The sequence below is a fragment of the Ananas comosus genome, linkage group 15 (genome assembly GCF_001540865.1).
Source record: "Ananas comosus cultivar F153 linkage group 15, ASM154086v1, whole genome shotgun sequence".
In the NCBI taxonomy this organism is placed as follows: Eukaryota; Viridiplantae; Streptophyta; class Magnoliopsida; order Poales; family Bromeliaceae; genus Ananas; species Ananas comosus.
Genome location: NC_033635.1, coordinates 1279997 through 1417083, shown reverse-complemented (window position 1 = coordinate 1417083; position 137087 = coordinate 1279997). Strand labels below are relative to the sequence as shown.

The 137087-nt window shown below is 36.9% G+C and overlaps 21 protein-coding genes, 1 long non-coding RNA gene and 1 other non-coding gene across 38 annotated transcripts in view; 11 read left to right on the top strand and 12 right to left on the bottom strand.

The window, feature by feature from the left end:
* Window positions 1-2767, bottom strand: part of LOC109721117 (protein UPSTREAM OF FLC-like) — a 3628-nt gene extending 861 nt beyond the window's left edge. Inside the window, exons 1-4 of the mRNA XM_020248539.1 lie at window positions 2007-2767; window positions 1847-1916; window positions 1601-1713; window positions 767-1457 (exon numbers count right to left, since the gene is read on the bottom strand). Coding sequence (XP_020104128.1) covers window positions 767-1457; window positions 1601-1713; window positions 1847-1916; window positions 2007-2289 — 1157 coding nt within the window. The 5' untranslated portion in view covers window positions 2290-2767. The remainder of the gene's footprint in view (window positions 1-766; window positions 1458-1600; window positions 1714-1846; window positions 1917-2006) is intronic.
* On the bottom strand, window positions 6617-9491 carry LOC109721142 (protein UPSTREAM OF FLC-like). The gene is made up of 5 exons (XM_020248572.1): window positions 8968-9491; window positions 8806-8875; window positions 8546-8658; window positions 7745-8432; window positions 6617-7159 (listed from the first exon to the last, which is right to left on the bottom strand). Exons 1-5 carry the CDS (start codon window positions 9236-9238, stop codon window positions 6946-6948), a joined length of 1356 nt encoding a protein of 451 aa, XP_020104161.1. The 5' UTR covers window positions 9239-9491; the 3' UTR covers window positions 6617-6945.
* LOC109721644 (glucan 1,3-beta-glucosidase 1-like) lies at window positions 18866-22298 on the top strand. The gene is given in 9 exon segments (XM_020249349.1): window positions 18866-19127; window positions 19271-19390; window positions 19508-19699; window positions 19805-19966; window positions 20693-20862; window positions 21106-21261; window positions 21386-21735; window positions 21839-21878; window positions 21880-22298. Coding segments are annotated over 9 exon segments (1512 nt in total). The 5' UTR covers window positions 18866-18932; the 3' UTR covers window positions 22007-22298.
* Window positions 22478-25319, bottom strand: LOC109721646 (non-specific lipid-transfer protein-like protein At2g13820). 2 transcript variants are annotated; one of them, XM_020249350.1, is made up of 3 exons: window positions 24546-25311; window positions 23493-23525; window positions 22478-22801 (listed from the first exon to the last, which is right to left on the bottom strand). In XM_020249350.1, the coding sequence occupies exons 1-3, from the start codon at window positions 24898-24900 to the stop codon at window positions 22653-22655; spliced, it is 537 nt and encodes a 178-aa protein (XP_020104939.1). In that variant the 5' UTR covers window positions 24901-25311; the 3' UTR covers window positions 22478-22652. The 2 variants fall into 2 exon arrangements, with proteins under 2 accessions (XP_020104939.1, XP_020104940.1); XM_020249351.1 differs by lacking the exon at window positions 23493-23525 and having other exon boundaries at window positions 24546-25319.
* Window positions 31039-31371, bottom strand: LOC109721477 (non-specific lipid-transfer protein-like protein At5g64080). Its single transcript, XM_020249129.1, has one exon. It carries the CDS (start codon window positions 31369-31371, stop codon window positions 31039-31041), a length of 333 nt encoding a protein of 110 aa, XP_020104718.1.
* LOC109721347 (ribosome biogenesis protein TSR3 homolog) lies at window positions 32325-36499 on the bottom strand. Of its 3 annotated transcripts, none has more exons than XM_020248906.1 (10): window positions 36281-36499; window positions 35912-35949; window positions 35471-35520; window positions 35325-35390; window positions 34972-35012; window positions 34591-34727; window positions 34313-34403; window positions 34023-34094; window positions 33184-33296; window positions 32325-32913 (listed from the first exon to the last, which is right to left on the bottom strand). In XM_020248906.1, exons 1-10 carry the CDS (start codon window positions 36358-36360, stop codon window positions 32750-32752), a joined length of 852 nt encoding a protein of 283 aa, XP_020104495.1. In that variant the 5' UTR covers window positions 36361-36499; the 3' UTR covers window positions 32325-32749. The 3 variants fall into 3 exon arrangements, with proteins under 3 accessions (XP_020104495.1, XP_020104496.1, XP_020104497.1); XM_020248907.1 differs by having other exon boundaries at window positions 35471-35517; XM_020248908.1 differs by lacking the exon at window positions 36281-36499 and adding an exon at window positions 36120-36238 and having other exon boundaries at window positions 35471-35517.
* Window positions 41643-43160, top strand: LOC109721348 (heavy metal-associated isoprenylated plant protein 23-like). The gene is made up of 2 exons (XM_020248909.1): window positions 41643-42356; window positions 42622-43160. Exons 1-2 carry the CDS (start codon window positions 42206-42208, stop codon window positions 42918-42920), a joined length of 450 nt encoding a protein of 149 aa, XP_020104498.1. The 5' UTR covers window positions 41643-42205; the 3' UTR covers window positions 42921-43160.
* On the top strand, window positions 46176-51869 carry LOC109721274 (agamous-like MADS-box protein AGL104). 2 transcript variants are annotated; one of them, XM_020248780.1, is made up of 12 exons: window positions 46176-46565; window positions 46666-46719; window positions 46844-46862; window positions 46965-47029; window positions 48746-48752; window positions 48863-48924; window positions 49169-49271; window positions 49355-49405; window positions 49484-49504; window positions 49799-49890; window positions 51320-51380; window positions 51519-51869. In XM_020248780.1, exons 1-12 carry the CDS (start codon window positions 46381-46383, stop codon window positions 51633-51635), a joined length of 837 nt encoding a protein of 278 aa, XP_020104369.1. In that variant the 5' UTR covers window positions 46176-46380; the 3' UTR covers window positions 51636-51869. The 2 variants fall into 2 exon arrangements, with proteins under 2 accessions (XP_020104369.1, XP_020104370.1); XM_020248781.1 differs by lacking the exon at window positions 49484-49504 and having other exon boundaries at window positions 46184-46565.
* Window positions 52668-53547, bottom strand: LOC109721275 (zinc finger CCCH domain-containing protein 15 homolog). Its single transcript, XM_020248783.1, has 2 exons — window positions 53387-53547; window positions 52668-53030 (listed from the first exon to the last, which is right to left on the bottom strand). Exons 1-2 carry the CDS (start codon window positions 53489-53491, stop codon window positions 52896-52898), a joined length of 240 nt encoding a protein of 79 aa, XP_020104372.1. The 5' UTR covers window positions 53492-53547; the 3' UTR covers window positions 52668-52895.
* Window positions 54854-59978, bottom strand: LOC109721273 (low affinity sulfate transporter 3-like). The gene is made up of 14 exons (XM_020248779.1): window positions 59744-59978; window positions 59490-59581; window positions 58200-58643; window positions 58047-58095; window positions 57714-57921; window positions 57360-57534; window positions 57130-57195; window positions 56807-57037; window positions 56596-56722; window positions 56007-56293; window positions 55661-55854; window positions 55487-55572; window positions 55325-55401; window positions 54854-55239 (listed from the first exon to the last, which is right to left on the bottom strand). The coding sequence occupies exons 3-14, from the start codon at window positions 58500-58502 to the stop codon at window positions 55090-55092; spliced, it is 1953 nt and encodes a 650-aa protein (XP_020104368.1). The 5' UTR covers window positions 58503-58643; window positions 59490-59581; window positions 59744-59978; the 3' UTR covers window positions 54854-55089.
* On the top strand, window positions 57448-61540 carry LOC109721276. Its single transcript, XR_002219182.1, has 3 exons — window positions 57448-57545; window positions 59609-59717; window positions 61004-61540. It is a non-coding gene; the product is annotated as an uncharacterized LOC109721276 (long non-coding RNA).
* On the top strand, window positions 64706-69661 carry LOC109720920 (sulfate transporter 1.2-like). Its single transcript, XM_020248282.1, has 14 exons — window positions 64706-64838; window positions 65532-65885; window positions 65979-66027; window positions 66114-66321; window positions 66398-66572; window positions 66673-66738; window positions 66840-66953; window positions 67057-67173; window positions 67255-67381; window positions 67504-67790; window positions 67872-68062; window positions 68613-68698; window positions 68800-68876; window positions 69344-69661. Exons 2-14 carry the CDS (start codon window positions 65547-65549, stop codon window positions 69485-69487), a joined length of 1980 nt encoding a protein of 659 aa, XP_020103871.1. The 5' UTR covers window positions 64706-64838; window positions 65532-65546; the 3' UTR covers window positions 69488-69661.
* LOC109721343 (inositol-3-phosphate synthase) lies at window positions 75316-78241 on the top strand. 2 transcript variants are annotated; one of them, XM_020248901.1, is made up of 10 exons: window positions 75316-75611; window positions 75758-75826; window positions 75974-76109; window positions 76231-76478; window positions 76599-76825; window positions 76909-77024; window positions 77110-77286; window positions 77383-77571; window positions 77644-77706; window positions 77872-78241. In XM_020248901.1, exons 1-10 carry the CDS (start codon window positions 75421-75423, stop codon window positions 77989-77991), a joined length of 1536 nt encoding a protein of 511 aa, XP_020104490.1. In that variant the 5' UTR covers window positions 75316-75420; the 3' UTR covers window positions 77992-78241. The 2 variants fall into 2 exon arrangements, with proteins under 2 accessions (XP_020104490.1, XP_020104491.1); XM_020248902.1 differs by lacking the exon at window positions 75316-75611 and having other exon boundaries at window positions 75767-75833.
* Window positions 78391-80865, bottom strand: LOC109721344 (50S ribosomal protein L7/L12). 2 transcript variants are annotated; one of them, XM_020248904.1, is made up of 2 exons: window positions 80264-80865; window positions 78391-78676 (listed from the first exon to the last, which is right to left on the bottom strand). In XM_020248904.1, exon 1 carries the CDS (start codon window positions 80791-80793, stop codon window positions 80272-80274), a length of 522 nt encoding a protein of 173 aa, XP_020104493.1. In that variant the 5' UTR covers window positions 80794-80865; the 3' UTR covers window positions 78391-78676; window positions 80264-80271. The 2 variants fall into 2 exon arrangements, with proteins under 2 accessions (XP_020104493.1, XP_020104492.1); XM_020248903.1 differs by having other exon boundaries at window positions 78391-78692; window positions 80264-80844.
* Window positions 81223-85332, top strand: LOC109721300. 3 transcript variants are annotated; one of them, XM_020248833.1, is made up of 6 exons: window positions 81223-81700; window positions 82183-83414; window positions 83638-83844; window positions 83922-84073; window positions 84418-84909; window positions 85002-85332. In XM_020248833.1, exons 2-5 carry the CDS (start codon window positions 82229-82231, stop codon window positions 84898-84900), a joined length of 2028 nt encoding a protein of 675 aa, XP_020104422.1. In that variant the 5' UTR covers window positions 81223-81700; window positions 82183-82228; the 3' UTR covers window positions 84901-84909; window positions 85002-85332. The 3 variants fall into 3 exon arrangements, with proteins under 3 accessions (XP_020104422.1, XP_020104421.1, XP_020104423.1); XM_020248832.1 differs by having other exon boundaries at window positions 81223-81704; XM_020248834.1 differs by having other exon boundaries at window positions 81226-81704; window positions 83638-83835.
* On the top strand, window positions 94738-105614 carry LOC109721365 (F-box/kelch-repeat protein At1g22040-like). 4 transcript variants are annotated; one of them, XM_020248937.1, is made up of 7 exons: window positions 94738-94880; window positions 95538-97483; window positions 98151-98249; window positions 98340-98405; window positions 99517-99786; window positions 100010-100344; window positions 105330-105614. In XM_020248937.1, the coding sequence occupies exon 2, from the start codon at window positions 95622-95624 to the stop codon at window positions 97050-97052; it is 1431 nt and encodes a 476-aa protein (XP_020104526.1). In that variant the 5' UTR covers window positions 94738-94880; window positions 95538-95621; the 3' UTR covers window positions 97053-97483; window positions 98151-98249; window positions 98340-98405; window positions 99517-99786; window positions 100010-100344; window positions 105330-105614. The 4 variants fall into 4 exon arrangements, with proteins under 4 accessions (XP_020104526.1, XP_020104527.1, XP_020104525.1 ...); XM_020248938.1 differs by having other exon boundaries at window positions 98151-98405; window positions 100016-100344; XM_020248936.1 differs by having other exon boundaries at window positions 98151-98405.
* LOC109721367 (aminotransferase ALD1 homolog) lies at window positions 98743-108042 on the bottom strand. Of its 3 annotated transcripts, none has more exons than XM_020248942.1 (10): window positions 107865-108042; window positions 103508-103563; window positions 103344-103411; window positions 103026-103142; window positions 101101-101163; window positions 100895-100999; window positions 100750-100800; window positions 100002-100322; window positions 99624-99830; window positions 98743-99539 (listed from the first exon to the last, which is right to left on the bottom strand). In XM_020248942.1, exons 2-10 carry the CDS (start codon window positions 103515-103517, stop codon window positions 99246-99248), a joined length of 1236 nt encoding a protein of 411 aa, XP_020104531.1. In that variant the 5' UTR covers window positions 103518-103563; window positions 107865-108042; the 3' UTR covers window positions 98743-99245. The 3 variants fall into 3 exon arrangements, with proteins under 3 accessions (XP_020104531.1, XP_020104530.1, XP_020104529.1); XM_020248941.1 differs by lacking the exon at window positions 107865-108042 and adding an exon at window positions 103679-105320; XM_020248940.1 differs by lacking the exon at window positions 107865-108042 and having other exon boundaries at window positions 103508-103643.
* LOC109721249 lies at window positions 115498-118840 on the bottom strand. Of its 2 annotated transcripts, XM_020248739.1 has the most exons (8): window positions 118562-118840; window positions 118380-118465; window positions 117647-117793; window positions 117414-117522; window positions 116777-116900; window positions 116387-116660; window positions 116070-116138; window positions 115498-115849 (listed from the first exon to the last, which is right to left on the bottom strand). In XM_020248739.1, the coding sequence occupies exons 1-8, from the start codon at window positions 118683-118685 to the stop codon at window positions 115748-115750; spliced, it is 1035 nt and encodes a 344-aa protein (XP_020104328.1). In that variant the 5' UTR covers window positions 118686-118840; the 3' UTR covers window positions 115498-115747. The 2 variants fall into 2 exon arrangements, with proteins under 2 accessions (XP_020104328.1, XP_020104330.1); XM_020248741.1 differs by lacking the exon at window positions 116070-116138 and having other exon boundaries at window positions 118562-118836.
* Window positions 119146-123123, top strand: LOC109721248 (UBP1-associated protein 2B-like). Its single transcript, XM_020248738.1, has 2 exons — window positions 119146-120599; window positions 122971-123123. Coding segments are annotated over exons 1-2 (1362 nt in total). The 5' UTR covers window positions 119146-119238; the 3' UTR covers window positions 122972-123123.
* Window positions 124658-135375, bottom strand: LOC109721279 (alanine--glyoxylate aminotransferase 2 homolog 1, mitochondrial-like). 2 transcript variants are annotated; one of them, XM_020248789.1, is made up of 10 exons: window positions 135124-135375; window positions 128407-128466; window positions 127473-127703; window positions 126882-127052; window positions 126457-126600; window positions 126182-126361; window positions 125564-125789; window positions 125292-125405; window positions 125105-125191; window positions 124658-124994 (listed from the first exon to the last, which is right to left on the bottom strand). In XM_020248789.1, the coding sequence occupies exons 1-10, from the start codon at window positions 135280-135282 to the stop codon at window positions 124951-124953; spliced, it is 1416 nt and encodes a 471-aa protein (XP_020104378.1). In that variant the 5' UTR covers window positions 135283-135375; the 3' UTR covers window positions 124658-124950. The 2 variants fall into 2 exon arrangements, with proteins under 2 accessions (XP_020104378.1, XP_020104379.1); XM_020248790.1 differs by lacking the exon at window positions 128407-128466 and having other exon boundaries at window positions 135064-135375.
* LOC109721281 (meiotically up-regulated gene 185 protein-like) lies at window positions 129639-132382 on the top strand. Its single transcript, XM_020248791.1, has 5 exons — window positions 129639-130065; window positions 130208-130282; window positions 131060-131199; window positions 131578-131715; window positions 132009-132382. Exons 1-5 carry the CDS (start codon window positions 129792-129794, stop codon window positions 132216-132218), a joined length of 837 nt encoding a protein of 278 aa, XP_020104380.1. The 5' UTR covers window positions 129639-129791; the 3' UTR covers window positions 132219-132382.
* On the bottom strand, window positions 132942-133013 carry TRNAW-CCA. Its single transcript has one exon. It is a non-coding gene; the product is annotated as a tRNA-Trp (tRNA).
* Window positions 136537-137087, top strand: part of LOC109721476 (meiotically up-regulated gene 185 protein-like) — a gene marked incomplete at its 5' end in the record, with an annotated part of 2415 nt that continues 1864 nt past the window's right edge. The window contains 2 exons of the mRNA XM_020249128.1: window positions 136537-136801; window positions 136944-137018. Coding sequence (XP_020104717.1) covers window positions 136537-136801; window positions 136944-137018 — 340 coding nt within the window. The remainder of the gene's footprint in view (window positions 136802-136943; window positions 137019-137087) is intronic.

Sequence of the window (137087 nt, the reverse complement as noted above, 5' to 3'; positions counted from 1 at the left end):
CTTTGACATCCTCTAACTAACTACTATAACTAATATGTCTAAGTTGCGTAGTATCTTGTATGGTTAAATCGACGTTGTCGTTCCCGTTAATCTTCCTGGTTAGCATTCAGTATTCGGGTCTAGTAAATAAAAAGCAAGTACCGAATTTCCAGGTCCCTGTAGTCTAATGAGAAAAAAAAAAAAAAAAAACCTTGTTTGACCCAAAGTCAACAAAAAAAAAATTGTTAAAAGTGGAATANAACCTCTTCTTGGAGAGCAAAATAAATCTCATTTACTTGGGTCTTCATAAATTGAAAATAGTTACTGATTTAGATCATCTGGTACTTTTTTTAACATAACATGCTGGGTAGCACCATTTTTTGCTGCTCCTCTTTTTTTTTTTTTTTTTTTTTTTTGTTTTGCAGGATTCCTTCTAGAAAACAAGTGGGTTTTCACTACAGATGACGTACATTTTAGGCTATTTTGCTGAATCAAACAACATGTGATAATACATCAACATTAGTAAAAATTGACTTTGACATCCTCTAACTAACTACTATAACTAATATGTCTAAGTTGCGTAGTATCTTGTATGGTTAAATCGACGTTGTCGTTCCCGTTAATCTTCCTGGTTAGTATTCAGTATTCGGGTCTAGTAAATAAAAAGCAAGTACCGAATTTCCAGGTCCCTGTAGTCTAATGAGAAAAAAAAAAAAAAAAAACCTTGTTTGACCCAAAGTCAACAAAAAAAAAAAAAGTTAAAAGTGGAATATGGGAATTGTGATACCTCTCTTCATTGTACGAATTTGACTTCTTTAGCGCGGGCTCCGGCGGGCCCTTCGCGGCGCCCTCGACGATGCTCCCGCTGAAATACTCCTTCTCCTCCACCGCGGGACGGTGACCCGACCGCGCCGCTCCCACCCGCAACTCGTCCTCGTCCCCCGCCCCCCGACCCGCGAGTCGACTCACCATCCACCTCTGCAACCCCCCGCTCTTCCTCGCCCCATTTCCCCCCGCAGGGGCGCCGCTCCTCCCCTTCGCCGCCGCCGCCGCCGCCGCGCCGCACGCGATGAGCTGGAGCAGCACCGAGTTGCGACCCGCTCCGGTCTCGCCCGCCGAGTCCGCCGCGGCGGCGCCGGGGAGCTTCTCCGACGAGGACGACGAGGGCGGCGACGCGTCCTCGAAGGAGACCTCCATCGGACGGTGGTGGTGGGGGGGCCGAGTCCTGGGCGGGTCGTCGACTCGGCCGATCCCCTCCGTGGATACCCCGCGCGCGTAGGGCTTGGCCCGGGCCGAGGCGCCGTGACTCGCGGCGCGGGCGCCGCGGGAGTCTTCGTACTCGTCTTCTAATCCCTCTCCGTCGTCGATCTCGCCGACCTCGTCCTCGAGATCGTCGTCCTCGGCCTGGTAATGCTTGTGCGCGCCGGAGAGTGGTTTTATCATCCCCCGGTTATGCACGGGCGGGTGCTGGAACCGCTCTGTTTTTTCAATCACAAAGATTTAATAAATACCATACCATAATAATTAACCCCCCAAAAGAAAAGAAAAGAAAAGAAAAAAAAAACAGAAAAATATAATAACAACATATGTAATATTTGAACCGGGAGGCTAAGGGGGTGACCGGAACAGCCGGTGATGATCTCGGAGCCCTTGAGGACGTATTCTGCGCCGTCCGATGGGTAGATCACGTCGCTCTCGCACAAGTCGTTCCACACGTACCCGTTCTTATAGCTCCTTCGTTCCGTTCACATATATATACATGATACATCCCATATGTACATGTATAAGTTTTTCATATAAAAAAAAATGTTGTACATATATATATATGTATGTATATTTTAAAAAAGCTAGTAGATTAGAAATACACCTCTTGCAAGACCAGGAAAAGAGAGAGGGCATGCCCTTTCCTCTGAGAGCTGTGAGCTTATCTAACACATCTACTTAACCAAACCATTAAGAGCAGCATTAATTCAACTTAACCCCAAAAAAAAAGAAGAAAAACCAAGCAAATTAATGATTAACAAAACCTTTGAGGCGAAGTTGTTGGCTGTGGGGGTGAGAAATCTCCATGAAATGAGGGTGCTCCAGTTGCCCATTTCTACTAAGATAGTACACAATCTGAACCTTCTTCCGAGGCCTTGTTGTTGCTGTTGCTGTTGTTGTTGTTGTTGTTGTCGACCTTTGATGATGCTGCTGCTGCTGCTGCTGCTGCTGCTGTTGTTGGTGGTGGTGGTGGGTGTAGCTCACTCTTGCTCTGTCCGGGCTCGTCTCTCTACTACTTACCCTCCTCCTCCCTCCTCCACCTTCCATTTTACAACCCCCACCCCCCAAAACAACAACTAATACTAGTACTTAGCACTCAAACAAATTTATACTCGGGAGAAGAACATACATAAAGAAGAAGGAGGAGGAGAAGGAGAAGGAGAAGGGAAAAGAGAAGAGAAAAAAGGTGGCAGAGAAAAGGGGTATGTGGTACTTAAGGGGTATGGGTCGGGAGAGCAGAGGAGGCAGAGAATAGAAGAGAGAGAATTGCTCTCCCCTGTTCCCACGTACAAATATATTACTCCTTTTTTTCTTTTTTTTTCTTTTTTGTTTTTTTTTTTTCCATCACCCTATATTTGGTTATGTGTCAATGAATGCGTGGTGTGGCGTGGACCTGGTTGTGGTCGCTCCCCGTGTGGGTTTACGCCATTTTGCACGCTGGTGGGGTTCTTGTTGTGTCGTGTGCTTGACAAGGACCCATCCATATTTATGGACTCGTCCTATACTCCTATCACGAGAATTAGTTTTAAAAAATATTTAGACATTATTTTATATAATTTAAATTTTTAGAATGCAGTGGCTTCTAATTATTTTTTTTTTCATTTTATTCAAATTTATCCGTTGTTTTATAATTTAACAAATGCAAATTTAGTTGTTATGTGTGGTGCCATTTTAGAGTCCGAAGGTTCAAATTTTTTGCCTTTTCTCTTGTTGCCTTAAAAAAAAAAAAGAAAGAAATCTGAACCTTTGGCTCTTTTTCATAATTATTATATACTAGCAGTTACAAAGGAATTTTAGAATTGTCCAACGGTAATATACATGAATTTTAAAATTTAGCCCCGTTGCTTCTGTACAAGAAGCTTCTGGTAGCACCATTAACACGATTCGGCAATATAATAAACTTGTTGAACCCAAACGAGTAGAACCATGGTTGAGGAATATAAGGACCCGTGAATATTTAGTATCTTCGTTTTGGACCGAGCTCAATACTATTAATTGCGGCCGCAGAGACCATAACGGTGATAGTACTTCGTAGTTTGTAGCATCCACAGTTGCTACTGTTTTTGTAGTAAAATTTCTTATGGGAAGGGGAGAAAAGAGATTCTTGTTTAAGAAGTTAGAGAGGTAAGTAATTGAAGAATATACAAACATACTTGTCTATATACATTATCTTATTCCACTTTTGTTCACTGAGGAATAGGGGTGGAAACAAGCCGAGCTTATGTCGGCTCAAATTCGGTTTGAAATTAATTTCGAGCTTAAATTTAAGCTCAAGCTTGGATGAAATTAATTCGAGCCGAGCTCGAGCGAGCCTAATTTCGAGTCGAGCGAGCTCGAGCCCTAAACGAGCAGCTTGAAATTCTCAACATCATACGATCAATAATTTAATTTGTACAGAACATTATCTATAATTTGATACAAAAATATATCTAATAACTCAAAGTACAAAATAATTATATAAAATATAGTATTATAATATGAAAATAATAATTTATGAGTTAAATATCTAATCTCTTTAGCCTTACATGTCTTTTCTTCCGCCTTCCATCTCCATATTATTCATTTTCATATATGCAGTCAAAAATAAATAAATTATATAGATAAATATTAGATTAAACTCTCCAATCATATATAATAAAAATTAAAATTTTATATGAATAAAAAATTTTTACTTTAAAAATATTCTGTATATTTTCTCAAGCACACAATTAATGGCAAGGTAGGCAACAGCGGGCGCGTGCTGTTACTTGATAACTTGGGGGCTTCAGGTTTGGCCGCTTGAGGAGAGAGAGAGAGAGAGAGCTAGGCTACTATACTATCTATAGTACGGGAGCTCCCGTACTATAGATAGTATAGTAGCCGGACTCTATATATATATATATATATAGAGAGAGAGAGAGAGAGCTAGGCTACTATACTATCTATAGTACGGGAGCTCCCGTACTATAGATAGTATAGTAGCCGGACTCTATATATATATATATATATAGAGAGAGAGAGAGAGAGCTAGGCTACTATACTATCTATAGTACGGGAGCTCCCGTACTATAGATAGTATAGTAGCCGGACTCTATATATATATATATATATAGAGAGAGAGAGAGAGAGCTAGGCTACTATACTATCTATAGTACGGGAGCTCCCGTACTATAGATAGTATAGTAGCCGGACTCTATATATATATATATATATAGAGAGAGAGAGAGAGAGCTAGGCTACTATACTATCTATAGTACGGGAGCTCCCGTACTATAGATAGTATAGTAGCCGGACTCTATATATATATATATATATAGAGAGAGAGAGAGAGAGCTAGGCTACTATACTATCTATAGTACGGGAGCTCCCGTACTATAGATAGTATAGTAGCCGGACTCTATATATATATATATATATAGAGAGAGAGAGAGAGAGCTAGGCTACTATACTATCTATAGTACGGGAGCTCCCGTACTATAGATAGTATAGTAGCCGGACTCTATATATATATATATATATAGAGAGAGAGAGAGAGAGCTAGGCTACTATACTATCTATAGTACGGGAGCTCCCGTACTATAGATAGTATAGTAGCCGGACTCTATATATATATATATATATAGAGAGAGAGAGAGAGAGCTAGGCTACTATACTATCTATAGTACGGGAGCTCCCGTACTATAGATAGTATAGTAGCCGGACTCTATATATATATATATATATAGAGAGAGAGAGAGAGAGCTAGGCTACTATACTATCTATAGTACGGGAGCTCCCGTACTATAGATAGTATAGTAGCCGGACTCTATATATATATATATATATAGAGAGAGAGAGAGAGAGCTAGGCTACTATACTATCTATAGTACGGGAGCTCCCGTACTATAGATAGTATAGTAGCCGGACTCTATATATATATATATATATAGAGAGAGAGAGAGAGAGCTAGGCTACTATACTATCTATAGTACGGGAGCTCCCGTACTATAGATAGTATAGTAGCCGGACTCTATATATATATATATATATAGAGAGAGAGAGAGAGAGCTAGGCTACTATACTATCTATAGTACGGGAGCTCCCGTACTATAGATAGTATAGTAGCCGTAATATATATATATATATATATATATATATATATTCGAGCTTTTCGAACTTTTCGAGCCTAATTCGAACGAGCCCAGTAATACTTAAGCTCGGCTTAAAATGAATTTTGAGTCTCTTTTTTTGTTTAAGTTCGGCTTATTTAATTTTGAGTCGAGCTCGAGCGAGCCAAATATCAAGTCGAACGCGAGTCGAACAGGAGCCGACTTGCTCATTTGCCAGCCCTACTGAGGAAAGAGAAAATAAAGTATGGAGACATAAAGTTGCTGCAGAGAACAGGGCCAGCCTGAAAGATCATTAAAGGCAAATAGTTGTACCAAGCTAACCTACCAGCTCAGAACTGCCATTGAAGTTCAGCAGGAAAACTGTTTACGATTTTAAAGTATTAGTTATATCATTTGTTCCGTCCGAGCTAGCTAGCTATCTAGAATTTCTACAAAAATGCTATTATTATTTTTTTGTTTTTCAGTAACGACAACAAAAATGTAAAGTTTTAATCGAAAATTTTAGTTTTTGGGTAACATCTTATAATGGTNATATATATGAAAGTACCGTAATCTCTGTGGTAAGTAAAGACTCAGAATCATTCTGCTAAGATAACTTGGGTATGTACTTATTTATGATTTCGTGCCTATTTAAGTTGTATACTGAGTGAACCAGCATAAAATTAACCTTATATCATTTGTTTAATGATCCGATCCTCTTTTTACTGCATCGTTACGCCCAGTGGGTGTCTATGCCCAATGGGTGCCGAGCATGAAAGTCTTGAGTGACATACAAGTAGATTTAATAACTTCGGAAACTCGAACCACACCATAAAATATCAGTGCATCGAAATCAATATCTCAGGCTTCTTTGGAATTTAATTTCCAAGTGATCGCGTTGTTGTTTATATCGTAATAAGATGCTTATAATATATTTTTATTAACAATTTTAAAATAAAAGTAAGTATATTTCCATATAATTGTATTCCAAGCCTGCTATATTATGCGTGTCATTTTGGTGGAGTTGTTATTGATTGAGCATATGCATTAAACTTAGTGTTCAATTTGTAGGCTTTTCCAAAATTAATAAATCTAATTGTCAATGCAGTTCCTGCCTGATCAGAATCTCTGCCCCCTCAGCATGTAGGCATGTAGAGATGCAGATCATACAAGATAAGGAGTTTTTCTTGAGGGCCCAACTCCAAAGAAGGTCCAACAAGGGGAGCAGATAGAAGAGAGTGGATTCACCTGAAACCTTTGTCATCAGAAACCATAAATTGTGGAAAAGCTAAAAGCAGTTCTAAGAGTGAATGAAGTGAGAAGTGAAAGCATAAGATAAGACCCTGAACATTGGCCCTGACCAATCACAGCATAAGCAGGAGATATAGTTCGGAAAAACAGAATCTCGTTTGGATTCCACAAACAGGGCTAGCTTTTAATTCCATGCAGGCCCCCAATCCCAACTGCCCCGCCCCTCACCCCCCCTCTACACACACTTGCGTCAGTAGTCCCCAGAGTCAAATAAAGCTAGTACACCAGCAGAGAGAGAAGCTACCACAACCACCATTCCAACACATTGAAAAGAGAACAGAGAGAGAGAAGAAAGAGAGAGAGGATTAAATAGGATAGCATTTATTCATTGGGATCCTTTCTTAGGCTGAAACTGCAGCTGCTGCTGCTGCTGCTGCTGTTGCTTCTGCTGCTGCTGCTGCTGCTGCTGCTTGGCAGAGGAAGAGGGCATCTTTATGCCAGGGATGCACTTCCTTTTCACTGCCCCTTCTGCGCCTTCTCCTTCTTCTCTCTCCTCTCCGTTCTGCACCCCCTCTTCGCCAATCCCTAGCCTCGAGCTCCTGTCCCCGTCACATCACCACCACCAACCATGTCAATTTCAAACACACGGGATAAGTCAAAACCTCTTCTTGTAGAGCAAAATAAATCTCATTTACTTGGGTCTTCATAAATTGAAAATAGTTACTAATTTAGATCATCTGGTACTTTTTTTAACATAACATGCTGGGTAGCACCATTTTTTGCTGCTCCTCTTTTTTTTTTTTTTTTTTCTTTTTTGTTTTGCAGGATTCCTTCTAGAAAACAAGTGTGTTTTCGCTACAGATGACGTACATTTTAGGCTATTTTGCTGAATCAAACAACATGTGATAATACATCAACATTAGTAAAAATTGACTTTGACATCCTCTAACTAACTACTATAACTAATATGTCTAAGTTGCGTAGTATCTTGTATGGTTAAATCGACGTTGTCGTTCCCGTTAATCTTCCTGGTTAGCATTCAGTATTCGGGTCTAGTAAATAAAAAGCAAGTACCGAATTTCCAGGTCCCTGTAGTCTAATGAAAAAAAAAAAAAAAAAACCTTGTTTGACCCAAAGTCAACAAAAAAAAAATTGTTAAAAGTGGAATATGGGAATTGTGATACCTCTCTTCATTGTACGAATTGGACTTCTTTAGCGCGGGCTCCGGTGGGCCCTTCGCGGCGCCCTCGACGATGCTCCCGCTGAAATACTCCTTCTCCTCCACCGCGGGACGGTGACCCGACCGCGCCGCTCCCACCCGCAACTCGTCCTCGTCCCCCGCCCCCCGACCCGCGAGTCGACTCACCATCCACCTCTGCAACCCCCCGCTCTTCCTCGCCCCATTTCCCCCCGCAGGGGCGCCGCTCCTCCCCTTCGCCGCCGCCGCCGCCGCGCCGCACGCGATGAGCTGGAGCAGCACCGAGTTGCGACCCGCTCCGGTCTCGCCCGCCGAGTCCGCCGCGGCGGCGCCGGGGAGCTTCTCCGACGAGGACGACGAGGGCGGCGACGCGTCCTCGAAGGAGACCTCCATCGGACGGTGGTGGTGGGGTCGCCGAGTCCTGGGCGGGTCGTCGACTCGGCCGATCCCCTCCGTGGATACCCCGCGCGCGTAGGGCTTGGCCCGGGCCGAGGCGCCGTGACTCGCGGCGCGGGCGCCGCGGGAGTCTTCGTACTCGTCTTCTAATCCCTCTCCGTCGTCGATCTCGCCGACCTCGTCCTCGAGATCGTCGTCCTCGGCCTGGTAATGCTTGTGCGCGCCGGAGAGTGGTTTTATCATCCCCCGGTTATGCACGGGCGGGTGCTGGAACCGCTCTGTTTTTTCAATCACAAAGATTTAATAAATACCATACCATAATAATTAACCCCCCAAAAGAAAAATATAATAACAACATGTAATATTTGAACCGGGAGGCTAAGGGGGTGACCGGAACAGCCGGTGATGATCTCGGAGCCCTTGAGGACGTATTCTGCGCCGTCCGATGGGTAGATCACGTCGCTCTCGCACAAGTCGTTCCACACGTACCCGTTCTTATAGCTCCTTCGTTCCGTTCACATATATATATACATGATACATCCCATATGTACATATATAAGTTTTTCGTATAAAAAAAAATGTTGTACATATATATATATATATATATATATGTATGTATATTTTAAAAAAGCTAGTAGATTGGAAATATACCTCTTGCAAGACCAGGAAAAGAGAGAGGGCATGCCCTTTCCTCTGAGAGCTGTGAGCTTATCTAACACATCTACTTAACCAAACCATTAAGAGCAGCATTAATTCAACTTAACCCAAAAAAAAAAGAAAAGAAAAACCAAGCAAATTAATGATTAACAAAACCTTTGAGGCGAAGTTGTTGGCTGTGGGGGTGAGAAATCTCCATGAAATGAGGGTGCTCCAGTTGCCCATTTCTACTAAGATAGTACACAATCTGAACCTTCTTCAGAGGCCTTGTTGTTGCTGTTGTTGTTGTTGTTGTTGTCGACCTTTGATGATGGTGCTGCTGCTGCTGCTGCTGTTGTTGGTGGTGGTGGTGGGTGTAGCTCACTCTTGCTCTGTCCGGGCTCGTCTCTCTACTACTTACCCTCCTCCTCCCTCCTCCACCTTCCATTTTACAACCCCCACCCCCCAAAACAACAACTAATACTAGTACTTAGCACTCAAACAAATTTATACTCGGGAGAAGAACATACATAAAGAAGAAGGAGAAGGAGAAGGAGAAGGAGAAGGGAAAAGAGAAGAGAAAAAAGGTGGCAGAGAAAAGGGGTATGTGGTACTTAAGGGGTATGGGTCGGGAGAGCAGAGGAGGCAGAGAATAGAAGAGAGAGAATTGCTCTCCCCTGTTCCCACGTACAAATATATTACTCCTTTTTTTTCTTTTTTTTTTCTTTTTTGTTGTTTTTTTTTCCATCACCCTATATTTGGTTATGTGTCAATGAATGCGTGGTGTGGCGTGGACCTGGTCGTGGTCGCTCCCCGTGTGGGTTTAAGCCATTTTGCACGCTGGTGGGGTTCTTGTTGTGTCGTGTGCTTGACAAGGACCCATCGATATTTATGGACTCGTCCTATACTCCTATCACGAGAATTAGTTTTAAAAAATATTTAGACATTACTTTATATAATTTAAATTTTTAGAATGCAGTGGCTTCTAATATTTTTTTTTTTCATTTTATTCAAATTTATCCGTTGTTTTATAATTTAACAAATGCAAATTTAGTTGTTATGTGTGGTGCCATTTTAGAGTCCGAAGGTTCAAATTTTTTGCCTTTTCTCTTGTTGCCTTTTAAAAAAAAGAAAAGAAAAAAGAAATATGAGCCTTTGGCTCTTTTTCATAATTATTATATACTAGCAATTACGAAGGGATTTTAAAATTGTACAACGGTAACATATATGAATTTTAAAATTTAGTCTCGTCGCTTCTGTGTAAGTAGCTTCTCGTAGCACCATTAACACGATTCAACTATATAATAAACTTGTTGAACCCAAACACTATAATAGGTAGAACCATGGTTGAGGAATATAAGGACCCGTGAATATTTAGTATCTTCGTTTTGGACCGACCTCAATACTATTAATTGCGGCCGCAGAGACCATAACGGTGATAGTACTTCGTAGTTTGTAGCATCTACAGTTGCTACTGTTTTTGTAGTAAAATTTCTTATGGGAAGGGGAGAAAAGAGATTCTTGTTTAAGAAGTTAGAGAGGTAAGTAATTGAAGAATATACAAACATACTTGTCTATATACATTATCTTATTCCACTTTTGTTCACTGAGGAATAGGGGTGGAAACGAGCCGAGCTTATCTCGGCTCAAATTCGGCTTGAAATTAATTTCGAGCTTAAATTTAAGCTCAAGCTTGGATTGAAATTAATTCGAGCCGAGCTCGAGCGAGCCTAATTTCGAGTCGAGCGAGCTCGAGCCCTAAACGAGCCGCTTGAAATTCTCAACATCATAAAATCAATAGTTTAATTTGTATAGAACATTATCTATAATTTGATACAAAAATATATCTAATAGCTCAAAGTACAAAATAATTATATAAAATATAGTATTATGATATGAAAAAAATAATTTATAAGTTGAATATCTAATCTTTTCAGCCTCACATGTCTTTTTTTTCGCCTTCAATCTCCATATTATTCATTTTTATTTATGCAGTCAAAAATAAATAAATTATATAGATAAATATTGGATTAAACTATCCAATCATATATAACTAAAATTAAAATTTTATATGAATAATAATTTTTTACTTTAAAAATATTCTGTATATTTTCTCAAGCATACAATTAATAGCAAGGTAGGCAACGGCAGGCATATGCTGTTACTTGGTAACTTGGAGAGCTTCCGGCTTGGCCGCTTAGGGTGAGAGACAGAAAAAGAGAAAGAGAGAAATATATTGAAAATTTAGAGTTCTGTGAAAGAAAGAAAGAAAGGAAAAATGTATAAATTTAGTGAAATTTTGCTTTTTTATTTGTCTATTGGGTTTGTTTTTATGGGCCAACAACATTGGCCCAATTTTAACTAAACTCAGATTATTCACTCAGCCTATATATAATTAAAATATATTATATTTATATATTTTTTAATATATATATATATATATATATATATATATAGTGTAGAACTACTATGCTATCGAAAATATAGAGGATTTGATGTTTTTGAATTTTTGACCCTTTGATTAAAAATTGTATGGTTGGGATGATTGCGGTCTCCCCTAGGATTAAATAATACTCTTAGGATTGAGTGGTCCCTACAAGGTAATAATAATATTAATCCAAAGATAAGAAACGATTAAAGGGATTGATCTAAGAATCAAAAAATCGAAAGCACCATATCTCTATACTTTCGATAGCATAGTAGCTCTACTATATATATATATATATATATATATATATATATTCGAGCTTTTCGAATTTTTCGAGCCTAATTTGAACGAGCCCAGTAATAAATAAGCTCGGCTTAAAATGAATTTCGAGTTTCTTTTTTTGTTTTAGTTCAGCTTATTTAATTTTGAGTCGAGCTCGAGCGAGCCAAATATTGAGTCGAACGCAAGTCGAACGGGAGCCGGCTTGCTCATTTGTCAGCCCTACTGAGGAAAGAGAAAATAAAGTATGGAGACATAAAGTTGCTGCAGAGAACAGGGCCAGCCTGAAAGATCATTAAAGGCAAATAGTTGTACCAAGCTGACCTACCAGCTCAGAACTGCCATTGAAGTTCAGCAGGAAAACTGTTTACGATTTTAAAGTATTAGTTATATCATTTGTTCCGTCCGAGCTTGCTAGCTATCTAGAATTTCTATAAAAGTGCTATTATTGATTTTTTATTTTTCAGTAACGACAACAAAAATATAAAATTTTAATCGAAAATTTTAGCTTTTGGGCAACTCCTTGTGATGGTAAAATTATTCTGAAAATATAACCTACACACTGCTTTGTTATAATAGAGCGGATGTTAATTCAAAAAGTGGGTTGTTTATTTATACATTCGTAGGCTCCTCTTTACCTTTTCAACCAATAATCTTCGAGCCAGTTGGATGTGCATGTTAAGGATTGTGGATGTATCATTTTCTAATCCAACTGCCTGGTTGAGCTTCTAAGACGAGCTGAAGAAGCGAGACAAAAAGGTAATAATCAGACAGCTGACGTTCCTATGAGGCCTTCATTTAATGGGAGGGGGCTCACAACATAATGGCTACATATGTGGCTCAGCCCTGTCTCCTAGGAGAGCTCGATCGATCCCCTTCCTTTACTGAAGAGCTTTTTAATTGATGATGGTGTGGTTCTCCCTGCACCATAATGTGGTCGTGTAAGGGAACATGTATAATTTTCTCCACGTTTACTGTAGTGTACTCTTTTTTTTTTGGTTTTATTGGGTGGCGTGATCGTTTGTCCCCATGCATAGTGGTGATTGGTCGCTCTCATATATATGATACCTTTTTTTCTTGAAGAAAAAGGGGAAAATTTTAGTTGAGATGTTGTCGCTCTTAACACTTCAAGGGAAGGTTTCCAAGATCGTACCTGATCAATTTACAAGTGAGAGGAGAGTTGAATATTTAGTAGTTTAAGTTATTTAAATAATCAACTATTTTATATGCTATCAGAGGAGAAATTTTAGATTCTATAAGGAGAAAAGAGGTGCAAAAGATGCTTTTGTTCGGTATAGTTTGACTTGTTGTTTATTGGTCTGAATAATGGTTTTGCGTCGTTGATTAAATCAACTGGCATGAAAAATTGTGCTTCTCAATACATAATGCGATAATAAAATCTTGATTTTTTTTTTCTAATAATATCTAAATCTAAACCATTTACTTGGTGCGATGATTAGGCAAATAAGGATGAACAAGGGCGTAGGCAAAAAGATGATAGATCACTATTTTCTTGAGAATGTTATTTTATGTATTAAAAAAGACATTAAAAAAACCTAGCCCAATATATATACACACACATGTCTCCTCAACCACAGTTTATTTTATATATATATATATATATATATATATATATAGAGCTAGGCTTCTATACTTTCGAAAGTACGAAAATCTCCATACTTTTAAGTTGTTTTCAATAATGAGATATCTGATTCGGCGATCGGTTCCATTAGGCATGATCTACGTTATTAGAACTACCTAAAAATCAAATTTCATAATTTTTTGACTTCGTTTGTCTAGTAAACAAATAGCCTCAAAATGAACGGCTGAAAATAAAAGTTTTATAAAAAATAGTGATAAAGAACTCAAATTTCAAATCGGAAGTATTGGTCTTGCCATTGATGTTAAGTAGAATTTTCCATTAAATTTTTATCTAATTTGGATACTTCTATATCGTTGAATTTAAAAACGTGCAACATCGGCCGTTAAAATAGTCATTTTTGAGATCTTTTGATCGCTTGGTAAATGATGTCAAAAAATTATAAAATTTGGTTTCTAAATAGTTCCAATAAGGTATATTATACTTAACGGAACCGATCGTCGAATCGGATTTCTATCATCGAAAACAACTTACAAGTACGAGGTCTCCGTACTTTCGAAAGTACAAGAGATTACTATATATATATATAATATATATTAGAGTAATGCTTCTATACTTTTTTTTTTCGTTACCGTTCATTCACTCACACTCAATGGTATAGATTAATTTTCTTAAAATTGTGACCTGCAATAGCAGGTCATTTAGGAGTGGTACGGTCACCAGGATACCTCAAAAAGAATATTTTATTTTTTAATCTGAGTAATTTTATTCATTTTATCGTATTATATTATAAAATTTTATATTCTCTTTTATTTCTTTTTTCTCTCTCATCTTTCCTCTCATATTTGGATTTTAATCAATGAAAATTTTCAAATTATTTGACAACAAGAACATGAGATTATTTTGTGAACCAACTATGAATTTTTTTCTATATCCATCTTGAATCCAACCCGAATCATATATAAAGTTTAATATTATATTCGAATTTATATTTTAAAAATGTAAATTTAATATAAAATATTTTGAAATATGGTAAAAAAAATAATTGTTTCGGATTCCAGTCTTCCGGTTTGGATTTGGTTTTGGGTTTCGAAAAATTGGTTAGTTTCGGGTTTAGATATGGATTTTTAAAATCCGTCGAGTTCGGAAATAGATTTTGTGATCGTTAATCGGGTTCGAATTCAAATTTCTAACATTTTTTTTTTTCTGAATAGTAGTCCTAATCTTTTTAATTTTTATGTTTAAACTAAATTCGTAAATTTCTAAACTAAATTCGTAAATTAATGCCTAATTAATGCCTAAATTAGGGTAATCAATCAATTTCCTAAATTAGTGCAAATTAATTTATAAATTTAGGATATCAATTAAAAGTTTCTTTAAATGTTGTATAGTTTAATTACCGAAATAATTTCGAATGATGTAACCCATTTACCTGCTAAATATTAAAATTACATCTTTATTCTCTATTAATCAACGGTTAAGATCTATCTTATTTTTTTAATAATAAAATACCAAATCATTTCTCTCTATATATACAGCATATCTTATATCCCATCTATCTAATTGATGAGAGTAAATCGCTAGTCACTTTAAGTGACTAGCGAAATCATTCCACCCATTGGATGGGTGGAGTGTATCTTGTACATCCCAATTGGGGTGTACAAGTAGTTATTCAAAAAACTTTCTTTGACAAGTATTTTTTTCTTTTAGGAAAAGATAGCATACTATTGCTTTACTAGTTTCTCTTTTTTTTTAAAAAAATAAAGTTAGCTGAAAATGTAAAGCAATTAGGCTTCGAGCTTGAAATTGTGAGTGTATTTTTATAATTACATTTGGCTTTTGTTAGTGTGCAACAAAAGATTACTTCAAAGAGCTTTTAACATAAATTAAAATCGTGAACCTAAATTTGATGCAGAAAAAAAAAAAAAAAGAAAGTAAGAATTTAATAGGATTGGAATATAAATCCCCTTAATATAAAAAATAAAAAATGAATTACTCTAAAACTTCAAGTACTGTCAAATAATATTTTTTTTCTATTCTTATACTTAACTCTATGAATGATGGGATTTTGACTTTTTTGTTCTTATTCATTACTGCCATCATTGTTTTTTTTTTTTTCCTTACATGCTCCGTCTTTATAATATTGTATTATTGGTCGTACGTAACGTAATTGGCTAAGAACTCGATAGTTAGTATCTGAAGATTTTAAGTTTGAAATGTAATTATTTTACATTTTTATTTAGATTTATTTTAAAAAAAATTTGAACAAAGCAGATAGCTAGCTGTTTTCTCTTTAAAAAAAAAAAACATATATAGCCATTTCAGTTTACTACTATCCTGTTGTGACTTAATATTGGATTACCAGAGTTACCCATGCATAGAAATTATTTTAAGAGCATTCTCCTTTTTATAATTGTAGAATTGACCTAAAATGTCTCTCATAAAATTTACCAAAAATGATGTTGAACAAGGAAATGAATTAACCTCCATGATGATGGCCACACAATATGGCACATGCAATGCTAGAGGGAAAAGGTCACAACACATTGACATATGGGCCTTTTGATAGTAAAACTTATTCTCCCTTTTGCAACAATTCAGAGTCCTTTCTAATAACCTACCATACAACTTCATATCAAAGTACTGTGACTAATAGTTGTTGCATCATGCATCTACAATACAAAAGAATCCAAAGAGAGTCACACTTCCAAGCAAAGATGGAATTGTGCATGCTCTTGATTCCATGGATGAGAAAAGAACATCTAGGAGCAGATAAAATTGATGACATCAAGCTAAGAAAGGCTATTTGTTTTTCTCGAAAATTCGTAATATCATGCGTGCCCCTCAATATCATCGTAATATCATACATGCTCCTATAAAGTTGAAAATGTCGCGTGGGTTGTCAAATTCTTATCTTGAACTGCACTTAACGATCTTCATCTTAACTCAATTTTTTTAAGAATGATTTGACACAAACTGGTCAGCTAAATGAGATGACATTGTAGCCCTATCTGCTTTCGTAGTTGTCGTTATGTCCTCCTATATTCCTACTTTACCAATCTAGTAGATCATAAGACTATAAGAGAGGCAATCTTATGTCCTTGTATTTTTTGTGTGTGCACACCGAGGAGTAAGTTGGCTTTCGAAAGAAGTGTTAATAGTGTTACCATACTATCGAAAACATAAGGGAGTTAGTACTTTTGATTTTTTGATTTTTGAATTAAAAATTATAAAGTTAGAATGATAATAGTCCTTCTTAGAATTGAATAGTCCCTTTAGAATAATAATATTAGTCTAAAGATAAAAAATAATCAAAGAGATTGATTTAAGGGTCAAAAAGTTAGACTTAATCTATGCGGTAGTACAGAAACCTCGATGCTATTAAGTTGATTTCAATAATGCGGCTTCCAAATTGACGATCGATCGGTTCTGTTAGACTTAATTTACACTATTAAAATTATTTGAAAACTAAATTTCATAATTTTTCGACATCATTAATTCACCTATCAACAAGTAGTCTTAAAATGAATGGCTGAAAATAAAAAATATCATAAAAAATGATGATAAAATATTTAAATTTAAGATTAGAGTTTCTGATCTTATTTTAAATAGTGAAAAAAAATTATAAAAATTTCATCAGATTTGAATTTTTTAAGCAGTTAAATTTACAAACACATCACATTGACCATTAAAATTTTAAATTTTGAGACCTTTTGATCAGTAGTCAAATAATATTGAAACATTATGAAATTTAATTTTAAAATACTTTCAATAATGTAGATCAAATCTAATGGAATCGATCATTAATTTTGAAGCCACATGACTGAAAATAATTTGGTACATAGCACAGAGACCTTCATGCTATATATCGATAGTACAGCAGCTTAGCTCTCGTATATTATAGATTATTTCAGCTGGCTAAAATTTGTACTTTACAATCTAATGGCATTGTATTTTTTTTTTCTAAAATTATTATTATTTTTTCTGTTCATCGTTCAAGCAACTTTAAAATTTATGTCACTCATATAATAAACAGTGGAAGCAGCTAGGATCATACATAAAAACAACCATCCCCACCAAGTATATTTTTGTTCATCATATATATGGGGCCTCTGATGCGACCACAACTTTAGACCTTTTACGCACAAGTTCGCATGAATTAGCAACTACTATTCCGCGGTAAACGATCGAGCTATCTCTCTGTAGATACGACCATAGAAAAACAAAAAAAGTATGATGGAGAGAATATAATATTGTACGTGCCAAACATATAAAAGAAAAAAATGTAAAAATAAAAAGGTTTTCTATGCATAACTTTTTAATAATTAATTAACGGTGTCACCACCATTTCAAATGCTTCAAAAAAAAAAAAATTTCTTTCAAAATTTTTTGAATCCTTTAAATTGATTAGTCGGCTATCCAAGGATTGCCAACCAGACGACATGCACATAATATTAATTAAAAAAAAAGATAGATGGAATATTATCTGTTTTGTTTATATTTTTTAAAAATAAATTTAATGAAAAATATGAAGCACTAGATTTTCAGTTTGAACTCTCGAATACTAATCATCAAATTCTTTATCACTTGCGCTAGCTAAGAACGGTAGGTAGAATGATACTGACATTAAAATAATGTATGTGGGGGGCAAAATTAATAATTCAATATTGATTGGTCAACAGGCCAAGCTGGAGAGTTTTCCGCGCGACCTACCACGAGGCAAATTTCAAATTTAAAATTTTAAAATATTTCGTTTTTCAACTTTGCCAGTAGTAAACTCAAATTAAAATTTAATTGATAAAAGAGTAAAAAGAGTGATAATTAACATTTATTTGCAAATTTTTTTTTGAGAGAGATAGATAATATGTTGCCGTTTCGTTTATTTTTTTTTTAATAAATTTAGCTGGAAATATAAATCAATTAGGATTCGAACTTGGGATCTTGAATACCAATCACAAAATTCTTTGTCATTTGTGTCAGACACAGTCGGTATTTTTTATTCTTTTTTAAGGACATAGTTTACTACTTAATTTATTTTTCATATCTTATTCATTATTTTTACAGTGCCCACACTAGTCCTTGGTAACAATTAGAGATACGACCTTTGATGAACTAGGTAGATGTACAATGAGTGCAATTTTAATGCCCCTTGACTTTAAGGAACGTGACAAACATTTTCTCCACTTTCTCTCCCGAAATTAGACGCCTCCTTAATGAGATCTCGTTGATCCAGCTATCTAATGAACTTTGTGATCAATTTTGTATTCGAATCTTAACGCTCTATTCGTTGTAAAAAAAGAAAAGAATTGAGTAAAATTTGCTTGAATTCAAGATTTCTTTATGGAGTAATGTTAGGAGCACCTTTCAAGATACCAAAACTTACAGATGACGAGTAATTGTTCTCATCAATTTTCTAGTGGTTAAGATTATCAAATGTTTCATATCTATAAAACTGACTTATTAACATTAAGTTATCAAACTATCAAACTAATCACTATTTAAGCATGATGGGTTTCGTCTAACACACATATAGGGTAAATCCTAATCCTTAGAATCTCATTGAAACATTTTTAATCTAATTTATACAAACTAAAGGAACATGCGAATATATATGATTGGCTCATATTGATCAAATCAAAGTGTCCATTACCTTCCTTTGATCTTCTAGAGGTTTTGACCTTTATATTAATTCCAAAGGGACACAAAGCCTAAACCACTATATATATATATATATATATATATATATATATATATATATATATATATATATATCACAGAGTATTCTAACTCTTCTTCATATATCGCCCCAACAACCAAGCTATATAAAAGAGAACAATGTCTAATAACTCTCTCTATGGATATGCATATCTCTTGTTTCTCCTTTTGTGCTCACATCTCACCTCTATCTCCTCAGCTGCAAGATCAACCCCTTCTTCCGCCATCAAGGCCGTCAATCTCGGCGGCTGGCTCGTAACGGAGGGCTGGATCGAGCCCTCGCTCTTTGATGGCATCCCCAACAAAGATTTCTTGGTAAATAAATATATATACATACAACCACCAATTTTATTCTCATTAATTAATCAATGTTTACCATGTTAATTAATCACTGTTGTTATTCTTAACTAATCCAATATTATCTATTGATTACTTTGGGTTTATCTACATATATATAGGATGGGACTCAGCTCCAATTCAAGTCTGTGACCCAACAAATGTATTTGAGCGCCGAGAGCGGCGGCGGCACGATCATCGTCGCGAACCGGTCGAGTGCTTCAGGTTGGGAAACATTCAGGGTTAGTATTTTTAACTTTTTTTTTAGTTCCTACCCTGCGTTATTATTGTATGTATGTATATATTTCTAGTAATTCTTACTCGAGTATGTATTATAAATATATGTATACTAACTCCAGCTGTGGAGAATAAATGAATCCACATTCAATCTTCGCGTTTTCGGAAACCAATTTGTCGGCCTCAGCAGCGACGGAGACGGTAGCCAAGTCGTGGCGGTCGCGACCACGCCAGGCCTGTCAGAGACGTTCGAGATCGTACGAAACGGCTCGACCAGAGTTCGAATCAGAGCACCAAACGGGCAATTCCTGCAGGTAGATAATAATAAACCAAAATAGTTCATCATGCATGCATTTACTGTTCTATTGTTGTTTCTGTATCATTTTATGTGAAATTTCGAATTGGCGCGCCGTGAATAGGCGAAGAGCGCGGATTCGGTGACGGCCGACTACGCGGAGGAGACGAGTTGGGGCGACGACGATCCGTCGGTGTTCGCGATAACCATAGTCGTTAGGCAGCTGCAGGGGGAGTACCAGCTCACAAATGGCTATGGAATTGAGAAGGCCACAACAGTGTTGAGGGTAAAGTGATTACTTGTCTTTGACTTTTTTTGAAATCTAAAAGAGAATATTCAGCAATTAGTTGATTGGTTGGGCATGATATATTTGACTTGATTAATTGATTTGGTAAATATACCCTCAAGGACTCCTTAAATACTGCTGATTTTTAATTTTACTGACGGCCACCATTGAGTAGACCTGGCAATCTTGACCTAAACCCGCGGGTACCCACGGGTACCCGCACATATATTTTTTAATTACAAAATATATTTTCTTAATTAATGTATTTTTTTTATTTATCCATACTAAAAATTTTAATCCTAATTTTTTATTACATATCTTTTATATTATGAATTATTTTTGCTTTAATACTTTAAATATTTTTATTATATGTTATGATATTTTAAACAATGAGTTATATTACACATTTAAAACTAATATATATGTGTTTTGTATTTAAAAAATATATGAGCAAAAAAAAAAAATTGCAGGTAACCTGCATACCCACCCGCCCACTCGCGGGCGGGTATGGATAAAGATGTTGGCTACCTAAAAATTTACGGTTAAATTTTACCCATACCCAAGTAACCCGCGGGTACAATAACCCGTCCGCAGATTATCCATCCCGCCCGCGGGTTACCCAATCCGCCCGTTTGCCAGGTGTACCATTGAGTTTGGTAACCGCATTTAAAAAGATTTATTAATTAGGATACTAAGAAATATATATATTCTTTTTTTGATTCTCAGGGCCACTGGGATTCGTTCATAGTGGAGGATGATTTTAGGTGGATGTCCCAGAACGGATTGGATGCTGTGCGAATCCCAGTTGGGTGGTGGATAGCAAGCGACCCGAATCCGCCTCCACCTTTTGTTGGAGGCTCCCTCCAGGCCCTAGATAATGCATTTACTTGGGCTGAGTAAGTAGTAGTATATATTCACTTTCACTTCCCCCGTTAACCCAAGTAAGCTTCTTTAGCGCTTGTTTGGCTCGTCTGTTGAAACAATTTTTCCCCTAAAATATAAATAAATCTCGAGCGAGAAATCTCTAAATTGTTAACTTCTGCAGCTTGATTTAATTAGTCTGAAAAAGAATCTAATTTTTTTTTAAAAAAAGAAGAAGTTGAGTTAAATTTTTTGCTTTTGTGGATGCATATGTTTAGGAAGTACAAATTGAAGGTCATTGTGGACCTTCATGCTGCACCCGGCTCACAAAACGGGAATGAGCACAGTGGAACAAGAGATGGCTCACAAGAGTGGGGCACCACCGACCAAAACATAGCTCAAACCGTTGGTGTGATCGATTTTCTAGCTTCTAGGTGAGCTTAAATATCTAATAAATTACACAAAACTTCGGTCATAATTTTCTCGAGAAAAATATGTAAATTATTTGACACGATATATCAAATTAAATTGTTATTTTTTCTTTTCCTCTCTTGATAGATATGCGACGAGAAGTGGCCTCTACGCCATCGAGCTCATCAACGAGCCGTTGGCGCCCGGAGTGACTCTCGACAGCTTGGAAAAGTACTACCAAGAAGGCTATAACACCGTCCGCAGGTACACGTCCGACGCATTCGTGATCATGTCGAACCGACTGTCCGCTGACCCCACCGAGCTCCTCCAGTTCGCCAGCGGCTTCAGCCGGTCGGTCATCGACGTCCACTACTACAACCTCTACTCGAACATTTTCACCAGCATGACCGCACAAGACAACATCGACTACGTCAACAATCAACGGTCGGCCAATTTGAGCACTGTCACCGAATCCAACGGTCCACTTGTTTTCGTCGGTGCGCCCTATAATTGTCGAGAAAATTCGATCGGTTTATTAATTACTTAAACTATAGAACAATTTATATTTTTGAATTTGAATTTGAATTTGAATTTATGCAGGAGAGTGGACCGCAGAGTGGCTGGTGAGTGGGGCTACAAAGGTTCGCACAGGCCCAATTAGCCGTATACGGGCGCGCGACGTTCGGGTGGGCCTACTGGGGCCTAAAGAATGTGAACAACCACTGGAGCTTAGAATGGATGATCGACAATGGCTACATTTCCTTGTAGACCATGTTCACCTTAACAAGTTTATAGTAGATCCATGCAAGTTAAATTACTAGAATAAGAACTCAAAATTGAGTTGTTCTCTTTGTAGGATTAGCATGAATTACTTAGGATCTGATGCTCTGAATGCTGATGCAACAGTGTCATCTATTGTTGGAGTACAAAGGCATCATCTCTTTTGTTAAATGATGGATTGTGGCTAATTAGAATCTGATACTTGTTGCAACAATGAATTATTCTCAAGAATAAAAGCAAAGTTGAATGTGACAGAAATAAACAGATTCTCTATGTTTGATTCATAAACAGTGCATGATCGAATAAGGAATATGGACCTGGTTGTTTTTGAAGGCCACCTAACGCTATTAATCATATAAAGATATGCTTTTCTATTTTATCACTTAGAAAATGAGCAGAATAAATATTGACCATATTTTTTGACTGCACGCAACGTAGTATTCCTGCAATTTCAAACATAGGCTAAAAATGATTGTATGTGAAATAGAAAGATAAGTCAAAACACGATGAAAAATGTAATACATAGGCGAAAGAAGATCCTCAACAGATACATCTCAGAGTCAACAACATCAAAGACTCGTCATATTGTTCACTAAAGAAGATTTAGGGAGGACACAAACACACAGATGATCAATTAGAGAAAATAGTAGGGAAACAAAGATGCTGCAACACTGAAGAGGAGATAGAATGTGGAAGCTGGAAATTCCACTGCAGTTGAATGGACAGGAGACGGCGCAGGAGCCGTCAAAAAACCAGCACCCCCTTCCGATCTCGGCGAAGGAGCTGAAATATTCAGAGAAGTATCATCAGTTTAATCGAAAAATATGCGTGTTTATCCCTCTAAAAGTTTATATAATCTTGTATATCTCTCTATAAACTTAAAAAAATTGCACCCAAAATCACTACCCAGATGAAATTTATTACTTCACTCTGTGTTCTAATGTCTCTGTGTTCGGGTCATGACACAGTAGCTCAACAAAGCCTGTGAGTCAAATTACATGACTCTGACTGGGACCAGACAATGTCAGATAGGGTCAGGTCCGAGCCAAAATCATAGACCAGGGTCTAATTGTGCCCAATCACATGCGTGATACAGCACCTTAATCTGCGGGATTGACCAGCTAGGACTCGGCACAACCTTTTCCAATCCTTTTTTTTTTTTGTCAAAATTTAATTTCTAACCATTTATTTAGTAATTAAGCCTCTAATGTTCACTAGTTGTTTCAGTTAAGGGGTTTGTAATGCGATATTCTAACAAATTTTGGCCCCTTTTTTTTATTCTTTTTGTGATTTTCAGGAAAGGATTTTTTTTTTTTCGTTTTGTGGTCACGTCTGAAGGATAAATTCTAGAGGAAGATAAAAGATGAAAATGTAGAAAATACGAGAGAAAATAAGGAGTAAAAAGGGGGGAAAAAGGGGCCAAAAACCAAAGTAGTAATAAGAAATCAAATCAAATAATTAAGAAGCAGCATACCAGGAGCCGGACCAGGCACACCAGCAACAGAAACTGCCAAAAGTAAAAGAAAAAAAAACAAAAAATCATCAGTTCCAACTTTGTGCACACAATCACTTCAAAACCTATAAAAAAAAAAACTGTGAAATAATCTTTTATTAATTTTCTCCAAAAACTTGAATTAAATATCACCTGCTCAGCATTTTGCTTTTCAAAACAAAAAACAAAGTATTTTCAAATAAAAATTATCTTTACTCATTCTGAAAAAAAAAAGTTACTGCTTTTATTTTCCGGAATTTTTTTAAAATACAAATAGAAAATTTAAGCCACCTGTTTTCTCCTCTCTCTCTCTCTCTCTCTCTCTCTCTCTCTCTCTCTCTCTCTTCTCTCTCTCTCTCTCTCTCTCTCTCCTACTTATGTTATCAGAGGAACTATTTCATCGTACGTCAACCAAACTCGAGTAAATATAATGTTTTTTTTTTATTTTATAAAACATACTTTTTTCTTAATCTTTCGAAATCATACACCACCTTCTTAGGAGAGTTTACCCTTTCAGAAAAATTATATAGAATACGGCTTTCTAACCAAAGAAATAATGTTTTGTTTGTTTAATTCATAGAAAAGGGTATATTCATGAAAAAAAATTAAAATTTTATAAGAAAATGCTCGAAAAATGAAAATTATGAAAAAAAAAAAACATATTTTTAATTTTCAAAAAATAATTTTTCATCCTTTTTCGAGCAACTGAACCAAACACCCCGGCTCCCTCACAATTTAGTGAGGTAACAAAGTGAGGAAAAAAAATTAAATAAAATTATATATATATATATATAGTTAAGACGAAATAGGTTACTGTACGTATTATTAATAGCACAAAGTTATCGATGATATTAGGTTTTCGATCTTTGGATAAAAGGATGCGCGATTAATATGATAGTAGTTTCTAAAAATAGAATGAGTATTTGATTGAATAGTATATCAAAATAATAAATTTAACGACGAAAAATTTAGTAGCTAGCACTAAGTGCTTGGTGCTGTTGACAGCATTATAGCGGGATCCGAATTAAGACTTACTGTTGCATTTGGTGAAGGGGGGAGTGGAGACTTTGCAAGCAGAGGGGAGGGAGAGGGCCTTGGTGACGTTGAGGCTGACCCCAAGATCCTGGCTCCCCTGGAAGGCCTGGCAGAGGCAGCCCACCTCCTCCCTCACCACCTTCTTCAGCCCCGAGCAGCACCCGCCCTCCGGCTTCGCCGCCTTGCTGCCCACCTCCACGTACGTCAGGCAGTCTGCCAGGCTCAGCAGCGCCGCCGAGCAGTCTGCCGCCGGCGCCGGCGCCGCCGACCCGCCGGCGCTTGCAGACGTCGCCAGAAGTAGGAGCGAAAATAATGCCAGCAGTGCCATGATATTCAACCTCCCAGCAGGAGCCATGCTGAGTGCTTCTTCTTCTTCTTCTTCTTCTTCTTCTTCTTCTTCTTCTTTTTAGGATTTGTGATTTGTAAATTAACAAATGGCACACCTCGAAAGGGGTGGGGAGGTGTGAATGGATTGAATGATAAAAAGAGGTGGCAAAGGCACTTGAGCGTGGGTTATGGCTTTCAAAAAGTGGGTTCTCCACCTATAATTCTTTTACATAGAAAAAAGGAACAAAAGTTTAAAATTTGGTTTTAAAATGGATGTAATTATTATATGGGTAAATTACACTAACTAGCTAGTCTATCTACTTGCAGTCGAGTTTCATTTTGGTCATCTTAACTCTTATTAAGGTCGACATTCGAGATTCTGAATTTTGAAAATTATTTTCCTTTTTTCGTGGAGAGAGTTATTGTTTGCATTTGGTTTCTTTGTGTATTGACTATGAAGTCATCTATTTTTGTCTGTCTATTATGTTGGCTATTTATTATTGGCTAAAAAAGATCTAATTTCTTATCTCACGAATTAATTCAGGAGACTAATAAATTGAATTTCGTTAAGCCCACCAATTTGTGTAGAACTGTGGTTTACAATAGATATAATAGTAAGAAATCCGCCAATAGATCTAACGTTCAGGTGAGTTAATTCAGATCGAAATTCATGAGCGCTGTGATTGAACCTTTAAATACTATAGAAAAGCCTTTTCTATTAGTATATATTTTTTAAATAGTTGATTAGCATTTATGACCCGCATCATACTTCTAATAGAACAATTTAATTTTTAAGTACAGAACTAAATTATGGCCAGTAGGATTAAATTAGACATAAGCAAATGCACCGTGCATTAACATAAGAATGCACTAGTTGCAAACAATCAAATAAAAACAATTTCAACAATATAGAATAAATATGAAGATTAAAATGAAACATGGTCACAAGTTTGGGACATTTTAGTGGTGCAATTTTTTCCAATAAGATAATTTGGAGAGGGAATGGAATGGGTGAGGGGGAAAGGGGCCTCGGTGTGCTACATGTGGTTTGAATAGAAGCCACATTGACTCCATTGATGGGTCGCGCGTAAGGAGTGTGTTTTTTTATAGAAATAAAAGTAGCATGCTATCTTTTTTGTTCGTTAAATAAATTTTGCCACAGAAGTTGAGACAACGGAGCCTTAGGTGTGTCAAAAAACTACTGAAGCAAAAAGAAAACAAAACAAAAGGAAAAAAAAAAAAAAAAAACAAAGAAGTTACATCTCTCACTCAAAAAATAAGTTAATTAAAGCTACAAAACTGGCCCTTTTTTTTTTTGTTCAAATCATGAATTCTTCTACTAGCTACTAAGGTGTTGAAAAATTGGTTCTTAAAAATTATATTACTTCTTTCTGGCTAAATCATCTATCGATGAGTCACCACGTTAGCGAGATCTTTTTTGCTGCCCCTTTGATATCGTTCCCCAACATATTCTTGCCCCCTGACCTTCCCTATAGATCTCGAAATGTGTCCTCCTTTTAAGATATTGAACATCAAAAATATACTAAGAGCACATCCCACAAGCAGCTAAACATCAGTTTTAATTTCACCGTCGCACAGAACACATTATTGATTTTCAGACCAATCTCTTTTGAACATATTATCCACTGTAGGTAGGCGTATTTTCAGGGCTAATAAGAGGGGAATTGAAGGACGGGAATTGAAGAGTGCTACATGACCAAATGAAAGGTCATTTCTCCATCTGGACTCATAGTAGAAAAGATGCTTATATGATGGGAACATGGGATTCCTCCTTTTTAGGATTATGGACCGCAAACTCGCAATCTTCTATACCCAATTACCCATATTTAACGCAGAAAAAAAAATTAATAAAAAATGATCACATCAGTACACGTATAAAGTGGTAAAATTTTACAAGCTGACACGAGTTTTGTAAATGTAGTTAAAGTTTTTTTTTTTTTTTTTTTTGATAGATAAATAGCACGCCACCTATTTCGTTTATTTTATTTAGAAATAAGTTTAGCTGTAAATGTGAAGAATTCGAATTTGAGATCTCGGATATCAACCACCAAATTTTTTGCCACTTGTTTTAGGGATGGTCGGTAGTTAAAGTTGTTAAAAGTTGTTAATTAACGAGAAATCACACCTCGCTGTTAAGGTGCTCTCGCAAGTCTTAATACACTTTGCATATAGTTTCAACTTTTTAAAATTTTTTGTCAAGTGAAATGCCTAATATTAAGCTAGGCCGAAGTTGTATGTAGACACAAAATCTAAACCTTAGAAACCTANGATTAAACAGGGAGCACCCTATTTGAGAGTAAACAAACTTCATAAATCTTGATCTTGTGAATCTAATAAGAATACGTTCTCATTCCTTTTTTATTATTTTTCCGCTGAACACAATAAAGAAGCTGCTTCAGCAACCGAACGTATCATTAGTTGCGATACTAAATGATCAATTATAAAGATTAATGTTAGAGGAATACTTCAATACTCCATATAAATGTTGACCATTTATTTTTTTTAATAGATGTTTTAGATTTAATATGATTATAGAGGTGACCTGCTATTGAAGCATAGATACCATTCATCAGGTTCCCATTTAAAGGGTATTTTAGTCTTTGTAAAATAGTTTGGTTCACAAAATCGGTTTTATCCAACTAAGAATATTGTGACCCTCTTAAATACTTACAATAATAGTTGAATTTTAAATTACAACCAAACTGTAAATTTAAATTCAAAACAACATTTAAAACTTTATAAATCAAATTTAATTTTTTGAATATAAAACATAAATTTAAAATAAAACTTTTTGTTCCAATTTACAATTTCAATTTAAATCAAAAATTAAAATTTGGCTTTAAGATTAAACGTTCAATTTAGATTCAAATTTAAAAATTTAATATACATTTCAAAATTAAAATTTTATATTACAATACTAATTTCAAAAATTAAATTTAAATTCAATATTTTTTTGAGATGAATACTTAATAAATTGGGTATCATCTAATTTGGTAAGTTATCAAAGTAAACAAGATATTTAATATTTAAAGGATACTGACAAATTTGGTATATACTAATTTTTTTTCAATATTGTCATGTTAATTAATTCAAATCGGTAACCTGTTCAATAGGTTACTTCATATAAATCCCAACTATATCCTTTACTAATTAAGGAATTAAATTTAATACTTATGGTGTATTGAAGCATTCCTCTTAGGGCCCGTTTGGTTCGAGTTTTGTAATATTACAAAGTATCTCGACATATCCAGGTATCTTGGATTTCGGTGTAAGATTACTACTGATGCCGCATTAGCGCGTTTGGTTTAATGCAGTAATGTAATACTAGATTACACTATTTATAGCATTAATACGTTTGGTTCAATTTTTAAAATTTAGTAATCTTGACATAAAAGTATAGGTTTTTTCAAAATTGTCCTTGTTGTGGTCATTTGAATATTATTTTTTGCGGAAATGACAAATGGAGTGAAGAAGATCATGATGATTATCTGGGAGGACGACGCAATAGAAAATGATAGGTGTTCGTACGCGTGCGCGAGAGAGAGAGAGAGAGAGAGAGAGAGGGGAGAGAGAGCGAGAGACGTTGAGAGAGAGAGAGCGAGAGAAAGCGGCGTGCGAGAGAGAGGGGGGAAGGCGAGAGAGAGAGATGAAAATAATACTGTTAATTAGATTTGGGATTGTTGGAGGGTAAAATTGTCATTTTACATAATATGTAGTATTAACGGGTTTTAGTAATGCAAGATACACGACCCCCCTCCCGTTAATATTTTCGATGTAATCCTGCTCGATTTGTAATGCTACATTAACCACTAGATTACATAGCGGATTAATCAAATACAGTTATCCTGGCAGGATTGCCTGTAATCCTGCCAGGATAACTCGAACCAAACGCACCCTTAATGTTATGTTATTATGTCTCCCCAATCAAATTCTACAATTACTTGAAAAACTCGTATATCTAAATGACTAAGATTATTTATTTCTTTTTTCTTTTACCTCGTGATTCGCGCTCACGAACCGATTGATTGTAGCCACCTACTCATTGGTAAGAGGGCAATACAGATTGAAAACCCTTTGGTGGTCCCACACGCATCTAGCTTTTAAATCCATCTATATTTTTTAATCAATTTTTTTTTAAAAAAATGGATCTATTTGTTTAATTCATGAATACTTTAGTTTGAAAAGAAATGGTGGCCATAATTGGTCATATATTCTGTTTGTTGAACTTAACAAAAGTTGTCGGAGAACAAAATCAAAACAAGTGGAGATGCTGCCACCTAACCATTTCATAGCGAAGTGCCGGGACCGGAGCGGCTTCAGCTTTTTGAGAACGCACAAAAAGCGCTTTTGAAAATTTTTATCCGTTCAAGTGCTTTCTTATGCTTCTGTTGTGGCACGCTTACATCAACATCTTTTAATTTCTATTATTTTCGCTTCGGTCTAGTCGATTGTCGAATATTCTCTTATTCCGCTTCTTCTATAACTCTAAGCACCCCGCTGCGAAGTAGAGATCGAAAGTCCCCGCTGCAAAGTAGAGATCGAAAGTCAGAAGTCACGGTCATCCTTAATCAACATTAGAGCTGCATAGCGTGCAGATTAAGGAACTGTGCCAACTGGGTTGCAAGTTTTAGTCCTAATCTCATTGGGTTGGAATAGATTTTGCGAAAAAATTGAGTTTGGATTGAGCCCGAACCGAATCTAAGCCAAACCTTGGTTGTATAAGCCAATGCATCAACAACATATTAGTGTAATCTAGGTCCAGCGATTTCAATTTGACTTGAGATAGAAAATTACCAAGGAAGACAAATTCAAAATGACTTATATTAACATCACAATTTACACTCTAATCATCAGATAAATGATAAGAGCTAGATAGATCTACCAACAGGATGATGTACTACATGATTATTAGATAAAAATAAAAATAAATGAACGTCTATCAAAAGGGAAACAGAAATTAACTACAAATAAATAGCAAAAGTAATAAATGGTAAGCATCTGAACCTGACCCTGACTACACCTAAACTCTCAATCCACACTACTCTACTGGAAAAATGCTTTGCTGAGTAGACCTAAACTAGCCAGTATGGCAACAAAGCAATTGCCATACTAAATGGAAGGCTTAGAGAAGTCACTAGCTTGATCGAGCCCGACGGCGCCGCAGCCGGAGCTTCTGGAGCAGGCGGCTCAGGCGGGGATGCCGCTGGCGGCATTGACGGCTGAGATGGAACGGTGGACGGTGGTGGCACTGGTACTGGGACTGGCGCAGCTGGCGGTGACGGCGGAGATGGCACGGGCACTGGTGCTGGGACTGGTGCTGGGACTGGAACTGGTGCTGGTGGTGTCGACGGTGACGGCACGGGGGCTGGTACTACGGGGGCTGGAACTGGTGCTGGTGGTTGCGATGGCGATGGCGACGGCGACGGCGACGGCGATGGTACCGGTGACGGCTTATTTGGAGCTGCTTAATTTGCATCATAAAATTGCTTAGTTTAAATAACACAAAAATCATGGATTCCTTTGTGTTTAAATTGGTTGATTAATTGTAACATAGTATCGCTAGTGTAGATAAAAAAAAAATAGATTTTTTTAAAAAAAAAGAAATTAGTTGATTTATGGATAATATAAAATGAGATAAATTACCAGGAGCCGGAGCAGGAACACGAGGAGCCGGAGCTGGACTGGGAGAAGCTACACATGCAATGCATAGGCAAATGAAGCAATTAGATAGTACAAATATTAAAAAAAACCACATAAAGTTAAAAACTAGTTCATACTGTATTGCTTATCAAACTTTTGTTTGTAAAATGCATACATACATAATTAAATATATAATTATCTTACTTTTTATTTTTTGAAAAAAAACGGCACACTACTCATTTTATTCATTAAAATTACGAATTAAATAATATAGGTGAGGTAAAGAAACCTCGGTAGTGTGTATATATATTTATATATATATATATATACACACACAATTAAACTAAGAAAGTTAGCTTTTAGACGATAGTATATTTTTTTACTGGGTGGCCAATCTTAAGATCTAAAAATAGCATTATTCTTTAAATTTCAGATCATACAATTATTATCTTACTAATACTGGTATTCCAGTGGTAAGGCACTGGAGATTAGGAGTGACGTAAACTTAAAAACTAGTAGGTAGGTATGTACCAGGACAGTTACTTGACGGCACTTTGAGCGAGCAAGCGGCGGGGAGGCCGTCGGCGCGAGTCATATTGACGTCGTACCCGCCGTCTATCGCCTCTTCGAGGGCCTCGCAGAGGCACTTGGGGCTGGCCGCGACGACGGTTTTCATGCCGTCGCAGCACGACTTTGTCGGCTTCGTCTGCGCGCTCCCTTTGACGACGAAATCCAAACAATCTATCATGTTGTCCACGACGTCGGCACAGTCGGGAGACGATGCGGCGGCGACGGTGGAGACCAAGAATAAGGCCCAGATGGCCGTGAACTTGGCCATTTTTGTGAAGTTGGGTGGTGGAAATTAATTAGATGTGTTGAGAAAGATGAATGTGGGGAGAAATACTATAAATGCGACGATCAACGGGATAAGAGGATTTTGTTACGTATTAATAGGATGACACTGGGGTGTGGGATAAGATTGAATTGTTGAAGTTGTTAGAGATTAGTTACTTGAATTTGAATCTCTCTTTTTAAAGCATGGGTGAAAATGTATTTTGATTCGGGTCAATTGCATATTTGTCTCTACAAAAAGCAATAAAATTGTACATTTAATCCGATAACGTTCATATCTATCCCTATGAAGTTTTATTTGTAAAATGTATCTCCCAAAAGTTGTATAGTTTGTAAATCTATCCTTCTACCTTAAATAGATATCATTTTAATTATATTTAACAGTATTTAACAGTATTTATTATCTTTCCTTTTTTTTTTTTAAATTCTAACTTTCGATGCCATACTACGTGAACTATAAATCACAAATCTTAAAAAAGTTATAGAAGGACTAAGTTTCACAAGAGTATAACAATCTAAGTGGTGAAAATTTTATGATCAACTCAGAAGAGGCAAACCAATCGTCCCTAGCGCAAGTAGTAAAGGACTTGGTGGTTATCCAAGGTTCCGAGTTCGAATTTTAATTGATTTACATTTTTAGCTAAGTTTATTTCTAAATCAAATAAACAAAGCGGCTCAGATAAATTTGCATATTTTGGAGCTTTAGAGCGATAAATTTGATGTACATTGAAATTTTTTAGGGCCAAATATGCAATTATTCCTTTTAATTGTATGAAGGGCTATGTTAGCCGTATTACATATTTTACTCCCCTGATATTGGGGTTTAAGCCTTGCTCCCTTCACTTGAAACTCATAATTTAAACACTTCAATTCTTGAAATTTTGCATGCATTCACTTTAGATTAAAGCTTATCCAACAATCAGGATATTTTTTAATTCATTGATCAATCCACACAAATCGCTTGTTCATCTCAAATCAAAGCTAGAAGTACACCACATCATGGTAACACAAAAGTCTTGGAACTATTCAAAGTATTCTGGCCTACTCAGTACAGTGACTTATGAATAATATTTTTAGCACTCAAAAGTGTACTAAAATCCAAACTATTTCAATTTATTCAAATACAGACAAATCCTATTCCCGAAATTGTATCACATTCCAGTACAACCATCAAAACCTTACAGAAGATGTGTATTAAATAAGTTCAAAATTGTGATAATACAAATCACTGAAGTGTGGTGAGCTCTATTTTAAGTCAATCCTAATATCAACTAGGCCTTAGAATAGCCGGATTTTCCTTATCAATCTCTGAATTTATGATATGCTAAATTACGATTGCGGCAATCACAGAGAATATTCTCCATTCACTTGCTTTTGCCGTCTTCTTCTTCTTCTTCTTCTTCTTCTTCTTCACTTTCTTCACTATCTTGTAGGCTCAAATGGTTTAAGTTCCTCTCAAGAGGTGGTAAGCCATCATCAGAATCCGTATCAGATCCCTTGTCCGGGTGTGTTTTATCGACTCTTGCCGCTGAGAAAATAAAAACGAAAAAACTCAGATCACTCTCAATGAACATATACAAAGCTTCAAACCAAGTTCATTTAATAATACTAGACATACAATTTCAAATTATCGACACAAATTCTAAGATACTGGATGATATAACAGGGGAAAGTTTCTACCCAACAAAATCAGCTGGTAATTAATTTTCTAAGCTAACACATAGGAGCACTTGAAAAACAAAAGGCAGAAAAGAATTAAGAACGAAATGTGATATTTCAACAGAAAGCTTGGCCATACCTTTTGCAGGTGGAGGCGAATTTTGAATTCTAGAGTTACTAGATAACCAGGAGTTTTGGACAGCAATAATTTCAGATCCACTCTGACAATGGGAGTATGCCTTGAGTAATTCTCTGCATGTGCAAACAAAAATTTGATAGTAAAGACAAAGTGGTTAATTGTAGCACCATATAAAATAGTAGGAAACTTGGCAGAGTGAGCATCTATTTTATCTTGTTCTTAATCAGAAAAACTGTCACAGAGCATGTACAAAATGGAGCCTTCTATTACAAATTGGTGGACCTACAACACCTCTATTATCATGTTCGCTGTGAGAAAATCTGATGCGACTTGGTGGAACTGCAAGAATAATGTGGTAGACTAAGTGGAATTGTTCCAAGCTCGATCAAGTTGGATTTGAGATGACTTTTTTCTTTACTTTTTGAGAGAAATGTAGCAAGTTATCCATTTTGTTCATTTTTAGAAATGAACTCAGATAGAAATGTAAAGTAACTAAACTTCGAACTTGTACCTTGGATATTAATAATCAAACCCTTAACCGACTGCGCTAATTAATGGTCGGTAGACTTGAGATGACTTGATATAAGAATCAACCATGAACTAAAACCTACTCAAAGATATTCGCCAATATTTAACGAGCCACTAATATTATGAATGTGCAGTTATAAGGTCGACAAGTAGCCAAAGTGTGCCAATTATCTAATGCATAAGCCTCTGTAGGTAACAGATTTATTACTCCCTTCTCTTGAAGATTACTAAAGCAAGCAACACAGTAATTTCCAATGTAGAACTTAAATATTTTTGTTAATTGTTGATTGTGCAGCATTTTGAGAACTTACCTGTTCAAAGACAAGAAAGAGTGGCCCCATTTGAACTTTCCTAGAAGCAGGTTTGCTGTTTCTTCTTCCCCACTGCCAAAATTGGAAAGCTCAGTTTAAAACAACTAATCTCCACAAAGACAACAATGGAACAGAACTTCAAAATTAATATGTTGATAAGTAAACAGAACAAAAAGGAAAAAAAAGTGTGGGAATAGTTAGCAAATGTAAGCACTTCAATAGATACCGAATCGATCGATATTCTGTAAGCACTCTCTCTGATCATAAGCTAAGGTGCAAAGAGTAAGTACCAGATTATCAGTGCTGCCGATAGTGCTTCGACGCAAGATAATTCACATGGCCGACCATAATTCACAGGGTTTGCCGCCACCAACCAAGGCACTGCATGCATTTACTTCAATAGTCAAACACCATGTCCTTTCACAAACCAAATGTATCACATGCATTATAATGTACAAGAAAATTGTCCTCCACATCATCTAAAATTCCAAATAATTAAATAAAGGCTATCTATGTTTTCAATATTGAAGTGATAATAAAAGTAGCAGTTTTTGCTCTCTATCCTTACAGAGTCGTGGGGCACCACAGCGAAGTTTCTTAAAAGGCACGTCATTTAAGCGTGCCCATGAGCAATCGACCACAGCCAGTCCCTTGCCTTGTATTAAAAGCTGATCTTCCTTTGACACGCACTGTGTCCCGACAGGACTATAAAAGAGAAAGCAAAGAAAAACCAGCAAAAACAAATCAGCAATGGATAATGTGATATTACCTTTTTCATTTCTCTATAATAAGAGGTAGAACAAAAGAAGTTTATTTTTTCTTTTGTCCTTTTTGATTCATAGTTGTTCACATGTTTATAGTAAATCAAAGCACAGGGAGAAAAAACGAAAAGAAACGAAAAGAAAAGAAAAGAAAAGAAATTCAGTATACAAAAGACTTGCCCGAGTACCTTAGAACAACTCCATTGAAACCACTACTCACCCGCAACTCCTGCAAGATTCACTTGAAAGTTTATTAATAATCATAAGTTGCTAAACGTGGAGTCTGAATTAAACACAATTCTATTGGCTTAGACCAGGTCCTTTTCTACTACTTCTACCATACCATATGCACTTATGCAGAGTGCAAAATTCAAAAACATGAAAATCTTCTTAAAGAAAAGCGTTCTTAGGTGAAGAACATTAAGGACTACTAGTGGCGTTATGGAGGACGCATCAGTAAACAGATTTCTCTCATTTTTCACTCAAGAAAAAAAATAAAAAAAGTGTGCATTTAGCCCAATACTCATGAGTGTCAACATACTTTCAAAAGTCCAAATCTTGAAAGCTTGCGTCCAGTGCATCTTTTGACATCACATTGTCCGAAGTCCTAAAATAGTAAAATATGAATTTGGTCTGCAAAGCGATTGTATCATTGATTCATATGCAGATATCAAAAATAATACCCACCCACATTGCAAGCTGAATTCTTGAAGCCGCGGGTTCTTTCTTATCTTCTTCTGAATACAAGAGTTGCGGCACATTGTAATTAGACTAGCTCCCAACCGAAAGACAAAAGTATAATAACAGAGCAATCACTTGCACAGCCAATTGTATAAAAACAGTATTTTGATAATCAATTGACTAATCAAAACACATACTAAAGGCAATTCTTATGTCCAAGAGCGTCAGGAAGTACACATATTTAAGGCAATCCAACTCATTGGTTAAATAATACAAGTGTAGTTTATGAACTTGTGTTAGAACTATTACCAAGTTGTAACTATCAATCTATAACTTCAATGGATCAATACAAAAATATTCTTAAACGTGACAAAAATCAAATTGTGCTGGTCCATAACAAAATTTTCGATCAATAAGAATTAAACCAACAGCGGAAAGAGATTATACCTTCATGAGTTGGCAGTGATGTACCAGGAACATCATCACTGCGACCACAACAACAACAACAAGAAGCAAAAATACCTAAATTAAAACCCAAAAAAGCATCTGAATATAAACTAAATTGAAAGCATCACAGGGTTCTTTCCCAACTCCCAAATCCACGCATCAAAAAGAAAAAAAAAAGAAAAAGACAACAAATAAGGGAAAAACCAACCAAATTACTAAAAATTCTCTACATAATCTTTTTTTAAAAAATTTCCTCTAGAGTTTCGATCCTCTTCCTATATTATCACAGATCTAGATAAATACGTGCACTTAATGCATGAAATTTTTGATACAAAATTTAGGGTATGGGTGCAAAGGGCGAACACTTACCCCGAGAGTTCCCGGTAATTACTAGAATGCCCCCGGCGGGATGAGGAGCTCCGTGACCGGTTCGACCGGTTGTAGCCCATCGGCGAAGCGGAGCGGACCGGCGCTGCTGCGGCGGCGAAGCAAAAGCTTAACGACGAGGAGTCCAAAAGAGAACGCTTTTTTCATTTGGGTACAAAAGTAAGGAGGCCCCCCTTGATTATAGATTATTCTGAGAACGGGCCCTGAAATTATATATATATTTTTTGTAGCTTTGATTTTTTTTTTTTTGAATTATTCTGGTAAATCCGAACTACAGCAATAGTTTTATTAGCTAATTAGGGGGAGCTCAAAAGAAAAAAGATTTGAGCGTCCATTTCAGGAAGATTTATAGATGGGGGGGTTCTGTGTATTTTTACCCGCTATCCCGATCCACGCGCATAGCACGTGCTCAAAGCACCTTCGTTATTACGGCAACAATGAAGAGTCGGTGGCGAATCAACGGCAAAAGCCGGTTCTGGTTTAATAATTCGGCGACGATGGTTAGACCTTGCCGACTAATAATTAGCACCCCAAAAAATAAAATTCGGCGGCGAAACAGCTAAGTTCACCGAACTTAATGCCGAGTGGCGATAATTAAACTCTCGTCTCCTTCATTTGCAAATTGCAACCCTCGTCTCCGCTCTCCTCGGGCGCGAACCCCACCCCGTCGCGCGGCGGCGCACCACCGCCATCGGCGGCGCCGCCGCCCTACCCATGCCTCCTCGTCGGTAGCTTCTGCAGTTCGTCGACAACAACAGCAGCAGCAATCGGAGGCGTGGTTCCCTGTTTCCTGACGATCGCGTTGGATATCGTAACCCTAGGATCGTGATCGGTACTCTTCGCTCTGGAGAACTCATCAATGGCGACGGAGTCGCCGTTGAGAGCGTCTAAGCCACTTTTATTAAAGTGGGGTATCTGACATGTGGGGTTTTCCATGTGCTTTTTAGTTTTGGAAATTGAGAGTCTTATATTTTGTCATTTTTAGGTGAAAGTTGGTTTTCTTTGAGTCCTCTATTTGAGAACTATGGGAATTGAGAGTTACTCGATGACTGTTTCAGCCATTGGAAATTGTTTCGGAACTTTTGCAGGACACGATCTCGATCTAAAGCTTCATGCAATTGGTTTCAATTTACTACAATTTACTACAGTCAAATATAGGGTAATTTTCACATAATTATACTGTTTAATTTTCTTTTGCAAACAAACTTACCATCAGACTCCAACTTAGTAAAAAAAAAATGCAAGTACAATGTAGAAATTAGAGAGCAAAAAGACACTGAGTTCGCTCGATCACACTTAAGCAGCCAATCAAACTCTTTCCTCTAAACTCAAGTGAAAACAAGGAGGCAAAAATTCTAAAGTAAATTTTACATCCTAGGAGTTAATTTTCTATCTCTTTTCATCCAATTACTTGTACTTTCTTTCTTTTGTTTGCTCTGGAACGTCATAGGTATCTGATTTGGTATCTGTTTGGGATCAGGTATATTCCTTGCTTCTTTCTCTTTTTTGAAATATTTATGATTTTGATCCAAGTAAATGCTATGAGCCTAACACTATATCTCGAAGTTAATCATCATCAGATTTATTTTTAGGCAATTATTGGCTTGACGATGGATTTAGGTGCACATATAATATGGTTTGAATGCAAAGATAAATTTCCGTCAGTTGATTTTACGCTTTTTATGTTTTTACTTTCACTTTTAACTTTCTGCATAGCTGCCATCAGACCACGGGCTTTCTTAATAAAACACATAAGCATAAGTCTGTTAACAACTGTAAGAAGGATTAGCATGAAATTTACTCGAGGCATGGTGAAATTCAAATCATAAAAGTCAGAATGAATTTGAAAATTTTCCAACCTGTAGAGATTTTTATGGTCCTTTCTTTTTCATGTTTCGATGATCTCTCTTTTCGCAGTGGCTCTGAAAAGGTAGTATGTATTATTGTGCTATACGAGTTGCATGATATTTTTACACTTAAAGATTAGTTTTTATGGCATTAGCCACATATATATTACAGCCGCTTACATATATAATATAAGTTAGTATGGCTCAACAAGTTATGCAGTCTTACTTTATGCGGATGCCCTGAACTCCCCGAGTCATGTAATGGCTATGGCTGATTTTTTCTGAGCTATTTTTTTTTCCCTTGAATAACAGGGGTTAATCCCTTATGTGATTAAAGTTTTATGGACATTCATGAATTATGATTTTCTGCCAGTTTAGATAGCACCCCCTCAATTTTGCTTTCACTAATGCATGACAGGGCCATATTCAAAAGTAATGAACTGCCTTTTGTGAAAAAAGGGCCCACAACATTATCTTTTTCAGTTTCCAATCTCTTTCCTATGAGCTAAAACAGGGGCCCAGAAGCTCCCAGAAGCTCCTGTTCCTCCCACCAAACCCATTGGTCCACTGCATGGCCAATAGCCCACAGCTGGTCGGCAATTATTCTTCATGAGATGGCTGGTGGTCTGGTATGATGTCCCTACCACTAGCCTCTCTCAGCTGACATGAGCAGGATTAAATATATCTTTCATTAGATGATACTACAGATGCACCTGAAGGTCCTTTAAAGATCATTGATATGTTGGCAATCACACGTGTTGCACTCTAAGGCATTGCCTACGACGCATCAACGACACTTTGAATGCTGTATGAAGGGGTACCCAAAGCCTTCCGTATGGAAATTGAAGGTGCTTTCTTCACTTCTCTTTCCTCTTCTTTGTCAGTTGCAGTTTGAAAAAGGCAGTTTTAAGCCCACTTTCAGCATGTGGAGGCTTACAGCCATAGTTGTCATTCATCAGAGCTTGAAGCCTTCTATTCTACTTTGAGGACCCTTGTTAGGCTCTTCGATTCTATACTTGATTTTGGCCCATGCATTTGGCGCCAATCATTGATGCTTAAATGGCCCCCAAGTTTGGTATGATGTCCTTTTCCGAATCTTCTCCCTCACTCTTATTGTAACGCTTCTTTACTAGACTGTCCAACTGAACATGAACAGTGGAGTGGATATGAAATCTAGTATGTATAATGTCATTACTAGATATTAGTTTATTATCACCCTAGAGTGTGGTGCACATGAACAGCTCTTTTGTGGCTTCATAGCTTTGGTTAGGTTGCTATGATACAGTTGTGATATTGTTCCAAGGCATTTTAATAATCTCTATAATAGTTGGTCGGCAAGAGTCCATGTATCTGGAGAACTATTACTATAAATGATTTTGTAATAGTCAAGGTCGTAGTAATCAACAACAACAATTCAATAAGTCTACCCATTAGGCTCAGGTTTAGCTAATTTTTCCTTGTCTTTTGTTTGCATTTGTGTAATTGACAGCCATGGAATGATTTGTTTGTACCCTTCACTTAAAAGTTTGGCTTAAGTTGTGGTTATTTTTATTCGGCCATATTTGCTTACTTTGGCAATCACAGCTGGCTCCCGAAATTTTTTTTTTATTGCACTCCCCTTCTCTGATGTTTCGCTTTCTAGTTAAGAAATTGTACTAAGCACCAACTTTTGTGTTGTATTCAGCTCATTTGTGACATAATTGACGCAAACACAAGCTATTGTTTGTGACTTTTCTGGCTACTAACATTGTTCTCAACGAAGAAGACAAAAGCATGGGTAAACATGTAATAAGAAAGATGGGTTATAAGATATGCCCAACACATTAGCTGGTTACTGATAAATGAAACTGATTTTGGACCTTCTTCGCACATGACAATTTTGAAATTTTGGAACAATACAAGCTTTTCAATTAACAAACTGCTTTCAAGTGTTTTTTTTTCCCCAAAAAAATTGTTTACATGTGCTGATTTCTCTGAATTCTTTTTTATCTAATTTATTTCTTGAAAGGTAATTTTAATCTAATTTCAACCATTAAGCAAATTTCTGTGCTCCAAAATTTGTTCTTTAGCTATTGATCTGCCTTGATGGAAACCACTTTACTTGATAAGGGATGTCATGGAACATAGAACTGTACTGTACTGGTGAATTAAGAACAGTGGAACTTTTGATTTGCTCAGTTAAGTATAGGTATTTTGGTGCATTTACCATAATAGTGATGATAAATAAAGCTTTAAGGTGTTGTTTCCTCTGTCTTATTCCATAAGAAACACATATGAGACCTTTAATTGTTTCAATTTCCTTTGACATCATGTAACTTGACATCATTTACATGTCTAACAAACCGGATGGCAAAATTTACTGAAGTACCGCTTGTACCACAATATTTAATCAAGAAAAATCTACTTGACATTATAGCTTTTAGAGTGAGGCAGCAGAGTTCTCTATAAAAACATCCTTAGAACTATCATAAATATAAACGTGCTCTTACCTATACTTGTGCAACAATCCTAATCAACCACTACATAAATTTGCATCTCCGTCCAATTCAAACCTCTTAATCATAATTTATTTATTTATTTCTTGAGATGACATGATTCATTCATAATTTCATTGTTTGGTCTACTTAATACCGAAAACAGTCAGTTTTCATTTACTAGCACAGTGTGGGTTATATTATTCCCTGTTGTTTGCAGCAACAGATTGGGATATCCCACAGTGAAACCCCCTTAAGCTGTATATTTTAACTCATGGATGTTGATATTTTAATCTATATCTATGACAAGTTATAAATGTCAGAAAGCTCTTTCTATGTATCAAATGATGACCTTTATTTGAGGGAATATAGATTGTGAGTGACTTTGCATGTAGGAAATAAAGCCCCAAAATGTATGATGTTTCATATTAGTCTTCTAGGTAAGATGCAGTTTCCTTGTTATCTTTAAGATCATTGTATTGAGATAATGAGATTATACTTTCCATTCTTACATTAGTTTAACTTGATTCATGTGTGTATGCATGCTTAGAACCAAACTCCTTGGTCTTCAAAAGAAATTATATAGATATCAATAGACTGCTTATTGAAAGCAACTAGTCCGCATTACCTGCGACACTTCTCACTATCCCACACATCCATTTTCTTTCCTGAGTGGTGCTTTCCCCCACCCAACAGAGGTGATATGTGGCCAAAGCTGATCCTGTAGAAATTTTACTCCAAATCCCATTTGTTGTTGATAATATATAATTTCTTTACTTCACACTTGGGTCACTGTCTATTGTTCTTGCTACACACTGGAAGCTAGGGTTTCTACCATTGTATTGTCCCAAGATGCTTTACTATTTCCCAACAGCTTGCTTTTCCCTCAAGAATTCACCTGCCCCACTACAACACACAAAGACCCATAAACATTATTTCTTTTTATATTTGGAGGACCACAGTCCCAACAAATATCTTGAAGGTACATTGATCCCATTTTTTAGCCTTTCTGACACCCACTGTTGCCTTTCTTTTTAGACATGCCATTACCTTTGGCCTTTGATAACCAGCTTTTTTGTTGCCTTTGGGCTTTTGAAAAGCCTATATAAGGAGGGGGTGGGCATGGGAACTAAGGATTTAAGGCTTCAGTAGAGAGAGAGGGAGAGACAGAGAGAGAGAGCTCAGTCTGGGCTGGTGCAGCTTAGGATCACTACAAATTCTCAGTTCCTTATTTCTATTAGCTCTTGAGGAATCCCTTAATAGATTTACCTTTGTTAAAGTTACTTCAGACCCATCAACCTCAGTTTCTTTTTATGTCCATTAAAACCAGTCTTTTCTTCATTTCCTCTCTTTCACAATCACACCGAACTTGAAAGGTTGCCTGTTCTTTGCAGGTCTATTTTAAGAAAAAATAAAACTTGACTGGTCCTTCTATCAGATGTTTTGTGAGCACCCATAGAAACTATATGCATATATAGAGGAGGGGCATACTTGTATCCTCAGCTTGTCTTGTTCTTTGCTTTTATATTGAGCTCTACCCTCTCTTCATATTTCCATCCTTTCATTTTAAGGAATCCCTTCACAGTATGAAAGGAACTCTAGAATATCTGTCTGGTCTGTTGGGCAGTGGTCACAAGCACAAGAAGAAGAAGCAGCTGCAAACTGTGGAGCTCAAGGTCAGGATGGACTGTGAGGGCTGTGAGCTCAAAGTCAGAAAAGCCCTTTCCTCCTTGAAAGGTTTGCTTACTCCCTTGTTTTAATGCATTAAAACTTTTTTTTTTTTCTTACCGACCGTCTCCAACATAGTTGGTTAAGGGCTTGATGGTTGGTACACGAGGTTTTAAGTTCGAAGCCTAATAAATGAACCGAATAGCTTACTATCATTCTCTTTCTCTCTCTCTTTAAAAAAAAAAGAAAAAAAAAGAAAAAAAACAAAGCAAAAGAAAAACTTTGCTTCTTGGTTATAATTGTTACACATATTGCTTGTTAATGTGCTTCTCAGGAGTTGAATCAGTGGACATAAACAGAAAGCAGCAGAAGGTGACTGTGACTGGTTATGTGGATGCAAACAAGGTGTTGAAGAAGGCCAAGTCCACAGGAAAGAAGGCTGAGCTCTGGCCATATGTGCCCTACAATTTGGTCACCCAGCCCTATATTGCAGGGACCTATGATAAGAAGGCTCCCCCAGGCTATGTTAGAAATGTTGAGGCTTTGTCTGCATCCAACCAAGCCATCAGGCAGGAGGATCAGATCACCAACATGTTCAATGATGAGAACCCAAACTCCTGCTCTATTATGTAAGATAATAATAATAATAATAATAATAAGCCTTAATATATGGAAAGAAGTGGGGGTATGTGATAGAATTTCCCTTCTTGATGGAGGTGGTTAGGCCACTATAGTAGATTAATGTTGTATGTGTGCTGTGGTATGGAGTGCATTAGTTTTTATGTAGGGTATATGGTTACTAAATGGTGTGTGGTAGTGCTGCTGTGTTGCATGTTTTCTTGTGCATTAAATTTTCTGGTTTCCTTACCTCAATTGCTTGGTTGCGTGTGATTAATTCATTCTCCTTTCTTAATCTCCTCTTCACATGGCTGGATAAGTAATTAATTAGTCATATAGAGGTACAAATTAAGGAAAGAACCATGCACTCTCTAAAACAGTATAAAAATGTGTTTATGACTTATGAGTCTTGTACAAGTAGAGATTCCTAGCTGTTTCTTATATGAATGATAGGCTGCTTGATTATCTTATTTTATTTTATTTTATGTTATTTTAGTAGAAGCTTTGTCTTTGTTCTCTTGCCTAACAACTGACATTTTCTTACTTGATGCAATTACTAATTGGTAAAAATATAGAGACATTGCATGTACTATACACCATGAAATAAAATATATATATATATATATATATATATATATATATTATTATCTACTCTAATCTCATAAAACTATTTCAGTGTATGTAATGTAATCTTTTCGACGAGGCCTTAAAAAAGGCCAAATTTGGGCTGGGCCTATTTGACGCCCAATATTTTCATGCCTAAGCACAGTCCAAATTGACTGAGCTGGATCGGATCAGGCCCTGCATCCGAGTACAGTTTTTTTTTTTTTTCTTAAGAGAGAATGGTCTCGTTATCTGTTTTGTTTATTTATTTTTTAAAAAAATGAACTTAGTTAAAAATATGAAGCTCTGATATCAACTATCAAATTTCTTACGACTTGCATCAGGAATGGTTGACCAGTGCACACACAATTAATCAAACAAAAGAAAAATCCTAGCCTAGTATGAATTTTTGTGGGTTTTCAATTTTGAACTTCTGGAGTAAGATAAATCATCTTGCTATTTGACGCACAAATATTAAACTCAAATTATTTTTACACCCTAACTAATTAAATGAAGCGAATGCAACAATTAATGTCACAATTAAATTCCAACGGAAAATATGCACCATTCTTTTGCAGCTTATTCTTTCCCAAATCGACTTCCCTTTTAAGTGTTAGATTAATTTTGCAACTATTACTTTGTGATGTAGTACCAAACCGGCCCCTACATTTCTACGTATATACTCCTGGTAAAAATTATACGAACACCCCCTCAACTATCGGCCATTTTGAAACAATCTATTTTTCATTCACTTTTTCTTAACTTTTAGTTTTGTAAAGAGTAAACAATTTTAGTCAAATAAATTAAAAGTGTTGTTAAATTCATCTATAATCTTATTAAATTTGAAGAATCATCATTATAATTAACCAAATTTTAAATGTAGTTGAGAATGCTATTTAAAAAATGGGATGGATGCATGTATTTTTTTTTCCCACATGTATATCCTGAGAAATTGTACGTATTATAATGTACATTTTTTTGAGAAAAGGTAGCACGCTATCTACTTCATTCATTGAAAATATGAATTAGGCTACATGGGTGAGGCAGTCGGGGCCTCGAAGGAGGGGCACGAAAAAAAAAAAAAAAAAAAAAAAAACAACGGCTATGGTAGGACGTCTAGCAATTTATGCACACAGCTCCCAGGATTTCAGCAGCTCCTTAAATCTGTACACCGTTACTAGTGGATCTAATTGGATGTTTCGAAAGATCATATCGTTTCTAGCCTTCCACATAGTCCACCAGCACGCGGCCAATTCAGGAAGGCTATGCCTCGTATCCTGCCATCTTTTCTTCACCATCCACCTCCTTCCACATAGTCCACCAGCACGCGGCCAATTCAGGAAGGCTATGCCTCGTATCCTGCCATCTTTTCTTCACCATCCACCTATCCCAGATATTAATAACATCGTCTTCCATTTTCGTAGCTTGAATATTCTCCACACCCATCACCAAGATAAACTTAGTGAAGACACATTGCGCGATTAGTATTCATCTTTGAGTACTTCTAAGAATACCCCAAAGCATAGTGATGTAGCGCACACAATGACGCAAAATCGGTTTTTGTACAATGTAAGCCAAAGATCCGTGATATTATGTGGTACAACAAGGGGACCCAAAATCATTCTTATATTTTTCAAAAAAGACAAAAAAATTGTTTCGCTTTTTCCTAGTGAGGGTATCTTCGTTAGGTTCAGCGCCTCACGAATCACGAGGCAATATTCTGCAAAGTGAGCCTTTATTTTATTTATTTATTTATTTATTTTTGTAAATATGTTCAAAATTTTATTCTATAAATGAAAGTCTTTGTTAGTTAGCTTAGGTTGAACTCAAAATGAGTTCCAGATACATCGCACGTTTAATAAACGAGTTGTCGTGATCAGTTCGCTAATGTTCGGTACATTTATTATTTAAATTTTCGGTCATCAGATATCTATATTTTGTAAATTTTAATTAAAGATTTTAGTTTTAAATTTTTCTTAATTTTTAATCCAGCAATAGAACTGACAACTTCGGTTTATTATTATCCTTGCTGGTAATAAATGTTTAAAATAACTCCAAACATGCAATTCTAAGTTATTAATATTCTCGGATCGAACTCGAGTCAAATCCATATTTATTACACTGGCTTTTCCTAACAACATAATTCAAATCCAATGGACTTAAGATATTAAATTTTCAAACAATATTAAACATGTAAAATTTTGAAACTTAGATTTAAGTTCGAGTTTAACAAGTAGCATACGAGTTTAACAAGCTATTGATTGAAGTCGTGGATCCAGTACTTGAAGATTTTTCATATCAGTACTTAAATGTTTTTCATATCTTCATGAATGCACTATACATTTATAACAAGTGGATGAATCAAAATCCCTTAAAAACCTTCTTAATATCTCTTTCTTTCAACTTATTTCAACCACAAAATATCTTTCATTTCGAACAAATCATGCACAAAATTAACTTTGTATTGCATTTAATTAATTTTGTCTTATTCATCTCCATGCATGTTTATGCATGTTGTTACTTGTATACAAGTATGTACAAGTGTATGTAGGTGTATATGAATGTATGTATGTATATATGTGTTGCAATGAGGCCCTTAAAATGATATATAATTTTACCAATTAGCCCCTCCCTAATCCAAAAATTATCCAAAGAGTTCTATGGTTTACAAGCAAACCACTCCCTAATAGTTACAAGGGAGATCAATCTCCTTTAATTCTTTCTCTTTATATCACTTGCTCCTCCGGTTGCGGTTCATCGCACTTAGCGTCCATCTCCGTCACCCTTTACCGAGCAATATTAGAGGACATTATCGTTTTCTTTCTTTTCATTCTTTCTGTTTCTGATTAAGCCCCTAATCTTTTCTTCGACAATGGGTCGAAAAAAGATCCCCATCGCAAAGATAAAAGATGTTGCTAGGCTTCATGTTACCTATTCGAAGCGTAAGTATGGTCTTATTAAGAAAATTTACGAGATCTCGCTGCTCGCTGATGTCGACGTTGCGTTCATATCATTCTCACAAGCTGGGAGATTAGCTTCATTTTCCCGCGCGAAGAGGTAGATCTTGATTTAAACAACATGATGCATGTCCTTCACTTGATGATCCCTGCCACTAAATCCCTTTCCTATTTTCTTTCCTTTGTTTTGTTTCTTGAAGAGTTGAGGGTGTTTTCGAGCAATATACAAAGTCACCAGCATTTGAAGAGAAGCAGTATGTTATAATCTCCACCCAAATTTAGGGTTCTAAATTTTTCTTTTCTGTTTTTTTTCTTTTAGAAGTCCTATTATGCATATACATATATCTCAATTTCTTTAATTTTTGTTCAAACTTGCAGTAGCTCAGAGGAACAAGAGGTATGATCACAATGACACCCTCATGCCTATTTCCCTCTTCTTGTGATGAGCATGATCTTAAGGGGCTTTTCTTTCTTATTAGTTTTGAACATAAATTTGCAGCGAATTTTGCGCGTTCTGGATGTGATGAGGACGCAAAATGAAGCAAACGTATCCGACGATGCTGAGTACTCTCTTCCTCTCTTTCTCTCCCTCTCTCTAGTTGTGTGTCCGCATGCACGTGCGCGCGCGCGCGCACACTGCTACCATCTAAAATATTTCATGAGCTTTTATCAACAGAGTTTCCCAATTTTGGGCGAAATTTAAGCAGCAATTTCTAGAACAGTAGCCTTCTATTTTGAAAATAGAAGGTTGAGGGGTGGCAGGTATTGAATTAACAAGTAGAATAGTAGATTCTCAGTCACTGTGATGTTGCTTCACATGTCTAGAACCTTAAGTATCAGCATATGTGATATCTATACATTTTCCATCTATTCTCTTTACAATCTTCTTACTTCTTTAGTAATATAGGTCAATTTATTAATGATGAAGATCTTGTAAGCAAGATTTCGCTAATACGAAAACCGTTAGCGGTTTAGTAGTAAGGTATCAAGGAAATGGACCTTTTAAGGTCAAGAGTACAGTCCCATAACTAAAAAATTTGTGTCCTCGCCTGAGGCGTAACGCCTAGGGAAACTTTATTTGAATCATTGTAGTCTAATTTGTTGCAACTGAGTGATTAAACTTCAAATTTTGCCTCAATAGAGTTATTTTATCAAATTGTAGTGAAATAATAATATCGTAGAAATGATGTGGCAAATGAATCAGCACCATGCCCTCATTCCAAGGGATAACATGGTGATGATATAATTACTGATTTAACTAATATGTCATTTCAAACTACTGATGTTTACTTAGATGCATCATCTTCGAGAAAATTATGTTGCAACATCATGTCGACTATGGAAAATGACATGACATGGAAGATGACATAAATGCCAGATCAATTGTCACATTAGGAAATTCAAACAAAGCTTGACATTAGTGATCACTGTGAAACAAAAATTGAAGTACAAAAACTCAATAGCAATAATTCAAGGTTCAGTGACCTAAATAAAACTTTTCAACATGTTCAACACTGATTGTGTTAAGCTACCACAGTAGAAGAGTACTCGAGCAATCGACATATTAGGAATGAAACACCGAGAAAAAGCCCCATATTCACAACAAAGAGAAATAGATAAAATAAACCGACAACCTAGGCAAAGCCAAACAAGTACCAGGGTTAGTCCAAGTTCCGAGCCGTTGCCAGAGATTTGATCATACATCACAGAAGAAATACAAACAATGATTAAAGGCTTTGAACCCTGAACCATAAGAAAGCCACCAATGGGGTAAAACACTGTCAAGAAATAACTACCAAATATTATGAACTTGAAACATAAATCTAAGAGGAGATAGGAAATGCCATCCATAATGCACAATTACACCATAATGCACAAATTAAGGCTTGCGAGTGTAGGAGGAATTGATGGACCTATCATCGGTGCAAAAACGCATTTCATCAACTCTTTACTTTAGCTGCCGAGTATCTAATTTCCTTTTCATGAGCTATAGTTAATCAAAGACACTAGTGGAAGTTATTTGGGCAATATAACATTTGCAAGCACCTAATCAAAAGGTTCATTTATTTCACCACCCGCAAACTGCAAGTTTCCTTTGAAATCAAACACAAGGCATGGAAAGTGCCACTTCATCTAAATGCATCAAACTTGAGTATTTATCATGCTTAACTCAGGCATTTTGCCATCAGCTTTTATTAAGTTTTATTTCTTTTCTATGGGGACTAAACGACACTGGATGTTGGACGATGGATAATATGCAAATCTGGTGTGACACGTCAGAATCAAAGTATGTGAATCTTTTTCAACTCTTTAAAAATAATTCGCCAATTTTTGAGTTTTATCGTTTACTATTCTGAACATGAGGTATTTAGTTGAGGGTTTTACCATTTACTGCAGGCCCTTCAAGAGGAAGTTCAGATGAAAGAAGAGGAGTTGAAGGAAGCAAAAGCGAGCCTCAAGTAACTAACTTATAGAAATTCCTAGACGTGCTAAATTATAAAAAATAAAAAAAAAAGGAACCTCGTGTTCAAAGCATGCCTAATTCGGTGGATGTGCTTCTTTAAATCTGAGAACTCCCAACTTATTTCTTGTTTGCGCTAATGCTGCCTCATAACCCTGAAAGGCACAAGAAGAGAGCAAAAGGAGTAAAAATGAAACAAAACAAGATTGTATTGTAACTACAATGTTTGTGATCTTCTGTAGGAAGTTTGAGATTGATAATGCGGCATCTATCACTTCGATTTATGCAATCAAAGCACGTGAATTAATTCTGATTAATTTGCTGCAACGACTTTCAGATAAAAAGGTTGGATCTTCTAACACAAATTTCTATATTTTGAATACTGTTCACATGATTTAAGATAACAGATAAACAATGCTTCTGTTCAGAAATTCTTGAATCAAACTCCCCCTCAGCTGGATGAAGCATCAAATAATGAGGTAATTCGCAGAATCTATTACCTTATATTCCAGGAAAGAAACTGTTGTTCTAACAGCATTAAATTTGTTTCCTTTCAGAGCTACCACACACGAAATCAAGTAGGGCCACTCAATTTACAGAACAATCAAGTTAGTCAAAATAGAGAGAAAACAAAAATACTGATTGGTTTAGCTAGTGCCTGGATTCATTAATATTTTCAATGCCTGGATTCATTAATATTTTCAATGCCTGGATTCATTAATCTTTCAACAGCTCAAGTTGAATCAAAATTCTCATTGAAAAGCCATTTTTCATTACAATTTTTTCTTTTCTTTTGATTAGTGTCATAATTTAATTTGTTAACAGACTCATAGATATCGAAATGAAGCACTCATAATACAATTTGTTAACAGACTCGTAACTACGAAAATGAAGCACCGCAAATTGCCAACCCTTCAGACATAAATTCAATACAACAGAGAGAGTCCAACTTACATGAGCAGAGGTACGTGAAATCATGTCATGAACCCATAAATATTATTTATTCATTTGCATGACTAGTTTGGCAATTTTACCCCAATGTCGACCTATTTAGTATCTGTGAAGATATTAGACAGCAGATGAAACCTTGCCATTTCAGGTGGATGCTTCCCTATTGCTGATATTTAGATTAGTTATACTGCTTATATAAAGTGAACAATTTGTGAAATAAACACAATTGTTTCACTCTATCAGAAATGTTGGAAATACAACTAATGGTTCCAGAGAATGAAAGGAAAGAGAAGAAGTGGATTATTTTAAAACTTATTTGAAAAACGGGTCATTTGCTATGACCTCCTTTTGCGCTTCTCTTTTTCATTTTGTGGGAACCTATGAAGTTCTGTAAATTTTCTAGTAATTTTTAAGTTTTATTCACTACTAATGTTCTACTGAGAAACTCTCTGTTATAAGAGTAATGCCAACAAATTATACGCCATTAAACAAGATTCCTAATTCTAATTATCGAAAACCAATGAGCCGTTGAGCAGATGTTTGAGATAATAACTATCAAACACTACCTTTTTGAGCTTGTTATAGTAGAGATTCTATTAACTAACCATTAACTCAAAGGAGGCAGTGAAAGGTATAAGCTCTAAAAGCGACAAATGGAATTCCATACAAAAATTCAGAAACATTTAAAAAGGCAACATAGACAACATTAATAAGAAAACTAGGTAACAACAAATTACAAATACAAGTCAATTGTTCCATACTGATAATTGCAGTTTCTTCCGCTATTCATTCCTTGCATCACCAAGACATTTGGAGCTCTCCCAATTTAGGAAACTAACTTTCTTGCATATAGAAACATCAGAATTTCCTGTCCAAGATAGACCTATGGTTGTTGATGAGCCAATAATTAAAATAAAAATTTACACTGAACAAACAGGCATTGCATATCTCAGAAACCAATAAATGGACCAAAAAAAAAAATTTCTAGCTCTAAATCTTCAATAATCAAAAGCTTACATGTAATAACTGTGCCTTGTCTCCCTGTAAGCAAAGAGCCATACCTCTAATGAAGCACATGTGCAGCAAGATGATGTACTCAACATTTTGCTCTAGTCGATGCCATAGTGTGGTAATTCGACATTTTCTTTCATTGCTTTCATTATCTGTAAGGTTTTTCAACTATTCTGTAGCGACATGAATACTCTGTTTACAGAACGAAACTCTCACTCTAATTCACCTCCAATTCTTTGATTTGTTGTATTTAACTTTACATTAATAAATTCGGGAATCCAAGATGGATTTTGACCAAGCTTGATTTCATTCTTTTTTTCTTATTGTGGGAGATCAATTCTGAGATGATAACATGTAATACCATGGGCAACATGTCTGTACATGTACATAACTACATTATCTTTTCTTTGGTGGTTTCTTCTTGTTGTTAGGCCGCTTTCGCAGCCAATAAACAATGCCTCTACTCCAAATCTTCCCCAACCTGTACCACAGGTAACCAAATGCTTCTCAACTGTGGTGCATTTTCATGTTATTAAAAAAAAATCGACCATCTTGCATACATATCGTGGCATAAGTATATCTGTGTTATATCTTTATCAGCGGAAACTAACCCAATATATTCTTTTCTAGGAAGGAGATATGGATGCTAACCAAGCACAACAAATGGTGCCAACTGAGGATGAATGGTCAGCATACTTCGGTGAAATGGAAGATTTCCAAAGCTTCCTAGATAATTTTGACTTTTAAAAAACAAGAGCTACATATTGATCATGTCAGAGATGCCATAATAAGGTTCATTTTCATGAGGATGGTTCCTTTAAGTTTTCCCTTTACAGACATAGCTTTATTCTAGCAGGAACTGCTTTCCTAGAAACACTTGCTAGCTGGAAAATGCACCGTTGCAGGTTCTATGACATCTGAAATATTAAAGCTTCATATTTGCAACTGCCGTTTGATAGCAGAACAGCGGAAGTTTTTGCATACCTTTGTACAAATTCAAGTCTATGTGATTTCCAATTTTTAGTTCAGGAGTATTCAGTCCATCGGAACATCAAGGAAAACTATTTTCTTGAGAAAAAAGTTTTCCACGGAAAACACCATTCCCATAGTTTTCTTTTCTGAATAAAAAAAAATTCAGAAAACGAAAAAGAGACTTTTCCATAGCATTTGGAAAAAAAAACTTTTTCAAGAAAACTACTTTTCTTGGAAACCAAACGGAAGGAAAATACTTTCCTAGCCAAAAAAGTCTCCACTAAGATATATTCTAGGGAACCAAACACCCCCTTAACAAGAAATTTGGAGTAACTTTTATGCACAAATATCTCTAACAGTGTTTTCTTCGATTCTAGTAAGAGGGTAATATGGCAAGCAGGGTGAGGCTTACAACAACCTAATCAACGTGGACATTTTTGGTAGGTTCACCAAAAATCTCTTTGAAGAAGCACCAAATAAGAAACACCATATCTACCAAACAAGTGAGGCTTCTTCAGAGAGATTTTTGGTGAATCTACCAAATAACTCTTTGAAGAAGCACCAAATAAGAAACACCATATCTACCAAACAAGTGAGGCTTCTTCAGAGAGATTTTTGGTGAATCTACCAAATAAGAAACACCATATCTTACTGTCTCCTTATCATACATAAGAACTTCACTTTCGAGCAAATCTCCTACAACAGTTGAGAAAATACATAACTTCTTTAATTTGGGTCTCAATTTCACCACGATTTGTCATCACCAATGCCACTACTCAAACAAATTAAAAGGATGAGAGAAAAAGATGCAAAATTATGAAACGAGTAATCAACCAAGTAGAACAGCTTAGACTAGAAGTAAAAAGTGCTGATTCCACACATCCTCCTGAAGAATTTGAGATGCAACTAGTTCTCTAGAGATGATAAACAACATTTGCGAAAAGTACACTACGTAGAAAATAACGAATTCACACAAATCGCACTCTTTCAATCAGATTCACCTTATATTTGATTTTTTTTCTTACATCAGCCGCATCAATAACGATCGTTGTCGAACACCCACGGCTCGTGGATGAAAAGCTCACGGCCGTTCATTTGCGCTGTTCCAGCAGCAATATCTTCGGCACGTTTCTGAGCTGCTTCAGCTTTTCTCGCCGACGCTTCAGCATCCTGCATAAAACACACACACACAAAGCAGTATAACTTGATTGAACTACTGGAGTAACTCATTGTTAACACATTAAAATAGATTGAAATATTGCATTAAAGACAAATTATTTACAGATCCATAAGAATCTACCAAAAAAAAAAAAAAAAAAAAAAAGACCTAGCTAATAGAGACAAATCAGAATATTTTAGAAGAAACTGACAAATCTCATCCTCCAACGGCTACCTCAAATTCCAGTTCAATACATCTCTCAAAAAACCAAAAAAAAAATCTACAATAATTTGTTCAATTACATGTGGTGAACATGGTATTTTGGATTATGTAACATTGCATAATCAGATAAAGAAAAATTCAAAACCTTTTGGCGTTTCCAGGAGAGGAATTGGGCCTGCGTCATGGGACGCGGCGCAAGAGCTTCTTCCCCGCTCCCCCTCTCCTGCTTCAGATCCGCCTCCGCACCCATCGCAGTTCAACGCCGCCGAGAACACGAAATACAGGAAACCAAAAAATGAAGAAGTTTTATATAACTAAATAAATAAATTAATTGAGTAAATATTTAAATAATCCGTGGTAGGAGTAGAGACGTATCGTATACGGTTCAGATCGGGTCGCGTACGTTGTAACCGCATACGATATTCGCCTCGCTCTGAACCCGGCAATGCACTCCTTCCCAGCACCGACTTCAAGTATAAAGCTAAATTTCGGAATTTGGCCCTCCAAAATATTGTAGTTACAAATTTATTGTTTATCAAAGGACTCCAGAGTTACCTTTTTTTTTTATTTTTTATCTTTGGATATATTTTTTTTTTGCCTAAATCTTTAAGCACTACCGAATTATATTAAAAGGTATGTGTTTGGAAGATGTGTAAAATAAATTATTTTTTAAAATAATGTCCTATAATTTGTCCAAAAATATTTTACTTTTATTACTACCCCCATAATTGCTAAAGTTTTGGTACATGCAATTTCGGACAGGACATGAAATATAATTCAAAATAGAATCAAATAAAGAAATTATAAATTGATATTATATTGCTTCATTTTACTTACAGATAACATCATATAACACAATATAATACGCTCACACTAAAAATAATTTTAAACATTTAAGTTTCTTAATCCGTAAAGTAACAAGACTAACATAATTACCAAACACGAACATGAACACCAGCACAGCTTATGAATTTAAGCCAGTGGAATATGAAGCCTTTGTCCGTACACGACAGATCCATTAGTTCTTAAATTGATCTCACATTCTTTTTTCTACTTAAAAATTAGACAATTAAATAGTTAAAGGGTTAATAAATTCTAGTACATAAGTTATGGATCAACTAGATGTACACACTAGATTTTACCGCAGAATATGAACTAAATAGAACTATTTTGAAAAGTTTGAAAGGTTGAAAATCGAATGTAAAAGCTTTAGGGCACGACTAAAGATCAGTTTTTTTTTTTTTTTTGGTACCCAAATATATTACTTGACTTAAGCCGGCAAAAGACTTTGTCTCGTTACCGACTTCAGCTAAAAGAGTTATACCAACAGTCGGCAGGGACGAATTTGTCGTTGCCGAATTCCATTTCAAATGTATCCCACGCTTAACCACCAAATAACGAAATTCGCCACCGACTTTCGTTCACCTTGTTGTTAATCACCACTGTATCAAATCAAACCGCCGCGTTGCTCTACTTCTCCCTCGTCGTCGCCTCCGCCGACGCTCGATGCGCCGCTCCTCCCCTCCTCCATCTCCGGCGCTCGTTCTCCACCGTCGGATCTCCTCCCCTCCAGGTATCCTCCAATTTCCCACATCTAAACAAAATCTTAGGGTTTCATAGTTGAATTTCTCCATACTATATTATACCACATGAAAAACATGTTCCACAGTTCATAGCAAAAGCCACCGAGTTCGAAGATGTTGATTCATCATCATCATCATCATCATCATCATCATCATCATCATCATACACATAATACATTCCACACAACAGTAGCACGAGTAATAATAATGCGTGCGCAATTTTTGCGAAATCAACCGGATTGAAAGAAGAACACAAACTGCACTTTCAGCAGCCGCAGGCCGCATCCTTAGCTGCCAGACACGCTCTAACAGCTTCACCGGCAGTCAGGAACACCCACTCTCCTCCGATGCGTTCGACGAGCCCGGCCCGCTTCATCTTGTGAATCGCCTGCCACCCCGGATTGGCTATAGCTAACTGCAAACGATTTTTAAGAGTTTAAGATATAAGAGTTTTTCATTGTCGATGTTCTTGCGTAATTAAACTCCGCGTCTCCGCGCACCTGTATACCGAGAAAGAGCAGCTCCTTGTGCATCTCCCCTACTGCTGCGGTTCCGGAAGTGTCTACGTTCATCACGGCTGCGACCAAATCGACCCATTAGAGATGATTGATTTGTTGTTTAGAGAGAATTTAGTCATTATATTGTTGCGTGGCGAATTTTACTCGACATGTCGATAACGACCGAGTGGATCTTCTCTCCGGGCTTCTTATCATTCGGGTCGCATTCTTCCATCACCCATCTCGTAATCCTGAATTGAGAGTGTCATAAATTTTCGCGCAGTTTTTAGGATAGCGTGGAGCTTTCTTTTCCTTTCGTTTTAAGCAAACTCGCCGTACCTTTCTCTGATGAAATTGGCATTCATGAAGCAAAGAAAGGACGAGTCGATGCGGATCAGCAGTACGCCTTGCGTTTGCGCGGCCGTCGGATACTGTCTGATGCTGCAGAAGATGTCGGTCCCCTGTATTCTCCCAAGCATTTCAATATGCGGTCGGATTGACCGAATGATAATCTTCGCAAATGAGATGATCACCTGCAAGCAGAACCCAATTAAGCAAGTTTACTAAATAAGCTTTTCAGTGTAAAATTTAGATGATTAGTCTGCAAGTAATGCTGGTTTAAGTTATATATTAATGACTTGATTGATCTATTGAGGGCTATATTTTCAGAAAGTTTGAAAATTACTGCTGCGGAAAGGCCAATTTCCACAGATCCAAATAGAACGCCGAGGAATGCTCCGATACAAGTGAGGAAGTCCATTTTGTCAATTTCCCAGATGTTGCAGACTTCTTTTACATCAATAAGTCCGGGAAGGGCGGAAAGAATAATTGATGCGAGTATGGTCACAGGGGTGTAGTACAAGAGCCTTGTCAGCAGCTGCAAAGCTATAAACACTGTGACGGCCATGACAATATTGGATACTGTCGTTTTGCAGCCGGCGCTGAAGTTTACAGCCGTTCGAGAGAAAGAACCTGCAAATTGTAGAATACAAAATATAAGGTGTGTTTCTTCTTTATTACTAATTTTAGTTTGATTGTGAGAAATATGACTATGGTTTACAGATTCAACCTTTGATGAAAGAGAAGCTAAAGGAGCTTTTTGCCATGCTCCATAAGTTGGTGAATGAGTACTTTGGTTATAAGCGTATGGTTGTTATGCAGAAGTCATTTACTCGGCTTTCACATTTTTATGAAGGTACAGATTAAATGCAATTTTTTGAATAATTATTTAGTTTTTGTGAAAGATCTATCTGAATTGTGCTTGGTGTATATACCTGTGGCAACATAGCAGGAGGATAACGATCCAGCGACGTTCATGAAGCCCATCGCTATCATTTCCTTGTTTCCGTCTAGTTTGTAACCGTTTATTGAGGCGAAAGATCGTCCAACAGCGATAGCCTCCTGAAATATGTCACATGCGGTTACTCTTTTGAGAGTACGAATTATAACCAGCTAATTTTAATTCATGAAAAATAGAAGACGTACCGTTAGAGCAATCACTGCACAAACAAGGCCGATCTTAGCACACTCCCCCACATATGGTCCTTGTAGCTGTAACTGTTTAACTGAGCTTGGATTTAGTCCTCCAGTAACATGTTGTATAATTTTAACACCATGCTTATCGGCTCTCATAACAAAGACTAGAAGAGTTGACAGGATAACAGAGAGCAGAGGAGCAATGGCTGAGAGCCAGAATAGCTTCTTGTTCCTTCTTGCCTGAGAATATGATGTGATAATTGCATTAAGCCTCAATAAATTATTTGAGCAGAAGTTTCCTTTAACAAGGAAATTGAGTTTTGTATCCTTACCATGAATCTTGCACAGAGGATGAATATAAGGAACACACATCCGATGAGAAAATTGCCATAGTGCCACTGTCGTCACCAAACAATAACACTTTCAGTCTGATTATTTTTAGTCAAAAAATCTGTACCAGTAGTTCTTATAGGAAAATCTTCGAGAGCTGGAGCTTCATTTTCTGCTAAAATTGGTTGGGAGGAAAATATTTTCTTTTCATTTTCGGTCTCGTGTAACTTACAGGTTGATGAAGCGCAACCCAGACGGCCTTGATGACAGAAACTATATTGGTTTTGTTTGTAAAGTGATTGATCCCTAGTAGTCCTTTAAGCTGCTGCAATCCTATCACAATAGCTGCTCCGGCCATGAAGCCAACGATGGCAGCGTGCGAGAGGAAGTCCACAAGAAAACCCAGCCTGGATAAAAGGTAGATGAAGAGACCAAATTATCTTATTTCATTACGAAAAAAAAACACAAAAGAAAATAAAATTTACCACCCTAAACACAAAAAATTACATGAAGAAAATAAGAAAGCAAACTAACATCAGTAAAATTTGATGAAAAATTTAAGGTATTATATGAAGATAAGGATTACCTGAACATTCCAAAGGAGGCTTGAAATATGCCTGTGAAAAGTGTTGCAGTGAAAACCAGCTTTCGGTAGGCGATAGGATCAGCTGTTGGATCGACTACTTTCTGAACCATGGATGACAGAAGCAGAGATACAACAGCAACAGGGCCAATGGCTATATCTCTTGAAGTCCCCATTACAGAGTAGATTAGAGGTGGTACAACACTTGTATCTTTGAGAAAAAATAAGATACATCAGTTAGAATAGAAGAAAATGCTATGGCATGAGAAAAAGTAAGCCGATGCTAAGGTTAGTTTTATTGTAAAAGACTATACAGTATGTTTAAGACCAACTTACAAAGACCATATTGAGGATCAAGTTTAGCTAAATTGGCATATCCAATACTCTGCAAAATAGAAAAAAAAATTACCAGATGGTTTTAAGAACATTATTAGAACATGAACTAAGAGAGATTTTAGAAAGACTACATTTGAAATAAAAATATATTACCTGTGGAATACCGAGGCTTGCAAGAGTCAAACCAGCCATGAAGTCACTCCGAAAATACTTAAAGCTGTAGCTTCTTCCCCACTGAAGCACGGGAAACAGGCCCTGAGCTGCTGATAAAATCCATGTGAGAAGCGAGAAGGGCTCGCTGCTTCGAGGAAATACTTCTTCTTTTATCGACACAGAGATCTCGTGCCATAGAGCAGGGGGTTCTGGAGTGTTCAGCACTATATCACCCATTCTGCGTCTTCTTGATTCTTCATCGGCATTCTTTGCTGCAGAGGTAGACTCAATTGAGGAGTCCATTGCTCTTTGAAGTGTTTGGGGGAACTCTCTGTGTTCCCTAAAAAGTAGTCGGTTGTCGGATAGAGAATCTTCCGTGGGAATTTGACCATAAAAGAGACTCCGGGCATGGGACTAGATAGCTTTCATGGTAGAGAGAGCGCTCTGAAATCGAGCAGAATTGAAATTACTTGAAAAGGATATTGGATGTGTTTAGAGATATATAGCCAACATGAGGAATGTTGAAAGTTCTATAGGAGCAATCTTTGCTGCTTTATGTGATCTGGACCATGATGGCTCTTTTCTGTAATGGATTGTGCAGCATCCTATCGAGTTGAAGTTGACTAGATGATTGTGCTGCCGCTTTTTCGGTGTTCAAATTCTTATATTAAGTGTAACTTTTGAATTACTTTCTGTTTAGTTAAATCACAGTTTCTCATATTAGTGTAACTCTTTGCTTCATTGATTCTCTGTAAGTGCATCATCTATTGTCTAAATGACCATTTCTACCAAGTTTTAACTAATTCTATCATCAGGAATATCCTCTGCAGTAACTAAAATTAGTGTCCGTTAACTCGAAGCTTCAAGTGAAGCATAATAACTGTCGATTGAATTATCTAATCAGATGACTAGCGACATCTATATTTTGTGTTAATGTACGGAGGAGTGCTCCGTCAAACTGAAATCTAAAAAGTAGGATACTGAAGGAATAAAGTGTTCGAACTAGCAAATTTATTGTTGTTCGGTTTAGTTGTGCTAATGTTTTTCATGCAGTTCAAAGAAGAACGCATGTGCTACAATTGTTACTATCGCCAGAAAAAGGCCGTTTATACTGTATAATAAGTTTAGTATACTTTCAATTGATTGATAACATGGCTGGTTTAGTTGCCTCCAATCAATGTCGGATAATAGAATCTAAGTCTTTTTGAAGAAACTGAGTGCATTAGTTGCAGTATGTTCATGTTCAGTGTATATGAAGCAAAAATAACTAAATGGATTAATTTTGCTTACCAAGATAGTTAGGAAGTTTATGGGACTTGATTGTACTGTCGTGGATAATGCGCGTATCGATCATTTTGTCCTTCTTCTCTCTTGTTTTTGCTCTGTCAATTCATCTCTATTTGTCACAGGGCAGAAGTAGCAAAACGAAGAAAAGGGTAAAAGCAAAGGCACCAGAAAAGCTTGATCCCTAGCAGAAGGTCTACATGATTGTGCTTAAGGCTACATTCACAGGCAAAGGTAATAAAAGCTTTAGAGAAGCTCACTATATGATTTCTGCAGAATATGATAGTTCCTCACTCAAGCTCCCCATTAAATACTACCGCACCACCTTTCACCATGGCCTAAACAAAATGAATTTGTGCCGTAAAACTGTACTTGTACATAGCTGCACTTGGCCAAAAAGATGGGGAAGGTGGGGACAATGTTTTCGCCTTATGAACTTCTTCCATGTTGATTATCCCCCTTTGGTGTGTGTCTACTTTTGCCTTTTAGAAAAGTGATTAGTACCTTAACAGTTCAAGTTACTTTGATATTGTTAGTGGAAGGTGCATTTTAGACTCCTTACCTAATTTTAATCCTCAGCCCTTGAAAATTCTTCACTCCTCTCTCTCTCTCTCTCTCTCTCTCTCTCTCTCTCTCTCTCTCTCTTTTTCTTTTTCTTTTTTTTTTGCTATAGTGCAAATTTAGCGAAGATTCTGAAAAACTTCCCTATTCAGCAAGGAAAAGTTAGGAATTTGACAACAAAGAGCCTAATGGTTTGAAGCAGGAGGTCAATGAGCTTTTGATGTCGAAAAGTAAATGCTCCACTTTGAAGATTTTGCTTCTACTTCTTTACTTGAGAAGTAGAAGCAAGAGTGCCGGGAGCTTCTGGTCGAATAGGAGAAGAAAATATCAGTATATTGGAAGCAAAGCTAGAAGTTCAATTTAGAGTTGTTTTTACGTGTAGTTCTACCAGCCAGGTATGCCCTCCCTCAAAACACCACCATCAAATGACTTGATCACAAATTTTCAATTCAACATACCAATGATGAACCTAGGATGAACTTGCTTACGTTACTTGCATCTAACCGGGCAATGCTCGACACCAAGCCTAGCACCAACCTAGTGCAAAGTTACCTGTCACATTTTTCAATTTTCTTTTATCTTTTTCTTTTGTGCCCCAAATAAACTTTTCTCGGACCAAATAATTAATCTCTAATGGACCAACCACACTGGTGGTGTGGTGGACTTGACTATTGATAGCTCAACTTCTTTGTGAAAAGCTGTACCCATGGAGGTGGATACTTAGAGCTTGTGCTCAATTGAAAAAGCCCAGAAGCCTCACTTGCCTTTTTGCCCCACTTGCTAAGTCTTCCTCCACCATCAATTGACATCTAGCCACAGCTACTAGTGAAAAGCCCCAGTGACCTAGGCTCTTTGCGAAGGTTCAATCTCAAATCGCAGATCGCTTTATTTGTATTTTGAATTATTTTTTCTGTCTAATAAACTGAGATTAAATCTTCAAATTTATTTTGCTAGTTTAGCCTTCACCTGAGCCGGACCTGACGTTATATCACGACAGTTTTACATGCATCTCTATCAAGAGGCCAATCAAATTCATAATGTGGTGAAATTCAGAGGCTGCTGCAGGGTCTGCACCGCCACTTCAACGAAACAGTTGCTGCAATGATCAATTCACGGCGAAGTGAGATTCGATCGCCAGAACAGGGTCTATACCACCGTTTCAAACAATCACGGCTCCAAAAAGATCCGACCTTCTTGTCAAAATTATTGGCGTATCATTTCTCTTGAGATAAAAAGTAATGCTACACTTGCAGTAGTTTTTTCAAAAGTATAAAAAATCGCAAACATATCTTCTTATGTGTGTACTATACACTCTTCTTTAATGCTTTGTCCTCCTTTCAACGATTCGCTGAATTTGTTGCACTTTCCTTTATCTTGTTTAGTAATTTGTAAAGTGATTCTAGTGTCTTTTGATAAGAGCCAATGAAGCTCTATTCCATTATTTTGAGACAGTGTATATATATACAAAACATTTAGGCAAAAGAATGTTGCTAGTACTGGGGTATCCAAAAATCATATCACTTGAGGGGGAAGCACTTAACTATAGTGGAGTGGAGTGTTATGCAGTACAATTGATTAAAAGCTACTTGGTATCTATGCCTATGTTGCAACTTCTTCATAGGATTTAGTCATGTGCTATCAATGTACTTTTTTTTTTCCTCAAAATTGCAAATAGTTATTCCAAAATTTGTATTGGAGCCAACCAATTATTTATTTATTTATGTTTTTTTCTTTTGAGTGGTCTAATCGACTTTTGAACCAGCCAAAATCTTGATGAGTTTGCCAATAATAAGATAGGCCCGGCTTATTCGATTCCTTCAGGCTTATCAGTTTTTTTTTTTTTTTTTTTTTTTTTTTTTTTTTTTTTTTTTTTTTTTCCTATTTATCTATTTTGCTAATGTTTACAGTAAAACACGCTCAACGGATCAAATACCAATCCTAAAAACCCACTGCAGATGCCTAGTTTGATAATGCGGGGGCTAAAACTATTGTTATACTAATCAAAAACGCTTTTTTCTTTTAGAGAGAAAGATAATGTGCTACTTATTTCATTCATTAAGTAAATAAAATTAGCTGCATAGAGTTAGGCAACTAAGGTCTCAAGGGGTCGGAAGAAGGGGTGGGAAGAAAAAAAAGGAGAAAAAGAAAAAAGAACGAAGAGAAAAAACATAGGGTAAGCGGGTACAAGCAACGAAAATAAAAAGTCTAACAAATGCTGATATTATCCAGCTCTACAGAAATCAACCCACTCCTTCACCAGCACTCCAAATACGATGAGCAGATGAGATAACATTGGTAGGTAGATTTCTAAAAATAATATTATTTCTTTCACACCAGATCGTCTACCACGTGGCACATACTTCTTCAATGATAGATAATTTTATATTGTGTAAACTACAAAGAGAGAAAGAATTAAAACCGCTTTTGAATATTTTGTATCTTTAATGATAAAAAATAATAGTTTTAGCCATCATATTATCAAACTAGGTCCGAGTAGGTCAGTTGATACATATTATCTATTAGTGGGGTAAGGCTTATGGTTTAAATTTTATGTTGTATAGAAAATGAATGCGTGCATGCGGTAAAAGTAAAAAGAAAAACAAAAAAAAAGGCTACTAGGCAAGCTAGTAGTTGTTATGCCTGTTAGCTTTAGTCATTCAAAGATTCGTAGCTTAGTAGTAGAGAATGAAATGGTGGAGAGAGTGTTGCATTAACAAAAGGTCCATGAAAATCCATGGCTTAAAATGGATTCGAATTTAGGGAGAATGTATAATGTTTTTAAGTTTGTAACTCTAAAAGCTTGTAGCTATTGTTGGTAACACCACTAAAGTGAAAATCATGTGTGGGGAGCTTCCACTACTAGAAGTACACAAATCAATAACTCTTACTATGTGCATAAGCCTAGCAATGTTAATTCAAAAGTATATTGTAATTTTTATATTTTTTTAAAAAAAAGCTTTTAATGATTTCTGTATCGTATGACAGCCGTTGATTACTTTAATAAGATGTACCATTCTATGCACGAAGACTTTTTCTTAAAAATTTTTTATTATAGTTTGCGGGTCTTATGACCAATGCCAGCATTTTTATATAATATTCATACAAACGTGATGTATATGCTTTCTGAATAGAAAAAAAAGTCATTAGTTGTGCGTAGATGTCGACAGAGTTATTATATTAATTAATTAGAACTGTATATTATAAACTTGGCTGAATTCAACGTATAAGATGCTGCCAGCACAAACACAAATCCTCTCTACGCGGTGGGCAAATACAAATCTCTCTTTCTCTCTCTCTCTCTCTCTTTCTCCACCCTTTGGACTTTGTTCTCTTTGCATCTCTCTCCTTGGCACAGTTATTTAAACCATAGAGCACATTAAAAAAAATTAATAAAAATTAATAATAGCTTGTATCCTACTCATTAAGCCCCTTTTGCTGTTCCCTTTTTTGGTTCATTGAACCTGGACGCAATTTGACTTTCCCCACCTCACCCCTTTTCTTTTTTTAGTTTTTTTTGTTTATATTCCAAATCTTCCACGTCCACCCAGTGTGGAAGTACGATTGATCGGCCCCAAAAAAACACTATTAAAAAAAAAGAGTCCTTTTTATTTTACAAATGATTTTTTTTGGGACCTTGTCCACATCTGCATCACATTTATTTAATTTTTGTTGATGTGTCCTTTCGACTGCTTAGAGGATCTTAGAAAGGATTGGTTCTGTTATTGGAGGATCTGAAAAGGAGTTTAAAGTAAATACAAGATTTTGGTGGTTGTAACAACATTTTGTGTACAAATATTACCCCTCTCCAAATTTCTTCTGTTATATTCTGGTTTCTTTTAGGAATGTAGAGAGATTATGTTACAAGCTCCGAGAAAATACAATAAAAAAATATTCTGTTTGTTTTCATATGGAATATTGCATTCCGTATATTGTGATGAGTCGGTTATAATATATTTTCTGCGGTTCCACCAGTAAACGCAGAAGCATATTCCCATATACTTTTATCCTAACTTCATTTTATCTAATAGCGTCAAAAGGGTTTCAATACCAAACTATATATATATATATATATATATATATATATTAATAAAGTGTAATTTTTTTTTCCTTTTTTACTTATTATTGGTTCAACTTATCTTTTTTAATTTATAAAACAGAAAATGCTACATAAATTAGGAAATATTTTGGCTATCTGAACCATGTACTGATCATCTTAGTTATCTCTTACATGATTAAGAATGACTCTTTGGCTATTAGCTTGCAAAATTATATGCATTGATTGACTCTACTGCATAATTTGTTACTTTGGCCATCTAAAAGGAAAGAGTTGCTTCAAAGGCTTTATATCTGGGTTATTTTTGGTGCTGGTATGAAATAACAAGCATCCTTTTCTTATATAAAATACAATTGTTTTTTTTTTTTTTTTTTTTTTTTTTTTTTCATTGTACAGGAGAAAGAGGAGAAGAAATTCGTGATCTCTTTGATTTCAGATGTGTAATTTTGGATTCCGTTGGTGGATTTTATTTATGTACTTGCAATTTATTGTTTAAAGGAATTGTTCAAATTCAAACATGGATAGAATCATAAAAACATGTATTGAAAATGTATATATGATTAATGTGCAGTAGCTGTTGTAACTATTTGAAGGAATTATCAGAAACTATACCAGAACCATGTGAAGTGCTTTTTCCTACAGGAACTTCGCGGTGAATAGAAGCCGCATTTTCATCCACTTTACAAGCACAACAACAACTACAAAGCACCACATATCGGATAAGAGAGCGATCGATCGAAGTGAGACACATCTGATCTTAGTCTGTACCTGTCAGAGCATCACCCGAGTCAACGAAGAAGGAGGAGTGATTGCCTCTTTGTTTATTAGACGACTAGCCGATATTTCTGACGCACACTATTAAACAACTAAATAAGCATAATTGTTACATCAAATGTTGTAAATCTCTAAACAGTTGTGTTTTTTTATAGTTCTCAGCATGTCGAAGAATGAGCAAAACTCGAATAAAATACCGCTTCTTATCTTGTTTCCGACTGTCTTGTACTTGGTTATGTTTCCGATCTATATTCATGGTTGACATAAATAAATGAGTTTAGTTTGGCTCAGCAAGTTTTGACTTTTTGATATTGAACATGAATTGTATATATAATGAACTTCAATTTCTTCACAACACAAGGAAGGTTTAGTTTTCAAAGAGTGGTACATTGCCTAAGGTCTAATTCTTGTGAGGCGCAACTATCTCTTTCATATGTTTCATATCACATGTTTTATCTGTGTGGCTTGTTTCGTCTTTTGGCGTAAAGCGAACATCGATGTTTCATCTTTTGTTCCCTCCCTTCGTAAAAAATGATCCTTTGTTTTCTGAAACTCTGCTCATTTGTCGAATTTTATGAAGCTTGAACCATTAATCTTGAAATGTTGTTATGTTGGTTTTGATTCAATTATTCCATTTCTAAGGTGTTGCCTCTCCTTAGGCAAGTGAAAGAACAATGAAGGGCCGCGTTGCTTCCGATGAGCCGGAAAGTAGGGAAACGGAGATCACTGGGGGCCCGTCGACGCAACACCGGGCAGAGAACAACCAATCTGTTTACAAGATCGGATTTCCTCCGAAAAAGACCCTCCTCAGAGAGTTTACAGATGCTGTAAAAGAAACATTGTTCCACGACGAGCCTTTGCGCCCTTACAAGGACCAACCGGTCTCGAGGAAGCTCGTATTAGGCCTTCAATTCCTTTTCCCGATCCTCGAGTGGGGGAGACAATACAGTTTTAATAAGTTCAAAGGAGATCTTATCGCCGGGTTGACCATCGCAAGCTTGTGCATTCCACAAGTGAGAATATGTATATATACACTAAAACTAAGAACTGTTTCATATATAAGATTGTACTATGATCTCTAACATGAGAATTGTTTCATGAACTAGGACATTGGTTATGCAAAGCTAGCCAACTTGGATCCACAATATGGCCTTTGTAAGTTGAAAAAATTGGCTATGCAGTAAAAACGGTAGTAATCAGTTCTTATGCAGTAACATTTGCACAAATTTTACGTTTTGCAGATTCGAGTTTTGTTCCTCCGCTAATTTACGCGGCGATGGGTAGCTCGAGGGATATCGCTATAGGGCCTGTCGCTGTCGTGTCTCTACTGCTTGGAACACTTATCCGAGAAGAGTTTGATCCGGTGAAGCAAAAAGCTGAGTACTTCCGTCTCGCAGCCACTGCAACATTTTTTGCTGGTATCACTCAAGCAGCACTAGGAACCCTCAGGTAGGCCTTTGGTTGATTCTGCGGCTTGTTTCTGGAGTTCGAATCGGAATTCATGAGTTGATACTAAAATTTTTAGGTTGGGCTTCATTATCGATTTCCTATCTCATGCCGCCATAGTTGGTTTCATGGGTGGGGCAGCCATTACAATTGCCCTTCAACAGCTGAAGGGATTTCTCGGAGTAAAGAACTTCACCACGAAGACCGACATAGTTTCTGTAATGAAATCCGTGTGGGGAAATGTTCATCATGGGGTAATAATAAGTTAACAAGTCCTTTGATCTATCTCCTTTCTTAATTTTCTGCTAAAATCAGCGTCGAGATTGATAAAATTTTCCGCTTTTCATTTTTCAGTGGAACTGGGAAACCGCAGTCATAGGATCGGCTTTCTTGGCTTTCCTTCTGATCACGAAGTACATAGTAAGAATCACTTCGATTTTACGGGGATTTATCAAAACTTTGGAGTATAATATCGGGTCGCACTTTTGCAAATGCTAAGCCATTTTGGGTTGGTTGTATAGGGGAAGAGAAAGAAGAGCCTTTTCTGGGTGCCTGCGATTGCGCCACTGATCTCTGTAGTTGTTGCCACCTTCTGTGTTTACATAACCCGTGCCGACAAACGCGGTGTTCAGATCGTAAGTCCTTAATTCCTTCTCCTTTTCGTCTGTTGAAAACTAAAGAGAGATGAAACATATATGTGACTAATCGGTGAGACTCGTTCTCGCTTAATTCTCACAGGTGAAAGACATAAGGAAGGGTGTTAATCCGTCGTCGGTTCATAAAATTCACTTCACTGGTCCATATCTTGGAAAAGGATTCAGAATCGGCGCGGTAGCTGGAATGGTGGCCTTGACTGTAATATAAACGCAAAATTTAGTGTTTCAGTAACAACTTACAGATATGTATTACTTGGACTAAACTATTAAAACTTATCAGGAAGCAATAGCAATTGGTAGAACATTTGCCGCAATGAAGGATTACCAAATTGACGGAAACAAGGAAATGGTCGCGCTAGGAACGATGAATATCATCGGTTCTTTGACTTCTTGCTACATAGCAACAGGTAAATTTTTCCAGTTTACTTCGATGGATACAATAAACTGCACTCCATGACTAGAAAATTATTACTGTAAAATTAAAATTTAGTGTCGTGAGTTAAAACAAAAGGGGTGGTTTTGTATGCAGGGTCCTTCTCAAGATCCGCGGTCAATTTCATGGCTGGTTGTAGCACAGCAGTGTCCAATATAGTGATGTCGATAGTCGTATTACTCACATTGTTACTGATCACTCCTTTGTTCAAATACACCCCGAATGCAATCCTCGCATCGATCATTATTTCGGCCGTACTTAACTTGATTGACATTAAAGGTGCATACCTTATCTGGAAATGCGATAAGTTGGACTTTATTGCGTGCATGGGAGCTTTCTTCGGAGTTATTTTCATCTCTGTCGAGATCGGTCTCCTAATTGCTGTAAGAATCTGGTTATTTACCAAACATATGTTCATTTAAGTCCTTGAAAGGAATATAATTTGTTCTTCCTCTGCTGAATAGGTGTCGATATCGGTTGCTAAGATAATTCTTCAAGTAACAAGGCCAAGGACGGTTTTACTCGGAAACCTTCCGAGGACCACTATATATAGGAATGTCGATCAATACCCCGAGGCGACCAAAGTTCCAGGAGTTGTGGTTGTCAGAGTGGATTCTGCGATCTATTTCAACAATTCCAACTATATAAAGGAGAGGTAACAGCTCGGTTTCTCATCTTGGCTATACATTTTCCTTTTTTTTCAGGTAAAATGCATGGATAATCACTGTATTATCCTAATATTAGTACTTAGTTCTCAAATGATGTAATTCCATCCCGGATCGCTAAAAAAACAAATGACAACACATGACTTTTCAACTATAAAATGATCTTTAATTTTAACCCTGTTTCAATTGTAGCCAAGCAAATTAAAGAGTCAATCTACAGAAGAGGTATGATGGTCACTCTGTCAGAAAAACTTAAAAACATTTTTCTCAGGGCAGGAATCAAATTTCAGTATAAAGGAAGTTCAGAGAATAAAAATTAAGTTCAGGCACTAAATTGACTCCATATATTACTAAGTCAGAGATGTTCGGTTGTACATAGCTTTATTAAAATCAATATTCGTAATCTTTTTGTACATAAAAAACTGACATAATAAGTATACTATCTTTCTCCTTTTTAGATTAGCTTTAACGTAATAGGATTAGCTTTAACATTATGCTAAGATAAAGCATGTACTGCAATTTTTTTTTTTATCCTTGCAGAATTCTAAGATGGCTGAGAGATGAGGAAGATAGAATCAAAGAGCAAAACCTTCCGAGAATCGAGTTCTTGATCGTGGAGTTGTCACGTAAGACAAGCATCGCTTTTTTCCATAATTCTTGTTAGTTTAATTGATCTATACTTATGTTCAAGTGAGTAAACTCTGCTGCTTTGTACTACTCTTTACAGCGGTTACCGAGATCGACACAACCGGTATTCATGGCTTTGAGGAGCTACATACTATCCTCCGAAAGCGCAGCGTTCAGGTTAGCAGGGGAAAAGATAAACTCACTCTTCTTTAAAACTAAATCAGTACTGGAACGAGGCCACTATATATACTTTTAGAAGCACAAAGAATGATAGAGCATTTGAACTGACAATCCATACTGTTGAATGTTTAGAGACTGAATTTCAAGATTTTTCGATATATATCATTTATCCTGTGGCTTAATTCATCGCAAAATTGAAAAGTTAAGGAGCCTATACGTGACATAGATGAATCCAAATGAAGTTGAATGTTGATAATTTTCGAAAACCATGGAATGTTGTTATAATAGCCTTCGCGCTTCTAAAAGGCATATATAGTAGTTCTATGATTCAATCATGTGTGTAGAAACTAAAAATTTGTTAGTACTTACTTTTTTTTTGAGAAAAAAAAAAAAAATGTTAGTACTTACTACTTACTATAGTTTGTGAGTTAACATATATATACAATTCGCAATTGTCACCTTAGCTTGTTCTTGCCAATCCGGGGCCAGCCGTGATCGAGAAGCTCCAGCTGGCGAAATTCACCGAGCTCATCGGCGAAAAGAATATCTACCTCACAGTTGGAGAAGCTGTGGCCAATTGTGCTCCAAAATCAAGAGAAGATGCATGAAAGGAGAAGGAGAGCACATTTTTAAGAGGGAAATGTGAGGAGGGGTGTGTGTGTGTGTGTGTGTGTTTCATGCTTTGAGTGTAGAACAATAATTAATAGTGTATGAGGGGATTTATTCATGCACTGGTTGTTTTTGTAGTGTTATTATGAATGTTATAGAGGTGAGTTATCTTATACAACATGAATTGATAAATTGATAAAGTGGAAAAAAAAAGAAGAAAAGGGAAGTGGTGCAGTTGGGGCTAATTTTTTAGTGGAGTACGTCAGAAACATTTTGGACCAACATGCGCACTAAGGAAAGTTAAGGGCTTTTTATTTTTTTTATTTTTCATTTTTTTATTTTTTCTTTTTTGGTTTGTTGGGAGTGCACATTATTGATGATTCTTTTGATTTTTTTTTATTTTTTTTGCTTAGTCTTTTTTTTTTTTTTTTTTTTTNCAAAATTCGTTTGCATGGTTTATTATTAAAGCTCTTTCTTTCTAACTGGTTGGGAGTGTATGTCACTGATTTCTCTATTTTCTTTTTTAACTTTCTCTTTTTTCCCTTTTCTTTTTGTTTTGTTTGGATTGTGTATTTGAATTTCTAAGTATTCGTTTATATGACTTATTAATACAATTCTGTGTGTGTTTGTTTGCATATATATACTTTGTTAGCTTCAAATTCGACAAATGTAACACTACTCTTTTACTTTAATGGATATTGGCAAAGAAGGAAATTGAGATTGTCATAACTCATATGGTTTCAAAATAAAAGAAACATTTTATATTTTTTTGTTTGGGTGGTCATCTGCAGAAACATTTCGAGATTGATTCTTCAATATAACCAACCATTTATTACTAGAAGGATAGCCAAGCAAGATGATTCTCAGCAATATACTTAATTACCAATAAGGACCATAATTATCACATTTACTTTTTAACATTTAAATTATGAAAATTCATGGAAAACTAATGCAATTCATTAAAAGGAAATAAAAAGAAGTAACACAACAAAAGAAGGCTTTTCAAGTCTTTATATATAGGTTTCTAGCTACTACTAAACAATTTAGCAAAGTACGTTAATTAGCATGAGTAATTTGTTAAGCCCAAATCACTGGTCAAAAATACATAAACCAAAGTTATAAATACGTACTAAATAGCTTAAAATTTTCTTATCAAAATACAATATTTCTTTTTGTGTCTACTCAATATAGTATTATTGGGGTGTTTACGAGAATTGAGCTATAGAAAGCTGTATGAAACAACTAGTTGAGCAACCGACCGTCCCTAGTGCAAATGGCAAAAGGCATGATGGTTGATACCCGAGGTCCCAAGTTTGAATCCTAATTGACTCACATTTCCAGCTAAATTTATTTTTAAATGAAATAAACGAAGCAGATAACATGCTATTTATCTCTTAAAAAAAAACAACCAGTTGAGCATTCATCCGCGCATTGCTTTTGTGACTAGGGTCCAAATCGAAAATTGCTTTTGTGATTAGGGTCCAAATCGAAAATTTATGTTGTGACATCGAAGGTACTTTACCAACCGAGCTATTCAATGATGGACCGCTGAGCTAAGAAAAGCTATGTTATTTTAATTCTGACCTCCGTAGTTAAAATTTATTTATTTTAATGAATGAAGCCGGTAACAACAATAACACAGTGTAAAAGGAAACAAGACCCAAAACGAGCAAATCAATTCCATGTGCACATGCTCACTGGTCCATACGCAGTATATGTGAAACTCAATTATTGCACTCATCTTAATAATGCTCTCTCCTACTTGGAAAAAAGAGACAATGTAGAGCCTACCATGAAAAGTGAAAAAGAGAGAGAGAGAGAGAGAGAGAGAGAGAGAAGGAAATAAAGTGTGGTTTTTCCTCTCTCTACGTACACTTGAGAGAGAGAGAGAGAGAGAAAAAGAGCAGGAAATAAAGTGTGGTTTTTCCTCTCTCTACGTACACTTGTTTCCTTACTTGGCTAAAGGGTGGTGGACTTTAAATGAGGGTCCTTTTGCATCTCCTATATATGTAGTGCGCATTGAACCACCTCAAGCATGCATGCATGCACCCATGTGAGCACCACAAAGCACTTGCTTCGATTCATTTTGTGTGGCTTAGGGGCTGGTTTGGCCATTTAAGGAGAGGTATCTTTTGTGAGGTGTCTTTTTATTTACAATTTATCGGTTGATAGAGACTCCCTCGTGCTGAACCATCACATGAAGGAAAAATTCTAGAATGCAACGAGTATATTAGTAACGTGGCGTAACAAGTCAATTAAATATTTTTTTAAAAAAAATATATGTCCTATCATGAGTATAAAAAAATATTTTTATTGTATTTTTGTTTGAAAATAAAAAATATGATTGGCTTGCTATTGATAACGCGCGTGGTGCAAGTGTGACAGTATAGAATTCCTCCACACGAAGACCCTGAAAAGGAGAGGCGACATTCATAGTGGTGGGTCTCATGAAAGAACAATGTTGAGAGAGAATCATATGTTCTAGATTAAGTACATATGTATATATAATAGAGAGTTCTTATACTCATAAGTCATTTTCTATGACAGAGTTTTCGAATCAACGGTCCATACCGTTAAATATTATGTGGAGTATTTAAAATCTCTAAAAATCAAATTTTATAATTTTTGACATCATTTAACTTATGATCAAAAGATCTCAAAATTGATAATTTTTAATAGCCGTATGCTAGTTTAACGATGTGAAAGAATCGGAATTGGTTGAATTTTTTATAAAAAATTATATTCACTACCTACATAAAGATCAATAACTCCGATTTTAAATTAAAGGAGACGCCATTCGATTTTGACTATTCATTTTATACTCGCTTGATGGATTTTATTATGATTTTAAAAAATTACGAAATTTATTTTTTAGAAGTTTCAAATACTCTAGATCATATTTAACAGAGTGGATCGTCGATTCCGAAACTCCATCATCAAAAACAACTTATAAAAATGAAATACTTTATACTCATAAATTAAAGTATAGTAGTCATACTCTCTCTCTCTCTCTCTCTCTCTCTCTCTCTATATATATATATATATATTTGATTGACCTTGTTCTTGCTCAATTTGAGCTTAGCTTGATTGCGTTCAAATCGTTTACTAATTAATTTACTAGCATGGTTTTACTTCATAGATCTGAATGCATTGAGTGAAAACATGAATAGGAGGATTCTAAATTTTTTTTTTTTTTGAGAGATAGGTAGCATGCGTGCTACCCGCTTCGTTTATTTTATTTAAAAATAAATTTAGCTGGAAATATGAATTAACTAGGATTCGAATTTGGATTTTGAGTACCAACCACCAAGTCTTTTGCCACTTGCTCTAGAGACGGTCGTTAGGAGGATTCTAAATTTGAACACTACTGCATCTTTTCCACGTCACTTATATATATATATATATATATATATAGAATTAGGCTGGAATACTATTAATAGTAAAACGCTCTTTTTGCTATCAAGTTTTTAATCCTTAGATGAAAAATTGTAGGGTCAGGATGATATTAGTCGGTTAGAGTTGAGTGGTCCCAACAGGGTTGAGTGGTCCCCACTGGGTTATAGTATTTAATCCAATGGTTAGAAATAATGAAAAGAGTTGATCCAAAGGCTAAAAAACTGGTAGCAACAATGAAATTTTACTACTNATATATATATATATATATATATATATATATATATATATATATATATATATAGAGTGGCTAGTGTTACATCACCATTCCCAAAATGCAAAATGTTGGGGGTTCATTGCAAAAATTTGGAGATTGAGAATTTTTTCGGCAGGAGAGGGCCAAATTGAAATTGGGTGCCCCTGCCAATTGGTTCCGATTGTGCCACGTGTACATGTGCCACATGGCACCTCCGTAGACTTAAAAGGTTTCACGGCCAGTTGACGCCGTTAGTCCAGTACCTGCCAACTGGGGCCCACAGCAGCTTCAATGCTGGCCGTACACGTGGAGCTTTGCGGAGCAACCCACGCTAACTTTAAGAAAGGGCGACTGCATGTTGCACGGAGAAGAGACACACCCAGACCCCCTCCACTGCATACAATTTTTTACGCGTCACGTCGCATCTACCACCTCACGATGGTATTTGGACGGCACAGGTTGACTGGTTAGGTAGGATGGACGGTTGCCAGTGCACGGTGCATAATTTGTACGGATGCACCGGGCGGAGGTATAATTTCCTTTTGCACCGCATAAACATTTATTTTGCGTGTGAAATCACAGGGAGAGCTTTTTCCTTTTTTTTTTTTTTAACGAGAGAAAGATGGTAAGTCACATTCTTCCTTCATATTTAGAAATAAAATAAAATAAAAACTACAAAATTAGCCTTCCAAGTTGAAATCTTAAATATTAATTATTAAATTTTTTATAATAATTTTTGGATTGGTGAATTATAAAATGTACATATATTTTTAAGATACAGGTAACAATGCTCATTCTCTATATGATGCTTTCCTACCTGAGCGATAGATTATTAAAATGTATAATTTTTTTATATATATAAACATTATTATTGAAAAAATTTGTCGGCGCGGCCCACGGCATGAGACCATCTCATCCACTGTTAATCTAGCTTCGATATTAATTCACACTCATCGATTTGATGAATGATAAATGACACGGTCTCACATTAGACACTATTTTTTATTGAATTAAGTTTAGATTTTAAAGTAACATATACTATTCATCACGTGGACGACATGAATCTCAGAGCTGCATGAACGGTGTCCACCACATTCTCATGTTAAGGACCGTTCTCGCTAATTTGCTTTCAAAAAATATAAGCTACAGTACACTAGGGATGTCAATGGGTATGAATATTCGAAATTTTATCTAAATCTGAATTCGAATGAAACGGATATATCCGATGGATATGGATATGGATTCGGATATGGATATCAAAAATAGAAATCCGACGGATATGGATTCGGATATAGATTTTGATTGTACCCGACCCGAACCCGAACCCGACCCGAACCCGAATTTATTTTGTATTATAATATAGTATTATATTTATACTATATATATATATATATATATATATATATATATATATATATATATATATATATATATATTTGATGTTATATTTGAATTTGTATTTTAAAGATTTAGATTTAATATAAATATATTTTGAAATATTGAAAAAAAAATAAGTGTTTCGGGTTCAAATTTTCGGATTCGGGTTCGGGTTCGGATTTCGGATTTTTTGTCGGGTTCGGGTTTGGATATGGATTTTCAAAATCCGTCTGGTTCGGGTTCGGGTCTCGGGTCTCGGGTTTTGGAGTCGGGTTCGGGTTCGGGTTTTTAAAAATCCGCCCCGAATCCGACCCGTTGACATCTCTACAGTACACGTGCCATGTACATCACATGTGTAAATTAAATTAAATTTAAGTTAAAAGTAAATTCTGAACATGTACTTTCAATTTAAATAGCTCTTAATGACATGAGGCTATTTTTTAAAAATTTAATTCTATTCTAAGCATGTTTCTAGTTTGGTTATATCATAAGCATCTTTTACGCATTTCATAACATTCAAAATTTTTAATTTCTGTTAAAATTTAAAGTTAGATTTAAATTTACAAATCAAACGCTAAAATTTAAAGTTAATTTTGAATCTATTATTTGAACTTAAATAACTGTTGGTTTGGTAGGTGTTTTTAAACCATTTTATTTTTCAAAATTGATTTAGTTATCATTAATTTTTTAATTTAATATAAAACATGAGGAAGAAGCAAAGGCCAACGGAAGGATGACACGTGTCGGCTGTGCTCCCTATAAATAGGCGCTCGGGTCTTATATAACTGAAGAAGCGATATAAGCCCGTGGGGAGAGAATTTCATACATAAAATTCTCCTTTTTTTTTCTTTTTTTTTTTAAAGAGAGAGAGAGAGAGAGAGAGAGAGAGAGAGAGAGAGAGAGAGGATGTTCATAGAGAAGTTTAAGGTGGAGAGCCCGAACGTGAGGTATGGGGAGGAGGAGATCGAGTCGGTGTACGAGTACGCGACCACGGAGCTGGTCCACGAGAGCCGCGGCGGTGGGCCCCGCCAATGGATCGTCAAGCCCAGGACCGTCCGATACCATTTCAGGACCCAAACCCGTGTGCCCAAGCTCGGGTGGCTACAACACCCTACACCCTACACCCTACACCCAACATTTTCTTCTCCTCCTTTCTCTTTTTTTTTTTTTTTTCTCTAAAAAATAAACTAATTAATTACTTTCCTTTTGATTTATTTATTTATTTATTTATTTTTGGTAACAGTGTGATGCTTGTGGGGTGGGGAGGGAACAACGGGTCCACCCTCACAGCCGGTGTCATTGCTAACAGAGAGTATGCGGTGATTTTTCTTTTTTTTTTTGGGTTTTTTTTTTCCAATTTATTTTGGAGTGTTTTTGGGGTGGTTAATAATAATAATAATAATAATAATAATAATACTAATTTGATAATTTGATTTGTTTAAATTTGGTGGGGATTCAGGGGGATCTCATGGGTGACCAAGGAGAAGGTGCAACAGGCCAACTATTTCGGATCCTTGACCCAGGCATCCACCGTTAGAATTGGGAGCTTCAATGGGGAAGAGATTTATGCCCCTTTCAAAAGTCTCCTTCCGATGGTAATAATCATAATCACTTCATTATCTATCTAATTTACTGTGCTAATTATGGTTTTGAAAATGTTCAAATTTTGAAGTGGACTTAAAAATGGAATGGGTCTTGCCATATACATCTCTTTAGGTGAACCCGGATGATATAGTGTTTGGTGGCTGGGACATCAGCAACATGAACCTGGCTGATTCCATGTCCAGGGCCAAGGTGTTGGACATAGACCTACAGAAGCAGCTGAGGCCCTACATGGAGCCCATGGTGCCCCTTGCCGGAATCTTCGACCCCGATTTCATCGCCGCGAACCAGGGCGCGCGCGCCAACAATGTGATCAAGGGCACCAAAAAGGACCAGGTCCAGCAAATCATCAAAGACATAAGGTATCACCAACTTAAACGCGCACGCATGGCTTAATCTCTATAACATGTTTTGTAAAGCTCTTAAACATAGTATCCCTCATGTGTTCCATCTCTAACACGTTTTGCAAATGGCTGGTATAGGGAGTTCAAGGAGAAGAGTCGGGTGGACAAGGTTGTGGTCCTGTGGACCGCAAACACCGAAAGGTACAGCAACGTGATCGCCGGCCTTAACGACACGACGGAGAACCTCCTAGCTTCCTTGGACAAGGACGAGGCCGAGATCTCTCCGTCGACGTTGTACGCGATAGCCTGCGTCCTCGAGAATGTGCCGTTCATCAACGGAAGCCCGCAGAACACCTTCGTGCCGGGTATTACATTACAATCGATCATGATGAGATTATGAGGTCTCAGTCGTTACAAGTTGCTCAAGTTTTCTGTGCGCGTTTTGTAGGATTAATTGATCTTGCTATTAAGAAGAACAGTCTCATTGGAGGAGATGACTTCAAGAGTGGCCAAACAAAGATGAAATCAGTCTTAGTGGATTTCCTTGTTGGGGCCGGAATTAAGGTATATATGTAAATACATACATTCATAAATATGATATGTGAGCAAAAGAGGGGACTTCAATTTTATCTGTGTGGTGTCTTCTTAGCCAACATCCATTGTGAGCTACAATCACCTGGGGAACAACGACGGCATGAACCTCTCCGCACCGCAAACCTTCCGATCAAAGGAGATCTCGAAGAGCAATGTCGTCGACGACATGGTGTCTAGCAATGGGATCCTCTATGAGCCAGGAGAGCATCCAGACCATGTCATAGTCATCAAGGTTTTCCGCAATCTCTTTGCGGCAAAGCTTAGTATTATTGTTCGCCGAAAAATAGTGTACTGAGTAGTTCCATTGGATTGATGATTTGTGGTGCAGTACGTGCCGTATGTCGGGGACAGTAAGAGGGCCATGGACGAGTACACGTCGGAGATATTCATGGGCGGACGAAACACGATCGTCCTCCACAACACTTGCGAGGACTCGCTCCTCGCAGCCCCTATCATACTTGATTTAGTGCTTCTGGCCGAGCTGAGCACTAGGATTCAGCTCAAAGCTGAAGGGGAGGTAGATAAATGCTCACATTATTATTAATACATGTCTAGTTGTTGAAGCTAATTTCCTAATTTGGTTGTGTAGGATAAGTTCCACTCCTTCCATCCAGTGGCTGCTATCTTAAGCTACCTCAGCAAAGCTCCTCTTGTGAGTCAAGATACTAATTAATTTGTGCTTTACTCAGATTCGTAATATCTATTGATAATATTATTTTTCAATTCTTTTTTTGTTTAACTGCTAATGTTAATGTTATAGCGGTTTTTTCACCTTAGTGATCAACTTTTATCACTCTAATAATCCATGATAAAACAGGTCCCTCCCAGCACGCCGGTGGTGAATGCTTTATCAAAGCAAAGGGCCATGTTGGAGAACATCCTAAGGGCTTGTGTTGGGCTAGCCCCCGAGAACCACATGATCCTCGAGTACAAGTAAAACCATGCACTGGAGAAAAAGAGGAGTCTCAGTCCCCTTCTCCCTAGGCATGTATTAACTGTCATTGCCTTTGCATCTAGCTATTCCAGACTATATTAGAGTATGCAGATTCCATGTATCTCCAAGCCTCAGAGAAATTTGGGGTCCCCTTAAGTATGTATGAGATGCTCTTATTGTTCATGTTTGTGATGTTTTGTGTTCTATGCTCTGGCTCTTTTGATTGCAAATTGTGTTATATACGTTGACGAAAGTAAGTTAATTTAAGCAGAGAAACAAACCGAGGATTGTGTTGCCTAGTTTGGTATGTTTGTTTGGCATGGCTAGAGTTTCCGTAGAAAGTACATTTTTGGCTAGAGATTTTGCAGTAATGTAATTCTAAACCGTAAAATACCCAGCTCATGACAATTAAACAAATAATTTATTGTGCAAGCGGCAAACATGAGAATAGCACTCTTTTTACTTAAACTCAATAAAAACTTGTACATGGCAGAATAAAAATTAAAAGCCTACCTCGTGAATATGTCAGCTGCCATCCAATCCATAACATGAATGTGAAATTTTCAACTGCCGCATTCTGCTTTCTGAGAAGCCGAAACCGGCTCTTTATCTTTTCATCTTCCAGTCGAATCGGCGATCTAACTTACCAATCTGAACATGCCTCTTGCAGCAACCAGACTGTTAAAATCTGAATTCAACAATAACTAAAACAGTTCAATTGTAAGTACAATGAAAGCATTCAGTTGGCATATGCCTACATTAAAGAACAAAGGAAGATCCCGAGAACAACTTCACGTGTTTACAGTTTGTTCTGCAAATAAAAACTTTAAATTTCATATCAGCTGCTCACTAACATAGCACCAATGCCAACGCCAAAAGAACAGCTAGACCTTAAAGCACTAACATCTTGAGAAATTCTCAAAAATGCTAACAATGTCGGATTTTAACTACAACATCGACTAGTGAAAATGATATCCATTATCCATAAGACGTCCATTCCCTATGGCTGGTAAAACATAGTTCAGATACAGTCGATTATTTTTGCAACAGGTTTCACCTGTTTGTTCGATTAGTGAAAAATCACATTCATTCAAAAAAAAAGAAGAAAGATTAGGTAAACAAGAAGAGAGAGAGAGAGAGAGAGAGAGAGAGAGAGGATGTTCATAGAGAAGTTTAAGGTGGAGAGCCCGAACGTGAGGTATGGGGAGGAGGAGATCGAGTCGGTGTACGAGTACGCGACCACGGAGCTGGTCCACGAGAGCCGCGGCGGTGGGCCCCGCCAATGGATCGTCAAGCCCAGGACCGTCCGATACCATTTCAGGACCCAAACCCGTGTGCCCAAGCTCGGGTGGCTACAACACCCTACACCCTACACCCTACACCCAACATTTTCTTCTCCTCCTTTCTCTTTTTTCTCTAAAAAATAAACTAATTAATTACTTTCCTTTTGATTTATTTATTTATTTATTTATTTTTGGTAACAGTGTGATGCTTGTGGGGTGGGGAGGGAACAACGGGTCCACCCTCACAGCCGGTGTCATTGCTAACAGAGAGTATGCGGTGATTTTTCTTTTTTTTNAGAGAGAGAGAGAGAGAGAGAGAGAGAGAGAGAGAGAGAGACTAGGGTGGGAAAATGTCAACAGAAACAATTGATGGCAAAGATCTAATAGCATTAAGAGGTTACAGGGAAGTTCAGAATCTTTGTTTTGATTTAAGCAGTTATCACTTGGTTTCCTGGGTTTCTAAACGCATTCCCGCAGCAAGAAATGTGGAATTTGACAACCTACTTACAGCCACCTTCATTCTGTTGATTATTTCCTCCTCAAGTTTGACAATTAGATTCAGAAGAGAAAAAAAATCAACTCGAATATAACGGCATTTTCAGCTGCAGATTGCAATAAGAATAAAACAGATAGAGAGGAACACCAATTCAAACAGCGTCATCCATCGCATTTGCATCTACTTGATTTTTTATCCTCCTTTCACCATGATTTGAACTAATGTAGATCATGAACTTCATAAAACTAGTACTACTTTTACACAAGTATATCAAACTCAAAGTTGCATGCTATGACCCAATTAACCCAATCCCAACATAAATTACCTGTAACTTTCAAATCGCAAGACTTAACCTACAAATTCACAAAGGATTTACTCACTTTTCACCATTGTTATTCATACTAAACCTCTCAAATAAAAGAGCCTCAGAAACAATATATAGAACTAAAAATGAGGAATTTTGCGAATAAGAGGTTAAAAAAGGTGAGATTTTTACCATCGATCTCACTCTAACACCACGGTGGCGCCCACCCCCTTGAGCTTTGCGGCGATCGCCTCAGCCTCCTCCTTGGCGACGCCCTTCTTCACGACGACGGGGGCCTTCTCCACGAGCTCCTTCGCCTCCTTCAACCCCAGATCCGTGAAGGCGCGCACCTCCTTGATCACCTTGATCTTCGCCGCGGCGTCGAACTTGTCGAGCTTGATGTCGAACGCCGTCTTCTCCTTCTCCTTCTCCTTCTCCTCCGCCGCCGCCGGGGCGTCCGCCGCCGCCGATCCCGGCGAGGCGAGGGCGCCGGAGGGGAGATTGAGGTCGAGCTTGAGGCGGAAGAGGACGGCGTAGTCCTCGCGCTCCGCCTTGGTGAGGGAGAGGAGCTCGTCGGCGATCCGCTCCAGCTTCTGCGTCCGGGACTCGGCAGCCGCGGAGGAGAGGGGACGCGCCGCGCCGGCGACGGCGGCTACCGAGGGGAGGACGAGGAGGCGGCGGAGGAAGGAGCGGGAGGGTATTTTGACGGAGGAGAGTGGCATCTTCGGGAACGTGCCGGAGCTTTTTAGGGTTTTTACGGTATGGGGGAGAAGCGAGAGAGGAGGAGGCCGTAGCTCATTCGATGGGCCTACATGGGGCCAAAATGGGGCCTCTGAACAAAACCTAATTGGATCACCTAAACGGACTCTCGTGTACAATTTAAAAATTTTACTGAATAAAATTTAAAAATAAAATGTTAAAAAAATCAAAAATATGATATAATAATGCGGGAAAAAAAGAAAAAACTTATTGTTTGCTTACACTGTTACACAGAAGAATAATTTATTAATTGAAATTGTGCTGCTATAAATTAATTGACTTGGGATCAGCTTGATAATAAACGTGCCAGGTTCGAGCTCAACGTGGCTCGCTGGTGTTGGGCTCGTTACACACCGAACCCGACACGCCTCTTAACCAACTCGCGTCACGATATTTGTGTCCACGGCTCCTAAATCCCTCTTCTTCGTCTCCGTAGCGTCGGAAAATCGTTCGGCGTTAGCGCCATTTGAAACCCCTCGCTCCTCCCCCCCTCCCTAGTGGGGCGACACTCGCTCGCCACAAACGAGGGGTCGAAACCCTAGAGAAAGAAAAAAGGAGCTCGATCTCCCTTTCCTTTCTCCGCGCCTCTTCCTCTTCTTCTTCTTCCTCTCTTTTACCTTTTGCTCTTTTTTTTTTTCCTCTTTTTTTAGGGTTTTTTTTCGCCTTTTTTTTTTCTTATTTTTTCATTAGGGTTTGGCTCTGATTGGGGGCGGAGGACCGTTTGCACCGAGATTTTCTACCAACGGTTTTTAATTTTTAATTTTATTTTAATTCTAATGCCTGTTTTGTGTTCTGGAATTAGGGTTTCTGGTCTAAATCTGTGCTGAGCTCTCAATCCCTCGGCTCCCAGCTGCTTCTCCAAGTCGATAGGTTGGTGAGTTCTCTTCACTTGTGTAAATTTGTAGAAAGATGGTTGCTTTCGATTTGTAAATTAGGGTTTGGAGTGCGCTGCTTTTATCTGTTGCTCAAAAGTTTAGGCTCTTTGGAATTTTGAGAGGTTTTAAATGTGTGGAGATTTCCTCAACTATAGGACATTTATAAATGGGCCCCCCAACTTCTTTTTTTGATTGCACCTAATTTGAGTTTTGATTTTTTTAAAAAAAATTGAGTGAATTTCATCAACTAAATTGAGAATTCTTCTAAATTCATTAAGTGATTCCATCAAATTTAATGGCTTTAATCACCTTTTAACAAATGAAACTGGAACAATTAACTAGTAATAGCCAATAGAACCACTAAAAGTATCAAAATTTTTAACTTAACTAACTAAAAACATTTTACCTTTCTTCGGACACTCAAAGTTGGTCTTTGTACTCTGTAGTAAGATGTTAGATTTGTTTAATCTATGCCAGGTGGGGCGAAGATTGATCTTTGCTGCATTTAACCTAACCAGAAAGGATGTCCTCGCCGTACCCTGTTCTCAACAACAGACCAATCGACCAATGGAAAGTTACCGAGTTAAAGGACGAGCTCAGGAGAAGGAAATTGCCTATAAAGGGTCTGAAGGACGATTTGGTCAGACGGCTGGATGAAGCTCTTCGCAATGAGATGGCAATGACTGAACAAGATGATGATGAAGAAGAAGGCGGTAATGGTATCGGTTCTGATGAGGGTCTGCAGGAGAATGGCGACGAGGATGAAGCAAACCCAGTAGTGGAAGAACACAGCGATGTTGTCGCGGATACCGCTGTGGAAACCAGTGGTGATCAGAAGACTAGTGTTGAAACTATTGTTAGCGCCATAGATGTCAATCAAAATATCGAAGATCAAGTCGAGGATGCAGCACCAGTTGAAGGATCAAATGCAGTGGAATTCGAGGATAAAGGGATTATTACAGGGTCGGAGGCAGCGAATGTTGAAGCAGTGGGTTATAGAGTTTCCAAGGAGGACAGTGTGCCAGGAAGTCAAAGTTTGACCCCCCAACATGAGCCGACACTCCAGGGTTCGGTTTACGATGAAGAGCACAAGGGTAAGTGCCGTGTTGAGGATACAAAGCCAAGCGCAGCGGCAGCAGACAATCAGGTATCTGAGGTCACCGAAGATTTAGGGCCCCAAGTAAAGTGTGAGTCAATTTCTACTGATTCTGTCTCAATTAATGAAACCAATAAACTAAAGGATAACTCGAATGCTGATAATTTTGATTTAGAATTAGAAGTTAAGCCTGAGAGGGTGCAACCGTCATCCAGTGATCTATGTGTGGGTGGCGATGTGCACCCATTGGATGTTGACAAAGAGCTGGTTAAAAAAGAAGTTTCTTCCGAAGAGATAGATTACAAGGGCCTTTCTAATGTGGACTCTATCAAGAAGGAGGACAGTGCTGATGTGGGTTCTCCGGAGAAATTAAATTTAGACAGGAGTTCAGGTGATGAGTCGATGGACGAAGATGTGACAGATAGTAAACCGATAGAGTCGAGGCTTATGTCTAATGAAAAAGGAGGAACAATTGAGATCAGCGAGGGGCTTGCATTGACAGAGGAGACATTAGCTGAGGATATCATTGTTAGGTCCTCCTCTGACGAGAAGGATGCTGTTGTTGAAGAGGAAACTAAACCACCAGCACCTGTTGAAAAGAGAAAACTTGAAGGTACCACTTCAGCTCCAACAGAAATACAAGTTAAAAGTGCTAATCTTGTCGTATGCCATTCAATTGTATTTTGCTTCGTCACTAATATGCTAGTTTGAGATTCTTGTATTCTACTTCTTTATGTTGTGAAATTAAGTTTTGTAGTGATTGTTCGAATTCTTTCTTTATTTGTTGATCTGGGAAATTCTTCACTATTTCAATAAGTGTGTATTGAATGCTTTAGATAAGGAAGCCATTGGGAACAATGAGACTTTTAAGCGGCAGCGCAGGTGGAATGCCGAAAATGCTAAAGCCTTAGAACCACAAAAATCTAATCTCAGTGGTTCCTATGTATTAAAGGATGTAGTTCAACCCACTTCTAAACATACTCTCACCGTTCCTGACAAGACAATTAGTGAAGACTCTCCAAAGGAACGCATTGGTGAGCATCGTAAGTCTGCTCTTTTTTTTTTTTATTTGGATGATTATTTTCTACTAAAAGGTTCATTTCTCGTCTACATATTGCAGTACCTCCCTCACAGAGGCCTGCCACAACTTCCTTGAGGATTGATAGATTTGTGCGGCCCTTCACCTTGAAAGCAGTTCAAGAACTGCTCGCGAAAACTGGTTCTGTTTGTAGCTTCTGGATGGATCATATCAAGACTCACTGCTATGTGACCGTATGTTTCTCTTCACATTCGACCTTTTCCCTTCCTCTGTCTCTTTTGCTGTTCTATTTGTTGAAATTTTATTTTCACAGGATTCGGAACTTTGCAAAATCACTTCTGTTGTTGGATTAGTCCAATTGCGGTGCAATTGTAAATTTAGGCGTATTTAGCATATGAGCACATCGTATTTATATAAAGAACGGGCATAAAACTTCCTAATAGGGATAAAGTGGAACATGAAATATAAGGAAACAAATTGAATAAGACAATCCAGAACAATCATTTTCCTTGTCTTTCTTCAACTTTAGTGGTACTGGGATTTTGTTTAATGAATTTAAATGGATTTTCTTTCTTAGTACTCATCCGTGGAGGAAGCCGCTGCTACTAGAGATGCTGTGTACAATCTCCAGTGGCCCCCAAACAATGGGAACCATCTAATAGCCGAGTTTGTCGACCCAAATGAAGTAAAGTTGCGGGTTGAAGCCCCTCCACAATCCCCAGCACCAGCAAGCCCTAGCCCTACTACGCCAAAACCCCCACTCTTTCAACAGCCGGAGACCAGCCAATCGTTATCTCGCCAACAAGCTCTCAAGCACAAGCAGCAGCTTCCCCCGGCAGCTCCCCTACCCCAACCTCCTCTTCTCTCCGACCCGCCTTCTGTGAGGGAAAGACTACGCCCCCCTCCCGTGCCCCCAACGAAGCACGAGCCACCGCCTGCTGTGACTCTTGATGATCTCTTCAAGAAAACGAAAACTGGCCCAAGAATCTACTACCTGCCCTTGTCGGAAGAGCAAGTGACGGCTAAACTAGCCTCGCAAGGCAAAAGCACTGTGGATTAGTGGTTGTTGGTAAATCATCTTTTTTGTAGAATTTTAGTAAAATTTCCTAAGACAGCTGTAGAAAGCTCCAATTGTTGATGTGTAACTAACTGCTTTTGCAGGGAGCAGTTGGTGCTTGGCTGGCTGCTTGATGTTCTTGGGATTTCCTTGTCGGGCTCTGCAGTCCAACTCTCTCTTTTTGCTGCAGAGTGCTAGGTTGCTGCTCTACTGTGTGTGAGGATTTTTTTCACGATGCTATAAAGCTAATCACAATACCATTAGTCATCGTAAACGTGTAAGATATCTCTGGATCTGAACTTTGCTGAACCAGTGTAAGGGTCTTAGGTTTTAAGTTATCATCCCGTGTTCTACTGTTTCAAGATTATCACAAAGACATGTTGTACCCAGTTTTTGTAGTTGCCTTCTTTCGTTATAAAGGTTGTTTTAGCTTAACGCTTGCCTGATGAGTGATGAGAACCATGAATAACTTGAAAACACTGTTGAGGAGAAACATCAACAGTGTAAAAGCTTGATTCATCGAGGACGTGCGAGTTAAAAGTAGAGCCTTTTTAACTGATCCAACAGGCACCAAGAACAGAAAAGAAAATAAAGGGGAAATACTGCGCACAACGCAACATTGTACCAAGCATCTCTCTAGTTATTGGAAACAGATTGATGGTCTTCTGAAATGAATGACTGGTGAATTAATCTCCATATACCATGCAATTGAAGTGAGCCAAAAGCAACTTTCACAACAACTTTTGTATGTTTATGTATATACATACACACACACATCAAGAGAGCATTGGCCACAGCACTATAGCAATATGTATTACTTCACAACTACATAAGGTACATTACATAATGCAACTTACATATAAAGTTATACAACAGGGTAAACAAGGATGGCACTTTATATATTGCAATGCCACTTATTTGATGAAGTGAAGCGAACAACACCAATATATATATAATCTACAAAATGTATAATCCTCGTCATATAGAAAACAGTGCACCGTTGTACGCATCATAGATGCTACAAAGCTCAGGGAACGCAGGCTCGGACGGCGAAGGCGACGATGCATTCGATGGCGACTCTGAAGTACTCGGAGATGTAGTCGCATTCATCTCATCATCTTCCATATTCGCCTCACCCGGATCTTGCGGTATGTCGACGGGCTCAGTCTCAAAGTTCTCGTTATCGATCTCCTCGTCTGATGATGACGGCGACGACATAGTCGAGTACGACGACAACGATTTACCGGAGGAAGTGGCGAAGTATGACGGCATTCGCGATTTTAGCTTCTTGCTGGAGCGACCTTCCGAGTTTGCTTTTGCATGCAGCAGTACTGCTCTGTTGAACCCTGTGAAGAATACCGGAGAGTTCTCGTCGGCCGACATTAGCTGCAGAGTGCGGTTACCGTTCTGGCGACTCGCCTTGAAGTATTCGTGCTGCTTGGTCCTCACCTCTTTCATCACCACGCGACCGTCGTTGCAGCGGAATTTGAGTAAAGTCCATGGCATGTAGCTCCTCAGTTGCTCGGTCCTCGCCAGAATCGGCATCGGGGGAGGAAACAGCCTCACCGGGCAGCATCTGCCGTACGTCCCGACGCACGCCCTCTCAACGTCGAAATCGTACTCGTCGTCTGCACGAAAAGATCCTGTCAAAGACACGAAATCACTTCGGCGGTCGCGAAATCTAGCTAGGCTCACCGGAGTTGTCTTCGGTGTCGTCGTGATCGATTAGTGTTTGAAGGCCATGAAGTTGATCAGGAACTAAGCTGTGGCCTGTAGAAGATCCGTTGCAACTTTGGGCTTCTGTGTTGTTCCCAGGGATCATAATGTTGGTGTAAAATGACCAGCAGAGACTCAAGAATGAATTTTTGAATTCAATAGGGGCTTCTCTGAAAGAAGCTAGCCATAAGGCATCTTGTAGTTTGTAGTTTCGAAATATTTGATGGACTAATCTGTAAATATAGCAAAAACAGTGAAGCATTAAAGAGTTTTTTTTTTTTTTTTTTCATGTAAGCATAAAAAATCTAAAATGAACTGTTAATTTGCTAAGAAGAACTAAGTTTGATATTTAAAAAAGGATTTCTCGTGTTATATAGAGTTTATTACATAAATAATATATCCTTCAAAAAGCTGTGCATTTTATCGTAGTTTACATGACTGTTGTCTCCAAAAAATTTAAGTTTATCAAAAATATATATTTTTCATATTTTATATCCAACATTCGTTTTTTACATATTAGTTCGAGATATTTTGATAAAGAGAAAATAGATAAAAATATATACGTGATTAATCATGTTAGAAATATATAAATAATCATTATTAGCAAAAGCTTAAGTGACAAACAAAAATATTTTAATATTTTATACTCGACACACACCACACACAACCAACACACTCTCTCTCTCTCTCTCTCTCTCTCTCTCTCTCTCTCTCTCTATTTGTGTGAAGAGCAAGGAAAAATAGGAAGCAAACAAAAGAGCTGTAAAATAACGTTCACCACCCGTCACTAGATGTGTTAGTTGTTAGTTAAGAGTCGTTTGGCTTTACTTGACAAAAGAAGTAAGTTACTTTAATTATTAGTTTGATATAAATATATATATAAGCTAATCTCATAAAAATATTCAATGAGTACTAGATTACTAATGTATATATAATAATATACCAAAAACTTCACAAAAAATAAACAACTAATAATATATAGATGAAACTCATAGTTAAGCTGAAAATAAAATGGAATAAACCCTCTTAAGTTAATTACTTTGTCGATCATAGTGAATTAATGAAAATGGGGAAAAAACACGGCTAGAAGTATTTTAATATCTTTAAGGGGAAAAAAAAAAAAAAGCTTAGAAGTATTTTAATAATTTTTGAGAAAAAAAAAAGTATCTTGCGACTTGAAGAAGATGAATTTGTTTTTTAAGAAAATTAAAGAGTTTTATTTATATAGTAATATTTAGCTGATTGACATATTAGTAGAAAATTTTGCAAGTAATTAAGACTCTGTCCGAGAGCGGTTATTTTGCACGTTGTTGTGTGTCCTGCGTTCATTGTGTGCGATGAGATGGTTTGGTAGAATCACAAATATAGAAATTTATATCTTCATTAACGGAGCGATCTGAATAACACGTGATATGATATTATTTCACGCACGTGCATTCTGTCCACACGCTCCGTGTCGTATCACAAATTTAAACTAAACCTAGCTAAGTTAAACTCTATAAATTGCTCCAAAATACACAAATTCAAATAAAGATGGCTTCACTTAGCTTAGTTCATGGATTACTTATTAATTATATTATGCTTTGGTATAAAAATTCATATAATCATATCTATATATATTTGTTATTCAATTATTTTTAAACAAATAAGGGCTTAAAATTAATTTATATATGCTTACTCAATGTAGGAAACTTGGAAATAGAAGGTGAAAACATCATGTTAAGTGATAGATGACCACTTCCATTAATGAACTCTTCTCCTTTCTCCTGAAAAGGAAATGAAAAAACAAAAACTATTAAAATAATAGCTGGTATTGAAGTTTGTAACATGTTTTTAGAGCTACATAAGGGTGGGCATGTACATCAATGCCACTAGAAAAATATATAGTATCAAATCAAAAATAAAATTATACCTTGAGCAGTGTACAACAAGTGTTTAATTAATGGTACCACACCTCAATTAAGGAGCAAGGGGGAAAATAAAAACGAGAAAAAAAGAAAGAGTGAGAATATCATGATGGTTCCTCTAAGCCATTGTATATCTCAAGGGGCTAAAGCTAATTAGTAGTGAAGTGAGGAGAAGGTGGGGGCCCATGGGAGGGGTATTTATTGGAGAAACAAAGTTTAGGAGGGGGGCATTTTGGGATTAGGTTGGGGTTTAGCATGGAATGGCCACCTTAGTAGCTCAGGGTGCGTGTGAGGAGCTCGGTGGCACGTGGTTTGGCATGGATGCTTTTCGAGCTACAGACGAAGTGTCTGTCTGACCCCGCTTTCACCTCTGCTTTTATTTCTACTTTCGACAGTAGTCATTTGCAGCAATACCGACGTTAATTTGATGAAACAATTAATAATGTTTCTTATGCAGAAGGAAGATGAGATGTGACTCTGAACAGCTCGAAAAACGCACTACCACCAATTGATATACTTGTCCCCTCTTAATCGCACTAACTAGTTCTTAATTTTTAACAATTTCTTTCTGAGGCTAATTAATTAGTGTTGATGATTTTAAAATATATATGTAGTTGAAACTTGAAAATGCCTGGCACTATCCATTCCTAGCTAATCCCCGAGTTAATCATGATTATTTTATGATCAATTGAAAGATAACAAAAGAGGATATATATATATATATATATAAAACCAAATGTAACCTTCCAATTGAGATTGTAAAAGTTCATAAAATTATTTATAAGCATCATATTACGTACCCACAAAAACCATCAATGCTTACGTAAAATTGAATTACTGTTTTATTATGGATTTTTTTAAAAAAAAAAATGCATGGAGTGCGTGAGCATGTAACACCTCCCTTGCATATTCTATGCTTCACAAGACATCAAATTAGGGTTAGCTGTAGTTGAGTGCTAGGGCACGAGAACAACCACTGCATGGCTCGTAGCCGTTTTTCCTCTTTTTTTTTTCTTTGTTTTTTTTCCCGAAATTATTGTGTGGACCTAGTCCATGCACCATTACTTTAATTTTCATATATATCCTACTTAATTTTTTGATCTTACAGAGTTACAGTATTCAAATAAATAATCCATACTGTTAAAATTGATTTAAGGTATTTGAAATTCTTAGAAATAAAATTTTACATCTTTTCGATATCGTTTACTTTATAATCAAATTATTTTAAAATTGTTAATTTTTATTGATTATTATAATGAGTTTATAATTTAACGGTTTAAATTTTGATAGATAATACTTTAAGCTATCTAAATCAAGGTCAATGTTCTTGATTCTGAATTTAGAAATACTATGTTTAATTTTTAAATTGTTCAATTTCTATCAATCGTTTTGACATAATTTGCTTATGACTAGGTAAACAATATGGAAAAAATATATATATAAAAATGTATTTCTAAGAATTTCAAATATCATATATTAATTTTAACGGTATGAATCATTAATTTGAACACCTTAAGATCGAAAACGAAACTATAGCACCGAAACTCAGATACTATAAATAATAGCCTCTTTAAATATTTAATTTGCTCAAAAAATTAGTTATGCATGATTATTATATCTACTATAGCATATATGTAATTTATAATCTTATCCAATCTTATTTTTAAAAAAATATTATCACTGTAATTATTTAATTTCAAGTTTTTCTATAAATCTTTACAAACAAGATTTTTTTTTCTTCTGAAAATTAATTTATCTTAAAAAATAAAATTTAAAAATATCCGCTCAAGTTATTGACCAGTAGAAGGTCGAAAATGAGAGAGAGAGAGAGAGAGAGAGGGGGGCCCAATTTCGATTTGGCCCACAATGGCGTAAACAGAGCCCAATACGGCCCAACAATTTTTCCTTTTTCTTTTTTTTTTTTTAAAAAAAATCTCTCAGAAATGTTCAAATTTTATGTAACGCTGCAAATTATTGTAATCTTATTTTACTATTTAATCATTTATTTCTACACAAACAAAAAAAATAAAAACTAACATAAGTTATTAATTATGTAAATCATGAAATTTTCATATAAGAATTGCGCTAAATCACAAATGCACGCACGTATTAATTTTTTCGCACACTCTAGAGTTTTTTAACAACATTTGCATCATTTTGTAAATCTATGCATGGCTCCCCAACCATCTCATAAGAGATCAAAGAAAAACTAGTTTTTTTTTTTCCTTAAAAAAACAAATCATAAGAATGTTTAATCACCCCTTTGTACAGTGTTTTGAGAAAGAACACGTTGGTGGGGCATTAAATTAAAAATAGGATGGCATAAAAATAAAGAAATAATATTATTAAAAATTAATTTGCATGTGTGGAAAAGAGGAGAGAAGAGTCTTTGATTTTTGCCCATCATGCACTTGCTCATAGGAGAGTGGAATTAATATGGTAAGTTCAAGGCTCCATCTATTTATTTTATTTTATTTTATTTTTGCAGTCATGTCATAGACTCATAGTCTTTTTTAATCTAATTTTTTGCGAATTCCAAATAATAAACTTCGTGCCCGTTATCCAAATATACAGTTTTTACTTATTTCTGTTTGCATTTATATATGTATAAACGTGATCAATATAATTATGCCAATCATCTGCGCCTAATTAATATACTAGTTGTATGTAAAATCTAAGAAAATAAGTGTCTTAACAAACAAAACTTTTTATCCTTATTCAAATCGATAAAAACTGCCACCTATTATTTTTTTTTTTTGAGAAATAGATAACAAGTTACATATTTCATTCATTAAGTTAAATAAACTGAACGTACATGTTGAAAGCAGCTAGGGCTTCCGAAATACAGGCAAAAAAAACGGGGGGCAAGTAACAAGCAAATGAAGAGGGTGGAGGCGGGGGAAGAAAAGAAAGAAAAAAGAAAAAAATGAGAGAAAATAAAGGATTGCTTCAGAGTACGGCTGACCAGCTACTCGTGAGAAGTTTGACGCACTCTAGCGACCAGGAAGCAATGGGTAACGATCCACGAAAGGTAGAGTTATTTCTATCCTTCCAGACCACCCACCAGATCGCTGCTAGATAAGTCAAGCATTGTGACCTCTTTGACTCGACAGGATTGGCTGAAGCTCCGACTCAGAGATTTCGGACATCACCCATGGTATTATATATTATATATGAGTTTTGCGCTGCTGAAATTTTCATAAAATTACAATTTCAGTAAAAACTTTGTAGCTTTCACAACAATAGAATTTGAATGTGGCGGACATAAAAAATTTAGTTTAATTTTCTTCATCATTTCTTCATGAAAAGAGTAAGAAAAGAAGAAAATCTAAAATTAAGTTGACACGGAAAGAAGTCATCAAAAGAGATAAGATAAGATAACATCAAGAAAGAAAGATAACATTTTCTAAAGCAATAAATTACACTCTTTTCTTACTTCTCACTTTTCACTTTTCTTTTCTTTTCTTTTCTTTTCTTTTTTTTTTTTGGGACTCCCTACTAAATTTTTTTAGTTTTCTTAAATAAAAAAAAAAATTATTTTAAAAAGATATCCACTTGCCTTTGCTTTTGGAAAGTATATTGCTTACACTCTCAGCTTACGAGATTGAGAATACATCACGTTGATTATTTTACCTTCTAGAAAGTCGTTGGCCCCATTTAATTAATTCAAGCTTTTTTTTTAAAAAAAAACCACTTGACCTATGATGTGATGGATAATAACATAATTGTAATGCTTTTTTCGAAAAATACTTTAGAATTACTGTCGCTCTATTTTTATATAATATTGATGACCTAATAAATACATGTACTATTCTTAATCTGCATGAACATATGAACCAATATGCCAACATGTTAATATCAAATAAGAACTACATGAAGAGCATAATGAGGATTTTAAATTGTAACCTATAACACCAACCTTGGTGCCTTTGTCATTGAGATGTTAGTGGATTTGGCTCAGCAACTCAACATTCGTACTATATTTGAAATTAGTAGAGAGGTTTAGGCACAATTACAAAAGGCCTAAGCGATATTCGCTCTCGGTATTACAAATAATCAACAAGATGGATTAGAGTCGAGCCTAAACTCAACTAGCTATATAAAACTTGCTAACACACAAATCTGATTTTGATAACTGTGATGGCCACATTTTCGTCAGGTTTAGACTCACAAGTATCATACGATATGAGACTCGTTTCGCTAGTCTTAGTCGATTTTATAGTGAACCGCACTCTATCCAAAATAGTCATCAGCATGAGAACCTCAATCTTCCCACTTATAATTTGACTTAGTCGAGACTCATCTTATACTTTCGACCGGTAATTGACTTTGATACCAACTGTGACACCCCACTTTTCAGAAGATCATCCATCTTAGAACTATTCTAGTCCTAATTCGTTTACTCTCTTAACATCTTAGGTCTAACCACCGTGCAAAATGCTATAGCCGGATTAAAAATTTTTAATCCTATTATATCTCATATATAGGACTATCTGGGATCTTACAATAATATTATACATATTTCGATATTCGGCCTTTTGGAAACCGGTTGTTTCATATGGCATTAAAATAGGACGTACCAAATTCGAATCCCCCATATCTTGTTTTTCGGTTAGAGACTAAGGGTGTCTTTGGTCCCACGTAAAACTGTAGAAAAAAAAATTTTCAGTGAAAAAAAATTTTCGGTGAAAAAACGGTTTTATGTTGTTAGTGTTTGGTTTGGAGGAAAAAAAAAGTTTTTCATGACGGTGGTTTAGTTGGAAGAAAAAAAAAAAGATAAAAAACGATTTAATATTTTTTATTNATATATAATAATTATAATATTTTATATATTATTATAATTTTTATATATAGATTAAATATATTTAAAATTATAATAAACATGTTAATATATTTAGAGATATTAATAAATAATTACAAATTTATAAATAAAATATTATATAATAATATTTCTATATAAAAATAAAATACTATATATAATAAATATATATATATATTTATAAATAAAATTAAAAAAATATATATAATGAGATGCGGTCCACGAGAACGAAGTGGCCTCCTGGACCGGCCCCGTCCGCTCCCAAAGCTGCGCGCCATTTCCATCCATGGTTTTCGTTTTTCACGGACGCACGCGGAAAACGAAAACTCTAATTTTTTTAAAAAATTTGTAAAATAATTTTTTCAAAAAAAAATTTACTGACAACTAAACATGACGAAAAAAATTTTCTAAAGAATTTTACAGAGATCCAAACACACCCTAAACACAAAGGAAAAATGAGTTAGTAATTAAAGAGTCTAAGTAGATGGAAATTTAGTTTGATCAATCATTTGTGTGGAATTGAAAATGATGGTCAGCATTGTACTAACCTGACGCAACTCGGGTGCGCCGCATTGTTAGAACAAGAATAATTGAAGTTGTGGAGAAATGTAATTGGAAAATGATTATTTAAAAAAAGCAAAACTACACGTACACTTTAAAATACTTTTTATATAAAAATTTTATTAAAATTTTCTAAATTATTGAATTTTTAAGAGTGAAAAAAAAAGCTAAAAAATCTCTCCATTCCGCTTCCTTCTCAAATTTATTTTACATACAATTCAAGTAATAATTGATTAAAACAACGAATTGCTTAGTAACATTTTAAAGCTTTTAAAGTTGAATAGACAGGCGTTGAAATATATGATAGTTTAAGAAAAAATATATATTATGCTATAATGATGATGACAATAAATACTAATAACTCGTAAGATCCAAACTATTAACTTAAAATACTTAAGTTCAGTTATTATTAATAAAATATAAAATATATCTATATATATAATATAATTATAATTTTATTTTCATATACTTTTTGGCTTATGAAAAAAAATATATATTTTCTATTCTGAATCGAGATATTACATCAATCAATCATCTAAAGACTCTTATTAAGTTAATCTTAAAAATAAAAGAATTTGCAAACTATATTTTCTCACCGCCTTTACTGATCTAATAATATAATACTAATATATAATAAAAAAATTAAATTATTTATGTGTTGTTTGGTCTCAACAATTTAACTGTATATTTATTTATTTATTCGGCACGTAATTAAACAAATTAAAAGTCAATAATAAACAAATAATAATCACCAACGATAGAATAATTTTTTAAAAAAAATAAAAAGAAAAGGAGAAAATTTGGATGTGATGTGATATGGAGAAATGAAGAGAGAGAGAGAGAATAATGAAAGCCGGGGAACGTACGCCAACAGCTGATAATAAGAGGAGTAACCAAACGCACGCAACCACGTACTCATGTACACACACCTCTTTCTCATTTGGGGCAAAATAGATGTGAGACCCCTCCATTTTTGCGAGGTAAATCCCCCGATTCTCTCCTCGCATCGTGCGATTCCCGTGGAACGTTGATGGATTTGTCGTTAATGCGGGCAATTTTTGGTTTTTTTTTTTTGTTGCGAATTTCGTTCAAAATTTGGGATTTTTGAGCTTCTGAGGATGTTAGGGTTGGTTGGATTCGTGGTGGTGGGGGGGTTGGGTCTTCAGATTTGGGGCTTTGGATGTGTCTATGATATAAAGTTAGGATTTTTGTATGATTGATGCAATTTAGTGTCATCCCTTATACTTTTCACACACACACACACACACACACACACAAAACACACAAAGTTTGGGTTTTGATTCAATCTAGTCCTTACGTAGAATATTAAGGCGTGTCCCTTTTTTCTTTTTCTTTTTTTAAGGGGCGAAAAGTGACTATTTGAGTTCTTTTATGATTCTAGACATTTAGAGGAATACGGAGTGATTTTTTTTTTTTTTTTGTGGTGTGAATTTTTTGTAATCTGTGTATTACTGTACAAGTGAGTGAAAGCATTAAATTTTGACTATGTATGTAATCTCACCATTCCCCTGTTTTGATGCTTTTCTTATAGGTTTAATACATTAGTTGTTCTTACATGTTAATGTTCACTGCTTTCTCTTACACTGTTCTCTTGTCCATTTTTGGCATGTTTTCAGGGAATGAAATGGTCAAAGCTGCACATTAAAGCTTGATTTTCAATACATAATCTCGTAGTTAAGGATCGCGAGAAAAAGATTTCAATGGGGTCATTTTTTAGCGCGCTGACGAATAATGACCAGTCGCGCAATCAATCTAAAAGTCCTCAAGTCGAAGCCTGCAAGAGGCTGAGGATGTCGCCGTCCATCCATAACCACGAGAACCCAAGATTGATCCCTACTCTCCCCGATGAGATCTCATTGCAGATCCTCGCGAGATTGCCTAGAACTTGCTATTTGAGTGTAAAGATGGTCTCTCGTAGTTGGAAGGTGGCTATTGCTAGCTCTGAGCTCTACCAATTGAGAAAAGAAATTGGAACAACTGAGGAATGGCTGTATATACTTACCAAGGAGGACGAGGGCAAGCTGTGCTGGCACGCTTTGGACCCTATTAATGGTAGATGGCAAAGGTTGCCACCAATGCCCAACTTAACGCATGAAGAGGAATCAAAGAGGGGCCTGCGGGTATTGGATCTTATGGGCTCAGGAATCAAGATTGCCGATGTCATCAGAAGCTGGCTCGGTCGGAAGGATTCTTTGGATCGGATGCCGTACTGTGGCTGTGGAATCGGAGCTGTTAATGGCTGCCTTTATGTGCTAGGGGGGTTTTCTCGAGCTTCCACTATGAAAAGCGTACTGAAATATGATCCTTGTGTGAATTCGTGGCTGGAAGTGAGCTCGATGACTACCGGGAGGGCCTTTTGCAAGACTAGCGTATTGAATAGCAAGCTTTATGTTGTTGGTGGAGTGAGTAGGGGTAGGAATGGCTTGGCCCCTCTTCAGTCGGCTGAAGTATATGACCCTGACACAGGCCTGTGGGACCCGGTTCCAAGCATGCCATTTTCGAAAGCCCAAGTCTTACCAACTGCTTTTCTGGCTGAATTATTAAAACCGATCGCTACTGGAATGACTTCTTACAGAGGTAGGCTATATGTGCCGCAGAGTTTGTACTCTTGGCCCTTCTTTGTTGATGTTGGCGGTGAAGTCTTCGATCCTGAGACAAATTCTTGGGTGGACATGCCTGCTGGCATGGGTGAGGGCTGGCCGGGGAGGCAGGCAGGGACGAAGCTTAGCATGGTAGTGAATGGCGAATTGTATGCCTATGCCTTGGACCCATCTAGTTCTCTGGATAGTGGAAAAATAAAGATATACGATCATCAAGAGGATAGTTGGAAAGTCGTTTTGGGGAAAGTCCCGGTTCGGGATTTCACTGATTCTGAGTCGCCGTACTTGCTTGCGGGTTTTCATGGGAAGCTCCATGTGATTACTAAAGACATCAACAATGAGATTGCTATTCTGCAAGCTGACCTGCCGAAACATATAGATTCAGATACAGCATCGTCATCTTCTTCAACAGATTCAGCATCCCAAGATCTGGACGCGGCTATGGAGAGTGATATAGATATTTGGAGAGTCATTGCTGCAAAGAGTTTTAATGCAGCAGAACTTATCAGTTGCCAGGTCCTAAACATATAACTGTTGTAACTAGGAGGAATAAAGCCTCGTATGTTGCTGCCTTTGTCAATTTATCAGTAGTTAAAAGAGCGCTTTAAGAGTAAGGAGTGTTCTACCTTTTTCAGCCATGAAGCTGATACAAAAAGTGCTTTAGGAAAATGTTTGTAAATTGATATATATGTCTTGTTTAAATAGGCATTGCATGTAACAGATGGTAAATGCTTTGCAACAGTGATTCCGCTGATCATGCATGGAAGCTTATGCAATCAATGAGTATATCAAGTTTCTTTGTTCTGTAATGTCAAACACAATATCATATATTTCAAAAGGAAGGGACACCTTGATTTCTGATGGGGTATTAACCCAATTTATTTCTGTCACTCCATCCTTGATAACCATGGAATTACTTCTGAGGAAGTCAATCTTGAAAAGGGCTTTGTTTTCCCTACAATGTCAGTAACTCTGCTTTTCTCTTTTTTCTTTTTTCTTTTTTCTTTTTTCTTTTTTCTTTTTCTCTACTTGCAATTACTGTTGGATGATTCTAGCTCTAATCTTTTATCTGACGTGCATGATATGCTTTTTTTTTTCTTTTTGATGACTTCTTCTCACGATGAAGGCCTTTTTAGAAGGAAAGCTTTAACCTTAAAGAGTTCTACCCACCGAGATTGCAGGTTATCAGTATTGATAGGTGGTACAACTTAACACTGAATGTTGCTTGATAATCAATGCATGAATATTCCTTTTTTCCCCCCTTTCTATTACCTTTAAAATTATATTCTGCTTCGCATATTTCAGTGATTGTAGTTTTCTCGTTGCGACTGTTTTACAGTTTCTGCTCTTGCAATCTGAATCAACCTATCAAATTTTCTCTTTCCTATCCTGTTAAATGAAGCAAATGTTAGCTGCAGATCTATCTTTCGATCTATTTTTCGACTCTTGTTAGTCTAACATATGCTTGAAATGTCTGATAAATAACTTAAAATTAAGTTGGTCTGATACTCGGTTCTGTCTTTTTTTCTAATTTCTTTTCTTTTTGTGTGCTGTGTGAAGAATTTACTCTTTCTCATTTTCCATTTTAATCCAAGATTTTTTTCTTTTTTTCCTCTTTTGAACTGCCAGGAAGCAATATTTACGCATGGAAGGATATAGCAGCTGCTGACCTCACAGTTGTCAATGGACTGAATTTCTCTGCTCTACTCCATCTGAATTGCTTCACAGGTGAATGTCGAGAGGCAGCAACCTGAGATCAAACTTACAGCTTGTAATTTGGTTTCAAACTTTACCTCTTTATTGGCTTTTCTCATCCAGATTCGTTCCTTGATTTTGTTCAATGCACTCTTTAGAAGCCACTTATAGGACAATTTGCTGGGCCTGGTGAGTTCTCAACTCTTAGAACTTCTTTTTCCCCCACAGATTCCATATTGTTGGTCCTTCTCTTGCTCTTATCCTATTGCTCGTTTTCTTATCTTGCCATCAAATTTGTAACCACCACCAAGTGTTCATCTGGAAACAAAATCGATAGGCCTGGAAACATAATTATTAAATGGGATAAACTTCAAGGAAACAAGCAATAGTATTAAATTATTAAAATTGAGACTTTAGGATTGTAATTGAAGTCAGAGTTGAACCTTAAGGCCTAACTTTGCAATTGACCTTTTATTTTTCCTCATGGTATAACCTAGCAAGAAGAGATACATAAGGATCATGGAACTGTAAAGGGTGGTCTAGTATAACGGATTCTTTGTTCAAATTTGATGAATTGAATCTCAAAATTAGGGCTCTAAATGGGTGAGTTTCACATATCTGACCTTGAAGCTGGGCTGATTTTGTCCCGGACTAGATTGTAATGGAACATAATATCTGACCCAAACGAAAGCCTGAGAATCAAGCAAAAGAAATTGCACTGGTCGCAACCAGCTAAACAATGAGTATGGCGCAGCTTAGAAGGTGGTTAGTTTAGTTTATATTTAGTGTAATTAAAAAAAAAAATCAAGATTGGCAAGTTTAGTAGTCCAGATTATGCATCTATTGAAAGCTTATTCAAAGCTAAAAGCTCTTCAATATTTTTGATTTCTAAGGTTTCTTGTGATAGCAGAGAAAGAGTTGATACTTTAAAATAAATCATCATCGGTGCCATTATGTTATTTGAATTTTGACAATTTTCCATTACATTTGCAAATGAAGAGATTTTACATAAAGGCCCAGTATCGACAGTCATCCCAGAAAGCTCCTCAATCGACTACAGGCTTCTAAAACACAATCCTTGTAGTTAAATGAGCTAACTCTTATAAAACCTTCACCACCTGGACCAAATCCGCAACCTGGGACCGTAATAATATGCGCCTTCTCAAGAATTTCACTAAATATGTCCCATGATTTTTGACCAGGAAAATGCACCCATAGATAAGGGGAATTCACTCCACCATAAACTTCCTGACCGCATGAAGTGAATGTATCCAATAATATCCTTGCATTTTCCTTGTAGACATCAATCACCCCGCGAATAGCCTACAAATACCAGCTCAGTCGGACCAGTTTGTACATCATAGGATTTAAATCTATTTATATGGAAGTTCATTGAAAAATACAAACCTTGTGACCTTCGTCTGATAAGCAAGCTAGACCACCAGCTTGCGCTATGCTAGATGCTCCATTGAAGCAAGTGCAGATGATGCGATCAAAGTCCTGCAAGACGGGGAATCCATTCGAGTACAAGAGCTCATCGGGGACCACTGTCCAGCCGAGACGAACTCCGGTAAATCCCGCAAATTTTGAAAAAGTTGATATCTCAATTGCCACCTAAAGAACACAATAATCTGTAAAATTACTGTATTCTTAATCTGTTTCTTGTCGCGATGATCGTGATAAATTTATGATTGCATACTCCAGACTCTAAAGTCTAAACTGGAGCCTTTTTTTTCTTTTTAACTATACTTTGGCTTGGCATCTTACTATACAAACACTAATCACCTCTTTAGATCCAGGGATCTCGTAGATGGATTGCGGGCTGTCATCTGATATGTAGGAGGCATATGCGGAATCATACACGATGATCGATCCATTCCTCTTCGCAACGTCCACCAATTGCTGCAGCTGCTCTCTTGATGCAGCTTGACCGGTCGGATTGTTCGGTGAGCAGAAGAAGATGATGTCGGTCCTCGGAGTTATCGAGAAATCAGGAAAAAACAGATTTTCTGGTGCACATCTCATGTACTCGACTCCCTTATATTTGCCAGATTCCTCGAGGACTTCCCCGGTTTGACCCATTATGATGCTTGAATCGACGTATGCCTGTTGATTTAATGTGCTTCAGGTGAGTATTTTTAAAAGTTATAGTATTAATTGTATACTTCAATCATGTGAACAGATTGCCCACGACGAAGTTATCCTGTAGTCGATTTTCATGAAAGTTCTCATCATCTTTATCTTGTGAAGTTGTCTTTTAAGTGTAATGTACCAAAACAAATGCTGAATGCCCACTAATATTGATGATTTCTTTCTTACTTTTCTCGAAATATGACTATATTTGCCATTGATCTATCTGTTTGCCATTCATTGCATGCTTTCATTGTATACCAACATCTGTTGTTCGACCTCTTTTAGTATAATATCATCTATTACTCAAATTACTAAGTGATGGAATATGTGTGGGGAATCTCAGAGAAATGCCAAGCTTTTAATCTGTTTGCAGAAAGAATGCTTGAAGTAGAAACACCACCGGAAATGTTGGGTCTTGCACCGCAACCGTCATGTTCGACCCAAACATCAACTGCATGAAATGGATGAGGTCTTAGTACTCTACATAATTATAGCGCGGAGAAAATACATAGGAAATGCTTTTTTTTTCGTATACATATACATACCTGAACACGGGCAATGTCACATTGTGCTCCATCTGAAATGAACACTTCATTCTCTCTTATTCCCATGTTTCCATATATTGTATCAGCAATGGCCTTTCTTAGACTCTGCATTAAACAGAATGTTCATATACTCAATGACCAAAATATTTTGCTACATATAATCATTGTTTTGGTTGCATATATCATTTATATTTATACATCCTTACCTTGTTTCCTTGCTCATCACCGTAACCTTTGTACCCCTCGGGAGTGGATAATGCAAGTGAATGCTACAACAAAAGAGTCAGTGGTAAAATATACAATCAGTAGTCACTTATTTTAGGTGTTATTTTGTTGTCATAAGCTATTCTATGTGATCTTAGGGGCGTCAACTGGGCCGGACCTTCTATGTCATCTGGGCCATGTGCAGGTTTCTACGGGCCTGGGCCCAAATTCCAATCCATTAGTAGCCCAAACTGCTATACTCCTTTCCCATGAATATTTTACAATTCTAAACTCAGAACTTTATTAGCTCAATGTAATTTGTTTATCTCCAACCCTAGTTGAGGGACAACCAAAAAATCTAACTTAAATTATTGATATAAATGTTATTTATTTTCATCTTTCCCAATATACAAGGATTTTTGAGGTCTCTGTCATTCCTATAATTTTTGTTAAACTTGGCAATCTAAGTTGGGCTAATATTTGATTCTTTAATAAAAATTTTTAGGTTAATGCACCATATGTATGCCAACCATTTGGAAAGATATTTATTGTCAATGAATTATAGTTCAGTAAGATAAAAAGAATTAACCAATAAAAAAACATTCTTTTATTCAGTCAAAAATTTTATCTACATGAAAGAAGCTGTATGCAGAGTCATAATGGTCAGAAAAAATAACTTTTACAAGAGAAGAAACTATTGACTAAGAATTAAGATCCTTTAGCCAGGTGGTTCTGAAAACTGAAGTTGTTCGTCTTAATTTACTTTGCAGAAATTGCCTGGTGGAGTTACAGAGTAAAGAAGCACTTATCTCATTTTAAGTGGCCCAACTTATGGCTTGTCATCAAATAGTTAAAAAATGATGGAAATACATGAGCAATGTATATAAGAAAGGCCCTTTCAAACTGATTAGATAGACAAATATATAATATTTCTTTTTTCCAACTAATCATGCCAAGTAGTATAAGGAAATGTTAAAAAGAATACAAGAATGAAACAAACATCTTTTCTTCTTCTTGCATGAGGAAACAAATCAACATCAGATTATTAGCTTCTCTGAAAAGAGCATTTTGACTTTTCTTTCTTAATGACAAATTGAGACATAATAATTATTATTAACATAGAGTTGGATTACTACTTACCACTCAATCAAAGTAGTATTACTAATCAAGATCCATGCATGCAGAGTCCATTAAAAATTTGACTAATTCATCATTTTGGACTATGTAGAATCCTTGTCCGGTTTCTATCTTAAGTTCCACCGTAATGAAAAAATAAATTACAAATCCCCATCAGTCTTTGAAGTTAAATATTCTTAATCATCCTGTTATCGTATTGATGCATGTTGGTTACATGGTTTATCTGAAGATAATCCTACATAAAAGATATCAGAGATAATGCTCTCCATTGATTTTATCTTCAAGGGACTGTCACATTCCTATTTTCTATGGCCAATTTTTTTTTTTATTTTTTGTAGAATCTTCTGTTGGCGAAATTGGACTAGGGCTTCATTGATGAGTCCAGAAACATAGCAAGCATTGAGCTCAACTTGTCCTTTGAAATGAAATAGTTGCCATTTAAAGGAATATAATATAATTTTACGATTATGCTCATGTTTCTTCTTCTCTTTGTACACAATATGCACAAAATTTAGGGACTAGTCTTACTGATGTATGTCATTGCTGTTTTCTTTCATGTAGCAGTGTGTAGAATAGGCAGTAACCTTAAAATTGTAGCATCTAATGAATATATATTCTTAGTCTAAATGATTATAAGGCTGCTTCTCACACACATATTCCAATTCAGATGGTGTAAGAAGTAGTGAAGTGTGTAAAAACTATACATTAGATCAATCGGAAAATCATCTAGCTATGTATATTTGAAGGAAGAAATGTAGGAAGTTGTTGTCTGCAAGGAACTAAAGAGTACCTCAGCCATAGCTGATGTTACTATTGTCGGTATAGGTTCAGTTGTATCGCCAACTCCTAAGCTTATGACCTTGGCATCTGGATACTTTTCCATGTGTGCCTTTTTCTTCTTCTCTATCTGATTGCAATTCCATGATGGAAAAGAAAATCAAAGACAATCAAAGATCCGTCAGAGCACTTAAGATAACATCAAACGCTACTATAATTCTGCCGGAAAAAAAAAAAATGCCAACTAGATTCACCGAAGTTAATTTTGGCAGAAATTGGAGACTAAACAGTTAAAATATTTAGAGGAAACAAGAGGGAGAGGATTGATTACCTCAGGAAACAGGTAGCCATTGCGAAATTTTTCCATGTTTGCATTGCGAGTCACCTTCGTTTGGCAAACTGAAATGCAAAATGTTAACGAAGACTCGAAAAAGAAGAAACTTTGAGATGATGATTTTGAAGTGAAAGAAGAAAAGATCCAGTAGCTAGCATTACCAATCGCCATTCGAGTCCTAGTCGCCCATGGAGCAAGTCCTTTCAAATTGAGTACACTATGTAACAGAATGAGATAGACAAAAACATATGAATTAGACATGTTTGGCATGATTTTATGAATCATCTTGGAGATATATTTATATGCATATATATATATATATGGAAATTTACTTTGATGAAATCATCCTTGTCCTCAGGGCTCAAAGATGATTGATCAGTACTATAAGCAATATCAAACTGAGAGGGAGGTAGCTCTTTAGGGAGATCTTGGGTGTGTATTTATAGATGTAAGGGGAGCACATTAATTGAAAGGTGGCAAGAACACAATGTTGGTTATGGTAACTTCAAAGAGTTGGTAGAAATTGGATTTGCCTTGAGTGTGGAACACTTTTGAAAACTTAACCCTGGTGAGATGGACTTAGCTCTTGATGTCCACACCTCATTCCTCTTGTGCATATTGGAATGCCATATTGTTGATGGTGACTTCTCCCACCTAATTTCCAAACATAATCCAACCATTCTTTTCATGGTGATTCATTCATTTTGATGGAATACTTAGTTATGAGAGTACCCTCGTCATACTCCATTACCAATTTAAGGGTTGATCAAGGAATACTAAAATTTGTGCATAAGAAAAATGAAAAAGAGATGGTCTAAGAAACATTCAAGAGTCAAAAAGTTTAATTTGGGAATACTAAGATTTGGGCATAAGAAAAATGAAAAAGTGATGGTTTAAGAATAGTGAAAATTAAATTTAGGAATATCAAGATTTGTGCATTGGAAAAATGAAAAAGTGATGGTTTAAGAACGTTAAGAGTCAAAAAGAAGTTCCATACGAATTCATGATATTGACACAAGCAAACACATGACATTGTCAACTTGGTTATCCACATATGCAAAGCATAGCATGGATTTGGATATGATGATTTGTCCATGTATGGCGGCGGACAATCTAGTTTTCGAAGGCTCACCAAACTATTTTCCAGAATAATATGTTCTTTTTTTTTTCCAAAATAATATGTCATGTTTAAAGAGCATATTAGAGCGTATTGCTTTCCTGAGTCCCCGACTAGCCTACGCTTTTTTGTGCAGTCACCATCTCTGCTATTGGAATTTAAAGTTTTTTACTTTTTTTTTTGGTGAAATATATTAGAGTTTGAGAATAGTTGAGGAATGCTAGAAGAGAGTAGTTAAAAGTTTAATGCATGAGCAAAATGAAATTCTCTTGATTGGTTTGAAATAGAAACTGCCACAAAATACTTGATGTTTTCTCTATGATGCAAAGTCATAGTCATAGAATCAAGTAAATGAATATATTGGAAGCACTGCGACGGTTCTTGCTATTGTTTGTTTCTTCTTCTTCTTCTTTTTTTCTTTTTCATGGCTTTGGTTGCTCAATTTGATCTTGAGTTAGGCCAGATGGATGTAAAAAACTGCTTTTCTGAATGGTCATGAACTTTAAGAAGTCAACAATTAATAAACAACATCTCTAACAGTATTTAGGGACGGGAGAGGAGCAAGGCATTAGGTGAACAACAGAGTTTTCCTTGTACCTAACGAAGAAGTAGAACTAAATGAGATATACGAAGTAAACAAGACTCTGGACTTGTTATTTTAATCTGATCTTCTTCAGCATGTATTGTTCATTAGTACAAAATCAACGACAACTTCTTCTTTTGACATGAATTCTTAGTAGTTTATTAGTTGACTTATACCTTGTTAGTTCAAAATACAGTATTCTTGAAAAGTTCGTCTAAACATCGATAGCCTTCAAAAGGTTCCATGTTAAGTATATTTCTCTGACTTTGCTGATTCTTTGTAGGGAGAGGAAACATTCAAAGAAGCATCTAATCACCTGTTGGCCTGGTATTCAGTACTCGATCTTTACCTAACGAAGAGAGGATCGATTCAGGTCTCGCTGCACCAACCGAGTTGATGTGAATTTCTTATTGTTTCTTCGCAAGACTTCGTGAGAAGTGCATGTAAAGTCAGAAGACCAAAACTAGCATTCATTAAACAAACCACCTTTTAGTTGCTGATGGCCACATCAGTTTGAAGCCTCTTCTGATACTCAAAACTAAATCTATGCTTTGATCAGCTTTTGCAATTGAAGCATGTGGTCTATTCTTGTTTTTTAAATTTTATCTTGAGGACTCAACCTCTGCCCTGTTACTTTCTTTTCTCTAAACTACACTATTCCTACTGACTCATACCTTGTTGTCTTGAGTCTTTATATCTATTATACAACATATGCCGCATATTATATACATGCCGAATGCGACAGGGCAACAGCTAGGAACTTAAGATTCAAATATTGGACCCTGCTCTTTGTTCAAGATTAGTGTGATCTTAATGGAGAGGAAATTAAGCAAGTTCATTGACATTTGACACTTTGCTAGAGGTTATGTTTTTAAATCTTACTTGAGAACTTCAAGAGTCCCTACATGAAAACATTGTTCCTTTAGGAAAAGAAATGGTCAACTAGAAAGAGCAAACATTGTATCTGAAGAAGTCTTTTCCACTTTTTTTTTGGTGTTTGGAGAGCAGCAATTGCTTGGTGAAAGATTATCTCCATTGATGTAGCACCTTTGGTGACTAAAATCTTTATACTTTTGCTGTTAAGACTGTTTCTGGTCTGTTTCCTTATAGTATGTGATCAATTTGGCGGGTAATATCATATTCCGATGGTAAATGTAACTATTAATGAAAAAAAGAAAATACCATTTTTCTAGTGTTTCTGACATGAGAAAGATCTGTACGTTTAGATTTTTTAAAACTTAAAAAAACCAACCAGAAAATCGTCTCGAAGACGTTGTCGCACATGGGTATTTCTTTTTCACGATGAAACTAATGTTTGTGTATCTCTCAAAAGAAAAACTAATGTTTGTGTACAGCGAAGAGTAAAATCCAAGCTATACACATATGTAAGGATGCTTGCTACGTACACCTACTAAAGGAATTTTGGATAGTCAAAGATGGTTATCAAGCAAACAACTACAAGCTCCATGTATTGTATGTGCCACATGAATGCGCAGTTCCATGCATTTGGATGCTTTAGCTATCACTGCTCAAAAAGACTAACTTTGGAAAATAGTGTTAGACGCTGCATCTCTAGAAGCTAAGAAACACCCAAGAAGCCACACATGCAGGTGTGTTTTAGCTTTCCTTATATTCAACATTGGACTCATGTAAAAAGGTTTTTCCACAGGGCAAATGTAGTGTTTGAAAAATGTGAACTTCCACGTGATCTCAATTGATTGGTCCAGCAGGCTTTTTACTAGGAAAAGAGAGAGCATGTCAATCTAAAAAAGATTGAATAGGAGGTTGTGAATATCCTTGGCAATCTAGTGTGCCAAAAATTTATAAATTTCGAATAAGTGGCAGAAGTTTAACAATCACATAAAAAAATATATGACATCTGACGTAACAGGCTTGTTGTCGTATCAAGCGAGTCCAAAGTCACATCATGTAGAAGCGGCCATCAAACTTTTATTAGGAGGGTTGAGAATTTCTACACCCGAAGTTAGGAAGAATTTACCCCGCCCTTGAAATTAAGTTGTGGTGCAATTAAACATGATGCGTGGTTTTGTTAATGAAGATCACCGAAGTAAAGAAACATATTTGATTGTAGTCTAATTGTTCAAAGATCTTTATCAATCCCGTTTCGATGATCAATACCTCACTACTCAACTTGAATCTTTTACTCCAACCGGACGCGATTCGATTGATCCACTTTTTTGACCTATTTGTTACATGGGTTTGGAAAAAAGATCATATTGTTTACCATACATTGGCTGGTCCAATGTGATCACTCCGAACTGCAACCCAAATGCAAATTCGATCAGATTTGAACTTTGATCCATGTTCGAGAAATGAAGTGTTTACTAAGTTGGTCTTGCATGGAGTGGCAACTGTGGACTAATCCAACCACAAATTAGGTTGAGAGTGGGCTAAGCTCAGGTTCAACTCGGGTTAACCCAGTCGAGTGGCATTAAACATAAGATTGATCAATTATTGGATTTTGCTAATAAAATAATAATTAATAATCATATATAACTACGGATTTTTCCGACATATTTTTGCTCCCTATTTTGTCTATTTTTAAGGCTAATTCGAACAGCAAAAATTGTAGTGGTGTGGCATATTAAGAGAATCTAATTGGGTTGGGCCCATAACTGGGCCTCTTTGTGGTTACATTTTAGGGCCCAATAGAACAATAATCTTGGGCCTAAAAGAACGACCCAGCCACATATGCTGGAGATTTGGGCAGGTATCGTGGTTCCAGAGACTATCAAGTTTTAAAGAAAGATAGATAGACAGATAGACAGACAGAAAGGCAGAGAAATGCAGAGCTCACCATGGATAGGCGGTGGTTCAATGCGATCATTGTTGAGACTCCATGGTGACTCCCGCAGCGTCTGCGCTACCTACCCTATAACGCAGCGTCAGCGGAGGCGGTGCAGCAGTGGAAAGAAATGGTGTTGGAGATGACGCAATCCCGTGGGGAGCTTAAAAAGAGAGCAATACCAGCCAGAGATTCCCGCCACATTTTAAATTTAGTACTCAGAAACTTCTAAATAGAACACTCAAATCCATATTCAAAGCCCACATTTAATCACGCCCATAGAATCAAGCCCTATTTAGATTAGGTTCCATTTAGGCCTAGTTGTATCTTAAATAAAGCACGAATACAACAAAGATAGGAAGTGTGAGAATGATAGGCTTCTTTTATGGGCCGGTTTATGGGCCCATGAAAAACATGAAAAACCGTTCTCCCAATAAAAAAAAAAAAAAAAAAAAAAAAAAAAAAAAACATGTTTCCACAAAATTTCAAAAAACGAAAATCATAAACTTCAAAAAAATATATATATATTCAAGAAAAACCACTTTTCCTAAAAAATACTTTTCTGGATAGAAAACAATTTTTGGAATATTTTTGGGAGAACAAAACACCCCCATAAGCAAATTGTAAGCTGTTTTTTTTTTTTTTGACAGAGAGTAATAGAAATTCAAAGAACATATTGGTTGTAAAGTAGTACTTTCCTAACCAAAGAGCAATTTAGGTTTTTTCATTTGTTTTTTAATTATACCTCAAAGCTTATTTTGGCTTAATAGATCTCAAAAATAAAAATCTCTAAGTAAATTTAAATTCATACAAAATTAATTTGATAATGGTATAATCGTGACTTGGTTAGTAGCCTCGTTCAATATATTCCAACAAGATTTCAAAATTCTAAAGAAAAAACATGTAATAAGACGCACAAAAAAAAAAAAAAAAAAAAAAAAAATTGTTTCAAGTAGTTTCGAAAGGGACTCTAAAACCTAAACCAAGATTTTTTTTTTGCCCTTTTGACTTGCTAAGTTAGAATTATAAACTAATTAATTTTCAATTTTAAAATATAATATATCCATCATTTAATTATTAGATCCATCTTTATGAAAAGAGCAAAGCCACACATATAATTAGATGAATTCCATCTTTTGATCAAACAATTAGAACTCCTGGTGCCAAAAATTTTAATTTTAATTGCATAAGGCTAAGTTTATGTTCAGAAACTAATTTTTTTTGCTGTAAGATAATAATATTGTACTTACTGACAAATTAGCAATCATCACCACACAAATAATTTTTTAAAAAAAACCTATGTTTATGTTTATCATCATGAAAACAAGACTAAGTAACAGATAAGCTGCAACATTATCTCATCAACTGATTAACAGATTCTGTACAAGCATCTTAACAAAAAGGGGGGGGGAAAGAAAAAAAAAAAAGAAAAAAAAATTAAATTACAATTTGGAACTGCAATGTCTAAACGCATCTTTTCGCGTTAATTAGGATTAGGAAAGATCGAAAGCGTTCTCGAAATTTACAAAATAAAAAGAAAGCGGATATATAATTTTGGCAACGCAATTCCAAACAAGAGGCGGAAATCGACGACCGAAGAAGCATCGATCGATCAAGCCGAGAAGAAGCCATCGAAAGCAGCAACCCCGAGAGTGGTTTTGGGCTCCATCATCGCCCTCCTCAGAAGCTCCTCCATTTCCTTAACCCCTACCTCCCTCAACGAAGAGAGCTCCTCCGCAGCTCTAGAGAGGAGAGACGACGAAGACGACGCCACCGCGCAATTGAACTCCGCCGCCTCCTTGCCATATCCCTTCTCCATCCGATTCCTCCTCCTCTCGAACTCCTCCGCCACCAAGAGCGCTATATCCGCCATTAGAGACCTCTATAGGGAATTTTTTTTTTTTTTTTGGATTAATGAGTTTAATGGAGTGGGAGAATATATAGGGGGGGGAGGGGATGGGGCGGTGATGCTTAAACTTGGATAAGGTTGAGTACAAGTGTACAACTGAGGAATTAATTATTAATTAATTTAAAGGGGTTTAATGGTAATGAAGAATTAATTTTGTAGCATCTTATGGGCTTTGATGGTTTTCTTTTTTGAGCACAAGGAGTGGGAATACGGGGAATATGCTTTTGATTAAGGATTTAGTGGGAGGGTATAAAAGTAATCTTACCTTCTAGGCCATATTGATAGACTTTATTATATTCAAATGATTTAGAAAAAACTTCAAATAACACACATATAGTTTTACACTTTTTTATTTTTGTATTATGTGGTTTAAAGCGTATCAATTTAGTAACCTGTGATTTTTTTTTATTTTTTATTGTTCTCTCCATTTTCTTTTTGTTAAATCAATAAAAAAGTTAAAACTAAAAGATACTAAAGTGAATATTCGATAAACTTAGGTAGGGTTTCTGAAGTTTTTTGTATATAATTTAACAAAATATTAACAAAGAAACCGACGAAAAGAAAAGATATAAAACCATGGGGTATTAAATTGATGCGCTTTAAACTGCAGGATACTAAAGTGAGAAAATGCGAAATCACAAAGGTGGTATTTGAAGTTTACCCGATAATTTAAATATTCTTTTATTTTCAAATAAAAAAAAATATGCAAACTTATATATACTGTAAACAATTTTTGAATCAACTACTCTCAATCTGTTTGTTCTGAGTCCGTAAACGATACTTTAAATTTAAATTTTATTTTAATTAATTTATAGTTGTAAAAATTATATAAAATATGTTAACTAAATCTGTAGAGGCTGTAAATTGACGTAGAAAGAAATGCGTTCAACATTAATAGAACATCACCACAATTGCATGCTATATCATCTACAATTTTAAAACTATAGTAAACTTTATGAACATTTTATCGTTGCCAAAATTAAAAAACAACTTACCTTTGGGTCGGCTGGATCGAGCCTTATCTGATTCTGAATTGACTCAGGAAAAGTAAACTAATAATATTCATAGCTAAAAAACTAATCGCATCATCAATAAAGTAACTTCCAAAATTATATTGCGTGTATTTGATTTGATGCGTCCACAAAGATCTACATTATACCAAGTGTAGTGTCTTTCTAAGCACGACGTGGCAACTAAGCTGTAAAATTTTGAGTTGTTTTTCCACAGTAACGCTTTTGAGTTGTTGTTTTCAAGCACAAATGTACGGCAAGTAGTATCATTAGGAACTAAGCTAGTTTCATTGTAAAAATAATACATTGAGAAATATTATATATACATCTATTTATACGTATAGATCTTTTAACTCTTCCATCTTGAAATTCACAAAAATTTAAATTAAATTTTAGTAAAAAATTAAAAGATTGATAAGACAAATAAAAAGCAAATATCATTTCTCTAATATATATATAAGCTGTATGAAGCGGATAGCGTGCTATCTATTTCTTAAAATATATATATATATATATATATAAGCTGTACACCTACTCCTATCAATATCNATATATATATATATATATATATATATATATATATATATAAAAGCTGTACACCTATTCCTATCAATATCATTTCTCTAATGTATTTGGAGACCCACTAATAGCAAATATAAATTTTATGTGTGACGCATCAAGTTTAATAGTATTGTTACAAGTATTTTATAATATTATATTTAGGTACTATAGACGTAGAAGTAAATTTATGTGGCATTTCGAACTGCATACATAGTACGTTATAAATATCAATATATTAATAATATGTAAAGATAATTATGAAAAATATTTAAAGCATTTTCTTAAAGTTTAAAAAGGTTTAATAATGGAAATGGAATCCTTATCGATTTGTGTTACAAAAAGAGAGGTGCGTCGTGATCGGGTCGGAGTTTTCGGTGGGTGAGGCCCACCGAATTAAGCTCCAATGGATTTGGGCCAGCACGCACATGGCTTGCTTCTCTCTGCTTTTTCTCGTCATCTCGCTCGTCATCATCAATCATGAACTCTGTACTATGTTTCAAAAGGTTGTCAATCGTTTAGTGCACGGCACTGGGACCCAAAAAAAAAATGACATAAATTAAATATTGAATATGTTTGGGTGACGACGTCAATTTCGCCGTCTGGGACAGGTGGAAAGGTAGAAATGGATCGCAGCCTAAGAGTACTAAGCTATCCAGTCTAGTAGCCTACTGATGAGTCACGTAAAAGGTCATAAATAGTGTGATTTTTAGAAAGATTCAGCCGGATCCACTAATAACAGTCTATAAAATTAAATAATTGTCGAATTTTAGGGAGCAGTCTCTTCAACACAGCAAATCGGCACTGATATAATCAGTAGTGTTTTTTTTTTCTTTTCGCTCGCTCACTCTTTATCGTTTAATTCATCTGAAGTTAGTAGCGTGCTAATTTTTCCTCAAAAAAAAAAAAAAAAGAAAAAAAAAGAACTCGTCCTATTCAGGATAAATGGATTCACATACTTTTCTCATTCATGGTACCAGGACAGTGAAATTAAATTATCTAGTTAAAAAGAGTAAAACTATATCCACTTGGTTATTAGGATGGTACAAATGAAAGCTGTGGCCTCAAGAGCAATATACGAATCATAAATGATGGACCTCACAAACCGTATTAAAGAGGGAATCATTGCCGACGAGATTCTGCTCTCATTTGCTTCTAACTCTCGACTGTGCTGTCGATAATTCTTTTTTTTCTTTTTTCTTTTTTTAAGAGAGATAGGTAGCTTATTATCTGTTTCGTTTATTTCATTTAGAAGTAAACTTAGATGTAAATGTGAATCAACTAGGATTCGAATTTGGATCTCGGATACCAACCACCAAACCCTTTGCCACTTGAAGTTGAGTAATTTATTATACATATACAAACCTGCAAGATGACATGAATGTTACAATGTCGGATTTTCCGCATTGAATCTTAGTCCACACCGGTTGTATAGCATGAACCAGTAAAGGCACTTCAGAGAGTGAGTATTGCCGTGCGATTGTTCGTTCTACTTTATTCTTCTACTTCTCTTCTTTTCTTCTTTTTTTTTTTTTTTTAATCTTACTACAAAATAACAATTAAAAAGCGGATGACGAAGACTCAAATGTATACAGAAGTTGCTTGCTTTTACTCCTGTATAAATATGCTTCGTTAACAATTTCTTCTCTTTGGTTTTTATTTTTTTTCCTACTGTAAAAAAAATAAATTGCCAGTGTTCTTGAGTTATGATGTGCTGCTAAATTCAACTATAGTTTTTTTTTTTTTTTTTTTTTTTTTTTGAGATGAAGGTTGTATCAATCCACCTCGTTCTTTTCTTTTAGAAATAAACGCAACTAAAAATATAAAATAATTAAATTTCGAATTTAGAATCTCGAATATTAACCACCAAATTCTTTTCCACAAGTGGAAAGGACGGTCGGGTAAATTCAACTATAGTTAAAACTCGCATTTGTAGTTGTACAACTAACTTGATTTTCAGCCATCATTAAAAATAGGAAAAAAAAAAAAGAAAAAGAAAATTGAGACTTAAGTGGTGACAATGGCACTTGATAAACATTAATAAATAAAATGCTACCAATGATAACTCCATTTTATACACGATTGGATAATCCNTATTTAAAATTTTAATGTCATATTATTACATTTTGTAAGATTTTTATTTTCAGCCGTTGATTTTGAGCCCCTTCGTTCACTAGGCAAATGATATCGTAAAATCATAAAATTTATTTTCTAGGTACTTCAAATACTCTAGATCAAGTTTAACGGAGTCGATCGACGATTCGAAAATCGCAACATCGAAAACGAGCTGGAAGCACGGAAGGCTTCGTGCTTCTGATAGCATAGTAGCCTCACTCGCGTTATAAATATCAACATAGTAATAATATGTAAAGATAATTATGAAGAATATTTAAAGCATTTTCTTAAAGTTTAAAAAGGTTTAATAATGGAAATGGAATCCTTATCGATTTGTGTTACAAAAAGAGAGGTGCGTCGTGATCGGGTCGGAGTTTTCGGTGGGTGAGGCCCACCGAATTAAGCTCCAATGGATTGGGGCCAGCACGCACATGGCTTGCTTAAAGCTCTGTGCTTTTTCTCGTCATCTCGCTCGTCATCATCAATCATGAACTCTGTACTATGTTTCAAAAGGTTATCAATCGTTTAGTGCACGGCACTGGGACCCAAAAAAAAAATGACAGAAATTAAATATTGAATTTGTTTGGGTGACGACGTCAATTTCGTCTGGGATAGATGGAAAGGAAGAAATGGATCGTAGCCTAAGAGTACTAAGCTATCCAGTCTAGTAGCCTACTGATGAGTCATGTAAAAGATCATAAATAGTGTGATTTTTTGAAAGATCCAGCCGGATCCACTAATAACAGTCTATAAAATTAAATAATTGTCGAATTTTAGGGAGCGGTCTCTCTCAGCACAGCAAATCGGCATTGACGTAATCAATAGTGTTTTTTTTTTTTTTCTTTTCGCTCGCTCAATCTTTATCGTTTAATTCATCTAAAGTAGGTAGCGTGTTAACCTTTCCTCAAAAAAAAAGAAAAAAAAAAAAAACTCGTCCTATTCAGGATAAATGGATTCACATACTTTTCTCATTCATGGTACCAGGACAGTGAAATTAAATTATTAGTTAAAAAGAGTAAAACTATATCCACTTGGTTATTAGGATGGTACAGATGAAAGCTGTGGCCTCAAGAGCAATATACGAATCATAAATGATGGACCTCACAAACCGTATTAAAGAGGGAATCATTTCCGACGAGATTCTGCTCTCATTTGCTTCTAACTCTCGACTGTGCTGTCGATAATTCTTTTCTTTTTTTTCTTTTTTTTTTTTTTTAAGAGAGATAGGCAGTTTGTTATCTGTTTCGTTTATTTCATTTAGAAATAAATTTAGATGGAAATGTGAATCAACTAGAATTCGAATTTGGATCTCAGATACCAACCACCAAACCTTTTGCCACTTGCTTTAGGGACAGTCGATTATCGATAATTCATTGAGTTGAGTAATTTATTATACGTATACAAACCTGCAAGATGACATGGATGTTGCAATGTCAGATTTTCCGCATTAAATCTTAGTCCACACCGGTTGTATAGCATGAACCAGTAAAGGCACTTCAGAGAGTGAGTATTGCCGTGCGATTGTTCGTTCTACTTTATTCTTCTACTTCTCTTCTTTTCTTTTCTTTTTCAAAAAAATCTTACTACAAAATAACAATTAAAAAGCGGATGACGAAGACTCAAATGTATACAGAAGTTGCTTTCTTTTACTCCTGTATAAATATGCTTCGTTAACAATTTCTTCTCTTTGGTTTTTATTTTTTTTCCTACTGTAAAAAAAATAAATTGCCAGTGTTCTTGAGTTATGACGTGCTGCTAAATTCAACTCTAGATTTTTTTTTTTTTTTTTTTTTTTTTTTGAGAGGAAGGTAGTATCAATCCACCTCGTTCTTTTCTTTTAGAAATAAACGCAACTAAAAATATAAAATAATTAAATTTTGAATTTAGAATCTCGAATATTAATCACCAAGTTGATGGTCGGGTAAATTCAACTATAGTTAAAACACGCATTTGTAGTTGTACAACTAGCTTGATTTTCAGCCATCATTAAAAATAGGAAAAAAAAAAAAGAAAAAGAAAATTGAGACTAAGTGGTGACTGGTGACAATGGCACTTGATAAACATTAATAAATAAAATGCTACCAATGATAACTCCATTTTATACACGATTGGATAATCCCATTTACAATATAAGAAAGAGGTTATGTGAAGCTGAAAATCCTGAAGCAGAATATGGACTCACAAGTGCCTGTGTGCCGCATTTAGATGTACAATCCTCATAGGCATCAATGCCGCTTATAACATACACATTCTTCTCTATACGCTCTGTACTTTTCGGGTGCCAACCTAGTGAAGGAATTAGGCTATAGGAGTCCGAGCGCCTTCAGTTGTTGAATGTGCTCGGGTGGAAGGAGCGGTGGGCACCAATCTGCGCCCTCGCCGTCGACATCCTCCACGACATACTCCTGGAAGACATAAAACTTCCATTAGTTGAAATGAGCAAGCATTTCCGAGAACTGACATGCTGCAATGTGAGTGCCAGGCAAAAAATTGATTCTAGTGAAAAAGAATCTATATGTTACCAATCAATTGATAGCATGCCTGCAATCACTATAGAGCTTATCTACAACCTACTGGCGCTCAAGAAAACACTAATGTTTAGATCGGGCAAGAACGAAAACCCACCTCCTCCCAAAAGCCATCTTCCCAATCTCCCCCTTTATATGTTTTTGAGGATAATAAGGCCCGGGCAGCCTAGATGGCATATATAAGGAGAAAATTAGGGCCAGGATCTTAATCTATGTGGAAATGGTCCGGTTCTGGAGCTAGTGATAACAATGCCCAGGCTATTATTAGCCCTACCGGCATGGGATAAAGAACTAGTTGAGTCAAAGCCAATAAGCAAAATTAGTATGCTAGATATCTTATCTCAAGAACAAGCAATGAACTGTAACAGCAGATGTCGATGATATAATCGGAAAATTGGAAAGCCCAATATTTACTTTGGTTAGCATCCGCTTAGCAAGTATGTGATAATGCCGCTGCCAGATCCGCTGGCCTACCATAGTAGCCACAAGAACGCTATAGAAGATGCCGATAATCGTGAATAGCCCGAGCACGATCAATCCCATGATGAGCAACAATGGAAGCCCAGCTTCACCAGCTCCTCCTAGGCAACCACCACATTCGCCCGCTGTACTTGCACAGCCTTCGCAGCATGTGGCACAGTCGGTCCACATGCATAGAGTGCCAGGTAGATGGCAGTCTGCACACATTCTAATAACAATAGGGAGGAAATTGGAAATTCTTATAAGAAAAAAAAAAGAAAAAAAATATTCCAACTTGATAGTCAACATACAACCAAACTAAACATATACAAAGTTTGCCCATACCCTGGGTGACAACAACAAAGACATAACTCTCGGCACGGCTGCGCCAGATCATTGCGCACTCGTCGGTCGTAACAAGTTATGAAGCATCCTGACAACCCGAGCAAAGCAAAAAACAACAGCGCTCCTACAGTTGCCAGGATAATAAAGCATAAAATAAATCAGTGTCAATGTAGAAGGCATAATATAAAATTGCAAGGTTAATAAGTAAATAGAAGAGAGCAGCAAATCAAATTGGCACAACATGACAACTAACTGAAGCAGGGCAAAGTTCTGAAAGATAACAAGGACACGTGAAACACCAGGATAATCGATTCAAATGGTCAAAAATTTACAAAGAGAAAGGAAATATCCCTCGAGTCCTTTAGAAATGAACAGCAATGGATTTCCCCAAAAATAATGGATGCAATCGCACAAAACATTCTATATAATACAAGAAAATCTAATCTCTGCACTGTGAGTACCCATCCATACTGATCATGAGTGGCATGATTTTTGCAATTTCTACAGATTAGCTTATTTATTACCACAGAAAGTATTAAATACACTGCCTAGCCTGCCTCTCAAAGAAAAAGGGAACCATAAATAGTAACAAGGCGCATAAGGAACTATCATATCAGTCAATCAGCTTAGAAATTACCACATATGTAGTAGAAACTAACTTCACTGTCGAAACCCCAGGCCAACCGCAACCAATATTGTTGGTAGCTATCAATTAGGTATACCAGATATGCTAAGGATGAAATTACCTGAAAGTTTAGACATAAATGCTCATGATAGGTGGAAAATATGCAATACAAGGCAAGAAAAAAAAAACAAAAGTTCTCGTACATTCTCAGGAACTTAAGTTCATGTTCACACTCAGAAACTTACAAGTTGAACTAACATAAAGATAAACAATATATCTCTAGTAACGAAGAATCGGAACTTCAAAGTCCTCCATTTCCTGTCGGCATGGACATGAACCCTCAAGTAGTAAGGAGCCTTGCAGGTTGTGCAGTGGGCAAATGCAAAACCCTCCTGGAATACATAACAAGGCAATTAGAATAATGGTATAATCAAGTTAATATAATCTCATATGACAAACAATGAATAGTCACACAAAAATAAATACTGTACATTAACACAACCAAATGTTAATCACCAATTAAAGATACGAAGCAAACATATAACAAGCTAATGCAGTTTTGTGTGATGGGAAATGTACAGCATTCTGTTTTCACGAAAATAATGACCTTGAGTTGAATTATAATTGTTTAGGTCACTCCGCACATTGGTTCCTGTTAGTACCTTCACTCTACAAGCCAATTCCACGTAAAAACCATTCTTTAATTTTGAACCTCTAGATCAGTTTCATCTTGCAATCTTTCTTCTACATGCATACTTCACAACCCTGTGATAAATCACTTGAATGTTCCCAACAAACACTTCAAACTTTGTAACCAAATACAAAAAATGTAGCACAATCTCCTTATTTTACAGGTTAAACGGCCTGGTTGTGGGCTATGCAAGCAATCTAAATAAATAATTGAGTTTGAAATTGATCGTCATTGGAACGATAAGCGTACTTGACATGGAACGAAGTAAGAGAACCGCAATCACTTACCCTAACAGCTCGCCAATGATCGAGGCATTCGCGGTGGACATACTTGGAAGTACCCTTGCACTTGCACGGGGCGATAAAATCCCTACCTGAAATTCGCATCCAAAAGCAACAATTTCACCCCCATTTCACCTAGATCGGATGAATCGAAGGGGATCGGGGGGAAAGGGAGGTAGGTAAGTCACCGTCTGTTTCGAGGCAGATCCGGCACTGGAGCTGTCCCTCCTCGCCGGCTTCGAGGTCGATCTCGCCGGGCTCCGCCAGCTTCGCCGGAGCGATGAGAGGCGACGAGCTCCCCAGATCCGCCATGGGTCTCGAAAGCAGGGTCGCGGAGAGAGGATGAGAGTCGTCTCAGGGAAGAGGAAGAGGAAGAGGAGAGGAGGAGAAGGGATCCATGGATCCAAACCCTAGAACTCGAGATCGTCTCCTCGTTCTCTCCCCTCCTCTCTCTCTTCCTCGCTCCCTTCGGTCGGGAAAGGGGAGGAGAGAGAGAGAGCGAGAGGAACGCGGACACGGACTTGGCGCGTGGTGGTTGGGGGGCAGATAAAGAGAAATGGCATAGTGGTAGATAAACGATGGAGTAAGGGCAAACGAGCAGTGCTGTAGACGTTTTCTTTTTTTTAAAAAAAAAAAACGAGCTAGTTGGGTCGGGTCGCATTCGCGGCTGATCTGGCCTGTAAATTTAAATAGACCGGCCTAGTCCATTTAAATATTTTTCGAGATATTTTAGTACGATAAGCCCAATTTATAATGAGCCCAATAACCGGCCTCGTCTCGCTCTTCCTCTGCCTCAGCGACCCGGCGAAACCCAAACCCTAATCCCTCTTCTCGTCTCCTCCTCCCTCTCCTATACCCCGCATCCATGGGGAAATCGAGGAAGGCGAAGGCTCGCGCCCAAAATTGGAAGAACGAGAAGAGCAACGAAGTGTTCCTCAAGCCCCAGAAGCAGCCGCAGAAGCAGAAGCAGAAGCAGAAGCAGAAGCAGAAGCTGCGGAAGCAGCAGAAGCAGAACCCCATCCAGGACGAGGACCCCTTCCTGTTCGGAGGCGGCCCCAGTTCCTCCCCCTCCGACGACGGCGACGGCGCCGCCAACCCCGGCCGCATCCACGCGCTCCTGGAACCCTACACCAAGGACCAGCTTATCAGCTTCCTCGTCGACGCCGTCGCCGAGGACCCCGGCTTCCTATACCGCGTCCGCGTCGCCGCGGAGACCGACGTCGCCCACCGCAAGGTCTTCGTCCACGGCCTCGGCTGGGACGCCACGCGCGACACCCTCTTAGAGGCCTTCGAGCCCTTCGGCCCCGTCGAGGACTGCAACGTCGTCATCGACAAGGCCACAGGGCGCTCCAAGGGCTACGGCTTCGTCCTCTTCCGCACGCGCTCCGCCGCGGTCCGAGCCCTAAAGGAGCCCCAGAAGAAGATAAAGAACCGCCTCACCTCGTGCCAGCTTGCGTCCCTCGGCGGCCCTCCCGGCGGCGGCGGCGGCGCCGCCGCATCGGGCGGCGCGCATGGCGATACGGCTGGCCGGAAGCTCTATGTAAGTAATGTCCCCGCGGACGCGCAGGCGGATAAGCTCCGGGCGATGTTTGCGCAGTTCGGTGAGCTCGAGTCTGGGCCGTTCGGGTTCGACATGGCCACCGGGAAATCGAGGGGCTTCGCGCTCTTCGTGTACAAGACCCAGGAGGGGGCGAAGAAGGCGCTGGCGGAGCCCCACAAGATGTTCCAGGGCCGCCAGTTGCATTGCCAAATGGCAACCGATTCATCCCAGAAAGGAAAAGCCGCCTCCGCTGCCGCTGCCGCTGCCGCTCCCGCTTCTGCTGTTGCGCCAGCTGCTGCTCCCACGGTTCTCGGGCATCCCTCGCAGACCGCACTTGCAGCAGCGGCGGCAGCACAGAATCTCGCTCTGTATAGCCAGAACCCGGCCTACGCAGCCTTACTAGGGCAGAACCCGTTCCTTGCAGCAGCTGTTTATAATCCAGCAGCATTGGTGGGGCTTAATCCCGCCGCAGTGGCGGCGGTGAACCCGGCTGCTGGATTAGCTGCTGGTGCGCAGGGCCACGCAATTGGTGGAGTAGGGGGCGCGGTGGCTGGCGGGGGAGCGCCTTCAGTGCTTGGGTCTTATGGGTCGCAGGGAGCTGCAGCTTCCTTTCCCTATCAAGGGTCTCGGCTAGGGCAGTCATCATCTGCCAGGCCTAGCAGGTCTTTTGGGCCTTCATACATTTGGTAATCGATTTTGAATCTCATCATCTGATTACTATGGTTATTTTGATTTCCTTCGTGCTTTGGATTGATCCTTACTCTTTTTTATCAAATTTCTATGATTTTCCTTGGTTCTTTATGTTTTTTAGTCATTTTTTATTCTTTTATAATCATTTATAATTTCCTTGATTACCGCCGTTTCAGTTATGGATTTGCAACTTATCTTTTATATATATTTGTATCATGTGTCAAGAGGTTAAAGTTTTGGCAACCGTGTTTCCTTTTAGAAGTTGTGGGCCTTATTTGGCTTCTGCTTCTTAATCTCAAATCTGTATTCATCTCGGCACATCACATGAAGTCAATGAACCATTCTTTCAAAATAACTAGGCTGGAGATTTCCTAATGTAGATACTAGACTTGCTGCCACTCTGGATAACTGCTGCATTGGATATCTCCTATGTATATTATAACAGACAGAAGTGTGATTATAGTTGATGCAGTGGCTCAACTTTGGGGTTAGCTTGTATTTGAGTGAATAGATTAAAAGATTATGCAGACAAGTGCATTTGATTGTGTAGTTGATTGGCAACATTGGCATACAAGTGGGAACTTTTTGTTATCAATTTCTCCTTAATGCCTTACCAATCAATCTAGTAGCTCCTAGTTGTGGTCGTTAGTCTATCACCAAGTATTTCACGGTGTCTATCAAACATTCACAATAGCTGAGACTGTATGTGACATTCCCAAGACTTGACATAGTCTTATATAAAGGATATAACAAGATTAAACCTCTTGATCCGGTTATAACATTTTGAATAATAGTTAGACCCAAGAGATTAAGAAAGTTAAGCGTGCTAGAGCTATAGTAGATCTAGGATGGGTGACCCCCCTGGGAAGCTGGGCGTCACAGTTGCTACCAAAGCCAAATTACCAGCCGAAATTGTGAAATGAGTGTCGGTTGAGCCATAGTCATATAGCTGGCAGGATGCAGCTTCCCGGTTGACAATCGTTGTGGACGGTGTGCTGCTCCCTACAAGATCTACTAAGGCTTGCGAGATGAGTCTCACATCGCCTTGTTCTTGTGAGTGTGCTTGAGTTTGACGAAGACATCAGAGCTTAAAGGGGGGAGGAATGTGGTATCCCCGAAACTTGAAATAGTCCTATATAGAGGATTATAATAGGCTAAACCTCTTAACCCAACTATAATATTTTGGGTGATAGTTAGATCCAAGAGGTTAAGAACATTAAATGTGGTAGAGCTAGAGTAGTTCTAGGATGGATGACCTCCCCCCTGAGAAGCGGGGCAGCATACTGTATGTGTATTAACTCTGCAGTATTTCAAAATGTATGAGAAAAGAGTCGATGATACAATTTAAATGTACTTGTTTGAAGGGACTTTATTTAGATGAATTAACCTTTTTGTATATATTCTATTTCTGGAATTCTATTTCACAAGCTTTGCGGGAAATGATAGTTTGTTGTTGTTCTTTTTGTTTTTTTATTCTTCTTTATAGGTCCGTGTACATAAGCTTTATTTTTCACTTTGAATGATTTTTTTTCTTTTTTCTTTTTTTTTTTGATAATGCATATTTTTTATGCATTAATTCTTTTTATATGTTTACTAATTTACAGCTTATTTACTTTAGCATTTTAATCTGATACTTAAGTATTGTTTAAATTTTGAGAAAAATGTTTTATTCTATTGACTTGTGGTCCAGCCAGTTAATTCCATGGTTGGATCAATTATTTGGGTGACAATTCCTAGCTGGGTCAAGGCCATGTTCAGGTCTGATAACTATGGTTGTAACAAAGTAAGCTTGTATGTACTTTGAGTGGCTTGAAGAGGTGGTTGGTATGATAATGTTTCTTATCAGCAAGTTTGCTGTTTTGAAACTATGATCTTGCTACTTTGGTTTATTGGCACTCTTTAAAGTTACTGTCTCTTTCTGTCCGATCCTTCATATGACATTTGGTTTTATTTTGTTGTATTAGAATAAGCTGACATTTGATTCATATTCTTTCCAATCTTTGCTTACTAATTTAAAAGGACGGTTTGTGTATTTGAGGTAGAATGAAGTTTTGATGGGTTTTCTATATCTGCACGGTGTTGTTTCGCACTACGGAAATTCTGAGTCTTCCTACAAGATCTTCCTTTCTATAAGTTCCACAGTTTGTAGTGTTTGAATCATTTATCATTTAATGTATTTGAGCTCTGTTAGTTAAGTAACGAGAATATTTAGGATGAGTGAGTCGCAGGATTCAGTGTTGGATGCAATGTAATGTATGTCGTCAGTACATCTACTTTGCGTTTATTTATGTTCTTTTCATATTAATTTTGTGGGACCATCGATAGTTCTGTTTATTTTTGTTAATCTAATTGGCTACTGATTCACAGAGATATTGAAGCAGAGTCTAAGAAAGAAGTTGGATGCACTCAAGGGTGTTTCTTCGTGGCTCCATTACACATGGATGGACCTATATTTTGGTGCGCCCATCAACTTTTACACTACTTTTTTGTTTTTGTTTTTGTTTTTCTTTTTGCTTTTTTTTTTTTCCCGTGCTTGATCGAGTACATTTAGCAGACTGGTGGAGTTCCATGTTTTTAAGTTTGCTTACTACGACAAAACGTATTAAGCAGTTATTTTTTATCNATTGGCTACTGATTCACAGAGATATTGAAGCAGAGTCTAAGAAAGAAGTTGGATGCACTCAAGGGTGTTTCTTCGTGGCTCCATTACACATGGATCGACAAGACTAATGGTGCGCCCATCACCTTTTACACTACTTTTTTTTTTTTTTTTTTTTTTTTTTTTTTTTTTTTTTGTTGTTCCCGTGCTTGATCGAGTACATTTAGCAGACTGGTGGAGTTCCATGTTTTTAAGTTTGCTTACTACGACAAAACGTATTAAGCAGTTATTTTTTATCAGATCCAGCTTTTATATCTGTATTTCACAGTTGATATTAAAAAGTACTTTCTGCCATTTCACGAGTTAGCTTTTCATATCTTTTATTATTTTATTTTTTTTCAAATAAATGTTTCTTTGGCTTTAGTTTGTTACATCTTGAGTATCCAGATTCAATGTATTTTGCTGTTTAATATTTGCTTCAGAAAACGTTTCTTACCATTTTTTTGTTCTTTTCCATATTGATTTTTCGATTCATTTGTGATGATAAATGCATTGTTTGTCCTTTCTTTCTTTTTTTTCCCTCCACATTCTTTCTGACAGATTTTGATGTCTGCGGCATTGCATTGTACAAATTACAATCTTATTAGCTTATCTATCATCCCGTTACTGGTACAGTTGCATTTTCAAATTTTTAAATTCATGCATACCTTCATTGTAGAAAATTTTCTTCCACTCCGGTGGCTCCATTTTCTCTTTCTTTCTTTCATTTTTCACATATTTTCATGCTTTACTCTGCATGGGAACAATTTCATTGCAAGTTTCGCCAATGAATCTATGGATTATTATGGATTTGGATTTAGCATTTTTTTTCTATTTTTCTTGTCTAACCATCCAAGTGAAACTGATTGGATCTGGACTTGTTTGATTGAATTGTAGGGGGGAAAAAATTAGCTCTGTATATAAATGTTAATGAGAGGGGAGCATTTTTTTTTTAATTTTTTTTTTTTTTAAACCCTTCTGGGCGCGGTGGTTGGTAGGCAGCTGTACCTGTTTGTAAGGATGGTTGAAGCATATCTGTCAGTTTCATTATCGTTTTAGACTTTTAGTATGGTAAATTGCCTCGTTGGTCTCTAACATTGGTGAGTGTTTCTGTTTCTGTCCTCAATCGTTTAATTTTAACCCTGCTCTTTATGTTCATTATTATTATTTGTTTTCGATCAATCGCTTCTAATAAAAAGAATCTGTCAAAGTTAAAGCCGCGATCACGCAATGCAAGATTTGGTAAGCTTCGTTGTCGACGTGACAAATACGATTTGACATTGATGCGATAATTAACATTCGAATTAACAGAACATCTTCGAAAACGCCTTGGATCCGAATGTTTGGCCACCCGAAGTGAGGCTCGAAGCCAATGCTGGAATTTACCCGGGCCTCTTCTAACAAACAACTTGTGCAATTTTGGACCTGGGCTCAGGCATAAAAGATATGTTTCATTCAACCGATCTGTCTCTGAGAGTGAGAGGCAACTGTTCAAATGATGTTATTTGGACCCGTCTTTTTCCCATAAATCAAGTTGACATGTCAAGATCAATTTAACAGCACCATAAAAGAACCAAGGCTATCACATACCACCTCGACGCTCACCTCAAAAAGATGGAGCATTCGCATATTCCTTAGCCCTTGTACATCCCTTGGTGCTGCAGGGGAGCGAAAACTCGTCAAACTGTTATTGCCGAACCAGTAGACCTTCACATCCCCGACATGGCATAGTCCATCGCATCCACGACAAAATCTGCACAAATAGGGGATTGAAATCGGAGTGAACTGCGTACTCGAAAGTGCGTGTAGATAAAATACCCAGTAATTATTCCTAGTATTTACAGAATGACTTGTGGAAAGAACCTGCATCTGCTTTGGTAAAGCACATTGGTGGTTTTATTCTAAAGACATTTCCATGCAGACCCCCTTTACCAACCAGCACTCCAAGATCTAAAAACAAGAACAAAAAATAAATATAAATATAAAATGCGCGCAAGAAAGTTTTGCATGTGTGAGACGAGAGAGAGAGGGCGAGAGAGGTTGGCATTACCTTTGAGCTTCTCAAACAATACCGCGGTCTCTGCCTTGGCAGGTGTTTTCTCTTTCCTATCAGTTACAAGTTCCACTCCCAGCATCAATCCCCTGCCTCTGACGTCTCCGATAACTAAAAGGAAGACAGCAGTTATTTCATAACATATCGCACTCAGAACTAACAACTCAGGCAGGAACAGGAAAAACAAATCAACAAAATACTGAGGAAAGAACAAGAATATGGGGAAAATATCAGATTAAATAAACAGGGAAGGGTTTGAGAGAAACTACTTTCATGCTTCTGCTGAAGAGATTTTAGTCTTTCTATGAGGTGAGAGCCGACATCTGCACAATGTGCTTGCCTTTTTTCCTTGTCAAGAACGTTAAGCACGGCTAGTCCACCAGCAGAGCACACAGGGTTCCCGCCGAATGTGTTGAATTGAATCTTTTGCGACATCACTTGTGCAATCTCAGGAGTTGTGACCACTGCTCCTAGTGGTAGACCATTTCCAATACCCTGCAACAACAACAAGAGAAATAATAGTATCATGAATCTATTTTAGTAGAATGATTTGGTCCAGCTGAAGCTTTTCTAGAACTGTTGTTTGAGTGAAGCTGCTTCATAACAGCTGCTCTATCAAAGGTTCCCCCAACATCTTCCCATTATAGCAAGAGCGGAAGTTTTAAATTGAAGGTTTCGCTTTTGAAGCTCAAAAGCTCATTTCAACTTCTTTCTACAACAAAAGTTTCAAACTTATTGCTTGCCAAATGCTTGGCTGCTATTTCTTGAAGTAGAGAAGTTACTGTAGAATCTGGCCCAAAAATGAACTTACTTTTACATTTCACGTACTTAATTCACATATTTCATGAGTTTTAGGGTAGACGAGGTATATTGCGGAAACAAGATACCTTTGCCATTGTGACGATATCTGGGATCACATCCTGTGTCTGAAATCCCCAGTAGTGGCTTCCCGTGCGGCCAAAGCCACTCTGAACTTCATCAGCTATGCAAACACCACCAGCGTTGCGCACTTTATCATACACTAATTTCAGGTAGCCAGGAGCCAGCTCAACTGCGCCTCCAACACCCTATTAAACATTTAGAGAGAGTTTAAAGGCTTGTCAAATAGCATTATCGAAATAGTGAATATAAGGCACTTCTTTACAAACTTCACTGCTTAGACCTGAAAGGTTTCTGCAATAAATCCAGCAACTCTCCCAGGAGTACCATAGGCAATGTGGTCTTCGACTTCTTTGGCATAACGTACTGCATCAGAGCCAAAGGCTCCACGGTATGGATTGGGATCCATGACATGATGAATCTCACCCTGTAACAGTAGTCGATCGAAAAACATGAACGAGTCTACATCAACAAGAAGCTGCATATAATGCAAGAATCCGTTTCATAGCCATGTGGAAAGAACAGGGGCAATTTCTCATAAACAGGTGCTCTTCATAAAATTTTTGTCTGCCAATGTCAAACGAATATTTGCCAAAAATATTCTTCTCCATGTCTCATTTATTTAGTATCGAAACTAAAGCCGAAACTAGGTGCATCATTTCATTATATAAATCTACCTTAAATTTCCAAAAAAAAAAAAAAATCAACCTGAGGAATTGGGTATTTCCATGTATGCAAAGCTGTCAATCCTATGGTTCCAGCACTTCCACCATGATATGCATTTCTCAAGGCAATCATACTTAAATTACCAGTATACAGTCGAGCCATCATCATAGCTAATTCATTTGCTTCAGTCCCGGAATTGACAAAATAAACAACCTGCAATTCCCCAGAAAATAGCAAGCATAAAAAGATATTTATTCATATAAAGTATGCAGCAATTAATCTGCAATAAGATTTCATTTAAAACCGGTGGATACTGTTAGTTTAAACAAAATGAGAAGGTATGCTGGAGAAGCAATAAAGCTTATTTCCTGCAGAACATATATTAGAGTTATGCATGTATCAAGTACTTGTACCAATTAAAGCCAACAGGACTTCATTACTAATTTCTGAATTGATGAAAGCATAGTTTTTTATCATATTCTTCCTGGTAAATTACTTCCTCCAGAGAGCCATCGTACTCGTAATAACTCTCTTGTGGTACAAACTGAACAAGAATTTTTTTTTTTTTTTTTCATTTGTCAAATCAGCATAGAATTAGTAAGAAAAGGCTAGCAAAATATAAAAATATCATACCTTTAGGTTCCCTGGCATTTTTGATGCCAATGCTTCGGCAAACTCAACAATAGCATGGTGCAAGTATATCGTTGTAGTATGCTGCAGAAGCTTTGTCTGTTCCACCACAGCATTAACCACATCGGGATGGCAATGGCCGCAAGACACCGTTACTATACCAGCGAAGCAGTCAAGATAACGCTTTCCATTTTCATCGTAAAGATACTGCATCTTCCCTTCAACAATATTGAGCTGTGCGAAGGGGAAGTGAGATTAGGCTACAGCACAAATCACTTGTGAAGCATTTAAATTCTACAGTAAGAGAGGTATTAAAGTGAAAGGAGGGGGGGGAAATTAGCAATTGAGAAAAAGAAAAAAATAACCAAATCAAAGTAGTCAACGGAAAAAATGGTAGTTAATAGCGCAGTGATCTACAAAGTTAATTTCTTTATAAAACTTGTTGTATAACGTCAGAGGTTTTGAACTCCCAATTCTTCTGATCAAGCGCTTCTGAACAAATCAAATAAAGCAACATATGATTCAGAGTTCTAGATTCAGATTACTCAGTTGGTCTTAACCCCTCAAAACAAAAATTGAAGCTGAAACTCGAAACCAATCCCACGGAAATCTTCTCCTAGTGATGAAAAACTCAACCTTTTCTTCTGGAGATTCTTCTGTAGCAAATAAGTAATATGCGGTAACAGGTTTCACCTGTTTTCCTAGGTTAATAAAAATCTCATTTGTCCAAAAAAGGAAAAGCGAAGGAAAAGCGAAAAGCCCAACTTTTTTTATCAAATGGTTTCCCCACAACCAGGTCAATTAAAATCTCCACAAGTAACTCGAAATGCAAACTCTTTCATCCGGATAAACTACTTCTATCCGACCATGCAGCGGCGGATTCAAAACCCTAGCATCCAATCTCAAGCTACAGGGGAGAGAGAGTACTACTAATCACCGGGTTTTGGTAGTAGTAGAAGAGGGACGGTCCGAGAAAGGTCTTCCTCTTGCGGAGTATCTCGTCGCCGGAGATCCCCGCGTAGGATGAGGCGCTCCGCCTCCGCCGCCGCCGATCGGGTGCCCCTCCGCCACAGCTCTCTGCGGAGGAACATGGCGTACAGGATCAACGGGATTAGGGCTTGTGTGTTCGTTCGTGCTCGTGATCGGACTATCGGAGTAGAGAGAGAGAGAGAGAGAGAGAGAGGAGCGGAGGCGAAAGTCGACGATTTTGACGTTATTAGACCATGACGTGGAAACCAAATATTTTAATTTTGATGATCAAATCAAATATTAAAGCTGTGCTGGAGATTCGTGCGCCTGGACCCGGACCAGGAAAAACGTCGGGCCAGGTTGTGATTATAATAATTGCTCGTATACATAGAATCAAATAACATATTTTATTTTAACTTGAAAATTTGAAAAAAATAAAAATAAAAAATACTTTTGGAAAGTATTGCTTGTTTGTGAGCGATTCTCTACAGCTCCCAATGAGTGAAAAAACTAGCTTCAATTTATTCTGTCGTTAATGAGCGGCGTAATGGCTCCACAAATTTTATACATAAGATTACAAAATATGCATTGATCATTTGTAAATAAAATTATAATTTTTAGATAAATTTGGCATCGTCGCAATAAATCTCGTTCTCAACCAAATTTTGCCAGAATGTTAATAAGAGAGGAGTGTTATCAAATTAAAATCAGAATCAAAGAGACTCAAAGCGATCTATCTAACTCAATTCATTGGATAATCCATTCGATATAAATATACATTATATAGAATTAGACTATCATACTACCGATAGTATCAAATGCTTAATAATATTAGATTTTAATCTTTAAATGAAGAGATGTGCAGTTAGAATAATAATGATCTTCTATGATTGAATAGATAGTTAGTTGAATAGTATTATTGAACAGGTAGAAATTAATAGTGAAAAACTCGATAACACAAAGCAATTGGTATTATAAATAGTATAGTAACCAGACTCGTATTATTATATTATATAAATAATAATAACTTGTTACATATTAATCCAAGTGAACCGCACTGAATCAATTATCTATTCGGTTTGATTCAATTTGATTCACCTCCGAACTTGGGTTGGGTTCGCTCTCCCCGAAACCGAATCCAAACTTCGAGCGAGACCCGCGGCTTGTTTCCAGCGAACGAACAACTGCCACGTGGCTCGGCACTCGAACAGCCCCGCGATTCTCCCCCGCTCTCCACTCGCGTCACGGAATCTCTTCCCTCCACGACCCGACGCTGCTTCTTCTTCCTCGATCCTAGCCCTAACCCTAATTCCCCGCAACCCTCGCTTCTCCCCCTCCTCTCCTTCGATCGGGATGAGCACCTTGAGATCGATTGCCCGCCCCCACAGCGCCGTCTCCTCCTTCATCTACTGCTACCGCGGCTACGCCCGTCTAGGGTTCGCACCCTCCGCCCGAAACCCTAACGTCCGGATCCCCTCCCCCTCTACCTCGTCTTCTTACCTGCACTCTGCTTTCGTCCTCGACTTCGATCTCACGGGGGCGGCGACTGCGTCCAGATCCGGCCAAAGGAGGACTCTCACGAGGGTTTCCAATTGGAATTCGGAGAAATCTCCCTACGAGACCCTCGGTAATCCTCTGCAGTGATGGATTTTTGTGTTATCAGTCTCAATTATGCGAATTAGTGCAGGGCAACATATCAAATTTTGATTTTTGTCGAGCTTTGAAATGCTTCGAAGCTAAAAGTAAGTTTTTTTTTTGTCCGTGTGTAGAGCTGGAAAGAGATGCTGATGAAGAGAAGATAAAATCTGCGTACAGGAGATTGGCCAAGTTTTATCACCCTGATGGTTTGTTCTATCTCTATCCTTCAGATCTGGAGAATTTTTCATATTGGATTGTTCATTAATTTCTATTTCTAGCGTAGTATTAAACTCGTAGTTTCTTTAAAAGGATCAAAGTATTTTGAATCGCTATTGTGTTGTTGTTCCTGAACAATTTTTTTTTGTGTAAATTAAGTTGTTGGTGCATCTTATGATGGGGTGAAAATGGTCTAATTATATCTTTTGAAGCATATTATATTGTGTTTTCAAGTTCTGAGATCATCTTTTACTCTTTCAGCCACTGATCTGCTTCGTGCTGTTGACGAAGTTAATAGTTATCTTCATATGATAATTGCGTTGAGGAATTATTTGTAACTGGGATGAATGAAAGAAATGTCATATTTGTCATAGCTGTCTGATACAATTTCCATGTGCAGTATTCTGGCTAGTAGTATCCTTTTCCAGGTTTCTATTCGGGCCAACTGCCTCTTCTTGAGATTTTGTTATGAAAGACTCAGTCGTAAGACCGATATAAACATTGATGCTGTCTAATCAATTTCTTCAAGGGCAATATGCCTTCGTATGGCATACTGAAAAGTTTTGCTCGAGCACTGGGAAGCAATTGAATTTCTAACTTGATTCTTCTGTAATATTGTATATATCTTTTCTCCTCATCAGCTCATACCTTCGCTGAGATGTCTCTGTTTTCTTTTTTCAAAGAAAACATAAGAAACTTAAACTCTTCTTATTTCGGTGTATGCCCCCTATAGGTTTAATGCTTGGCTGATTGTTCTGCTGCTGCAGTGTATAACGGTAGGGGATCTCTAGAGGAAGGTGAAACCGCTGAAGCTCGCTTTATCAAAATTCAAGCAGCTTATGAGCTTTTGATAGATGTGGAAAAGCGAAGGCAATATGACAGAGATCACCGAGTCAATCCACTGAAGGTATTTTTATTTTGTCCTTGGTCTTTTACTGATGTCAATTAATCTTAAAATATAGTAATTGTTTGACATGTTAATTTCTTGTATCTTACATAGCTGGGTTTCATATTTATATATTTTGTCGTGAATTCCTCGACGTCTGTAAGCCTTGTAATGACGAATTCCTATCAGCATTGGAAAATTGGTGAAAATCTGTAATCATATTTGCTATTGCATATGTAGATATGATTCTTTGACTGCCCTGCATAGACCACATCTCTTTTTAAGCTATTCCCAGAGAGCCATTCATTCATCTGTTTTTCTTTTTTTTTTTCAACTGATCCCCCAATTTTTGTCTTTGTAAAAAACCTAATTTCTCATTTATTTTTTGGTTTATTTCAGGCTTCTCAGGCATGGATGGAATGGTTAATGAAAAAGCGAAAAGCTTTTGATCAACGGGGAGATATGGCTATTGCGGCCTGGGCTGAGCAACAGCAGCGTGAGATGAATCTCCGTGCTCGCCGCCTCTCTCGTTCAAAGGTGTTATATTACTTGCTCTATTCGCCTTGTGTCCACTATGCTTCTTTGATTCGTAGTTTTATTACTTTACCTGATTGTTGTCTTATTGGAGTACGTAGATGCATCAGTGGTTTATTAGAGCATAGTTGAACCACAAGCACTGAGAGTCGTGATGTCCTGATATTCCTTTTAATGAAAATTTTATAACCACTAATTTTGTTATCTTTATTTTGATGCATACATATGAGGTGCCATGAATTAAAAAAGAAAAAATCAAATTTATTTAAATCATGCACTTCTTTTTCCTATTTCAGATCGATCCCGAGGAAGAGAAGAGGATATTGGCCAAGGAGAAGAAGGCATCGATGGAGTACTTCTCCAGTACATTGAGGAGGCATACTCTTGTTTTGAAAAAGAGAGATTTAATGCGGAAAAAGGCGGAGGAGGACAAGAAAAAGGTCATTACTCAACTTCTAGCCGCAGAAGGACTTGAGCTCGACACCGACGACGACGAAGCTGCCTGAGATATTTACTAAATGTTGAATTATTCTTTGTACATAGAAATTCTCTTCGGTTGATGTTTAAAATCAGAAAATTCAACAGAAGAGCCCAAATCTGTATTATTATTATTTACGTCGGTGTATATTTGTTCCGATGGAAAGAAAATATTCCAAAAATGTTATGTTTCTGCTCTTTAATGTCAGAAGAATTTTTTAATTTTATGTGAAGTTTTATTCGACGTCGATTCTATTTTCTTGTCCAAATTGTAAATGGAAATTTACAGGGGATCATGTTACTTAGTGCGATTAGTGTTTCATAAATTATTCCACTGTGCTTCTTGGTGTTCTTTTGAAATTTTGGCAGATACAAAGAATACAATTTACAAGGTTGTATACCTGGATATTTACAGATTCTGCTAAATTGTGCTCTAAACATTTGTCCTAACAAAATAAGTTGGGAAAATTATGGGAAAACATGAGCAGTTGAGATTAATCAAACATTTAAAAGAATCTGTTAACGAATCTAATTCATGTTTAGTAATAAAACTTTCTCCCAACTTTCATCAAAACTAAAAAACATCTAAAAAAGAACCATGTTGAAAATATATTCTTAAAAGTATCCGCATCATCAAAGCAACACATTTAAAAGGCGGCGTTACTGGCGTAGTATATATACAGTTAAAATTAAATAAATGGAAAATAAAATAATTAGGGGAAAAAAAAAAGATCCGTTTGGGATCGGGGTTTTGAACCCGACGTGAATCGAACACGCAACCTTCTGATCTGGAGTCAGACGCGTTACCATTGCGCCACGGATCCACTTGGCTTAACTGTGATTTATAATTATATATATATATTAAAAATAAGATACCTTTTTTTCCCAATTTTGTTCACCTTATGACAACTTCTATATTGTTTTAGGTGCATTATTATTTCCACCAATCATATTATGCAGCACAAACAAAAAATTGTATTTTCATCGACAACATCGTATCATCTTACTCTTGGGATAGTATTAAGACACAATGTATTGAGGAAGTGAAGAATATGTGATAACAGAAGCATAAATTGCGTATCATAGCTAATACTTTGCTTGTAATTGCAATGCGAACTAGCTTCAACGTAGAATGAAATTACATAAGCAAACTATAGTCATGTTTACTTAAATAAGGATGATAACAAGATCACAAAAAATATAAGTTAATTGATAATAATTATCAATCGAATATTACTAATATCTTCCTTAATAAGCACTAAGTGGTGCGCTTTACGTGTGGAGAATGCGATAGACGACTAAAACGGGCAACGAGGTGACACGTGGATAAACCGACAAACCGTAGCAATGAATTCACTGAGAAATGCCGCATCATAGTCAAATATTTTCTTCCTACTTTTTAATTCTCGATACAGTAATATTTTTACGTTTCAGTGTATCTCACTCGGCATTCTTTTTTGGAGCCTGCTTACGTCATCATCTTACTGGAAAGCATGGCCTAAAACACGTGGCACTCATCGAAGGGTACGTCTAAGGAGAGAAAGATATATGCTGTTGTGGATTCACCATCAGTATATTTTGCTTCATACGTAGTAACAAGACAGTGTCAAAGTAAGAAACTTATTGAAGCCGCAAAAAGAAGGTGCCAAAAAATTTTCAGTACATATTGAGAGGGTGCGGCTTAAATCAAATCTTCACAATGAATGCCTTTTAATCTTTTGAATCTTTAAATTCATGGTTATGGCATCGCAAAACTAACACATAGAGATGGAAGTTTAAGTTGAGAGACACAAGAGAGAGAGAGAGAGAGAGAGAGAGAAAGAGAGAGAGAATTATCTCATTAACAAATAATGGAATACATAGAAATTTCTTCAGATGACTCCAGTTCTAAGGTAATATTTCAAGTTTTCTAGGATGTCTATAGAAGTTTTTAACTTGTGTAGACTAGCCAAAGTTTTAAAGGAGATTTTCAAATTTGATTTTTGAAGTCTTTTTTTTTCTCTTTTGTTGATAATTACCAAGTCTAGCTTTTGCCAACTATTCGTGTACATCTCTCCATTTTTTACTGGGCTAAGAGATCACAAATTTCAAGTTAGGTTTGTGTGTGCTTGTCCATCAGGCTCTCTATATCTATCTTTCAATAACCTGCATTAGAACCAAGTAATTCGTTTCCTTTTCTTTTACATATATATATATATATATAGAGTGCGGCTAGGATGCTTATGGAAGTACGGAGGGCTCCGTGCTTCCACTTTGTTTTCGATGTTCGGACTTTCGAATCGACGATCGGCTCCGTTAGACTTGATCTAGAGTATTTGAAGTATCTAGAAAATAAATTTTGTGATTTTTCGATATCATTTGCCTAGTGATCGAAGTGGCTCAAAATCAACGGCTAAAAATAAAAATCTTACAAAATATGATGATATCTTCTGAACAAATCAAATAAAGCAACATATGATTCAGAGTTCTAGATTCAGATTACTCAGTTGGTCTTAACCCCTCAAAACAAAAATTGAAGCTGAAACTCGAAAGCAATCCCACGGAAATCTTCTCCTAGTAATAAAAAACTCAACCTTTTCTTCTGGAGATTCTTCTGTAGCAAATAAGTAATATGCTGTAACAGGTTTCACCTGTTTTCCTAGGTTAATAAAAATCTCATTTGTCCAAAAAAGGAAAAGCGAAGGAAAAGCGAAAAGCCCAACTTTTTTGATCAAATAGTTTCCCCACAACCAGATCAATTAAAATCTCCACAACTAACTCGAAATGCAAACTCTTTCATCCGGATAAACTACTTATATCCGACCATGCAGCGGCGGATTCAAAACCCTAGCATCCAATCTCAAGCTACAGGGGAGAGAGAGTACTACTAATCACCGGGTTTTGGTAGTAGTAGAAGAGGGACGGTCCGAGAAAGGTCTTCCTCTTGCGGAGTATCTCGTCGCCGGAGATCCCCGCGTAGGGCCGCGGCTGGTGGTCGAAGGGCGGCGGCGCCGGCGGCGCGCCGCCGGCGAGGCCACGGCGGAGGATGAGGCGCTCCGCCTCCGCCGCCGCCGATCGGGTGCCCCTCCGCCACAGCTCTCTGCGGAGGAACATGGCGTACAGGATCAACGGGATTAGGGCTTGTGTGTTCGTTCGGGCTCGTGATCGGACTATCGGAGTAGAGAGAGAGAGAGAGAGAGAGAGGAGCGGAGGCGAAAGTCGACGATTTTGACGTTATTAGACCATGACGTGGAAACCAAATATTTTAATTTTGATGATCAAATCAAATATTAAAGCTGTGCTGGAGATTCGTGCGCCTGGACCCGGACCAGGAAAAACGTCGGGCCAGGTTGTGATTATAATAATTGCTCGTATACATAGAATCAAATAACATATTTTAACTTGAAAATTTGAAAAAAAATAAAAATAAAAAAACCTTTTGGAAAGTATTGCTTGTTTGTGAGCGGTTCTCTACGGCTCCGAATGAGTGAAAAAACTAGCTTCAATTTATTCCGTCGTTAATGAGCGGCGTAATGGCTCCACAAATTTTATACATAAGATTACAAAATATGCATTGATCATTTGTAAATAAAATTATAATTTTTAGATAAATTTGGCATCGTCGCAATAAATCTCGTTCTCAACCAAATTTTGCCAGAATGTTAACAACAGAGGAGTGTTATCAAATTAAAATCAGAATCAAAGAGACTCAAAGCGATCTATCTAACTCAATTCATTGGATAATCCATTCGATATAAATATATATTATATAGAATTAGACTATCATACTATCGATATTATCAAACACTTAATAATATTAGATTTTAATCTTTAAATGAAGAGATGTGCAGTTAGAATAATAGTGATCTTCTATGATTAAATAGGTAGTTAGTTGAATAGTATTATTGAACAGGTAGAAATTAATAGCGAAAAACTCAATAACACCAAGCAATTGGTACTATAAATAGTACAGTAACCAGACTCGTATTATTATATAAGCAATAAGTAATAATAACTTGTTACATATTAATCCAAGTGAACCGCACTGAATCAATTATCTATTCGGTTTGATTCAATTTGATTCACCTCCGAACTTGGGTTGGGTTCGCTCTCCCCGAAACCGAATCCAAACTTCGAGCGAGACCCGCGGCTTGTTTCCAGCGAACGAACAACTGCCACGTGGCTCGGCACTCGAACAGCAACGCGATTCTCCCCCGCTCTCCACTCGCGTCACGGAATCTCTTCCCTCCACGACCCGACGCTTCTTCTTCTTCCTCGATCCTAGCCCTAACCCTAACCCTAACCCTAACCCTAATTCCCCGCAACCCTCGCTTCTCCCCCTCCTCTCCTTCGATCGGGATGGGGTGAAAATGGTCTATTGCCCGCCCCCACGGCGCCGTCTCCTCCTTCATCTACTGCTACCGCGGCTACGCCCGTCTAGGGTTCGCACCCTCCGCCCGAAACCCTAACGTCCGGATCCCTTCCCCCTCTACCTCGTCTTCTTACCTGCACTCCGCTTTCGTCCTCGACTTCGATCTCACAGGGGCGGCGACTGCGTCCAGATCCGGCCAAAGGAGGACTCTCACGAGGGTTTCCAATTGGAATTCGGAGAAATCTCCCTACGATACCCTCGGTAATCCTCTGCAGTGATGGATTTTTGTGTTATCAGTCTCAATTATGCGAATTAGTGCAGGGCAACATATCAAATTTTGATTTTTGTCGAGCTTTGAAATGCTTCGAAGCTAAAAGTAAGTTTTTTTTTTGTCCGTGTGTAGAGCTGGAAAGAGATGCTGATGAAGAGAAGATAAAATCTGCGTACAGGAGATTGGCCAAGTTTTATCACCCTGATGGTTTGTTTATCCTACAGATCTGGAGAATTTTTCATACTGGATTGTTCATTAATTTCTATTTCTAGCGTA

Coding starts and splice junctions, on each gene's coding strand:
- LOC109721142 (XM_020248572.1), bottom strand. CDS start 9,238: ATGGAAGGTGGAGGAGGGAGGAGGAGGGTAAGTAGTAGAGAGACGAGC. Junction 8,659..8,805: donor TTTTCCTGGTCTTGCAAGAG/GTATATTTCCAA, acceptor AACGGAACGAAG/GAGCTATAAGAACGGGTACG. Junction 8,433..8,545: donor GATCATCACCGGCTGTTCCG/GTCACCCCCTTA, acceptor TTGAAAAAACAG/AGCGGTTCCAGCACCCGCCC.
- LOC109721646 (XM_020249350.1), bottom strand. CDS start 24,900: ATGGCTCCTGCTGGGAGGTTGAATATCATGGCACTGCTGGCATTATTT. Junction 23,526..24,545: donor CCCCTTCACCAAATGCAACA/GTAAGTCTTAAT, acceptor TACTTTTGGCAG/TTTCTGTTGCTGGTGTGCCT. Junction 22,802..23,492: donor TGTGCCTGGTCCGGCTCCTG/GTATGCTGCTTC, acceptor TGAATATTTCAG/CTCCTTCGCCGAGATCGGAA.
- LOC109721477 (XM_020249129.1), bottom strand. CDS start 31,371: ATGGCCAAGTTCACGGCCATCTGGGCCTTATTCTTGGTCTCCACCGTC.
- LOC109721347 (XM_020248906.1), bottom strand. CDS start 36,360: ATGGGCTACAACCGGTCGAACCGGTCACGGAGCTCCTCATCCCGCCGG. Junction 35,950..36,280: donor AATTACCGGGAACTCTCGGG/GTAAGTGTTCGC, acceptor TTGTGGTCGCAG/TGATGATGTTCCTGGTACAT. Junction 34,095..34,312: donor TCGGCAGCACTGATAATCTG/GTACTTACTCTT, acceptor CAATTTTGGCAG/TGGGGAAGAAGAAACAGCAA.
- LOC109721348 (XM_020248909.1), top strand. CDS start 42,206: ATGAAAGGAACTCTAGAATATCTGTCTGGTCTGTTGGGCAGTGGTCAC. Junction 42,357..42,621: donor AGCCCTTTCCTCCTTGAAAG/GTTTGCTTACTC, acceptor TGTGCTTCTCAG/GAGTTGAATCAGTGGACATA.
- LOC109721274 (XM_020248780.1), top strand. CDS start 46,381: ATGGGTCGAAAAAAGATCCCCATCGCAAAGATAAAAGATGTTGCTAGG. Junction 49,406..49,483: donor ATGAAGCATCAAATAATGAG/GTAATTCGCAGA, acceptor GTTTCCTTTCAG/AGCTACCACACACGAAATCA. Junction 49,891..51,319: donor TCCAACTTACATGAGCAGAG/GTACGTGAAATC, acceptor TCTTGTTGTTAG/GCCGCTTTCGCAGCCAATAA.
- LOC109721275 (XM_020248783.1), bottom strand. CDS start 53,491: ATGGGTGCGGAGGCGGATCTGAAGCAGGAGAGGGGGAGCGGGGAAGAA. Junction 53,031..53,386: donor TCTCCTGGAAACGCCAAAAG/GTTTTGAATTTT, acceptor TGTTTTATGCAG/GATGCTGAAGCGTCGGCGAG.
- LOC109721273 (XM_020248779.1), bottom strand. CDS start 58,502: ATGGACTCCTCAATTGAGTCTACCTCTGCAGCAAAGAATGCCGATGAA. Junction 56,294..56,595: donor CTCCTGCTATGTTGCCACAG/GTATATACACCA, acceptor TACAATTTGCAG/GTTCTTTCTCTCGAACGGCT. Junction 55,240..55,324: donor TGCTCTTTCTCGGTATACAG/GTGCGCGGAGAC, acceptor AATCGTTTGCAG/TTAGCTATAGCCAATCCGGG.
- LOC109720920 (XM_020248282.1), top strand. CDS start 65,547: ATGAAGGGCCGCGTTGCTTCCGATGAGCCGGAAAGTAGGGAAACGGAG. Junction 66,028..66,113: donor GGATCCACAATATGGCCTTT/GTAAGTTGAAAA, acceptor TACGTTTTGCAG/ATTCGAGTTTTGTTCCTCCG. Junction 66,573..66,672: donor GGGGAAATGTTCATCATGGG/GTAATAATAAGT, acceptor TTCATTTTTCAG/TGGAACTGGGAAACCGCAGT.
- LOC109721343 (XM_020248901.1), top strand. CDS start 75,421: ATGTTCATAGAGAAGTTTAAGGTGGAGAGCCCGAACGTGAGGTATGGG. Junction 76,479..76,598: donor CAAATCATCAAAGACATAAG/GTATCACCAACT, acceptor TGGCTGGTATAG/GGAGTTCAAGGAGAAGAGTC. Junction 77,707..77,871: donor ACCTCAGCAAAGCTCCTCTT/GTGAGTCAAGAT, acceptor ATGATAAAACAG/GTCCCTCCCAGCACGCCGGT.
- LOC109721344 (XM_020248904.1), bottom strand. CDS start 80,793: ATGCCACTCTCCTCCGTCAAAATACCCTCCCGCTCCTTCCTCCGCCGC.
- LOC109721300 (XM_020248833.1), top strand. CDS start 82,229: ATGTCCTCGCCGTACCCTGTTCTCAACAACAGACCAATCGACCAATGG. Junction 83,415..83,637: donor TGAAAAGAGAAAACTTGAAG/GTACCACTTCAG, acceptor TGAATGCTTTAG/ATAAGGAAGCCATTGGGAAC. Junction 83,845..83,921: donor GGAACGCATTGGTGAGCATC/GTAAGTCTGCTC, acceptor TACATATTGCAG/TACCTCCCTCACAGAGGCCT.
- LOC109721365 (XM_020248937.1), top strand. CDS start 95,622: ATGGGGTCATTTTTTAGCGCGCTGACGAATAATGACCAGTCGCGCAAT.
- LOC109721367 (XM_020248940.1), bottom strand. CDS start 103,631: ATGATTCATAAAATCATGCCAAACATGTCTAATTCATATGTTTTTGTC. Junction 103,412..103,507: donor TAGGACTCGAATGGCGATTG/GTAATGCTAGCT, acceptor TTTGCATTTCAG/TTTGCCAAACGAAGGTGACT. Junction 100,801..100,894: donor GTGACATTGCCCGTGTTCAG/GTATGTATATGT, acceptor CATTTCATGCAG/TTGATGTTTGGGTCGAACAT.
- LOC109721249 (XM_020248739.1), bottom strand. CDS start 118,685: ATGGCGGATCTGGGGAGCTCGTCGCCTCTCATCGCTCCGGCGAAGCTG. Junction 116,139..116,386: donor CTAAGCGGATGCTAACCAAA/GTAAATATTGGG, acceptor TATGCCATCTAG/GCTGCCCGGGCCTTATTATC. Junction 115,850..116,069: donor AAGATGGCTTTTGGGAGGAG/GTGGGTTTTCGT, acceptor TATGTCTTCCAG/GAGTATGTCGTGGAGGATGT.
- LOC109721248 (XM_020248738.1), top strand. CDS start 119,239: ATGGGGAAATCGAGGAAGGCGAAGGCTCGCGCCCAAAATTGGAAGAAC.
- LOC109721281 (XM_020248791.1), top strand. CDS start 129,792: ATGAGCACCTTGAGATCGATTGCCCGCCCCCACAGCGCCGTCTCCTCC. Junction 130,283..131,059: donor CAAGTTTTATCACCCTGATG/GTTTGTTCTATC, acceptor CTGCTGCTGCAG/TGTATAACGGTAGGGGATCT. Junction 131,200..131,577: donor ACCGAGTCAATCCACTGAAG/GTATTTTTATTT, acceptor GGTTTATTTCAG/GCTTCTCAGGCATGGATGGA.
- LOC109721279 (XM_020248790.1), bottom strand. CDS start 135,282: ATGTTCCTCCGCAGAGAGCTGTGGCGGAGGGGCACCCGATCGGCGGCG. Junction 127,053..127,472: donor AAATGCCAGGGAACCTAAAG/GTATGATATTTT, acceptor GGGGAATTGCAG/GTTGTTTATTTTGTCAATTC. Junction 126,362..126,456: donor TTATTGCAGAAACCTTTCAG/GTCTAAGCAGTG, acceptor AATGTTTAATAG/GGTGTTGGAGGCGCAGTTGA.